The sequence below is a fragment of the Desmodus rotundus genome, chromosome 9 (genome assembly GCF_022682495.2).
Source record: "Desmodus rotundus isolate HL8 chromosome 9, HLdesRot8A.1, whole genome shotgun sequence".
Classification (NCBI taxonomy): Eukaryota; Metazoa; Chordata; class Mammalia; order Chiroptera; family Phyllostomidae; genus Desmodus; species Desmodus rotundus.
In genome coordinates, this window is record NC_071395.1 from 105,312,249 (window position 1) to 105,448,251 (window position 136,003).

A 136,003-nucleotide genomic window follows, 5' to 3' on the forward strand; every position below is an offset into this window, starting at 1 on the left:
GCTGCAGGGTCCCATCGAAATGTCAAGGATTTTAGGAATGTAAGGGTCATACCTAGAAAAACTGATTGATTCTCTGAAATAGATTTGCCTCCTCTATTTTAGTGGGTGGATAGTGACTACCCTACACTAAGAAACCAGTGTGAAATTCACTTTTCAACTTGGTCCAGACATTAAGTTGAAAAAGGGATAGTATGGGCAGTCTCTTGAGCTCCTTCAAAGTAAACTTAAAATACAGAATCTCAGCATTCGGTGAGGAGACTTGGACACAGTGAACCTAAGGACCCCAACGCAAGAACACTGCGCCCCCTCCACCCCCACTAGCAAACAGACAGCGTCTGCTTGCAAGCTCCCAGCACAGGGTCCATTGCTTTGTGGTTCAGCCTGCCGCTCACTAGACTTCTCTGATGATTAGAAAATTCTCACTTGGTCCTGAAGTCGTCCGCGGCCAGCTTGGCGTTGTCGATCTGCACCACCAGGCGGGCGTTCTCCGCCTTGCTGCACAGGATCTGGAGCCAGAATGAATTGTGGAGGGAGTTAGTCTAAGAAGGAATGCCTTGTGTCTTCACGGAGAAAGCTATTTTATTTCAGCCACGTTTGTTCTAAACAGTTTAGAGTCTTCTCAGATTTTCGGTTTGGGGACAAAAGGACGATTAATGGAACTGACCATTTCAAAACTGAAACAGTCGAGGGGGAATGTACCCTGTGTTGTGAATTCTACTCTTCGTGGTCTGCTGCTGGCTTCCTGTAGGAACTGAGCATCTTGGGTACCAAGCCTCACATAGGGGACCAGCGCCCCAGTTTGCTTAGGACTAGGGAGTTCTTGGGGTGCTGAATCCAGAAAGATCCCAGGCAAACCAGGACAGGTTGTTCAGCCTACTCTCTGACCCACTTATTCGCCCTGCTGACCTCTCTGCATTCTTCCCTCGTGTTACCCTGGACAAGGCTTTTATCACACAAAGCTTCCGCATCTACCTGGAGTGCCCTGGGATGCCCTCACCCACCGAGCAAGACCCCTTGCATAACCTGCAGTCCCCTCCTTCCCTGGCTCCTACAGGGGGTCACTTCCTCCATGAGCTGTCACAGTACTTTGCCCTTAGCTAGTTACGCACCTTACCACCTTCGCCATGGCCATTCATCTCCACACCTCTCTCCCCTATTAGGTCATCTTAGTGCTTCATCCCCCACTCCAACACCGTGCCTAGTACTAAGCATGGGTCAGTGAGTGCACGCTCTTCAAATCACACGTCCCTTCCCTGGCATTCCCTTTCCCGAATGACAGATTGGTGGACAGTAGCTCCCCTCTGAGATTCAAGAGCTTGTGCAATTGGCATAGTGCTCATCCTTCAAACTCTGCTCAGATACTGCCTCTTCTGGGAAGCCCCCCCTGCTGTACACTGTGTGTTAAGTCCCGCCTCGGTACTAACTCTTTCCTTATCCCCACTTCTGCCCCTGCGTTTCTGGCCAGGAATTCTCATTTGTGCGCATGTCTGCTCTAGTGGATGGCGCAGTATCTGTGCCTGTTAGTGAAGCTTCTGGAGTCAAGGGCTCTTTGGGTTTGTATTTTTTACAGTCTATTACTACAGTTCTTAAGGCTTTAAATATTTGAGAATTCGCTAATGAAACTCCTGGCTCTGAGGAATAATTTGGGTGACTGTTATTTTTTTTAATGTTATAGTCTCTGAAAACAAGACCAGAATATCACAATAGAACCGAAGAATCTGATATTCTGGTTTTAGGTAAGGAGCAATATAAAATTGCTATGACTGATTTTGGCCTAATGCTTTACCCTCCCTCTAGTCTGTATCTTTCCCTCGTGGGACACCCAAATGGATGTTCTAAGACTACCTGGTGGGTCATACCTGAGCTGATAATATCTACATCTTCATCATTTTCAATAATAGCTTTGAGCAGCCTTAAACCCCTTCAGAAGAGGGTATGTTAAGTTTGGATAAACAGTTCGCTAAATTGCCAGTGTGGGGCCCACCACTCACCTTCTGCTGCAGCTCCTCGATGGTCCGGAAGTAGGACTGGTAGCTGGGGCACATCAGTGGCTCCTGCTGCTGGCAGCGCTCCTGGATGCGGCTCTCCAGCTCCGCATTCTCCCGCTCCAGCTGCCGCACCTTCTCCAGGTAGCTGGCCAGGCGGTCATTCAGGAACTGCATGGTCTCCTTCTCGCTGCCATTGAAGGAGCCCTCACAGAACCAGCCACAGTTGCCCACATTGGCGGGGATGTTGCAGGCCCCGGGCAGGGGGATGTTGTGGCAGCTGGGAGCCACGCAGGGCCGGGAGGAGCAGCTGGAGAGGCAGCTCAGGTTGGACAGGCAGCAGTTGTAAGGCATGGTGCCGGGAGGGAGCCGAGGTCTACAGGTTGGTGTCGAAGCCTGATTCCTTTTCTCCGGTGTGAGCCTGGTCCTCTCCAAGGACCTTATATTCTGTCAGCAGAGGGTGGGGCAGCCACATACAGCATTGCCCCCTTTTACCCTGTTTACCAATTTTTCCATTTGTTTTTTGGCCACTTCACACGAGTCCTGACCTCATAAAACATTTTACTCTGGCTTCTTGCTAAGTCAGGACTCCTTGCCCATCATGCTGGTTGGTTAAGTAAAGAGTTCAAAGTGACCAACCTATTACCTGTCGACAGAGTGCTTATTCACAAGGTGTTGAGTGAGGTTGACAGCTGGACCCCATTGCCCCGAGTTGCAGGCACTTCTGTGCCTCTTTGTCCCGAAAAAGGTATGGTCTTGGCCTCACTCAGCTCCTACGCAGGGAGGACTGTGACAAAAACCATCTCAGGAAACCAGACTGTTGTGTAGGGAATCCTGAAAGGTGAGACCAGAAAGGATTTAGAAAGCCATGCAGTTCAATGTCCCTTAGCCATCCCGTCCAGGGCAAATGGAGGCAATGGCAGCCTCTCCCTAGTGGCGGCTTCAGGAAGCCCCCAGGCTCCATTTCTGCTATTCCTCAATGTCCACAGGACATGGGAAAACTAACGTGAGGACGTGCCGTGTGCTTACACACAGCATGACCATTACTAGAATGGCTGCTGCTTGCAGAGCATGCGCTGGGCTAGGCACCTCGTGTGCATCATCTCCTTCAGTCCTCACGCAACGCTGCAGTGAAGCGAGGACACCATGCTTCTAAGAGGCGGCCCGTGCTCATGGGAGGGGGCCAGCATTCCCACCCCGAGCTCTCTGATTCCAGAAGCCAAGCTCACTCTATCACTCACCTCCTCTCTCTGCCCATCTCCTCACCGCGGCGATGCAGCAGTGCACAGATGGATTGAATTCAAGGGGACCCAGCCACTCCTAGGCTTGAGTCCTGGATTACAATGAGCCAAGAAATAAAAGCCTGCTCTCTACAGGAGAAGAAAAGATTGTTTTTATTCTAACGGAAAGAAGTCTACTACGTGGGAAAGTGTAATACCCACCAAAAGCTAGAAAGAAGGAAACCCTCTGTTACTTTGACACAGAAACACCTGAGCCCAGTTCTCCAAAGGGTGTGACCACGAAAAGCCACCACATGTTACATGTGTAATGTAAAAATGCATCTTGTGGCCATCGATACATTTTGGCAAACAGATATTCCTCCCTCATGCTGTTCCAGAGGGAGGTAAGGACTATGAAGATGTCATGTATAATCCATCAGTGCTCAAAACATGAAAGCTGCTTCTTAAAGTAGCCCCTTTGAAAGCTCCATGTGGATTCCTCCCATACAGCTGCTACTCAGATCGCCCCTTCCTCAGCCTTGTTCTCTCAGCCCGGAACTTTTTTTTTTCTTGTCTTACCCTCACTGAAGGCGAATCTTCATCTCCTGAGGATGTGTTTATTTTTGGAATCAGCCAGATATCATTTGGAACCAAACCTGGTCAGTGGGATAAACAACCAAACTAAGTAGCATCTTTAATGGGTCAGAAACACATTGTCACTATAAAATAATAATGTCCATTTTCTTGGGTGATTCTAAGAGTCATTTCCAAGATGGAGCTTCAAGTACACTTTCATAAAAGATAGTGGCTTTGGAGAAAATCTGTGGTCTCCCAAAGCATACAGCGTATGTTTTGAAGCCCCTGACATCTCACCCACATGCACGATCCTCAACTCGCCGGCCCTCCTGCCCAAATCTCTGCCTGCAAAGAGATGGGGGAATGAGTGTGTGGTTTCAAGTATGTACCAAAATGACTGAAGCTCTATTGGATGAGAGCAAATAACACACAGCAAATAGCTGGATTCATAGGCTTTTCTCTCTTTCTCCCCTTCTTCTATGCCCCAAGCTTCCAAAGAGTATAATCTAGACAATAGCACTTTGTAAAGGAAATGAAAGGCATAGGGTGTTGTAAACTGGTCCGTATGTCCATGGGGGTCCTATAACCACTGTGATAGCTTCTATCTCCGTCAGAGTGGAATAATCCAGAGATAAGTATCTATACATCTTCAACAGTGGAAGGCAGAGTTTAGAAAACGCAGCTATTCCATCCTGGCTGGTGTGGCTCCATGTATTGAGTGCCAGCCTGCTAAGCAAAGGGTAGCCGGTTCAATTCACAGTCAGGGCACATGCCTGGGTTGTGGGCCAGGTCCCCAGTGGAGGGTCATGTGAGAGGCAGCCACACATTGATGTTTCTCTCCCTCTCTTTCTCCTTCCCTTTCTCTCTAAAAATACATAAATAAAATCTTTTTTTAAAAAAGAAAACACAACTATTCCCACTGTCGAGTAGAAGTAACCATGATTGCTGCATAGCTACACGGTCATTAGATAATAATGGTTGAGAAGACTTGGGTCTACAGAGAAAAGAGCCAAGTTTCCATTAGCTTCCCGGGAGTTCTGGAAGACAATTGCTTTTTATTTATTCCACTTACTGTGTATTGAGAATTGTTGCCTTTACATAAGCCATGGCATTGTCTCTAGTCTATGACCCCTCAATAAATATGATGAGCAAATGAAATCCCAACAAACAGAAAGATTTTACACCTGCCCATGTAATTGTGGCAGACGCAAATTACAGTTGAGATTTAAGGATGCTATTTATTATGGAAGCCAAGGCTATTTTCGTGGGAGAGAGGACGCGTCAACTCATCAGTGGTAGTTAACCGTGGAGTGGAGTCTGCTGAGGCCGTCCTCCCTGTGACAGGACTTTAAAGGCATTAGGAGGCCACCCCTCTCTTCCCCAAACCACCTTCCCTCGTGGCCAGGTACCAGCCCTTGAAATTCTCACCATGAGAAGTGGAGACTTGACTTGGAGCGGTGAATGCATAATACAATATACAGATGATGTGTTATAGAATTGTATGCCTGAAACTTACATTAATTTTATTAACCAGTGTCACCCCAGTAAACTCATTTAAAAAGAAAGAGAAATGTAAAGAGTTCTCTGGGAAATGCAAAGTAGCATACTGGACCACTTGTCAATCACTTGTATTTTAATGTGTACAAATGGCAAGGAGAGGCCAACTATACCATCAGTAGGCACACACCGAGCAGGAGACTGACCTATGCCAAAGACAGATGGAAAGTCCCTCCCTGGGGGAATTAGAGAAGCAGAAACACTGTCAATACCAATACTCTCCCATCCTGTTGAGCCAACCGCAGTTAGAGCTGCTTACGAGACCAGGATGTAGGACTTCCGTAGACTGCTCCATAAAGGCGACTGTTGCCAAGTTATCAACCGCCCAGCCTCTCCGCATTGAGGGGAGAAACTGCAATGGTAATCCAAGAACTAAGCCTGGTTTTGGTTCTGAGAAGATGCTCAAACAGGGTTTCCAATGAGGGACAAGCAGGAGAGGACCTGGAGAATGAGCCAGGTCAGTAGGAAGGTGCACTGAGCAAAGAGAGGAACAGACACCTCAAAATGGGATTTGGGGTTCATTCTGCGAACCCTCCCCAAAGCCACTGTTGCAGTCCTAGACTCCCAATGGGAATGGAGTTTCAACAAGGGTCTTAAGGGACAAACCCAGTCAGAAAAATGCCATGTTCATCAGTATGTTTTTAACTCTACTCGGTCTAGAACAGAGAAGTCAAAAAGAACATGAAATGATCCCAAGCAACGTAACTTAATTGTCCTGGTCTTCTGGGAAAGCTGGGTTCAGAAGGAATGCGACCCTGTGTATGTGACTGCTCTGAGATCAAAGGGGGCGGCAGGTGATAAGACGCATTTAGTAGTCCACAGAGGATAAGGCAAAGGGAGCACCGTGTTGAGTATGAAGGTGTTGTTTCAAACGTTTGCATTAAGGTCACTATCGAGTCGGTGATTTGAGACAGATGGGAAAGAGCCACTGAACTACGTCTTCTTCCCCCGGCATCCCACCGCCCCTGCTCTCTCTACAGTCCCCAGTGATCTCCCCATTGCTGTTGCCAGCGGGTTTGTCTGCACTCTCATCCTCTCAGATGTAGATGCTGCTGACCATCCTCTCGTCAAAACTCTGACTTCTTTTCCTTCTCTGTCACTTCAACCACCCCTGCCCTTCCCTCTCCAACTGCTTTGAACTAGAGGTCATCTCTGTCTTCGGAGACCAGGCTAAGCCAAGGCAGGACCACATGCCAGGGACTTTGGGCGGCCCCAGGCCTAGTCTGTCATTTCTATCAGTGTCCCCACCATCCTTCCACACACTAACATCTTTCCCTGGAAAATCTTAACAACCCCTACACCTCCACTATACTATAATGCCAACATCTCTCCCAATTCTAGTCTCTCTTTTCAGCTTTTTTTCCGCTGGAAATACACTGTTGTTTCATTTTCTGAGGCTCAAAACGTCACTCATGTTGACCCAGAATAGGTGTCCAGTCGGTACTAGTTTCCTTCTGCCTCATTCCACTGTTCTACCTCCAATCCACTTCCCTGTCCCTAGCTGCACCTCTGAAATCCACCCCCTTGCCCATCCCTACCCCACCTCCACCCTCAGTGCTTATTTCTTATCAGCCTCCAGATTGATCTTCCTTTTCTCACCTAATCCCACCTATGCATAGCTTCCTGATGTATCACCTGCCAACCTTCCTTACAAGAAAATTTCACAGATAACCAAAGCACTTCCAAATACGATTTTTACCTACTTTGCAGCTTCATCTTCTATATTAATCCTCTGCTTCAGGCTAAAAATTGGTCGGTCTGGCTCTAAACATACCTCCTGCTTCATCTCCTTACCAGGCCAAGTTCATGCTTGAAAAAACTTTCCCTCTTCTCACACCTGCACACACTCATCTGCCCAAACATATCCCGTAAAACTGTATTCCAGAATTATGCTAATATCATACAGTCATAGTTGATTGAAGTTGGAACTATGGGAAGTATATAAAGTTTTAATATCCTTCTCATGAATCCTCATTAGTGATACTTTTCCCTGTTTATTCCATGTAAAGTATTCTATGGTCTGTACTAGGTTTTGATCAGGTGAAGATACTGCCTCTCTTGAAGGACATGTAGTCAATGAGACAGACAGACAAAATTTATATAAACAGAGTATTTGGCTTTTCAAAGTCCTGCCTGAGTGCTACGTCCTTCTTGGAGCCTCTTCTTGTCCCTCCCTCAGACTTCAGAAATTCGTCATTCTTTGCTTATGCCTTTCTTGGGCCACACTGATATTTGCGTGTAGTGGTTATCTCTTTGTCTTATCCACCCTAGACTCTAAGAATGCTCTGGGCCAGGACCGAGGCTCACTTGTTTCTGTGTACTCAGCACCCCACAGAGCACAGGCGCACACACCAGATAATCGATTGTGGTTGTGTTGGTCAGATAGCATCAGATTAAATGGATAATCTGTCAAGTGGTTGGTAGACTTGAGAGTTTTAATAATTCACAAATGAGGCAACAGGGAGGTAGGGGAGGATCAATGTGTGTTAGAGGAGATTGAATGAACATTGGCCTTTTTTGGAATTATAGGAAATAAAATGGTAAAGAGATTATGGAAAAGTATTATAGATATGAGCAAAAACCTAGAGGAAAGAGTAAACTTAAAGAGAGGGAAGTAAGGAGACACACCTGCCTGCATTTAAAGGATCTTGAGATTATAAGGTATTGGGCATAATAAGTGAGTACAAGATGAACCAGTTTGGCAAAAATAAGTTTTAGTCCAAATAAATTTAGTCCAATGGGATGTGATGGCCTGATATCAAGTAAAACTGTCCTATGGGCAAGCAAAGATTGGAACTTGAGCTAAGGTGAGAGAGAGATTTGGGCATCATCAGCATAGAGTGGAAAGGGAAAACCAAGGAGCCAAGGATCTGGGCATTTCCTCCACTGGGGACAGAAAGGGGAAGTTGGGCTAAATGGGAGTCAGCAGACAGGCAGTTAGAGATAGAAGAAGAGGACCCAGAGCAGCAGGAAATCATTGAAGGTACATCTTGAGGGAAGGACAGGTATCTATGAGGTCTGTCCAGAAAAAGTCCAGCCATTATTAATAAAATGAGAACCATTTGTGCAACCTTGATGTAACCTGGCAGCCAAGGAGAGTGGACTGGAATGCACATGCATGAACAATGATGACTTCACTGTACTCGTCAATGGGGGCAGTAGATGCTGTTGAGTAGTCATGTGTACTGTGTGGCCATTGCATTCAAAATGACTTGAGCAAATAGAGCAACAGATCAACATCAAATTTTGCATTAAGCTTGAGCATGCCTCTGTGGAAACTATTCAGATGGTTCAGAAGTCCACAGCTATAAGCAAATGGTGATTGGCAGCTTCATCACAACAACACATCCACTCATGCATCACATCTTACTCAGTTTTTTTGTGAAACTTCAAATCACCCAGGTGACCCAGCGCCCCAACAGCCTAGATTTGGTGCCCTGCAACTTCTGGCTTTTTCCAAAACTAAAATCACCTTTGAAAGGGAAGAGATTTCAGACTGTCTATGAAATTCAGGAAAATACAATGGGGCAGCTGATGGTGATTGGGAGAACTATGTGAGGTCTCAAGGTGCCTACTTGAAGGGAACTGAGACATCATTGTCCTATGTACAATGTTTCTCGTATCTTGTATCTTCAATAAGTGTCTCTATTTTTCACATTACATGGTTAGATACCTTCTGGACAGGCCTCATATATTGGTGATGCAGGTGCAGCCGAGACACTGAGAGAAGAAGGCAGCTGCTCTTTGAGCCGTTTCTACAGAAGCTGCTCTTTACAGTGTTGGAGAGAATTTCACAGTGATGAGGGTGACAACGGGAGACAGCAGTGAGCGTTGGAGAGGAGTCTCACAGTTGCCAAGGGCCCCGCAGCCAAGGCAAGATGGGCATGAGTGTTGAAGGCCAGGTTTTCTGCATGATCTTCCCTTGGTGGGAGCCAGCCAGGAGGACAACCCTCCCTCGCCATCCTCATTTACCAGTGGACGCTGACAGCTGGCTTCAGTCATTCAACTCATTTCATCCTTCTAATGAAGGGGTATTTTTATGAAACAGCCATGAGAAGTACTTTACAATGCATGAATATGAATGAGAAACACATTTACAATGCCAGAGAAATAAAGTTTATTGGGAAGTAAATGAAGTAGCCTCCTTGCATTCCAGAGAATACCAGGGAAGCTGGGAGAGCAGGAAACACAATGTGTAGAGGAAACGCCCTAAAGTAATACCTGGAGCTCAGATTACAGAGAGCCTGACATCTTCAGATACAGACTCAACCTTCAGTGGGAAGGAGTTTTCCAGACATTGGATCTTGATGGTGTGTCTTTGCTTGTTGGATCTGGAAGACTTTCCATATCTAGAAATATCACATTGGCATGACAAAGTTTCTGTGGCAACTGAGCTCTGGCAAAGGCAGGACCAGGGGCCTTTACTCCGATGGATCTAAACAGCTTCATTGTAGTCTTCAAAGAGGGTGCCAGTGTTTAAGTTAACAGCAACCTGTTCAAGAGCTGCCTCAGGGCCCGCAGGAGTTTCCACAAGCGTTGGTGGTAGCACATGGGTTGCAGGGGAGGCTGGATGAACAGAGTTTTAGAATGGAGCGTAGAAAACACCAAGGTTTAATGCAACAACCTATGAATTCTCAGTGGGTGGAGTTACTTGGAATCAAATGTGATTGTTACTAAATCCTTTCCCCTTCCCCAGAATGCCATGGGCAGAAGTGGAAAATTGTCCTTTTGAAAAGTATTACCTCCATCGTTAGCTCCCTGAGGCAGGGGATGCCCTTTGTTTTTAACCTTACATATCGGCTTAACTGTCACCTAGTAGACACTAGATTAATGTGTGTTATTTGGTGAGTTGAAAATATGGCCAACATGTGATTGTCCACAGTGTCGTGTAGTCCACCACACGTTTTCCCAGAAATCCTTTGCCTCATACTCACTTGCAGTCCTCGCTCTCCAGCAGGCTCCGGTACGTGTTGATCTCGCACTCCAGCCGGGCCCGGACATCCAGCAGCACCTGGTACTCCTGGTTCTGCCGCTCCAGGTCACTCCTGATCTCCGCCAGCTGGGACTCCACATTGGTGATCATGCACTGCACCTGGGACAGCTGGGAGCTGTAGCGGGCCTCAGTCTCTGTCAGTGTGTTCTCCAGGGAGTCCCTCTGTTGAGGGGAGGGTGCAACATAAGGAATGTCACAGAGCTGCTCCTTTAACATGTCCCTCCACAGGGTTCCATGCAAGTCACAGCTTCAAGAGTTCAGGAGACTGTGGCCCGAAAGGCCTGCCAGTGACTCTGATTCCCTGACCACACACTTGCCAGCAGGAGCTGTGGATGATACCCACCAGGTTGTGCTGGGCCTGCAGCTCGATCTCCAGGGCATTGACTGTGCGTCTCAGCTCGATGATCTCTGCCTGGCAGGTCTGCAGCTGCTCTGAGCTGGACACCACCTGCTTGTTCAGCTCCTGGGTCTGAGACACCAAAGGTAAAAGACGAGATCAGACCCTGCTTTGAGGGTCCTGAGGTCCTGAGTGGCCCTGTGCTGAGATGCCCACCTGGTTGGTGAACCATTCCTCCACGTCCCTGCGGTTGGTCTCCACCAGGGCCTCATACTGACACCTGGTCTCATTGAGCACGCGGTTCAGGTCCACAGTGGGGGCAGCGTCCACCTCCACGTTGAGGCGGTCTCCAATCTGGCAACGCAGGGTGTTGACTTCCTGATGGAAGAAGGGGAAGAAATGAACCCACAGAAATAGGTCTGCTATCTTCCTGCTATGGTCAAGTGAGAACAAGCCTGCCAAAAAATGCACTAAAAAGAATATCTTGCTCTTTCCAAAGACTGACACAGATATTATGTAAAAATAAATTCAATTTCTTTCCCAGAAAACTGAAACAAGCTCAGATTTCCTGGACGTCCCAGCTCCTGGGCATGTCCAGGTCATTTGTCATTTCCTGACATGTCCCTATCGGCACCACATGCCCAGCCACACACATCCACGGGCCATCCTCAAGTACACCTCACTGTGCCACTTCCGTGCCTTTGCTCAGCCAGCTTCCTCCTCCCCATGACATGCTTCTGAGAAGAGTTTCCTTTCAGGCAGACTGGATTATTTCCAGAACAGTCTGCATAGCCATCTAATCCAGCACTTATTTCCCTCTGCCAGTATTGTGTCGAGTTTTTACGTGGCTGTCTCTCAGACGAGAGACTAGACTATGAGCCCTTGGAAGAGAGGGGCCATGTCTCGTTTCCTTTTTTCCCCCCTCAATCTCTACCACCAAATTCCGGACCTAACAGTGACCAACAGAGAGCATGGATATCCTTCCTCAGCACCGCCAGTACCTGCCCAGCCCTCACGGCTCACCTGACTGTGTGCTGTGGATGTCACATCATTACTCCCTGAGCTGACCCTGAGTTCCTCAGAGAAGGGTGCCAGCCCAGGGATCCCGATGGCAATTGCCTCCTGATGCCAAAGGCTTAGCTCTGAAGCCTATTGGTTTCCCCCCGCCTCTCACCTCCTCGTGGTTCTTCTTGAGGCAGAGCAGCTCCTCCTTCAGGGACTCCACCTGGGCCTCCAGGTCGGCCCTGCACAGGGTCAGCTCATCCAGGATCCTGCGCAGGCTGTTGATGTCTGACTCCACCAGCTGCCGGGAGGAGCGCTCCATCTCATACCTGCATACACAGATTGGTGTGGGAGGAAGAGCCAGGGAGGAAGCCCATCTTCCTGCCCCAGGTCCTATTTGAAGGAGTTGGCCTTGCTGTCTTTGAACTGACACAGTTTCCCATCCCTTCCCTTCCATGTGTCCCTCAAGCTCAGCATAGATAGGCTGGAGAGGACCTGACTTGTCCTAACACCAGACAGTGCCCATGGGGACTCCTGGGATGGAGTCTTTCTCTCCTCTCCATGTTGTTGGTTAATGCACCACCAAAGCAATCGATTCTCCAAGAATTAATTTCAGTCTCTGAATTCAGGGGCTTTAGGAGGCCTTCCAGAAAGAAAGCCTGAAGAGCAGACAGCATATGAATCTGGATCTCTGAACCTGATTTTCCATATCCAGCCATAAGAGGATATGTAGTCTTCCCTTCCAGGCAGTGTTAGGCCCAGAGGGTCATGAGAGAGCCATAAGGACCCTGGAGGCCACCTGGCCAAAGAGTCTCAACGTACTTGGTTCTGAAGTCATCAGAAGCCAGCTTGGCATTGTCGATCTGCACCACCAGCCTGGCGTTCTCAGACTTGGCACACAGAATCTGAAAACAAGACTGCACTGTGAGGCCCGCTTGTCTTAGTGTTCAAAGACAGCCAGCTGCTGCGCCCCACACAGCCCACCGCTCACCTTCTGCTGCAGCTCCTCGATGGTCCGGAAGTAGGACTGGTAGCTGGGGCACATCAGCGGCTCCTGCTGCTGGCAGCGCTCCTGGATGCGGCTCTCCAGCTCTGCGTTCTCCCGCTCCAGCTGCCGCACCTTCTCCAGGTAGCTGGCCAGGCGGTCATTCAGGAACTGCATGGTCTCCTTCTCACTGCCATTGAAGGAGCCCTCGCAGAACCAGCCGCAGTTGCCCACATTGGCGGGGATGTTGCAGGCCCCGGGCAGGGGGATGTTGTGACAGCTGGGGGCCACACAGGGCCGAGTGGGGCAGCTAGAGCAGCAGCTCATATTGGACAGGCAGCAGTTGTAAGGCATGGTGCCAGGAGAGGTGATAGAAGAACAGACGAGCTGATGGAGGTGGATGTGGGTGAGTTTGAGTCTCATCTTCCTCCATGGTCCTTTTATACCCTTAAATTGTGGGTGGGAGCTTGGCATCTAGCATAGTTTCCTTTCCTAATGCTTCAGGTAATTTTTTCTCCAAAATATGTTAGTTAGATGCTGTCTCAGAGTCCCCCCTCATCCCATAAAATTATTCCATTCATCGTGCGTCATACCGGGCTCCTCCTGAGTACTGGTGGTTGGTGAAATCAGAGTTTCATCAGATGGCTTCAAAGGAGGCGGAATCATCACAGCCCCAAATGGTTGTCCCCATTACTCAGAGGGGAGGACATCCAGGGACATGGGGTGGAGTAGTTTGGGACTCCTCACCCATGAGGTTCTGCCCCTGGACTCCCTAGAAAGAGAGTTTGGAGTGAATGGTCTCCTGGTGACCTTCTTCTTCCAAGAGTACCCACATTTCAGTGTTCAACTAGACTTTATAGCAGAAGTTCACCCCATATCAGCTGTGAGAATTAAGAGCCTCCCTCAGTGCAGATATTAACTGGGGCTTAGGGAATTTGTCAATATGGGAGAGATCGAAAATAACTGAGTGTTCATGGTCGGGAAGTGAAACGGGTGGAGTGGGGAGGAATAGCACCGACACAGAGATCAGCACGCCACAGCCCACAGGCCAAGTTTGGCCCACTTCCCTTTTTTGTAAATAAAGTTTTATTGGCACACAGTCGTGTTCATTCATTTAGGTATTGTCTAGGGCTGCTTTTGTTCTCCACGGGCAGAGTTGAGTCGTCGCGATAGAGACCACATGGCCTGCAAAGCCTTAACTATTTTACTGTCTGGCCCTTTTCAGAAGAGGTTTACCAATTTTCACTGAAGCAACAATCTGCCCAAAGATGAGGCGAAGAAGAAATCTGTAAAGGAAACATGCTGGGAATAGTCTACAGAGAGTTCAAGTGGCAGTGCCGCTGCATAAACGCGAAGCATAATACTTCAGACTTAACAAGAAAGGAAACCCAGAGTGAGATGCTCAGAGCTACCTTTGCCGTCATGGTGACCTTATCTCAAAGTCTCTGGAAATTTCTCCTGCCTTATTCCCAGACTTAGTCCTCCTTCTAAGAGCATTGAACATCCCAGAGGTATGGCTCTGCCAACCCAACATACTCCCAGAACAAGTCACCGCGCCCACGAGAATGCAGCTTGACACTGTCATTCTGAAGAAGTGGGCGCTGTCTGTGGTGAGTGTCTCTCCCCTTCAGCTCTGGGATCAGACACCCATTGATACTTCCAAACCCTCTTGTCCAATAATTACTTTTTTTGTCCTCACCTGAGGACATTTTTCACTGCTTTTAGAGATAGAAAGGGGGAGAGGGGGAGAAAGAGAAACATCGATTGGTTGCCACCTGTATGTGCCCCAACCAGGACTGAACCTGCAACCTAGGCATGTGCCCTGACGAGGAATCAAACCTGCAACTTTTTTCATAAACCTGCAACCAGGAATCAAACCACAACTCCAGCCAACTGAGCCACATCAGCCAGGACTCAATAATGAATCTCAACAAAGTAGCCTTCTTATCACGTCTTCTATTTTCTGTCACTCTATCTGTCCTTCGTTCTGCACAGAAACAAAATCTTGGTTTAGAAGGAATTCCCTAAAGATGATTTGTGGAATACAATGTAAGTCATTTAAGAAGGGTGAGTCCAGATTCAAAGGCAGTACGGAAGGGACAGAAAAGCACGCATCCAAGGCTACGTGACCTCGGTTCACATCTCCACTGGCGATGTGACCTGAGAAGTGAATTCCCTTTTTGACTCTTGTTTTCTTCACCTCTTAAACTGAAGTAATAATAATGCTGCCCACTTCATAGTTTTGTTGTACAAGTTAAGTAAGATACTGTGTGTGAATATGGTTGGGGATGGGGTGATGATGATTATTTCTGTAACCTTCCACCTTCCTATTGGTGACCCAGATGACTCAGATGAAGAATTTTCTGAAAATTCAGTTTTGTTGAACAAACACCTGGACAGGTTGCCCATGCCAGCCCAATGGTGATCAAACTCCATTCACTTACCTTGCCGGCACTAAGGGCACAGAACTATATTCATGAGTTAATCAATGAAAATGCAAATTTTAGTGTTTCCTTGGTGGCTGGCATAGGAAGTTCTCAGGTGGTGTATGGTGCCTACCTGCTTCGCTAAGTTCCTGGTCTTGTGGGCTTGGTTATCTTATTTGGGGTAGTTCTTGAGGAGGACAAGTCCTTTTCATGGGGTTGTATTGTCACCAAAGCCTCCTTTCTTGTCGTTGAAATGGTCTCTATGCATCTTCTGGGAATCCTCCAGCCTCGCATTTCTGTGCAAGTATTCATAATGATAATGATGGTGGTGATGGTGATGATGGTGATGATACCATTTCATGAGTACTTATTACACGCCAAACAAGGTGCTAAGTGCTGACACAAGTCTCAGTTGGTCCTTCCAACAACCCTATAAATTTGGTCTCTAAAATTATTCCCCTTTACAGATTAAAGTCACAGATAGGCAAGACTCAGAATCTTCTCAAGCCACAGCCAATAAATGGCAGAGCTGGGATTTAAGCCACTCAGGGGTCTAACTTCTGCACCTGAATACCTACACACAGTACAAAACACAAGGCACAGAAGCTTCTCTGATTTGTTAGGGGAAGGAAATTGTAGGTTAATTTCTGCCCCTATTGTCCTGCTTGTAGTTTTTGCTTCTGGTCCTCACTGGGGCCTTGATCCCCACCCCTGACTTCCCCCATCAGTCCTTCAAAGGCCACTCTGCCCAAGTAGTCCTCTCACCCAGCTACTCTCTATGGTACCTTCCTGAACTAAGACCTAGTTACACTCATTAACTTTTCTCTACAGGGAAACAGGCATCCTTTTTCATAATTGGTTGATATGTCCAGATTGAAAATTAAATTTGGGGGAGGGGGGATTAGCATCTAAACAAATGAAAATGCACAATGGCATGACCTAAGGGGATTTAGAATCTGGGCGAAAACCTCCCTGCCTAGCCTTGAACTTTTAGCCTTGTAAAGTTCACTTCGTCAGTAAGTTCCGTGCCTTCCCAAGAGAAATGTTCAATGATGCAGCCACTGTGGAAAACAGTATGATGGTTCCTCAAAAAGTTAAATATATAATTACCATGTGTTGTGGTGATTCACTTCTAGACACATATACGAAAGATTGAAGCAGAGAATGAAACAGATATGTGCACACCAGTGATCATCGCAGCATTATTCACAACAGCCGGAAGGTGGAAAAAACCCAAACTATCCCTTAATGAATGAACGAACAACCAAAATGTGACACATACATACAGGAGGATATTCTTTAATCTTTAAAGGATTAAAGATGGAGTTCTGATACATGCCGCAACCTTGAAAACATTATACCAAGTAAAATGAACCAGACACAAAAGGGCAAATATTGTGAGATTCCACTTACAAGGAATACCTGGAATGGTCAAACTCATACAGACAGAAAGTAAAATAGGGGTTGCCATGGACTTGGGACAGGGGCGATTGGGAAGTTTATGAGTACGAGTTTCAGTTTCGGATGATGGAAAATGTTCTGGGCCCTGGCCAGTGTGGCTCAGTTGGTGGGAGCCTCACCCAGTAAACCGAAAGGTTATGGGTTTCATTCCCGGTCAGGGTGGATGCCTAGGTTGTGGGTTTGATCCCCAGTCGGGGCGTTTGTGAGAGGCAACCAATTGATGTTTTTCTCTCATATCAATGTTTCTCTCCCCGTCTCTGTCCCTTCCTTCCCCTTTCTCTAAAATCAATCAGTGTGTGCTCATGTGAGGATAAAAAATACTTAAGTTCTGGAAGTGGATCGTGGTGGTGGCTGCACAACAGCATGAAAGGTTTGATGGCCCTGGATGGTACACTGAAAATGGTTAGAGTGGTAAATTCACGTTATATGTAGTTTGCCACAATTTTTTAAAAACTCAAGGTGTTGACAGGGCTGTGCTCCTTTCTGGAGTCTCCAGGGGAAACTCCATTTCCTCGCCTTTTTCAACATTCAGAAGCTACCAGCATTCCTTGGCTTAGGGCCCTCTTGCTCCATTCGCAAATCCTGCAGTGATGGGCCACGTCCTCCTGCCACATCGCTCTGACCTGTGTCCACAGTCACACCTCCCTCCCACTCTCTTCTGCCTCCGTCTTTCACTTTGAAGAACACCTGTGATTACACTGGGCCCACCAAATAATCTAAGACAATCCCCCATTTTAAGGTCAGCTGATCAGCTATTCCATCTGCAACCTTAATTTCCCTCTATGTGTAAACTAACATATTCCAGGTCCCGGGAATTAGAACAGGGACCCCTTTGCAGGGGAGGGGAGTGATGATTCTGCCTACTACACGAGCTGTTAGAATTCCTTCTAGCATTATTGTACAATATCATATATGTAAGCAGAATGTGCAATAAAGGAATAAGAAAATTTAGGCAGGACCTCCGGACCAAGCTTGACCTTGGATTTGGAGGAAATCACAGGCATGGTAGCAAAGCACATTAGAGCAGGACAGAGACTTCTCACGAGCCAAGTAGCAAAATGTGCAGATTTGAATCCATCCTGGAATTGGGGCTTTAAAAATGAGGATCAGGGGAAGTGAGGGTAGAAAGAATAAATAGTTGCTCTATCAAAATGTATATAAAATTTCAATTTCTTTTATTACTTCGTTTACACAAGGCTGTGTTTCACCAAAGTGGAGTCTGATACCAGCCTCAGGAAGCCTGGTATGACGGGCAAGTTGGTGGGAAAAATTAAAGACCTGAGTGGTCTCTCATCCCTTCCTATCAAAATGGTCCTCTGAGGTTTTAGCAAGTCAATGCTCAGCCTGTCCGTGGCTCTTCACTAGAAATAATACCCATTCTTGATGAATGCTGCTGTCACTTTCAGTGCTTGGAGCTTGGCTTGCCTCTCCACCTTTTGTTCACAGTGCCAGGGCTACGCCTTGTAACCACACTACTTGGGGAGGAGTTTTATCCCTTTTAACAAATTGTAAATAACTTGCAGCCAGGACTGTTTTGTCCTTATGTGACTCTCCCCTCCCCACCATCCTGGATCTGCACAGAGGAGGTATTCAGCAGGTACTGGTTGGACTGGACTGAGAAAGGCAGGAGTATTAAGGGAAGAGGTGAAGGGTCTCTGAGTCTCAGCGCGCGGAGGGGAAGCCAGCAGCTGGAGCCCAGGCTTATAATGATCCACCCACACAGGAGAAAGGATGAAGTCCTGGGCTCAGCAGGCAAGTCAGAGGGTCCCTTCCCTAGGTGTTCCTGAGGCCACTGGGACCACCAATAACCCAAGTGACACAGTGCTGGACCCTAGACCTTCCTGCCTAGAAGAGGTGAGCTTTTCAGAGCCTTTTTCTAGCCCCAACTTGTGCCTCCCCACTTCAGATTTGGATATGATCAGCTCTAGCAGACGTCCAGGTCAAAAGGGGACAGTGGGGGAAAAAATCCAGTGATGGCCAAGGGGTGAGAGGAGTCGCAGCCCTGCAGCTGCCCTGCCCTTCCTCCTGCCACCCTGCCTCAGCCCTCTGCCCACCAGGCATGGAACGGCTCCATACCTAAGAGTCAGGTCATTATACGGCCTGACTTTCAAGTGGCTTTTTATAGAGTGCTCAAGTGACAGGCGTGGCGAAACAAATGAATAGCGAGGAGAAAGGCATCTGCTTTGCCAGGAAAATCAAGTTTATTAGGAGGATCCAAGGGAAGACCGCTGGGACTTGGGAGGGTTCTCTGGAGAAGCAAAGAAGGAACAGACCCCAGTGAAGGAAAGGGTGAGCACGGAGTGGTCTGGAGTGGGTGGGTGAGTTTTCTTGGCTGACCCACTGGACGACTCTGGCCATGCAAAGTGTGTCTTCAGGCCCTTGTGTCAATGAACCAGGGCCAGGTCAAAGCTCTGGAGCCCTGGGCCCTGCCTCCTTGTTCCTGTGGCAGCCCCTGGGCTCTAGCGCACAAAGGAGCCGCAGGGTCCACAGCGGGGCCGGGGGATACAAGGCGTGCAGGGGATGGGGGGAGCGCAGGGATTGGAGACACAGGGCCCAATGGGCTTGTTGCATGCATTGGTTGTGGCACAGGGGTTGCAGGGAAGCCTGGAAAAAAAGAATGATGTGGAGAGGTGAATTGAGGGAGACTTGTAATCTATGCCAGAGAGACCCCAAGAATGAAATGCCTGTCAGGACGTGGCCTGACCTGTAACAGACAGGCTACAGGCTCAGCCGCTGCAAAGCTCATGTTCAAATTTCTCACAGTCTCCGTATTACATATTGCCAAAATTCTAGACAGAAACCCTGAAATTCTGGCTTTGGCTCCCAACACTGTCTATTCCTAGCCAGTGACCTTGGGAAGGTTCCTTAACTTTTCCAAGCCCCAGTTTCTTCACCTACATAATGAGGAGAAGAACGCTGACCCAGCCTTCCTGGTCTCAACTGTATGCAAGACTGGATAAGGTTGTGTATGAAAATGTATCCTCTACAAAATACAGTATAGTAAAATGTAAAAAATATCATTGATCTTTGATCAATATTATCACAGTACCATGCAAAGAATTGGCTGTACAATTTTTGTGTGTACATCAAGCAATTCTCGCCTTTTATGTTTTTAATGATGGTGAAACTGTGTTTCCTGAGTTCTATTTGAGCATGTCTGGTGTTAAGGTATAATATTGTTTCCAAGATATGCAGTCCCATCCTGGAGTCCAATGGACAAGTACGCTTATAGTGTGCATGGCTTCCTCAAACGCCTCCCGCCAGCTACTCACTTGCAGTCCTCACTCTCCAGCAGGCCCCGGTACGTGTTGATCTCACACTCCAGCCGGGCCTTGACATCCAGCAGCACCTGGTACTCCTGGTTCTGCCGCTCCAGGTCACTCCTGATCTCCGCCAGCTGGGACTCCACATTGGTGATCATGCACTGCACCTGGGACAGCTGGGAGCTGTAGCGGGCCTCAGTCTCTGTCAGTGTGTTCTCCAGGGAGTCCCTCTGTTGGGGGGAGGGTGCAACATAAGGAATGTCACAGAGCTGCTCCTTTAACATGTCCCTCCATGGGGTTCCATGCAAGTCACAGCTTCAAGAGTTCAGGAGACTGTGGCCCGAAAGGCCTGCCAGTGACTCTGATTCCCTGACCACACACTTGCCAGCAGGAGCTGTGGATGATACCCACCAGGTTGTGCTGGGCCTGCAGCTCGATCTCCAGGGCATTGACTGTGCGTCTCAGCTCGATGATCTCTGCCTGGCAGGTCTGCAGCTGCTCTGAGCTGGACACCACCTGCTTGTTCAGCTCCTGGGTCTGAGACACCAAAGGTAAAAGACGAGATCAGACCCTGCTTTGAGGGTCCTGAGGTCCTGAGTGGCCCTGTACTGAGATGCCCACCTGGTTGGTGAACCATTCCTCCACGTCCCTGCGGTTGGTCTCCACCAGGGCCTCGTACTGACACCTGGTCTCATTGAGCACGCGGTTCAGGTCCACAGTGGGGGCAGCGTCCACCTCCACGTTGAGGCGGTCTCCAATCTGGCAACGCAGGGTGTTGACTTCCTGTGGATGCAGAAAAAGCAAGAATAACTATCCTCAATGAAGAATAGATTCAAGGACATGACATTGCTTCTTGAAGCCCTGCTAGTCTATTTCCTCAGGAAAGAAACGTAGTGGAACAATCTATGACAGTTCAAGGCAAAGTGGTCTGCGCTCCATGTGGCCCGGCTCCCTCCTCACCATGACTGTACTTGGACTTGCTTGGATGCCACTGAAGGATGAACTAATGCTCTACTTCCCCCGTTTGGCTGCCGATGACCTCATAGTACAAAGATTGGCTGTTCAATTTCAGATTGTGTGTCAAATAATTCTTGACATCAAGTAAGAAAATCATTTAATGGCCCCTCCCAAGATAGAGAAGAAGGAGCCTCAGGTTATTTTTCACCAAGACTTTGAAAAAGTAGAGACTTGGATTCACCAGGCTTGGTTGTTTGGCCTTTGGGGGTGAGAAGTGACTACGTGGCGTGAATACAACGTAAGGAGTTATTTGACAACTCAGTAGCCAATCACGAGTTGTTGGGGTGGTCAGGGAAACTCAGTTTTGAGCGAAAGAGACATCTTTTCTGGCTAGGTTTTACCTCTTCATTTCTTCTGTCATTATGAAGTGTTAGTATTTTTAAAGGAAATCACTAAAGCTACCTTCAGCCTGAGACTAATTCAGGTTTCTTCATTTCTCATTTCTGGTCTCACCTCCTCATGGTTCCTCTTGAGGCAGAGCAGCTCCTCCTTCAGGGACTCCACCTGGGCCTCCAGGTCAGCCTTGCACAGGGTCAGCTCGTCCAGGATCCTGCGCAGGCTGTTGATGTCCGACTCCACCAGCTGCCTCAAGCCCAGCTCCGTCTCATACCTGCACACGGATGGGATCAGAACAGTAATTGGCAGACCCCCAAGCCTCACAGGGATGACCTTTGATAACCCCATTCATCTTGTCTTCCCACTTTCTATAAAAGTGAAACCAGGAGAAAGAGGGTTCTGGAGGCTATCAAGACCCAGTATTGATCCAAAAATCAACAGATTGATTTGAGTCTTCATCGTATTTGTGATTCCTTTGCTGGGTTCCCCTTAATCTCTGCTGAATCTTTCATGACCACTGGATCAAACCATTGTTCAGAAAAGCTACGGGAATCCCCCTTTTTTAACTGGAAGTTAAACAAAAAAAGTAAACCCCAGTGCGCATTCTGAACAAACTTACTTGGTCCTGAAGTCATCCGCGGCCAGCTTGGCATTGTCAATCTGTACCACCAGCCTGGCATTCTCAGACTTGGTGCACAGGATCTGGAGAGCAAGAAGTTGCTTGGTGAGGATTGAAAATACACAGAAAACCATCCACCTCTATAAAATGGCTTAAAAAGCTACTTTGAAAATAAAAAGGGGAAGCAACATTGTGATGACATAGAAGCAAGAAACACACTTCTCTGCCACAGATTGAGAATCGTGGCGGACTCCCCTTGCTTAGCAACGATAGCAAGGGCCCCACCTTCTGCTGCAGCTCCTCGATGGTCCGGAAATAGGACTGGTAGCTGGGGCACATCAGCGGCTCCTGCTGCTGGCAGCGCTCCTGGATGCGGTTCTCCAGCTCCGCGTTCTCCCGCTCCAACTGCCGCACCTTCTCCAGGTAGCTGGCCAGGCGTTCGTTCAGGAACTGCATGGTCTCCTTCTCGCTGCCATTGAAGGAGCCCTCGCAGAACCAGCCGCAGTTGCCCACATTGGCGGGGATGTTGCAGGCCCCGGGCAGGGGGATGTTGTGGCAGCTGGGGGCCACGCAGGGCCGGGAGGGGCAGCTGGAGCGGCAGCTCAGGTTGGACAAACAGTAGTTGTAAGGCATGGTGCCGAGAGGGAGTGAGGCACCAGGCTGAAGACAGAATCCCGGTTCTCCAAGGAGCGTGTGGGTCTCCTTCTCCCAGGAGCCTTTATACCCTCCCCGCTGAGGGTGTGGACATAGACTATAAAGTCTTTTTTCTTTTTACATCTTCACTACTTTTCAAATGCCCTTCCCTTCAGTCTGTTATTTGCTTTCCTCAGAAGAGTCCATTGTCCCATAAAATTCTTTACTTGGGCTTCTTGCTAAGTCAGGACTCCTCTTCAGGCAGTTCACCCATGAAATCAGAGGTTTGTGGTAGGCCTTCAAAGAGGCTACACTGTCTAGCCCAAGTAACTGCCCTTGTTAATTGGGAGTTGGTCCATCCAATGACATTCTTCTATGTCACGTGATCCCGGACATCTATAATCAGACTCATCTCATGGCCCACCTGGCATGTCTGGGGAGGGACTGAGATTGAGTCGAGGAGGAACTTGTATGAAGTGGCAGCAATGGACACCCTTTCCATCTGCTTTAAGAGAAGAATCCTTCAACACTGCAACACCCCAAGGCTTAGAAGCCTTGAGGTGGATAGAGACTGGCTGAGAAGGATGGACAGCTGTTTGTTGTCACCTCCTGTGTACCGCTTAGAAGGATTGTAGAGGAATTTTAAAGATAGAGGCTTTAATAATCAGTTTGAGATCAGGGAAAGGTCTGGAGGAAGAGATCATTTTGAAAACAAGCTGAAAAAATGCAAGCTGAGAGATCCACATACATGCCTTTCAATTACCTAGCATAAGGACCTGGAGACAGGTGAGAAAGGAGCAAGGAGGTGCTGGCAGGCTTTTCCATAAGGGTGTCCATAGCAGTAGGACAGAGTGAGCAGGTAACTGGAAGAGGTGGGAGGTAGACCAGAGGGGCCTCCACAAGCCTGAAAACCTTTGAAGCTGATCTTTTTTTAAAAGTATATTTTATTGATTATGTTATTACAGCTGTCCCAATTTTTCCCCCTTTGACCCTCTCTGACCTGTACCTCCCTTTCCTCCAGCAATCCCCCCAACTTAGTTCATGTCCATGGGTCGTGCATATATGTTCTTTGGCTTCTCCATTTCCTATACTATTCTTAACATCCGCCTGTCTATTTTGTACCTACCAATTATGCTTTTTAATCCTTGAACCTTTTCCCCCACTCTCCTCCTTCCCCCTCCCAGCTGCTAACCCTTCAAATAATCTCCATACTTATGTTTCTGTTCTGGTTGTTTGCTTAGTTTGGGGGATTTTTTTAGCTTCAGTTGTTGATAGTTGTGAGTTTGTTGCCTTTTTAATGTTCATAGTTTTGATCTTTTTCTTAAACGAGTCCCTTTAACATTTCATGTGATAATGACAGTGATGATGAGTTCCTTTAGCTTTACCTTGTCTGGGAAGCACTTTATCTGCCCTTCCATTCTAAATGATAGCTTTGCCAGATAGAGTAATCTAGGTTGTAGGTCCTTCCTTTTCATCACTTTGAATACTTCTTGCCAGTCCCTTCTTGCCTGCAAAGTTTCTTTTGAGAAATCAGCTGACAGTCTTATGGGGACTCCTTTATGAATAACTCTGCTTTTCTCTTGCTGCTTTTCAGATTCTCTCTTTATTTTCAACCTTTGGCCTTTCAATTATGGTATGTCTTAGTGTGGTCCTCTCTGGGTCCAACTTGTTTGGGACTCTCTGTGCTTCTTGCACTTGTATGTCTATTTGCTCTGCCAAATTAGGGAAGTTTTCTTTCATTATTTTTTCCAATAAGTTTTCAACTTCTTGCTCTTTCTCTTCTCCTTCTGGCATCCCTATGATTCAGATGTTGGCACATTTGGAGATGTCCCATAGTCTTCTTATAGTATCCTTGTTTTTTTTGAATTCTTGTTTCTTCTTTCTGTTCTGGTTGAATGTTTATTCCTTCTTTATGCTCCCAATCATTGATTTGAATCCCAGCTTCCTTCCCTTCACTGTTGGTTCCCTATAGATTTTTCTTTATTTCACTTAGTGTAAGCTTCATTTCTTTCTTTATGTTTTTGCCATACTCAATGAGTTCTTTGAGTATCCTGATCACTAGTGTTTTGAACTCTGCATCTGATAGGTTGGCTATCTCCATTTTGCTTAATTCTTTTTCTGGGGTTTTGTTCTGTTCTTTCATTTGGGCCACATTTCTTTGTCTCCTCAATTTGGCAGCCTCCGTGTTTGTTTCTGTGTATTAGGTAGAGCCACTTTGACTCCCTGTAAAAGGCACCTATAAATTGTGTGGTACGGAGCCTTAAGTAATCACCAGGGTGGGTCAACCCACTTCACCACTTTGTGGCTCTGTGTGGGGCGAGACCTCAGAGAGGGGACTGTGCCACTACCTGGCCTCTGGGGGTTTGCCCAGCACTTGCCCCATTTCCAGTCACTTCATCAACTCCTTGTATGTGACTGGCACCCTTCCAGCTGTTGCCCAGGTGTTGAATCCCAGAGTGGGTGGGTTTGCATATGTTTTAAGATTATGTGGGCCCTCTAAGCAGAGTTTTCTGAAAATCCAGCAGTTATTTCCATCACTCCAACTCCCACTGGTTTTTACAGCCAGAGGTATGGGGATTTTTCTTTCCAGTGCTAAAACCCTGGGCTGTCCAGTCTGGCCTGGGGCTGGGATCGCTTGCTTCCAACATATCCTTCCCCAGATTTTGATCTACCAAACATGAATGTGGGACTGACTGTGCCCACTCTGCTGCCACCACTGCCTCTCTGTGCCACACCGAGTCTCCTTGCCCCTCTGCCACATCACTGCATCTCTGCCCCTCCTACCCATCTGGATGAATGTGGCTTCTTTAAGTCCTTGGTTGCCAGACTTCCATATGGTTCAGTTTTCTGACAGTTCTGAGTATTGTTTTGAGATTGAGTTGTAATTCTTTTTGTGGTTGCGCAAGGAGGTGAAACATGTCTACCTACACCTCCATCTTGACCAGAAGTCTGAAGCTGATCATAAAGCATCATGTGAATTGACTTTATATTCCATGATATACCCATTTTGATTTTAAAAATCATTCCAAAAATTCCGGTTAAACTGTCTAACATTTTGCCCAATTCTCTAAGTGAAACTGATACACCAGGGAGATGTACTGATCCTGTCCTGGGCTTACTGGGCTACACCTGGGCTCTAACCTGGTTTAAGAACCAAACCAAAGGTTAAAAGATCCCAAGGATGGTTCTATGGTCATGTAACTGAATCCAAGGACCTGGTCACCAGGAGAGAAAGTGCTGAAACACAGCATAAGCAGGGGACTTAGCAAGGCAAGCTTGGAGCACTTGGGGTTGATCTGAGGGATGAAGGAAGGCATCAGAAGTCCTGAGGAAGAGGTGGCCAAAGTTCTGAATATACACATAAGCTGCATAATTACAAGCATGACCGGGTACCACTTGCATCTTGGGTAGAAGACGCAGCCTATACTGTGGCTTTGGCTGCCAGCCAGAGTGGCAGTTTTATTGACAACTTATTGGAGTCCTTCTCCCCAATAAGCTTTCATGATAATATTCTTGCGGCTCTCCATTTGAGTCTCAGATTCAAAAAAAGGTCCTTCATCTACCTTCTCCAAGGCCATTATCATCACTTATTATAATACCATTAAGATGCCCCATCACACTACAAAGAAGCCCTAGGTTATAATAAAATCAAAATTTCTTTGTTTTCTCCCAGGGCAATTAAAGGGGAAGAAATAGGTGGGTCCTGAGGCAGGCATCACTGAGACTGCAGAGGAGGGACGCAAGGCTGGGCAGCGGCAGTCAGTAGGAAGCTCCTATCTCACTTCTTCTGGGCTGGGGACAAATGGAAAGGCCGGTGAATCAGGCTGATGGGCATTTGCTCATAGGAACATCACAGCCTCCTGCTCCTCGACTCCTGTCAACCTGCTCTACCATGCTGGCTTCCAGCAAGGAGCCATTCCCTCCATTGAGCCTTCCTTGCCTCCCCGGGAGTTTCCCCTGAGCACAGACTCAATGCCAGCAGCATCCACCAAGCTCTGAGGTCTTATCTACTGACCGGCCAGCATAGCCTTGCAGAGGCGTTAGTCCAAGAAGAGCACACAGGTTCCCAGTATGAGAAAATTCAAGGACTGAGTTGAAAAGCCAAAATAGAGTATGTGTGCGAAGCAACGAGATCAGAGAAATGGAGAACGATGGAACCAGGGAGCGGTGTGTTTAGTAGAGAGGTAAGAACATAATGAAGAGGGAAGGAGGAACCCTCAGAAATACATGGGGCCACGCGTATCTGACAAAGCTACCCTGTCTTCACAAGAATGAACCTGCGGGATGCAAAACTGAGAAGTAACCGAGACACCCTAAGCCAGTGGACAGAAGAGTGGCCCACCCTATTGAGTGTCCTGGGAGATGTAAGTGGCGATGACTCGAAAAAGACCTCTAGACACGAAACCACAGCTTCTGAGGCTTCTGGAAGAAGTGACATTGTTCCAAAGTGTCCAGACCAGAGCATCACCCTCCTTGATTCAGTCTGAGATTTGTCTGTGGCTGAGAAATACACTGTCTACATGCAGGCAGCGTAGTTCGCAGCGGGGCCAGGCTGCCTGTTCCTGAATGAATAGTGTGTGTGGAGAGCAGAAGGGAAGAAAGGAGCAGAAGGTGTCAGACCTGCATGGGCTTCAGGTCGTGGCTAATCAACAGCCACACAGAAGATGAGGGAAAGAACAGGTCACCCACGTTACCTGGAGGTTCCCTTTTCCCTGCAGAAGAGGGAATGGCACAAGCATTCAGGAGGGAGACGGCAGACGGACTGGCTGGTGAGTTAACATTACTGCTGACATCCCTTGTAAATCTAGCTTTTTCCTGTTGTGTTTTCAAAATATCAATAGGCTTGAGTGAACTTGTTGCTTGAATTAATAGGGAAAATGGGACTCTGGCCTTAGGAGGTGTCCACACCCTCCCTCAGTTGAGGACCAGACTTCATGTACTGTTTTGATTTCCTAATTGGAATAGCTGCAGATTTTACTCATTCAGAGGGAAATTGAGCAGTCAATGGACTATCAGACCCACTTCCTTTATTTACCTCAATTTCATTCAAAGTGCATTTATTGAGCTGGGCATGGGACTAAAATGATAAAGAAGAATCATAGTTCTGGTAGAGGATAATCTTTTTATGAGCAATTCAGGCTAACATAGCCCCCCCCCAAAATATTTGAGAAATAAAAACATAAGGAGATGAGTTATTTAAAAACTATGAGATGGACATTTGGAAATACATTTGTGTTTAATATAATTAGAGGACTGTACGTATGACATTAAGGAAAGTGGCCATTTTTTGAACAGCTACCAAGCACCTGGCATAATCCCACGGCTGGGGACAGGAGGGCAGCGGGCAGTAGGGAGATGACCTGCCCCTTCCTCCATGACCTCTTGGTCCTGTTGAGCAGACAGACAGATGGTCCTGTTGAGCGAACTCTAATATAAAGTGATGTAATTGGGCCCTTCACCCCCCAAAGTCTCCTTCTTCCCCCTTCCCTTCTTCCCACTCCTGTTCCTGCCCCCAGCCCCGGTCCAGGTTTTTCAACCCAGTTCATGATTCTCAGCCAGGGGCTGAGGGCTGGGGTTGTTTTGGATGATTTTCCTATGTCCACGAGGTGTGTTGGTGACCCCACTCTCTAGGGGAACAAGGTAGGATTCATACAACTGATCTCCTTTTAAGGATCTTTGCTTCAATCAGGCCTGGTAATTCGTTATTTTGGTATTTGGTGCTTGCCGTTTGGAGACCACAAGGCGGTGGGGGCGACTGCTCACCACTTCAGCCCCACAGCGTCCCCCCATAGGCACTGAGATGTGTTTCAAAGCAGGTGAAGGAGGCTTCCGGGATGTGGTAGAGGGCAGAAGGAAGAAAAGCAGCAGCGTCAACCAAACAGGAGAAAGAGGAACTGGAAGGGGGAATGAGGTCAGTGGGGAGACACAGGGTGACACCTGCTGGTGAGCAGGCACAGTGCAGCTGCCTCAGATCCCAGCCCTCCCTCGGGGTGGAGGTGTTGTCAGGCAGGGCCTTGGAGGCCCATGGGAAGGGCTGAGCATGTGGTGAGGACATCTGACGACCAGGGAGGGGAGAGGGGGAAGGAGCCAAGGGAGATTTGAGTACAAAAAAACAGCATCCAGTGGGAGCCTCAGCTGAGGGAGGCCAGAACACAGCCAAAGACCAGAAGCTCAGTCTGAACGTGGTGGGGTGGGGAGGACATTGCACTGGAGAAAGCACCAGGAAGATTAGCCTTGGGGAGAACTCCAGGCCCCGCAATGCCCTCGCCGCAGTGTAAATCCATCCTGGCCCCCTTCCCCAGCGCCAAGAGTGGGCCTGAATGAGCAGTGCTGTCTATCCAGAGGTAACTCCAGCAGAGCCCTGAGTGGCTCAGTGCAGGGAAAGGGCAGTGGACTGGGAACGAGAGGACTCAGGCTTGGGTGACACCAGCTGTGAGGACTGAGGAGGGCATTTCACCTCCCTAACCCTGAACTTCTCCCGCAGAAGCATGGGGTGGTGACGCTGTTCTGTCTCCCTTGGGGCTTGGAGGGAGGGGACTCTAACTGAATAACCCATACAAAAGTGCTCTGTAAGTGGTAAAATGGTGAACATGTATAAGGGACTCTGACCATTTTTCTTCTCGTCTTCCTCAATAGACAAAGTGGTTTTAGTAATGGCAGGGGATGGGCTGACCTTCTATGATGACTCCCAGGCATTAAAATGGCCAGGATGGTCGAGCTCTTTTGAGTTGCTACAGGAATTCCATTCCTCGCTCCACCTTGTGTGGCATAAATACTCAGAAATGTCTTCTCTAGCATAAACACTCTCATTTCCTTCAAGGAAAAGCACTGGGGGGCAATTAAGATTCTGCTGACGCAATGTGAGACTCAGTCACCGCCAAGCATGGAGGTTGAGAGCTGTTGCTAGAGGCAGACTGCCTGGCTCTGAATCCTGACTTCACTACCTAGTAGCTGTGTGACCTTGGGTGTGTTGTTTAACCTCTCCGAGCCTCAGTTCCCCATCTGCAAAACGAGGCTAGCAAAAGCATTGGCTTTATAGAACTGCTATAAGGATTAAATGTGTTTGTGCATGTAACCTTATCTGTAACTTAGTGCCTGGTTTATAGTAAGAGGTCAATGAATGTGACCTTCGATTGCAATGTGATGATGAAGATATGTGGTGAAGAGGAGGAGGAGGAGGAGGATGAAGAAAACAATGGTTGTGGTGGTGGTGATGACAGTGATGGTGGTAACGATGGGCTGTTTAGTTTCTAGGGAAGCTCTTCACACTTCCCCAAGCATAATGGGCCCCTCCACCCAGCATTTCTTCCCAGGAACTCTAACCACTTCACACACGCACACATACACAAACAATGTCTCACGAAAGCTAATGTTATAATTATAAATTACAGGGCACTGGATGTGAACTTGAGAAATACGAGTCAATCATCCTGGGGCCCCATTGACTCATTGCAAGTCACCAGAAGAATCCCTCCATCTCTGAATGACTCACTTCTCGCTCTCCTGAACAAACACAATGCTTGATTACTCTGTCATGTTCAAGAACAACTGGGTTTATTTTGTTAGACAGCTTTGAACTGGTTGGATGAAAGGAGCTATTTAAGTACAAAGGAGGAGGTGAAGGTGTTTGGGCCAAAGGCTAAATTAAGACTAGTCAAAATGGCTCTTTCTTAGGGGGACCCACTCTTAGGTAAGTGCCTCAGAGGTATGTCACCTGTGCCCAAACACCTCCACCACTTGGGAAACAAAGCAGAGGTGCAGTGGAGGGGAGAGGAGGGCTTAACAGCCTTTGACCCTTCTTCCAAAGCTTCCTCCAGTGTCCTGAAGCCTCCCAAGCAACGGTCCTGTCTACACAGACCGTAGCCACCAGGTAAGATTCTGGGCTCAAGGGCAGTTGGAGGCAGAGCAACCAGACCCTGGCTTAGCTTTCTCCACCCCCGAGGCTTGGGACGGTGCTCACTCCCACACCAGGATGGGCTGGATGCAACCACCATCAGCTGGACTTTGCAAATGTCTCAGCAAGTGACTTCGATTCAGAGTGTTCGCAGAGCAGAGAGGAACACAGTTTGTTGGCTCCACTTGAGCATTTGTTTCACCAACAAATAAGACCTAGAAAGCTAGAGTCATAGAATTTGGGGACTAGAAGACACTCTACAGTCATCTCATCCAACTGCATCAGACACTTGAGTCCCCACCTCAACATCCCCACCAGGGGGTTGCAAAGACCCTGCTTGAATGTCTCCAGAGATGGGAAACCCGCAGCCCCCCATCTTCGGCCAGTTGCAATGCTGCTTTCCAGAGACGTGCTGTTCTCGGCCACAGCTGCCTAAAGATGGAGCCTGGGGTCCATGCGTCTATTACCTGCAAGTTTCAAGCCCAGCAGCTGCCAGAAGGACTTGCCAGTGGGGCCTGTGGAGGAGCTTGGGTGGCTCAGTTTGACTGACCCTTTCTAGACTGAAAGTCTGACAGACTCAGCAATCACCACCATTTAACATGTCCAGAGTTTCGGAACACGCAGCGGAAATTCACCATGTCAGTGGTCTGAGGCATTCCTCACCCATGGGACTGATCAGGGGAGCAAGGCCAACTCCTTCTGCAGAGCGTGTGGCCAGGCAGGGGCTCATTCCCCAAATAAGCCCCCTAACCCAGAGGTTCTCAATCGTGAGAGTGCATAGAATCATCCAGACGTCTTGGTAACCAGACTACTGATCCAGAAAGTGTGGGATGGGGCTCAAGAATTTGAATCTTCAACAAGTTTCTGGGTAATGCTGCTGCTACTGGTTGGAGGACCACACTTGAAGAGCCACCACTGTACACCTTCTCCTGTTTAATTACTTTTCCCTTCAAAGCTTCCAGAGCGTGGGCGTTGGACCTAGTTCAGAGAGACTGAGGTTCAAGCCTTGACTCAGCAGCTGGAAATAATAACAGCTGTTCCCTGCTTGCAGGGCTTCTGTGGGACCTTTGGTGACGATGTCTGTAAAGCCCAGCTCAGCGTCTTGCTCAAATTGAGCATGAGATCACAAAAACTGACTTTACGCAGGGTGTTCTGCGGAGGCCCAGCACAACCTCTGGGTAGAGCCTCTCCTTTGCACGAGAACCATGTTGCTTCATTTAGGTAAAAGAGGGGTTTTATTTAGTGTGTGTATCTTTAAAACTCTGTGAATATGGCTCTAAATAGTCTTGAGCAGGTTCAGGGCCAAGGATGTCTCATCTGTGCCAGTTTAGTCCCAGTCGTCCCTGGCTTTGCCATCCCCCAGAACCACCCTAGTGAGCCACGAGCCCTGCTTCTACGGGAACAGCTGGCCCAAGTTGCTCCCAGGAACACTGTCGGCATGGGATGGAGAAACAGACCAGCAGGCAGAGGGCTCTTTTTTGCTGCAGAAGTGAAATTTATTGGTAAAACTAAAACAAGGCTACCTGCCACATCTCTGAGAAACCAGGAAGCAGTGGAAGAAATAAAATAGAAGAGAGAAAAGGAAGCACAGATCCAGGGGCCAGAGCTGAGCTACTGGACGGGAAAGCCCACCAGCAGAGAAGCACCCCCCACGTTGCCTGTCTCCCTGGGACGGCTAAGGAAGGAAGGCTTGGATGGCAGGCCTGGGGGAGCCGAAGGAACATTTTCCATTCTCTGGTACCTCGGGCTGAGGAATATATCAGCATCCAGGCAATGAGCAGGGTCCACAGGAGGCCTGAGGAGGCCTGGAAAGGCAGGGAGAGCAAGTGCTGCAGGCTGCAGGAGCTGGACAGGGGGTGCTGGTGGCTGGGGTCGTGCATGGGTTGCAAGGAAGCCTGCAGAGAGAAAACAGCTGTCTGTAACGCTGCATCGGAAGTACATAAAAAACAAAAGCCTATAGGAACTTTAGAATTGGAGGAACAACAGGATTTTAGACCTCAGAAGTCCCTTTAGAAAGGGGGTGACTTGCCAGAGTCCACAGTGAAGCCGTGGCCCAAGCTCAGAGCACCCGTGTGTACAACGAGCGTTACCTGCCATGTGGAAAGGCACAAGGCAGAGAGAAAGGCAGAAAGGCTGATGAACAAGAGCAGGCCAGACGTTGGCCATGCTCTTAATTTAAACACAGCCCCTAACCTTGTCCCTTATCGCTCAAAGGGCCGTAGTAGTCACCCTGGCCTTCTCACAACACTGCTGAGGGACTGCGTGAGAGTAGGTGCTAGTGCCCCATGCAGTATTTTCTAATGCCGAGTATGAAGATCCCCGCTACTTCTTCCACAGAGAATTTAGTAAAACCTGAACACGCTGAGTTCCCCATATGGTAACCCCTGTGGCAGTGGCTAGCACCTAGGAGAGCACATGGTCAACACAATGGCTGGCATGAGGTGAAAACTCCTGCACACCCTCACATCCAGGCAGCTCAGCAGCTTACTGGGTAGCAAGTCTGTCTTCAAAGATGGCGTCTGCAATGCCACCCCTCCTTTTTAGGTCATTGCCAATAAGAGGTCCCTGCTTTTATACATGACATTGACACAGACACAAGGGGACATACTTGCAGTCCTCGCTCTCCAGCAGGCCCCGGTACGTGGTGATCTCCCCCTCCAGCCGGGCCCGGATGTCCAGCAGCACCTGGTACTCCTGGTTCTGCCGCTCCAGGTCAGCCCGGATCTCCGCCAGCTGCTCCTCCACAGTACTGATCAGGCTCTGCATCTGGGCCAGCTCGGTGCCGTAGCGGGCCTGAGACTCACACAGGGAGTTCTGCAGACAGTCCTTCTGTGATGCCAAAGAAAATGAAAAGCAAGTTAAAAATCATGGATGGATTCCTGCCCTCAGGCTCTGCAGTCAGACCTTGACACCCCAAGACGTTGCCAGGCCCAGAGAGCAGTCCAACTCCCATTAGCGTTCCCCAGCTGGAGGAACTGCCAACATGCCATTGTGCTATGGGTCTTCATCACAGACCTTAGGATAGGTTTGCAGAACCTCCCTCATCTGGGTTAATGTTCGTTCCCTCAGCATCCGCATCCATGACAATGTTTAGTGCAAAGGAAATGAGGTCAAGGTTGAAGCTGCGTCCCGGTCTCTATTTAAGGGGGGCATGTACTGAATCCAGAACTGTTCACGTAAGTGGGAGCCAAGCTGAGCCTTCCATGCATACAAAGGAGCTCACCAGATTGTGCTGCGCCTGAAGCTCCACCTGCAGGGCGTTCACCGTGCATCTCAGCTCCAGGATCTCTGACTGGCAGCACTGCAGCTCCTCAGAGCAGGACATGGCCTGCAGGCCGATGCCCTCCGACTGAAGCACAGTGGATCAAACAACACGGGTCAGTGCACTGACCCAGATGGAAGCGGGGCTCCCCTGCCCCCCTGCTCTGCGGCCCCGCCTCACCTGCGCCTGGAACCACTGCTCCACATCGCGGCGGTTGGTCTCCACCATGGCCTCGTACCGGCACCGCGTCTCCTCCAGCACCCTGCTCAGGTCCACGGAGGGCTCGGTGTCCAGCTCAATGCTGAGCTTATCTCCCAGCTGGCACTTCAGAGTGTTCACTTCCTGTGGGCACAGGAGAACACCCTGCTCATGGGGTGCCCACTGTCCTCCACCCAAAGCCTCAATGATCTCCCACTGTCCGTCACCCCTGGTGATTTCCCTGTGCTCCTCTGTGGATGAAGAACGCACTCCCACCGACAGCCAGAATTCCCCACCTGAGTGTATGAGATAACTGTGGGGCAGGGCCTGCAGAGCTTGCGTCCTGCTCAGGAGGCAGAGACTCATTGCTTCCCCCCGAATGGGCCTGAATTCAGCCCCCAGAAGCCTACACAGGTCACACAAAGAGCCACCCACCTGCTCATGGTTCTTCTTGAGGCAAAGCAGCTCCTCCTTCAGGGACTCCACCTGGGCCTCCAGGTCGCACTTGGCGAGTGTGAGGTCATCCAGCGCCCTGCGCATGCCACAGACGTCGGCCTCCACCAACTGGTGGAGTGAGTGCTCCATCTGGTACCTTTACCAGAGCAGGTACAGAAGTCAGGGTTCAAGTGCAGAAGGGGCCCCAGGACCCAACTGACAGCCATACCCTCACTGGCCTCTCTCCGCAGTCTAGTTGTGAGTTGGCCTTTCCTGGGTAGTGCACTGATGGCCAGAAAGCAACAGGGTGTCCCCCACTCATTTGATACTAGGCACCTAAGATGGACCAGGCAGAGCGGCCAGGGCTGAGGATGGCGGAATGGACACATGGCTGATGACCAGAGGCAGGGGCTCAGAGCGCCCAGGCCATTACAGTGCAGCAGGGTCACTGCAGACCCCCCTCTTCCATTCTCCCTGCTGAGATGGACCCTAGAATCCTCGGATTAGAAGCCAAATGCCAGGACAAGAGGAAGGATACAGCTTTCTTTAGCTCAAGAGGAGTGAGGCTTCCACAGCACCCTGAAGAAGGACAATGAAGTGTGGTGCCCCTTCCTGCCCCCAGGTGGGCCCTTCCCTGGTGGGAGGAACCCTTGGACCTTCAGGAGCCTCCGAAGCGTCATGAGTTGTCAGCACTGACAGCCTGGTCGGGCTGCGGTGTGGAATCGTGTCCTCCCTGAGGCAGCAGTTTCCTAGGAAGTGGCCTCAGGGTAGAGAATCAGGGCCCAAGTTCCGGTTCTGCCACTCAGTAGCCACGTGACTTCTGGCAAGTCACTTCAGTGCCCTGAGCCTCCGTGTCCCCATGAAGAAGAGTCTACCACTGCCCTACCTGCCTCACCAGGCCCTTCTTACAATAGAATCAAGTGGCTGATGATTTTAAATCATGTCGTAAACTATAAAAGCAAAACAATTCTGTGGGTTGCGGGGGGGTGTGGGGGGTTTCTTCTAAGATCTTAGGCTTAATGCCCTCCGTTGTCTCTGGCTGGAACTGTTGGTTTGGGGCCTGGTTGATTACATCGCTGATGTCAACTGCATCTCAAGAGAGAAGCCAGCAGAGACATTTGGCTCCTCCCTCTCCCTGTCCAACCCCAACTCACTTGGTCCTGAAGTCATCTGCAGCCAGCTTGGCGCTGTCGATTTGAACAACCATCCTGTTGTTCTCAGATTTGATGCACAGGATCTGGGGAAAGAAAGTAGGCTCCGTGAGTCACTGTTCACAGACCATCTGTGGCCTCAGGTCAAAGGAAGTCCTGTTGGCTGGGATTCAAACTGCAGCATCCCCTCAGACAACACAAACCCCCAAACATGTATGAGATGCTTGCATGGCGCAGGGCGTGGTGGAGGGTGCAAAAGGATGCCTGTCTGGGGAACCGAGAGGTGGAAGGTAGTAGCAAACAGAACGTATAACAAAGACACTTTTCTTTGGCCAGGTGTGATGCTTAGCAGATATAAACCAGAAGACCTGGAGTCTAGACTAGAGAACAATGGCTGCTTACGAAAGTTTTAGATAAGGTGGGGTCCTTTCCCAAGAAGAAGTCCTTTACACTGGTTAGTCAACCTCCCTGAGGTCTTCTCTGAATCCAGCAAGATTCCTGTGTCCCCCATTCTGACAATCTTTGTCTTCCTGTCTCCACAACTAAGATGTAGACTCTTAAGAAGCATTGACCTGATAGTCAAAGGGGACAGCAGATGAGAGGCCAGTGCCTCTGATGGATGAGAGGCCAGTGCCACTGATGGGTACACACCGGCTCACACAGGACATTAGAACACGCTCCTCTGACCCCTTTCACTGCGCCAGCAGTTAGGTCGCACTGTCCCTGCAACTACAGTTTAGGAATTGTAAGTACGTGAACATAAACTCAGAACCCTGGACAGTCGACTCCTACGTCTCATCCTTTACACACCCCCGTCACCTTCACTGAAGAGATCCTCTTCCCACAATCTAAAAAGCATTCCAGCTGGTGAGGCTTGCACTGCCAATCCAGGCCCTGGACATAGACTGCAAAGGTCAGTCATCTTTTTCTGTAAAGGGCCAGATACTAAGTATTTTAGGCTTTGCAGACCATGAGTCTCTGACATGACTCTGCCTCTACAGTGGCAGCCATAGGCCATGCATCAGTGAATGAGCATAGCTGTGCCAATAAAACTTTATTTATAAAATCAAGCAGCAGGGTGGATTTGGCCCCCTGGCCATAGTTTGCCAACCCATGACCTGCAGCACCACAAACCCCACCTTCTGCTGGAGCTCCTCGATGGTCCGGAAGTAGCACTGGTAGTTGGGGCACATGGTGGTCTCGTGGCATTTGCTCCACTCCCGGATCTTGGTCTCCAGCTCCGCGTTCTCCTGCTCCAGCTGGCGCACCTTCTGCAGGTAGTTGGCCAGGCGGTCGTTCAGGAACTGCATGGTCTCCTTCTCGTGGCCGTTCAGGGTGCCTTCACCGTAGGTGCCACAGATTCCGATGTTGCCAGGAATGTGGCAGGTCCCTGGCAAGGGGCAAGCAGTGTGGCAGCTATGGGGCAGACAGAGGTTGGGTCGGCCCAGAGGGGTCGTCCCCACCCGGATGCGGTTGGCATGTGCCAGGGTGGCCGAGAGGCCCAGGGAGGCAGCCTCGGCCTCTGAAACCTGCCCTCCAAGGGAAGAACTGCAGCAGTCGGAAGTCATGGCACTGAAGAGCTGGACTCCTGGTTTGTCCACGGCTGGATTGCTTGGGACGAAAACCTTCCTTCTCCTCTAGGTCTTATATAGGCCTGTAGTGGGAGTCGGGGCAAGAAAACTGGCATTTTGCTCATTAATATTTATGTTGAATGTCATACGATCACTCGGTTAGTCAGTGATTTTGTCTCCTATAAAGAGTTAATGAGTTCATGAAAGAGGCCTAACCTACACAGGATGCTTTTCATCCGTGCAGAGTCTTAGAAAAGACACTGAAAAAGAGCCCTTTGTTGGGATGCCCACATTCTGGGGCGATGAAGTCTTTCCCTTCTATCAGCTTTTATCTGTGAAATGATCGAGACCCAGACACTCTGAAAATTTCCTCAAAATCTCTGTCACTCCTGTGGTCTTCTCCTACCTTGGAATGTCCTCATCATGGCAAAATCTAAAATATTAGTCCACCAGGCACTCTGAGGAAAGAGGAAAAGCACAGTGAGTTTGTATCAGCAGATATATAGGAAGTATCCAGGGCAGGACACTGCTTGGCCTGCTTGGAGGAGAGGGGGGTTAGGTTTTAATAAGAGAGATAAGAAAATAAATGGCCTAGATATTATAAAGGCAATAGGAGGAGTGTTTTTTTAAAAAAAAATTTTCATACACAAGCTGTGAAAATTTTAAGAAAAGATCACACTGAGAGACCATAAAAAGACTTCACAGAAGAGGGAGCATTTAAAATGTGTTTTGAATGATGGTTCCATGAGGAATGGGAGAGACAGCATCGCTCATAGAGAAGGAAATGAACAGAATCAAACACGTTTGGGAATCGGAAAAGAGCCTGCCTACGTTGGTGCTTACAATGAACACATATACGCCAGCCCTGGAAAGCCGTATTTAGCCTGGATTGTGAGAAGCCTTGAATGCCGGCACCATCCCACATACAGTCTTCAGGTCAAGGCCAGTCAAAGATAAGATCTGCCCCTGGTAGCTGCCTTGCCTCAAATATGAAGAAAAATAGCCAGGTTCCTTACTTTTGAAGGAAAGTAACAGAAAAGAGAAGGAAGTTTCCTGTATAAATATTAGGGGGAAACAGTAGCCCGGAACAATTAAAGAGAAACCTAAATTCTAAATTGATTTGGGTGTTTGAAAACTAAATAACACACTTCCATAACTCATGGGTCCAAGAAGTCAAATGAGAAATTAAAGTATTTTGAACTGAATTAAAATGAGAATACAAAGTATCAAACTGATTTTGGCAACTGAGACTTGCCCTGTCCAACGGGGAAGCACATAAGCACTTTTGGAAGTGGAGGAAAAACTTGGGAATGAAACTGGGTAATTTGTGATTCCCAAGAAATAAAATTACATTCCTGTGTATTGGAGTCTACAGTCTAATTCAGGTGGGAAGTGATTTAGGGTGTCTGTTCTCAGGCACCTCCCGCCTTTCTGAGCATTTCCGCTTATTGGACACTGATGTTCTCACCCACTGAGTCCCTCCTCGCCTTATTTTAAAAGACACACGTGGAAGAACTTTGATCTTTCATCCTTTGAAACTTCTTGCGTTTCTTTGAAATGCTCCTACCTTGATTGTCCATTACTTAGGAGATTCTAGAACAAAATTTGAATTTTCTTAATCCTCAGACACAGTCAGAGCATCAGAAGTTTTATGGCCTCCTCTATTCCTAAAACAAACAAGCCAGTAGCCAGTTGTTTAATAAGCCCTGGAAGAGGGCAGCCAGCCAGCTTCCAGACTATGCTAACGAAGACGAAGACGCTCCTTTGACCCCATTCTTAAGATGAATGAATTCACCAGGAGGGCAGTTATGCTGGCTCAAAACATAAAACACCCAAGCCAAAGGGGATCTCAAAGTCCTCTAGTCTAGGACCCTTTGGCAGTAAATCCTTTCTGATAACCTCCCTCTAACTAGTTGCCTGGACCACCATTTTCCAGGATGACTCATCCCGTCCTTGGCCACCTTGGCCCCGTGGCTCACAGTATCCCAGGCTTTGTGCAAGGTGGTAGAATCAAGAAATAAATAACAGCCAGTGTTGCCTTCAGAGACTTACAGCATAGGGATTATTAGAAAGTTCTTTATGCAGAGACAAATCTACCTCCTTGCTCTTTTTACCTATTGTGTTCATGGGTTCTTTTATGCATTCATTTAACAAATATTTATTGAGGACCTACCTATGCCGAGCAGGCACAGGTGCTGGGCACTGGTGATGCATTAGCAAGTAAGTCAGAGTTTGCCCTTTATTTAATTTACATTCTCATTCTACCCCATGGGGTCCCAGAGAGGATAAATCCAGTAATTCTGCCTCGTGGCAGACCTTCGGCTCTTTGTGACTGCTGAGCGATTTCTCACTCCTGGTGGGGGAGGGGAGGGTATTTCATTTATTTATTTATTACCTGTGCTCTTACTTGAATGGAGATCACACTAAGGAATTTTTTCTTGTTCATCTATTTCCTATGCCTCCATGGAGGATCAGCTGTGCAGGGTCAGGGTGGTGGTGTTCTGTAGTTTTTTCTGGTTTTAATTACATTTTATTGATTATGCTATGACAGTTGTCCCATTTTTTTTCCCTTTGTCCCCCTCCTCCCAGTATCCCCATTCCCTTATGCAATACCCCCCGCCTTAGTTCATGTCCATGGGTCCTGTGTGTAAGTTCTCTGGTTTCTCCCTTTCCCATGCTATTCTTAACTTCCCCCTGTCTATTTTGTTCCTGCCGTTTATGCTTCTTGACCCCTGCACCTTTTCCCCGTTTCTCCCCCTTCGGCTTCCCCCTTTCCCGTTCCCAGCTGGTAACTCTCCAAATGATCCCCATACCTATGATTCTGTTCCTGTCCTGGTTGTTTACTTAGTTTGTTTTTGTTTTCATTTTTGTTTTTTAGATTCAGTTGTTGATAGTTGTGTTTGTTGTAATTTTAATGTTCATAGTTTTGATCTTCTTTTTCTTAAATAAGTCTCTTTAACTTTTCATATAGTAAGGGCTTGGTGATGATGAGTTCCTTTAGCTTTACCTTGTCTGGGAAGCATTTTACCTGCCTTTCAATTCTAAACGATAGCTTTGCTGGACAGAGTAATCTGGGTTGTAGATCGCACCTGTTTTTCATCACTTTGAGTACTTCTTGCCAGTCGCTACTTGCCTGCAAAGTTTCTTTTGAAAAATCAGCTGGCAGTCTTATGGGAACTCCTTTGTAAGTAACTCTCTGCTTTTCTCTTGCTGCTTGTAAGATTCTTTATCTTTAACCTTTGGCATTTGAATTATGATATGTGTTGATGTGGGCCTCTTTGGGTCCAACTTGATTAGGACTCTCTGTGCTTCCTAGACTTGCATGTCTATTTTCTTTGCCAAATTAGGGAAGTTTCCTCTCATTATTTTTTCAAATAGATTTCCAATTTCTTGCTTTCTCTTCTTCTTCTGGTACCCCTATGATGCAAATGTTGGGCCTATTGAAGTTGTCCAGAGGCTGCTTATACTGCCCTCATTTTTTTTGCATTCTTTTTTCTTCCTGTTCTTCTGATTGGTTGTTTATATCTTTCTTATGTTCCAAATCATTGATTTGATTCTTGGTTCATCCACTCTACTGTTATTTCCCTGTAAATTGTTTTTTATTTCAATTAGTGAGGCCTTTGTTTCTGATTGGATCTTTTTTATGCTGCTGAGGTCCTCACTAAGTTCCTGGAGCATCCTTATCACCAGTGTTTTGAACTCTGCATCTGATAGATTGCTGATCTCCATTTCAGTTAGCTCTTTTCCTAGAGTTTTGATCCATTTTCATTTGGGCCATGTCTCCTCATTTTGGCAGCCTCCCTGTGTTCGTTTCTATGTATTAGGTAGAGCTGCTTTGATTCTGTGTCTTGGTAGTGTGGCCTAATGTAGTAGGTGTCCTATAGGATCCAGTGGCACAGCCTCCCCTATCACCCAAGCTGGGTATTCAAGTTGTGTTTTTCGTGTGGGCTGAGTTCACCCTCCTCTTGTAGTTGAGCTTTGGTTGTTGTTGGCAGATCAATGGGAAGGATTTACCCAGGCTGGTCAGCTACAAGATTGGCTGTGTCCTCTGACCAACCTCCATCCTCCATGGAGGATCAGCTGTTCAGGGTCAGGGTGGTGGTGCTCCAAAGTGATCTGTAGTATCCACTAGGTACGCCTGCCCTGGAGTTTCCTGGGTGGTACAGGCCAAAGTTAGCCCCCACCTGTGTTTTGCCCAGATCCTCCCTTCCTGAGCTATAAAGCAACCTGAGAAGGCTGCTATTTGTGCTGGGCTTGGAGATTCCCAGGTGAAGCAAAGCTGTGAAACTAATCTGGTTGCTGCTCGTGCCTGGCCTGGAGCTCATTGAGGCCAGCTGCTGCTTGTTTGAGAGGATTTAGGAAGCTGTGAAGTGTGAGCAAAGACCAGCTATTCATATGGAAAGGCAGCTTGGGTGGGTCTGTAAGTTGGGTGGCACAGTCTCTGGGGATCTCCAAGGTGGGTCAAACAGTGTTAGCCCACCTGTATGGCACTAGCCTGCTGGCTCCATGGCTCTGCAGGGGAAGAGCTCAGAAAAGGGACAATGGCCTCTGCTCACCCCAATGCCAGACACTTCAGCTTCTCCCACTATGTCACTGGTGCCATTCAAGCTGCCGCCCCAGCACTGGAGCTCAGAGGGAGTGAGTCTGAGTAGGTGAGTCTGTGTGGGGGTTTATTAAGAAGAACTGCTTGGGGCTCCAGCAGTTTCTTCCGCCGACTCCTACTGAGTTTTGCAGCCAGAAGTTATGGGGACTTATCTTCCTGGCACTGGAACCCTGGGCTTGGAAGCCTGATATAGGTCTGGGACTCTTTTTTTTTTTTTCCTTTAAGGTGTGCACTTTATTGAACTGGTCTCAAGTCAGTGTACAGGGAAGCCCTGGCTGCTCCCCACCTCAGCCCACTCCCAGGGGACCAAAAAGCCTTCATACATCTCAAGTTGGGGACAAAAAGGGGGGCCACGATGGTTGACCATTCAAAATAAAACAAAAAGAACAAGTATTAAGGCGAAGATTTAAAAATTTGGATTACATAATTTACACAAAAGCAACGCTATCACCCTCCCCTGTGTGGACTCAGGCGGGGACTGGCCCTTCTTAGGGAGAAGTGGGTGGCTTTAGAGCAGGCAAGGGACTTCCTTGTAACAATGCATCTCACGGTATTTGGAATGACTATTAAAAAATGAACAATGTACAATCAGTCAGGTCTGGGACTCTCTACTCCCAAGATATCCCTCCAGAATTTTCATCCACCACATGAGGGTGAGAGACCTACCTGTTCCACGTCTGCACCCCTCCTACCAGTCTGGATGGATGTGATTTCTTTAATTCCATAGTTGTCAGACTTCCATTCAACTCGATTTCTGACATTTCTGAGTGGTGGTTATTCTGTATTTTAGTTGTAATTTTGATGTGGTTGTACAAAGAGCACAACCACATGGCTTGTCTGCCTATGCCGCGATTTTGACTGGAAGCCTCTCATTCCTGGTTCTTTATTTAGCATGGTTCTAAGTCCCCTTGCCTGCCATCCCGAGGACATTCCTCTGAATATATTCCCCGTAATCCTTACCACCCTTAAATGGGGCTTTAGAATAAAATGTTGGAAGATTTTGTATTAAGAAGAGGCCAGTAGATGTGTACAGATTGTACAGGTGCGGGCAACATTCACTGAGGCGGGGCTTCCTTTCATCAGCGACTTTGTCCCGGCGACCTACTTTAAGCGATCCAATATTCATGAGCTCTTAACACAGCGATGCCCTCTCGAGTCTCCACGGAGGGTGCAGAGATGAATCAGAGAAATCCCCCCTTCTCAAAAAAACGAGAACATCAGAGATAGGCCATGTAACTCAGAGGAAGGAGAGGTCACAGTGTTAGGGATTGAGAGTATCAAGGAGACTTGATCTGGAACTTGAAAGATTGGCAGGAGGAGGCTCTTACTAGCCACCAGCAGTGCCCATAGGAAGGAAGGGATGGAGGACAGAGGTGTTGTAAAAGGACTCTATAAGGCTGAGAGATTTGCTGTATATGGTAGACCAAAGAAGGGAGGGACACACCAACATGTCCTTGAGGCCACCCCTGGGTTCCTGGGACAATAATGTGATGGGAAGGGAAGCTGAGAAGTCAAGGCAAAGAGTTGGCTCAAGGGAGAGAAGCGCAACTCAGGTTTGGAGAGTGTGAAAGGCAGTGGATGGGACTGCCCACCAGGGGGTCAGAGATAAATGCATGGAACCAGGAGACAGCAAGCTGGGCTGTTTGGACAAAAGGAGAAACTCTCCTGAGCTGCTAAGGTTTCTGACACCTGCAGGCAGGTAGAGAGGTGAGTTAGCCCAGGGGCTCATACCTGAGCAGGAACCCTGATTCTCAATAGAAGAATGACCTCAGAGGGGTGTGGCATTGGGAATCTTCAAAACAGGGAAGATATCTTGGATAGAAGGAGTGTCTTTTGAAAACAAGCACAATCTATATTCTAAATGAGGTATCTTTTAATCATAAAATGAGTTTGGTATTTTAAAAAAATTTTAATCCTCACCTGAGGATACATTTACTGATTTTTAGAAGGGTGTTGGGGGAGAGAGAGGGAGAAACCTCAGTTGGTTGCCTCCCATATGCACCCCAACCTGGGATTGAACCTGCAGCCTTTTGGGGTACAACGTTCCAACCAAGTGGGCCACCTGGCCAGGGCTGGTATTTATATTTCTGAAAGTTAAGACATTAAGTGAGATGGTGAGGGATTTTTAAATACTCATTAAATGAAAAGCCATGGATGAAAAAAAGATTGGAAAGATGAGCTTGTGAAGATTATTGTAAGGGGTCATCAGTAGGGACAAATTTGATTTTGTTCTTAGGAAGAGGACAAGGCGGAGCCTTAGGTATCACACATAATGGACCACACACACGCACACACATGAACTAGTATATAAATTTAAAATGCTCCCATTCTGGAAAGCCCAGAATTCCACCTTGATTTTCTTGGCTTCCCGGCATGGACAGTGGTGGGAGCAGAAGTAGGGGTCCCTTCCCAAAGCTCTGTCAGTGGCTGCCAGCATCTGCCCCCAGGGGCTCGTGGCCACCCACCCTATGCCTTTCCACTTTGCTGGGACTTGAGGAAAATTGCATTTAAAGTCAAAAAACATGGTGGGTGGAGAAGCCTGAAGAGACCAAAGTGGAAAGACATATTATAACCAGCACGTTGGGAGTGCGGGGTGGTGAACTGAAGACTAACGGGGTTTGTGCGAGGTGGCTCAAAACTAGACCTGTTCTCAAGCCCAGGCAGCAGACATCTCAGGGGGAAGAAAATAATCAATCTGGTTGAAATTACTGTGACCAAAGCAAAACCAGATACCATATCATGATGCAGCCACGCCACAGAGGGGACCTCGACGTGCAGGTGGGAGAACCACCCTGACGAGGAGGAGTGCTTGGGAATATGGGGCCAGAGGGAGCCCTGAGCCCTCAGGCTATAAGAATAAAACCACAAGGTCCAAGTGCCCTGGACCAGCCACCTGCCAGCCTCCCTAGCCCGCAGTCCCACCTGTGTCTGAGTAGCCTTTCCTGCCACACCTAGTAGCCATGGGGGTCCCACAGTGAGAGTTTATTCAGGGTGTGACCTGGCCAGGGAAGAGGGGGACAGACCAGACTTCCATGGCCCTGGCATAGGAAGGGGTCTTAGCCACTCCTTAAAACATGACTCTTGGAGCTTACTTGATAGGAGGAAGCCCAAGAGCCCAATGGACATTCCTGTCCGCTGACCACCCGAAGAATACTTTATTAAAAATTTCAGCTAGGCCACTTGGAGTGCGAAATTGAACTCCCATAAAAACAGTGGATGGTTTTCATGATGGTTTATAAGTGGATGGGAGTATGGACCAACTTCCCAGCCACCAACATGGGAAAATGTGGTCCCTGGTGCTACTAATGGGTTCTGCTACCACCTCGTCAGCCCCTCCTTCCCTCAGGGAAGAAAAGGCTGGCCCTGCTGGCCCCCAGGGAGCCCCATAAACCAATATTTATTGAGCGGCTTCTATATGCTAGGAGCATTATATGGATATCCCTCAACAACAGTGAGAGGGAAGTACAATTGTTCCGATTTTACACCTAAGGAGTAGGCCTCAGGAGAGTGCAGGGACCTAGCCGACTTCACTCAGCTGGCGTTGCAGAGGTGGGGTGTGAGCCCGGGTCTGCCCGCCTCTAGAACACATGCTCTTGCCGCCATACTGTGCTGCCACAAAGAAGGGCCGACTTTGCATTGGTCTTCGGACCATAGTACATGGGCAGGCTGAGATCTGAGAGCTTTGTCCTGCTGGACACACCCAGCACCTGCCAAAAAGTGAAACTGACTAGCACAGCATGGAAGGAGCACAGCCCCTCAGGTGCTGCTCCCCAAGAGTCTGGCTGTGGAGCCCCTCAGCCCATGTCAGAGCCACGTCCCAGACACAGGCAGGCATTTGGAGCACCAACGGCCACTGCAGGCCCCACGCCAGCACCTGGAAGGTGGCAGCAGAGGAGACGGCATGCACATCAATGGCAGCGTCTCTCTAGAGAAAACTACATCCCAAAAGTAGGCCAGGACCAAGACAGCTGTCCCCAAGGCCCAGTCTGGGCCTCTGTGTCTGAGAGCAGGAGAAATCTGTGCCTCTCTGAAGGGGCCAGTTTAAATGAGAGAAAAAACTTGGCAACTTGGCCAAGGCAGTTCCCAACATGACCTCCCTTTGACTGGGCTGGAACTCTAATTTGTGTGATTTTGCTTTTGAACAAAATACCAAGAGGCTGAGGGTGCCAAAAACACAGGAAGGACATGTTAGTTCTGAGCTGTTCTGGAGGAATTCAAACTTGGCAACCAACACAGCTTCCTTTCACCAGCCTATAGGGATCGATGGGCAAGATAGAGGCACATCCAATGTCAGCAAAGGGCCATCAGTCATCCCAAGGCTCAGGCCCCAGTGCCCCAGAGAGACCCTGACAGCGACGTGTCAGGGCCAGTGACCACCCAAGGGCTTGAGGGCCAGGGAGCTTTATCACAACACACACACAGCCAAACACAGGAAGGAGGTTATTCACCATTTAATACAGGAGCCCAACTACATTTTCAAAGATTCTGAAGCCCTGGAGTAGAACCAAAATTCCAGAAGAGAGACTGGGACAAAAAGAACAATAGTTTAAGTAGAAGAAAATACAACATTGAGGGGAAAAAAAACCCGGCCTAAGGCACAAACAGGAAGCCACTCCTTAGAAGTATCTGCTGCCCTTGGAGTCCGTGAAAAGGCCTTCAGCGGGCCTAGTGCTGCTAGAAGACTGAGCAAGGCGAGGGCAGTCCTGGCCCCAGTGCGAACAGCTCCGGCCTCCTGCACTAGAATTCGGACCCTCAGGATCAGCTCCCAGCGCAGGCTCTCCAGGCTGAGGAAGACCCACAGGCCGGCGGGGCACAGCTGGGGCGAAGGGTGCAGGAGGCCGGTGTAGAGCAGGGATTGCAGGGGAGTCTGCAGGAGAGAGGGAAGGAAGGGTTAGACGTGAAAAATACAAAGACGTCTCAGTGGTGGGGACAGAGAAACTCAGACCAAAATGGTGGAGGAGAGGCCTTCCGCACACAAGCCACACAGCCCAGCAGAACCTCCTTCATCAGCCCCTCCTCCACACTCAGCTGTGGCTTTCCATATCCAGGTGTCCCGTGGGGGGACGTGGCCGAGGGGCCTGGGTACCATCTGTGTGCCAGTCTATCAACAGTACAGTGTGTACACACCAGCAGTGGTAAATGAGTCACTGAGCGAGGCCCGTTCCTTAGGATGAGATCTCCTTCCACAAGCACATCAGGTATCTCTGGGGAATGTGGCTGGGCTGGAAATTGCCTAGATCACACTCACTTGCAGTCCTCGCTCTCCAGCAGGCCCCGGTAGGTGTTGATTTCGCCCTCCAGCCGGGCCCGGATGTCCAGCAGCACCTGGTACTCCTGGTTCTGCCGCTCCAGGTCAGCCCGGATCTCCGCCAGCTGCTCCTCCACGGTGCTGATCAGGCTCTGCATCTGGGCCAGCTCGGTGCCGTAGCGGGCCTCAGACTCACACAGGGAGTTCTGCAGACAGTCCTTCTGTGGTGGGAAATAGTGGGGAGAGAATCCCAGGGGACAAAAAACTCAGCAGTGAAAGTCACGGCTGAACTCACCAGGCAGGAGGCTAAGTCCAAGCAGTCACCGGGCATTCCCAGAGCTCTGGAAAAATCGCTGCCAGGGTGACCATGCATTTGTACACGCACAAAAAAAACCCTAACTGAATTGTGTTGTCCCCTCCAACATCCCAAGTACTTGACATGAAGTAGACACCCAGTAAAATCTCATAAAATGAGTGCCTAAGCCCCCACCCCTTATTCTGAAGAAGTGGAATTCACTTTTAATAGGAACCATTTTTCTGGGTCAAACCAGCCTTTACAGCAAGCCACCTCCTCCAGGGAGAGAGGGACCCAGACCGAGCTCTAACTTAACGTCAATGGAACTGATTAGGCAGACCTCTCAGAGGTGCCGCCACCAGGCCACGGCTGAGTGCGGTGAGGGTGAAGGAGGACCCATACCAGGTTGTGCTGCGCCTGAAGCTCCACCTGCAGGGCGTTCACCGTGCATCTCAGCTCCAGGATCTCTGACTGGCAGCACTGCAGCTCCTCAGAGCAGGACATGGCCTGCAGGCCGATGCCCTCCGACTGAAGCACAGTGGATCAAACAACACGGGTCAGTGCACTGACCCAGAAGGAAGCGGGGCTCCCCTACCCCCCGCTCTGCAGTCCCGCCTCACCTGGGCTTGGAACCACTGCTCCACATCTTGGCGGTTGGTCTCCACCATGGCCTCGTACTGGCACCGTGTCTCCTCCAGCACCCTGCTCAGGTCCACGGAGGGCTCGGTGTCCAGCTCAATGCTGAGCTTATCTCCCAGCTGGCACTTCAGAGTGTTCACTTCCTGCAGGGACAGAAGAACCGACACCCTACGTGAGAAAAGGGCTTCTGACAGAGCAGACATCATCTGCACCCCTCTTCTGACAAGCAGTATGAGGGGCAACCACACGTACGCACAGAGGTGAAAGGTTCCTGGGGCCCGTGGGAGGAGCCCATTTGGAGACCTTGCTAAATGCACTAAGCAAACCTTCAGAAAAGAATCTGCCACATCCCACAGAGTCAGCCTGACTCAGGCCCCGATCAGCCCAGTATCCCGATGCCAATGGAGCCCAGGTTCTCATCTTAGAGCATGGTGGGTGGTGGGGTAGGGGGGGTGCTCTCTTTTCTGCCCAACGTCCTCCCCGCTGAGTCTGCAGCCACAGGACCAGACCTGCTCGTGGTTGCTCCTGAGGCAGAGCTGCTCCTGCTTCAGGGACTCCTGCTGGGCCTCCAGGTCGGCCTTGGCCAGGCTCAGGTCATCCAGGAGCTTGTGCATCCCGCACATGTCCGCCTCCACCAGGAGGCGCAGGGAGTGCTCGCTCTCGTGCCTTCCATCACAAGAGATGCACAGTCAACAAGGTGCCCATGAGAGCCCCTCTCAGCCGGTTCCCACCTCCTCACCACCTTGGATCCTCATTTGTTTGCTGAGCTCAGTCCCTGATCTCAGAGAGGAATTACACACAGCCCCTCTTCTCAAAGGGTCTAGTGAAGCAGTCATGCAGTTATATTTTTCCACTGTGCACTGAAGCAACTGTGGTTCGCAAAGGCTAACTGACTTGCCTAAGACCGTGTATTTTCAGACTCAGTACAGGGCTCACCCACGCCCTTGCACGGGCTATCGTTGTGTAGGATTAGCAACAGCCAGGAGAGTGGACCTTGATTTGCTCCCTTATTCGTTCTGTTGGGCTATTTGGTCATCTCTCACCTTTATTTAGTGGGAATGCCTGCTGTCTGAGGTTCTTCATAGGTAAATCTGGACCCTGCCCCAACTGATCTGTGAAATTCAGTGTCTATCCTTACTCAGTTTATTCTTGAAATCTTACTTTGTTCTTGGGTAATGAGCTCAGGCAGCCTTGTCTTCCATTTCAGGGAATAAATGAAGTAGGACTAATAATAGGCTATGCTATACATGCTTGACTTAATAGTGTTTTTTCTCCTCTACCTTCTATGAGGTTTCTTAATTTAGGAATTTAGGGAGCAAGAAACAGAACAGTAATCCACTCATTCAGCAAACATTTAGACATCGGGACTTAGGTGGAGAAAGGAGCCACTCGGGCCTTCTTCAGCCCTTACTTACTTGATTCTAAAGTCATCGGCAGCCAGCTTGGCGTTGTCAATTTGGGTAATCAGCCTGGCATTCTCAGCCTTGCTGCACAGGATCTGGGAAAAACCAGGAAGACCGTTCACACACAAACACCACATTCTGGGCTCAGCTCTACGAGTGTTGTCCACACTCGTGCTCCAGAAAACCCCAAAACCCAAAGCTTTTTGAGCCTTCAGCAGTGTTTGCCTGCAATGCCCTCCGCCTCCCTCAGGCCCAGCACACCACAGGCTACTGCAAACCCCACCTTCTGCTGGAGCTCCTCGATGGTCCGGAAGTAGCACTGGTAGTTGGGGCACATGGTGGTCTCGTGGCATTTGCTCCACTCCCGGATCTTGGTCTCCAGCTCCGCGTTCTCCTGCTCCAGCTGGCGCACCTTCTGCAGGTAGTTGGCCAGGCGGTCGTTCAGGAACTGCATGGTCTCCTTCTCGTGGCCGTTCAGGGTGCCTTCACCGTAGGTGCCACAGATTCCGATGTTGCCAGGAATGTGGCAGGTCCCTGGCAAGGGGCAAGCAGTGTGGCAGCTATAGGGCAGACAGAGGTTGGGTCGGCCCAGAGGGGTCATCCCCACCCGGATGCGGTTGGCATGTGCCAGGGTGGCCGAGAGGCCCAGGGAGGAAGCCTCAGCCTCTACCCCAGGCTGGCACCCAATGTCAGTCAGGGGGACACAGATATTTCTTTCTCCAGGAGTGTTGCTGTCCAGAGGCCGGCATGAGCTGACGAAAAAGGGAACCATGGTGTGGGCCAAGGCTACACAGGAGTTTCAGAGCAGCTGGAAAGACCAAGACTCTGAGTCTGAGAACCCCCTTCCCTCCGAGGCCTTTTATACCCCACGCCAGGCGGGCGTTGGCTCAGTGCTTTGACCTCGAGGCCTTGGTCCACGGCCTGTTGTTGCCCCGTCATCCTGTTACTCAGCTGTTGAGTGTACCATCCAGAGTTCCTCACCTCGTTAAAGGAATGCTGATGATCTGAGGTGCCTCTTGGCTCTTTGATATCAGGTTGTCTGATGGTGGGAGATCAGAAGTTTTTACCATATTCCCAAGAACAAAATTCATGTTAGCCATCGGACGTTTACGCCTTGACCAGGGGATTGGCCCGCCTTGTTGATTTGCCCACTCTAAGGCATGACTCCTCTGGTTGTCATGGGAGCAGCAGGAGAGATAAAACCCCTATGACTACGGGGTCCTCTCTGGGTGGAGACTCAACCAGCCTTACCTATACTGGTTCCTGTTTAGTAGATGTTATGATTTGGTTTATGAGTAAGTTCTACATCTTTTCTTTCTTCAGTTGTTTGCCTTTCAGACTCACTCGAGGGACAATAAGATTTCAGTAAGCCCATTCATCCAACATGCATCTCCTGGCCCGTCCTAAATGTGGGGCACTGTGCCACACACCTGATGTAAAGTCCATCAGGAAGCAGCCACCACTTGGGTGGCCACGGGTGGCTGAGAGGCTCATCAGGGTGAGGGTGGCCCTGAAAACCACGTCTGACCTGGACCAAGAAAGGTGAGCTTAGGAAGTCAGAAAAAAACAAAAATGAACAATAATCTTTTGAATCCCAAATAAGACCTTGGCCATGAAACTCAAACATTGGGTTATCAGAGTCACTACGGGTCCTCTTCCTGCCTTACGTCCTTGATTCTAAAGCCCATTATGGAGCACCTACAGTGTGTGTGTGTTAGGGGATGGATTAATGATATTGTTTGATCACTCTTACCATATCCTGCAAGGGGTGTATTATTGTCTCAATTCTATAAGGGAAAGAAAGAAGTAGGCACCGGGGACCAGAGGTATGAAGTCATTTTCCTAAGATCAACCCCATTGTAAAGTGGCCAAGTCTGATCTCAGTATCAGTTTCTTTTGACTCCAGAGCCCATTCTTGTTCTCATCAACTTGACCACCAGCCCACCCCCCAGCCCACCCCCGCCAGCAGGAGAACAACTGTCATTGCCAGAACTAAGAAGGATTAAAAGGCTAACAAACTGGGCAAATAGTTGGAATTAAGAGATAAAGCAAGAATCTGGTGCTCTATCTCATTTCTCTTTGTACCTCAGAAAATGCAGATGTTAGGGTACCAAAGCAACAGGGCAGGGTCTCTCCAAGGACCACACAGAAAGATGCCTGGGAGAAAGTTATATTTTTCCAAAATTTTTATACTACGTCCCACTCCCTACTAGCTCTCGGTACCAGGCAACCAAGATAGCTAACTGGTAGAGTTCCAAAGTCTTCTCTCAAATGTGTAGCAGGTGGTAGTCTCCTAAGACTGAACTAGACCTAATGTGGAGTAAGACCCCCCAGAATGGTTGTAACAAGATCTTTAAGAAAATGCCAGTGCTTTGAGCAAAAACGGGACAGACATCACTATAGGAACCAGCTGTGCTTAGGTGAAACACAGGCCATTGGAGTTCTATCAAAAAGAAATATAGAATTTAACTCTGTCCACATTGGGTTTTTAAGGAAAGGTAACTAGTAGTCAGCTTTGGCCTAAGGTTACTCAGAGCTCATCAATGAATAACTCTTTATAGACACTGTAATTAGAAGACACTATCAGGCCAGGCCACCCCTTCCTTCAGAGGCCTCTCTCTGGGTGCAATCTGCATACGATTCATCTTCAGAGTAGCACCCCTTTGCTACTCTCCCCAGCTCACCCATAGCAACAAGCTTCTCTGTGAACTAGAGAACTTGACTTTTAAAGTCGTTTCTTTTCACTTGCTAAATAGAATTCCTCTTTTGACCTTATTCTCTGGCAGGATTCATTCATTGGATAAAGTCCATGATTTCTTCCATCTCAACATAAATAGCACTTTTTACTTTGTAGCATCACTGCTGAAGCTTTATGTGTTTGGATGATGCTCCCCTCTACTGAAGCTCCATTATGGTCCTGGCTCAGGCTTCTATTGAGTATGCTGTTTTGCATAATGACACTGATGTTGCATGTCCCTTTGTAAGGTCGCTTGTTTCTACTGATTTGCATGTTTCTCAGATGAGTTGAAGGTGAGGATCCTTACTTCCCAGCCCTTTAAAAAGAGTCCCAGTGGCCCTTGGTGATCAAATATGAGCCAGGTTCAGTGACAAGAAGTGGTGAGGACAGAGTAAGAGATGGATGGGACCCTTCAGCCTGTACACACGAAGTTCTCAGGACCAATTCCAACTTCAGAAACACCAGTCTCCAGAGGCAGGACATCTCCTGCAGATGGAATTGAGGAGCTGTGGTCTCGGGATGCTATTTTTTAACACGGTGGTTTACCTGTGAGTGTATCTATCTCAACCAGTGGGAGAGGAAAGTATGGAGTTGCAGGCTAGCACCTGAAAATTGTGCCTAACCCGCTGCCTACCACGTCTATGCTGCAGGACGGTACCTGGGAGCCTCCAGGGGCCTGTGCTCTGTGTGGGAGCATCACCCATCACACCCTGCAGTGGATGCAAAGGCTGAAGACAGCTCCCGTGTACAGAGCCTCCTATTGCCGTGTGTCCTCCGTCTTAGGAAACAGTGCCGAAGAAAACCATAAAGACTATTAAGAGGAGAGGTTGAGCCCATCAATTTATTATTCCAGGTATACAGCTCTTCAAGATTTGATGAGTGGAAAAGGCACCTTTTCTTCCAAATTAGGTAGGATTTTTACCTGGTTTCTTCGATCCAGCCCCATAGTCCATGATTATCCACTGATCGATGTTATTTCTCCACCTCCTGTGACATACTCTAGACACTGGAAGTGCATCTCCCAAAAACACAGTCCTGGACTCAGCCTGGGGGGACATCTGTGACAAAGCACCACACTGGGCCTGGGCGGATGGTGCCACACTCCCCCTGAGGTCTTTAGACTTGTCACCGTTCTCCTTCCCATTACCCTCTCGGTGGCCCAAGAGCAGATCAAAGTTGAAACTAGTTTTTCTTTGCAACTGTCTAGAGAAAACACTCCTGTTTTCCTTGTCTTTATAGTCTTACACTCACAGTACTTCCAGCACCAGATATATGGGCTTTCCACACACCAAGCTCGTCAAATCTTCGTGACACCATCTAAATGTCTATAATTCTAACATTATCGGCCTAGAGTTCGTGTCAGATCCCACAGGTTAAGGGCTCAGCCCCACAAAACTGTCCCCCTCTCCAAACACCTCTTGCAATTCCCAGGTTGTCACTGGTACTTCTGACTGACTGGCTGTAAATTAGGGTTCCCATAACTCCCTCCTTGGGTTCAATAATTTGGTAGAATGTCTCATAGAACTCAGGGGATCACTTACTTACATTCACCATTTTACTAAAAAGGACATAATAAAAGATACAGATGAACAGCCAGATGAGGAGATATATAAGGCGAGATATGGGGAAAGGTACTGGAACTTTTATGGAGGCTTCATCACACAGGCATGCTCCATCATTAACTCAGTCTTTAGTCCCCTTCCTGGAGCATGGGAACAGGTGGAAAGTTCCAAACTTCTAACTATATCTTGGTCTTTCTCGTGACCAGACCCCACCTGGGAGCCTACCAGGAGTGGCCTCATTAGAACAGAAGGCAGTCCTATCACCCAGGAAGCTCCATGGGATTGAGGAGCTCTGAGTCAGGAACCAGGGACAAAGGCCAAGCAAATATTAGAACAAAAGAAGCTGCTGGTGTTCTTATCACTTAAGAAATTACAAGGGTGTTGGGAGCTCTGTGCCAGGAACCAGGGACAGACACACACACACACACACACACACACATTCTATTACTTCACAGCGATGGAAATGGAAAATACCAAAAACCTCGATTTCTGAGCTGTCTGACCTCAACCAAGTTACTTAACCTTGAAACGCACTCATTTTTCCCCCATGAACATCACAATAATATGCACACATGGGGCTGCCGGTAAGAGGGAAGGCTACCAGGCAGTAGACCTGCCAACATAATGCCCAGCACACAGTAGGCACTTAATAAATATCAGCTGCCTTCCTCTGCAGGGTCTCCAATCTTCACCATCATCCCCTTTTAAAAGCTTAGTGTTGTCAGAATCACTAAGTACAGGGTGGGGCAAAAGTAGGTTTACAGTTAATAATCCAAGAATAAACGCTGTGTTTCGCATACTCACAACTGCAAACCCATTTTTGTCCCACCCTGTATACAAAGGTGTGCCCTCTGTTTGATCGGATGTAGCTCCACTTGTTCATTTTGTATTTTGTTGTTTGTGCTTTAGGCATCATATCCAAAAAATCACTGCCGAAACCCACATCAGGGAGACTTTATCTCATGCTTTCTTCTAGGAGTTTCAGAGTTTCAGGTCTCATACTTAAGTCTGCAGCGGAATAGGCTGATGTCTGTGACAGCGCAGAGATCCCGGGTGGGTGGGGTTCCACGTCCGGTTCTGCTGTAGATCCGAGTGGAAGAGGAGCACTGGAGCTGCCCAGGTTGGGGTCAGGCAGCAGTGAGGCAGACGAGGTGAGGTGCCTCGCCTGGGGCCCCTGCCTGTGCAGCCATGCCCGTGACCCTGGACCCGGTCCACTTGACCTCACTTTGCCTCCTCATCTGCTTCCTCATAGGCACCCACCGCAGTGGTTAAGTGGGCCCGTGTCACAGCTCAGCAGCTTATCGGCTCTGTGACTTTAGGCTCAGCTACTAACTCCTTGAAGCCTAAAATCTTTTCATCTGAGAAATGGAGATAGCGGTTCTATCTGCCTCAGTAGAACCATTGTAAGGAGTGAGTGGAACCAAGCACACAGGCTCAGCAAACCTCGGAGGCCTAGTAAGCTCTCAGTAAAGGCGCGCTTGTTCTTAAGTAGAATAGAAACTGTAATCTTCACCTCGGGGGGTGTTGGGAGGGTTGGAAGGAATAAGGCTGAGGAAATTCCCTGCCCAGCCTGGCCATCTAGTGGAATCGATGGTGAGATCAGAAACGGTGCCCACGGCCATCAGTGGTTGAAAAGGAGTCCATGGAGACTGCCGCACGGAGAGGCCAGGCGTGCCAGCTGAACACCAGCACGGAAAAGAAAATACCAAACTAAGGGATTAACTTTTTTTTTTTTCCCAAATGAAGTTAGGTGTTTCATCCTTCTCACCACCTTGGACAGAACAGGGATTCCAAAGCAGAACAGAGAGGTGAAAATGTCATAAGAGATGTTCAAATATGGGGCTCGGGGTTGTTCCAAGGTGGCTGACCTGTGGGATCACCTCTAGAAAGGCTCCCAGAAGGTGATGACAGTTTACCCGGCTGGGAGGCCCAGCTGGAATGATGGGAAAGATAACATCACCTCTGTGAGCAGGGTTGTGGGGGTGGCCAAGCACTTTCGCAGAAGCACAGGCAGTGTGAAGAAGATTTGAAAGGTGTGAGCTACAGAAACTGAGGATCAGAACACAGTGGCCTTGAATGCCAAGGTAAAGCATGCAGCTTCACTCGCTAGGCAGCGTCTGCTCTGCAGCACCTGGAACAACGACTCACCCATAGCTGCGGCTCACTCGCTACCGAATGAATGTTGGCAAGTCCTTAAATAAGGCAGATCTGGATCCTGAAGGAGTGAACCCAAATCCTGATCAAAGTCTTCTCATCCCAGTCATCAGCCGTGGTGCTGGTCAAATAGAGCCAGGTGTAGGACCAGGTGGTAGGGCGTCTGACACCCAAGTTCATTTCTGGCTAATGCAATGCATCCCCGTGAACATTTATGAAATGCACCCCGCCCCCCAGGCAACCCCTCCATTTCTCTTACACCAGTATTCATCCCCTCTCTCCCTGCCATGGAGGCCTGAGCCCCAGGCCTCACCTTACCTTTCATGGCTGCTCTTTGATGCTCTCAGAGTGTGGGCAGCAATTGGAGTGCATGTCAGGGAGCTGCCATTTGCTCCACTGCTGGGTCTCAGCCCCCAGCTCCTCATTCCCCTGCTGCAGCTGCTGTGTCTTCTGTAAGTACTTGGTCATTTAGGAGCTGCCTGGTCTCTTTCTTGCTGCCACTGAGAAACTTTCACTGAGCCAGTTACAGGTGCCTGTGTTGGAGGAAAACAAGCCAGGTGACCACTGGAAGGGCCGGGCTGGCTACAGGCTGTGGGAAGATGGCTACTAGATTGGCTGCTCTCTTTCAGGTGGGCCCCATGTGGTGCTGGAGACTGGGCAGCCCCTGGACACAGAGTTCCTACAGCAGCTGCTTGCCACAGCCTGCCTGGAGCCGGGAGCCTTCAAACGGATTTCAAAGAGCTTGAAGAGCGACAGCTTTTGCTACAGCTGGAAGCCATGGTCCTTGAAAGCTGAGTTGCAGGTTGGTTACCGCGGCCAAGCACTCAAGTGTGAGAGTGCTTGCTTGCCCAGACCATTTAGCTCCCCACTGAGGGCGCAGGTGCAGTCTGCAAGCTTCCCCGATGATGTCCTCATGTCCACTGCCATCAGGTCAGCCATTAGTCAGTTATTCGGCCCCAGTAGGGGGCTCCCCACCTCATGAAAGAAAAAGGTGACTGCCTTTGGCTCCTTGTTACTGCCCACTGTTGCCAAAAGGGATGTTTCATGTCATCTCTTTAAAGACACCCCATTGAGAAATTCTGCTTGCTGAGGGACCATCTGGTGTCTCTCTGGACTGTCATGGCCTTAAAGACACAGCGGTCCTCTTGAAGAGGTAGTGGTCACTGAGCATGGGGTCTTCTCGTCTCAGGGCAGGAGTCCCAGAGAGACTGGGCACAGAATGAAGGGGTGCTAAGGTGCTAGAACTAAACTCCGAGAACCAATTCAACCCCTTCCTCCTTTAGCTGCAGGGGAGAGAGGGACCGTGAGCTTCTCGGGGCACAGAGCAAGTCAACCCAGGCCCGGGCTGGGACCTGGGCTCCGGACTCCACCACACCCTCCCTCCTCTGCATCAGACCTTTTCTATCAAAACGCCAAAGGGTGAATAGTTTGGGCTTCGCAGGCCAGACAGTCTCTTCGCACTCAGGCAGCTCAGCTCTGCCCCTGTGGCGCAGAGCAGTCACAGACAATATGAAAGTGGTGGGTGTGGCTATGTTCCAGTAAAATCTATTGACCAACACAAGCAATGGCGGGGTTACCTGTGAGCAGTGGTTTGCTGACCGCCACTCTGCAAAGCACGGAGAACGGGGCCTGAAAACTGGATCCCTCACAGCACGTGGGGGGAGCTTCAGGCAGCCCTGAGAGCTGCCAGAGGGAGGGCAGCACCCAAGTGGGCTCCAGCACTGAACTCGGGGCCTCAGGTGCTGTGCCCTGCACTTCACCGAGGCATTTAGACCAAGACTGGAAGTCTATCCAGAGGTTCTGTGACCTTGGAGCAAAGCAAAGCTGCCTGTGTGTTGTTGCTATTGCTGCTGCTGTGATTTCTGAAACTGGAGCTTCAAGTGGATCAGAAAAGTGGACTCAGCTGCCACAGCCATTGGGGAAAATCAGAAGACAGGGGCACTTATTGCCAAAGCAGATTTTCCTTAACCAACCACATAGTGGCATCGGGGTAGGCCTTCCAGATGCATTCTGTCCCACTGACCCTTGGAAGGAGGTAGAATTATCCCCATTTCCAAAGCGGAAAAGGAGACTGAGACACACGGGGGTTCGGGGTCTGCCCAAATCACACAGCATGGTCGCAGCGGAATTGGGACTCCAGCCCGGGCACTAATAGTTTCTAGCCTGGCAACATGCTCCTCCGTGTGCTTGGTTACTTACGCATGGTTAAGGGAGAGGACTGTTTGGAAATAAACTTATCTCAACCAATGGTTCAAAAAGATGAGACACCAATTGATCTCGGGAACTTTCCATTTAGTGAAATGGAGAGTATTGCATTCGTATGCTAAAATGTGTGAAACTCAAAAAGAGAATTATTTTATTGTTGATGATCTCCCAGTTATTGCCTGGCACGCCCTTTTTCGATCATGCTGTGAAAGTGTCCCCAGTATGCTGGGGGGAGGTCCATCCAGTGCCTTCCAGTCCACAGCTGCCCATCTCCCCGTCACTGTGTCCGGCTCCCCTGGGCCTTTCTCTCTGGAAGCCTCGCCTTTTGGCCAGGCTTCCTGGAGGCAGCTCTGCCCGGTGGGTCCTCACTCCCATCTCAGAAAAGAGCCTCACTCTCAGACAGTGAGGGGCAGGCATGAGTTCCAGGCTCTTTAAGGGCCTCAGGGGAAGTTGTGCCTTTGGATCCCCAGTTCTTTCTTTCCCAGCCCCACTCGAGGAGGATCCTGCTGCCTGTGGAAGTTTCTCCCACACATCAAATAGGCCAGTGGTTTTATTACTCTGCCACAGCCCTGTCTGAGCTCTCCTGTAAACCAGGGTTAATTAAAGCCAAAGGCTTTGATATGGAGACGCAGTTCCTTTGAGAATCCCCCGTATATGTAGCACTGGGCCCGGTTTCCAGAAGGTCCTGGTGCCAGTGGACATATTTCCCAAAGTCTATGCCCACGGCTTCCTCATCCATCAAATAAGAGAGATGGGCTCAGCAGGAGGATAGCTCAGGAGGTCTCTAGCTTGGAGGTACCATCCAAACACCAAAGATGGTGGCCATCCGTGCCCAGCAGGGGGCGGCACTCCTGGCCCTGGGTTGTGGGGCTTGGTTTCACATAAAAAGCTTTAACGGGCATTTGAGTGGTCAGACAGGTCTTGGCAAGTCGGAATGACACGCAAGTGTGGGAACAAGGGCCAGGTTGGGCTGGACAACATGTGCTGGGGGAAGGGAGCCTGAAGGAGTCTGCATGCGGTCCAGGGGCCTGGACCCCCGGCCTGCAAGTCCTGTGTGCTTGTTCCCGCCGCAGCTCTGCCACAGCCCCAGGTCTGCGCTCTTCCTGAGCCAAAGGTTCAAAGAATGAGGAGATTCTGAGTTTGGAGGTTGCTAGCTGTTATTTGAAAGGGAACTATATTCTCAGGAAAGAGTTGCAGCATCTCAGAGAAAATGTCTCTATTCTCGGGGATGTGCAAGATGGGGAAAGAGGAACTATTTATTAGCCTGAAAGAATAACAAGACTTGGTGCTTGGAGAAAGCATAACAAACTCAGAGAGACCCACTAGGCTTGGCATCAGAGCACTTGGCTCCAATCCCCACCTGTCAGTTGTGTGTCTGTGAGCACATTTTTCCATCAGCCTGGGCCTCTAGACTCCTCGGCTGGAACCGGGAGAGGCGGGGCCAGACCATTGGGAAGGCCCCCTTTGACTCCGCCAGTCTAGCACGGCACCATCCAACACACTTTCTACAGTCATGAAAATATTCCCCGTCTGTGCTGTCCAGCGCGGTAACACTACCACACAAAGGCGCTGAGCACTTGAGATGATGGGGCTGGTGCCACTGAGGAACTGAATTTCTCAGTTTTACTTAGTTTTATGTCATTAAACATTCAACAGCCCCATGTTGTTAGTAGCTACCATATCAGACAGAATGGGCCTAGGGTTCTAGAACCAAAGATTTAGCTCTGCTCAGTAGCTTGTGTTTATCAAGCTAAGCATATTCTAGACAAATTTTGCACAGGAATCGAAATTAAGAACTGCTGGTTTGTACTCAGGAGAACATCCAGGTAGCCAGAAGCCCCCCCACCCAACCACGTACTTTGGCATTTCAGCTCACTGAAATTTTACACACACACACGCATGCACGCACGCACGCACACACACCAGGAACCACAGCAGGCTAAGCGGTGTGTCTGTCTCCAGTCAGGCTCATGACCCTGTCTGCCAGGCATGTGGACTCACGTCCAACAGCCCCAGGCAGCTTGGGGATCCAATCCATTTCTCATAATTTCTTGGCAAGTCCAGAGGGCAGATCCTTAATGAAAACATCACCTCAGCTCATTAAGGAAGAACCAGAGTATGTATTTGGAGGGTGGGGCTCGGAAAGGTGCCCCAGATTCCTGTTCCCAGCTTTCTCCTCTTTATCTGCCATTGCCAAGCTGGGTCCTGCACTGAGTCCCCCCAGTTGCTCCCTTATTTCCCCACTGCCACTGTCATTGCCTTAGCTGAGGTCCCCCTCAGCCTCTTCCACACTATTCGTCAGCTTCCCCACTGCCCCTCAGCCCCCCTGTTCACACTCCTTTGGGAGACTTTCTAAAACACCTGCCTGTCGTGTCACCCTCGGCCCTGCAGCAGCCCCCCACTCCCTGCAGGAGGGGGTCCAGGCTCTTTGTGGGGTAACCAAGGCCCCCCACAGTCTGACACATTCCTACCATCTCAGCTTTATTTCCACCAGTCTTGCCCAGGAACCTCCTGCTCCAGCCAGGAGGGCCACTCCAGGACCCCAGGCGGGACCAGGGCTTCCCAGCAGACCCCACACGGCTGTACCTCTCTTTGGCTCCACCGACATGCCCTTCGACCTTCCAGGTCAGTCTCAAAGGCCACCGCCAGCTACATGAAGCCTTCTCTGCTCTCCCCAGTGCTTCCTTCCAGCCTTTGTCAGTGTGCACGCTCTTTCTAGGTAGAAATCTGGCAGAGTGGTTAGAATAATGCTACAGTGGAAGCAGCTAGACCTGGGTCCAAATCTTCATCCTCGCCTGTAACTTGGGGCAACCGACGAAACCACTCTCTGTACCTCAGTCTCCCATCTCTAAGGTGGGCATGATTCCTTCCCTACCAGGTGGTCATGAAAACCGCACAAGTTCATCTATGTAACGCACACAACACAATACGAGGTGCATCGCAAACACTAAGTGGTAGGATGGTTTTTATTCATTATCACTTATCATTCAGCCCTGACTGAGGAAGCAGTGGGGTCCACACGCGTCAGTCTTAGCTCCCTCTCTACTAAGAAGTGCTTGGATGGTGGGGGTCACTTGCACTGTTGGTATTCCCTAGACCCAGCTGTGGTTTGCAAATGGTGAGGACTTGGTACGTGAACTGGTGGAGCATCTCTGGAGCCTGAAGGCCTATATTTGAGTCCTGGATCCACCGATTACTAACGTGTGAACTTGAGCAAGTGTCTTAACCTCCCAGGGTCTCAATTCCCTCATTTGTAACATGAATAAAACAATGGTCCCTTTTCCATAGTTGTTACAAGGATTAAACAGGGCTTTAACAAGGTGTCGGGGACCCTCACCTGGGGTAACCAGCCGTGATGTACAGCCTACCCCACCCAGGCAATCAGTGAGGATATTATGAAAGAATGATCCCTTTATACCACCTGCAATGAGGCTTAGGGGTGGGGCCATCACAGCAATATTCTCATTTATGGTTGTCTGGCCTGGGCTCCTGGCATAATTATCTCCTTCCTCTTTTTCTGTTTTTATTACTTGGCTCTGAACCAATTGCCTGGTTCTAACTGGTTTCTGGCATGTGGGCCTTTTTGGAAAATGCCTCTTGACCCTCTATGGAAGCAGAGGGGCATAAAACAGGTACAGAATTTGGCCACATTCCTCTTGATGACAGCTGAATAGTAGTATTGGCTGACGGATACAGCATCGTGAATGACACACGGAGAAAGACATTTGCAGTGCCGCTGGGTGAGGCTTTATTGGCCAGTGGACTAGGAACACATGCTCTTTGGGCGGCAAAGAACTAGAAACATCAGCAGAGACAATTAGCTCATGGAAAAGAGAGAGGCCGTTTGAAGCATTGGGGGGCCAGGGTGCCCCCCGCCGTCTCCGAGGGCCTTGCAGACAGACACTGCTCACAGGCTTCCTTGCTGGCCATGCCAGCCCAGCTCTCTCAGCGGGTGGCCACTGAACCGAGGCCAGGCTCGGCCTGAAGAGGTGCCAGCTGCCCAGCTCTGGTCCCTCCAGCATTCACCAGCACTAAAGGACTTCAGTAGTGGCCCTGGGGACAGGGCACACAAGGCACACAGACGGCGTGGGGCACACAGACAGTGTGGGGCACAGCCGGGGAGGGCGTGCAGGGGGCACACGAGGGCGTGGAGCACGGGTTACAGGGCAACCTGAGGAAGAAAGACACAGGAAGGGACTAAAGAAGCAGAGTGGGCAACACATTCAGCCAGTTCTGCCCCCAGTGCCTCCCAAATTCACCCACTGCTCACCTTCTCCACTCACTTCCCTGGTCCCAGCCTTCATCATCTTCGCCTGTGTGACCCCAGGGGCCACCTAACTGGTCTCCCAACCCTACTCCTGCCCCTCCTAACCATCACCAACTTGGTGGCCAGAGGGAGCTTCTACAAACAAGTCTAATCATCTCCCTCCTCTAAGACCTTCAGTGGCTGCCATTTGAACTCAAGATAAAGAGCAGCTTCCTTCCCCTCGACTGTCACATCCTCCTCGAAGCCCCTCTGGGTCTCCCTGGGTCAAACCCCCCTGTGGTCCCCTGTGGCTCCTTCCAGAGCGATTTGTGGTGGTTCTATTACGATGTCTCTCCCCACTGGGCAGTGAGGTCAGCAGCCGTGGATGCGCGCCCATCTGCACGCCTAGCCTAGAGCAGGCACTTAATAAGAAGGTATTGAAAAAGATGAGTTCACCAATTAATGTAGAAGAAACACATGGCAAAAGGAAACAGGATGATCTCACACTCTGACAGGTATGGGCTCAAAACCAGAAGCGACACACTGGGTGTCGGACGGACGCCAAGGAGCCCCAGAACCACCTCCAGCTTGAAATGTGTTTCATTTGACAGGCACTATATTGGGTGTTTTTTTTTTTAATTTGTTAAAGATATTTAAAACTCAAGAGAATTTAACATTTAAAGAAATCCAGACTCCCAGCTGCCCTTGAACAATCAGAAGGCCCAGCAATACTGTTGCTCTCCTGTGAGAGGAGTGGCCCTGAGGGGGTGGTACCACCTTCGGTAGACAAAGCCCCGCCCCTGGTCCTCCACAGGCCTCCAGGAGCCATGTCACCTCTGTATGCTGACAGCCCGGCCCTTGAAAACCATTTGACTTGGCAACAAGAATCTAAATGACAGAGAAGCAAAGTTGAAGGCAGAATAAGAAACCGCCTATAACAGGCCCTGGCCGGTGTGGCTCAGTGGATAGAGTGCCAGCCTGTGAACCAAAACGTCACAGGTTTGATTCCCGGTCGGGGCACATGCCTGGGTTGCAGGCTAAGTCCCTGTTTGGGGGTGTGCGAGGAGCAAACGATTGCTCTATCTCTCACACATCAATGTTTCCCCCCTCTCTTTCTCCCCGCCTTCCTGTCTCTAAAAAATAAATAAAATATTTTTGAAAGAAAGAAACCACCTATAACAGTGATGAGCCCACAGGTGTCCACAGCCCAGAGGTGTCCTGCTCACCAACAACCACTGAGTCCCGCTGATTCTACCTGCACGGCCGCTGCTGGCTGATGCCACCTCTCACCTGATTCGCACCCTCCCTGCAGCTTACTATGTGCGCCGTGTCCAGGGCCTCCCGACAGTGCCCCTGCCTGCTCCTCCTCCCTCTCCTCAGCCCTTCCCACTGCCATCTGTCTTGCCCCTCCACAGGGCAGCTTTGAGTTCTCAAGGACTCGGTCAACAAATGTCTACTGAGCACCTACTATGTGCCAGGTGCAGGGGATAAAAATATTTTATATTGTCTCTGAGCTCCAGGGATTTGTTTACCCTCCAATGGGGGAGATCAGCAGTGAAGCAAATTCTATCCTTTCCTCCTCCTCCTCAAAAAAAAAAAAAAAAAAAAAAAACAAAAAAAAACAAGGTCTCACAATTGCCTATAAAAATAGCCCTCCCTCTCCAGCATAGTCTTCGTGGTTTCTCATGAGCGGCCCCAGCTGAGCTCGCCCACTGTCCTCCCCACCCCAGATCATCACATGAAGCTACTGAATTGTCCTCCCAGGTGCCGAGAACATGTCCCCCCAGCATGACCTCCAGTGGCCCGTCTGCCTGCCTCTCTGAACAGATGGAAACAACTTGAGAGCAGATGCCTTATCGTCATCCATCTCGGTCTCGCCCTGGTGCCTGGCACATGCTGGGCACTTGGAAGGAGTTTGTTGACTTGGAATGGAGCAGAATGCTCTCCAGTGGGCCAGGTTTAGGGATGGCGGCATGAATACCTGCCTGGCTTTCTTCAGATCTTATCAGCTTCCTAATCGCTTCTTAACTGTGCCAGAGCTCTACCTTATGGGGAGATCCAGTTGCTTCCGATGGCTTCCCCAACCCTCCCACAAGTCTCCCGGTACAGCCTCAGCCAAGCCCACGTACCTGCAATCCTCACTCTCCAGCAGGCCCCGGTACGTGTTGATCTCACACTCCAGTCGGGCCCGGACATCCAGCAGCACCTGGTACTCCTGGTTCTGCCGCTCCAGGTCACTCCTGATCTCCGCCAGCTGGGACTCCACATTGGTGATCATGCACTGCATCTGGGCCAGCTGGGAGCTGTAGCGGGCCTCGGTCTCTGTCAGCGTGTTCTCCAGCGAGTTCCTCTAAAGCAAAAAGAAAGACTGACTGTGAGAAACAGATCCAATTTTCATGGCCTGATTCAGGAAGAACCAGAAAGAGCCCAGTCACTCTTTGGGGTTGGAAATGACCTCTCCCTACCTAAGTCACTGTGGAAATTAAAGCCCAGAAAGGTCGAGTAACTCATTCAAGGTTAAGCAGCTAGTAAGGGACAGACCAGGGTTTGAACACAGGTCCATGTGATCCTAAATCCCTTATTTCTTCTCCAACCTTAGACTGGCTTCGGGCTTCAGACCTGAGGTCCACCAGGCTCCTTCCCTACGGCATTATTTAGAATAGTGGTCTGTAGCCCTGGCTGCCTGTTAGAGTCATATAGGAGCTTTTGAAGAAACACCCAGGCCCAGGCCCCACCTCCAGAGACTCTGATTTCATTTTTCTGGGGAGAAGCCTGGGCATGAGTTTTGTTTGTTTGTTTGTTTGTTTGTTTAATCTCCACAGGTAGGGTGGAGAAGCATGGGTTTGGAAGGGCAAGCTAAGCAGAGAACAAGCATTCTCGGGGAGTTGTGTTTGACAGTGGCCACCTGACCCATGCTAGATTGAGGATGCCCATTTTATCTTTAAGCTGGATCTTGAGAGAAACCTCCCTCCAGGAGAGGGCAGCTAGGCAAGCATCCCATCCTTGGTGGCTGAATCTGGGCCGCCTCCTCCCTCCTGGATGCCTGCACCGCACCTGCGCTCAGTGCGACCTGGGAGCCAGAGGCAGGGGAGAGGTGCCCACGCAGCAGCACTCACCAGGCTGTGCTGGGCCTGCAGCTCAATCTCCAGAGTGTTGACTGTTCGTCTCAGGTCAATGATGTCCGACTGGTAGGTCTGAAGCTGCTCAGAGCTTGTGGTCACCTGCTGGTTGAGCTCCTCCATCTGCAATGGGGAAGAAAGAAGAGGCTGGAGGTGCCTTCTCGGGGACACTGGGGAGGCCAGCCCATCTGCGAGAGGCCCACCTGCATGTTGAACCACTGCTCCACATCCCTGCGGTTGGTCTCCACCACCGTCTCGTACTGACACCGCATCTCCTCCAGCATCCTGTTCAGGTCCACGGGGGGCGCAGCGTCCACCTCAATGTTAAGGCGGTCCCCAAGTTGGCCACGGAGGGCACTGACTTCCTGAAAAGGAATAAGAGCCCTGGGTAAGTGTGAAGTTGCAGTATCCAGGCTCACCTCCTGAGGCGATGCGCAAAGATAGAACACAAAATGCTGGAGACCTCCACATCAAAGGGGGCCCTTTGGGGACCACAGTGTGCCCTGTAGTATCCCGAAGGCCTTCCAGCTCCAACTGGACACCCTCCTCATGGGAGAGGCACTCCAGCCACACACTTCCTGTCACTTTGGCAGAAGCCAAGAGCAGCATCAGGGTTTGCTTGATCCATTTGAGTGGACGTGGGGAGCCTGTGCCCCTGTGTCCCTGTCCCCCCTTCCCACTTGTGTTCATCTGGGAAGGAGGGCGGCAGAAGCCTGGCCTCACTAGGTTCTAGGCCAGGGTAGAGCAGGCACCTCCGCAGGTTTGGCTGTCAAAGAAAAAAAGTTGTCACTGAGGCTCTGGAGTGTGCAATAAGCCTCATTAGTGGCTTCTTGGTTCAGGTCCCAGTTCTCTGATTAGGTGGGATGAGTCAGGCACCTTAGGGCACTTGGCAAATACGTGGTGACTGATTGTTACTTTACACCGAGGCCTAAAGAAACCCAGCCAGGATTCAGAGGCACTTGTTCTTTCAAATCCCAAGTCAAGAGGTTGAGAGTCAACCCAGGGAAGGAAGAAAAAACAGCAGAGCTCAAGTGGGCGTCTCAGCACCCAGGTGCCCAGGGTGGAGGGACTTCCCCTCCACGGACCTGCAGGAAAAGTCAGAAAGTAAAGGATTGACCTAAGGCTTTTGGACTAAGTATATTATATGCAAATAGAAGAGACAAGGGAGACGAGGATGGGAACAGAAATAGAAAGAAACCAGAGCAGTTCAACTCTCCCTTAGAAGGCACGGGGGTCACACCAGCAGTCCAGCCTTGCAGATGTAGACAGTTGTGGGTTCCAGAGCCTGACACCCCTGGGGCTCCAGTGCACCACTCTCCCCTGAAACTCGGCTCTCATGAGAAAAGCAAATGCAGTGGGAAAGCATTTGGCAGTCATGCAAGCCCAGGGAATGAAGAGACGATTGCCAGCCTTTCTGAGCACTGAGCAAGGGACATTCCATTCTCATTTAATTCTCATGGTGACCCTTTCTGATAGTGCTGTCCCCAGCGTACAGATGAGGAGGCTCAGAAAAGTTAAACACATTGGGCACAGTCACAGAAACAGTATGTGGCCGGCCTGGGAATTTCAGCCCACGTCTATCTGACCCCAAGCCCCACATTTTTTCTGCATTCTGCTTTCCAGGGCTCACCTCCTCGTGGTTCTTCTTGAGACAGAGCAGCTCCTCCTTCAGGGACTCCACCTGGGCCTCCAGGTCGGCTTTGCACAGGGTCAGCTCGTCCAGGACCCTGCGCAGGCTGTTGGTGTCGCCCTCCACCAATTGCCGCAGGGCCAGCTCCGTCTCGTACCTGCAGGGGACAGGGTCAGCAACAGGTGGTGAGACTGAACACAGAACTCAGAGGAGACCTTGAACTGCTGGCGCTCTTCCAACTCTGTAAAATCAATGGGAAGCTGCCGGAAGCCAGGGCCGGGAGAGAGGGCAGCCCCATCCCCTGGCCAGACTCACTTGGTCCTGAAGTCGTCGGCAGCCAGTTTGGCATTATCGATGTGCACGACCATCCTGGCGTTCTCTGCCTTGGTGCATAGGACCTGCGGGCCGGAGCACACAGAGGGGTCAGTCCAGGACAAGAAGAAGGATAAAGAACCTGAGTGAGGAGAAGACCAAAGCTGGTGGGACTCAGCGACCTTGCCTCCATCCCTGCAGAAGCCCCTCCTCCCTGGAACACTGAGGGTACTTAATGAATTGCTGGTGTTTGGAGACATGGGATTTATTTTTTAAGCACCTGGATCTTCACAAGTTCAAATGCCCCATTTTGGATTCAGTGACCAATAGGGAAGGAAAGAATCTCAAGAAGTCAGAAGTCGTTCCTGTAACAGAAGGGTCCTTAACAAGCACTAACATTTACTGAAAATGCACCATGTTCCAGGGGCTGTGCTAAGCACTTTACCTGCATCCAGTCATGGATCCTCCTTGGCAGCTCCTTTAAGGAAAGACGGTTATTATCCCCATTCCACACATGAGGAAACTGAGGCCTAGGGAAGGGAAGGAACCTCCCAAAGTCATACCATGAATCAGCGGTAGAACTGACACCACATCCCAGGCCTCTTTCCACATTAAGGGCCCTGGCTGCGTGCTCAAATTATGAGATAATTCTATGCCCCAGGGAAGTCTCTTTTCCATGCACGTAGCTAAGTAAATTACGAGATTCCAATCTGGAATGGCAGCCATTCCAGCTGCCTTCCCAGTGAGACCCATCACCTCTTGCCCTCACCTTCTGCTGGAGCTCCTCAATGGTCCTGAAATAAGACTGGTAGTCAGGACACATGATGGGCACTTGGGACTGGCAGGCCTCTTGGATCTTGCTCTCCAGGTTGGCATTCTCCTGCTCCAGCTGGCGCACCTTCTCCAGGTAGTTGGCCAGCCGGTCGTTCAGAAACTGCATGGTCTCCTTCTCATGGCCATTGAAGGTCCCTTCACAGTACCAGCTGCAGGTACCCATGGAGCTGGAGATGCCACCGGATGGCCAGCAGCTGCTGGGTCGGCAGGAGCTGGATACATAGGTCTTGGGGAAGCAGCTGGCTGGCCGGTGAGTGGTGGGCATGCAGACGGAAGGCGCGCAGGTCACGGGCTGGCAGACGTAACTCGGGCACAGCTCCGGCCGGCAGCTCATGCTGCTGGAGCAGAGAGAGGAGGGCCGCGCACCGCTCTTGATAGAGGCAGGTGAGCAGGTGGATGTCATGTTGGGGAGGCCCTTTCTCCTCAGCTGCAGCTGCCCGGATCACCAGCACCTACAGACCCCATCCCGTCCAGGCCCTTTTATACCCTTGGAGTGAGGGGGTTTACACTAGAAAGTCATCAGGGGGTGGTGTTGATGTTTAGACTCAGCCTCAGAGGAAGCTGCCAATTAATTTGTAATTTAGTTTCCAATAAGGAGTCCCTTTCCTCATAAAAGAGGCCAAGCGTGTCATTTGGCTAAAGCAGGACTCTGGGCTCCTGTCATTGATCACCGGGGGAAAGCTTCTGGATACATCTTCAAAGGATCGACTGCATGCCTGGGCCCTCATTACCAGGGCGGAGCCTCCAGGAGACCACGGTGCTGCCGATGGCCTTGCCCACCGCGCCCCCGCCCACCCCAGCCCTGAAACAGGCCACCGTGCTTTGGGGCAGCAGCCACTCCTTTGAACGTGGGAAGAGGCCTGGCCCCTCGAGGAGGAAGTGTGTGGGCGACAGAGGTGCACCCATACTGGCAGTGGCAGAAACCCCCGGGGAGATAGGAAAGAGCACCTCTTAGGCTTCTGGGCACGATCATCTTCCTACCCAGGGGAAGAATTTATACCTGAGAGGAGAGAGCAAAGCAAACTTAGGACGCAGACAGAAAGCCTAAGAACCAGGGAATCTTTTCAGCCGGACACTATTGGGAAAGAAGGGTGAGAGAACCCCACTTATGGAGAAAACGCTCAGTGTCATGACATCTCCAGGAGGCGGACACCCTGTCTTGACCATCTCGGGATCGTCCCCTTCATTTCCCACTGCTCCACAGACAGAGTTGTCAGGTTCGATTATTTGTTGAGACAGAGGCTGGACAGGCTGGGACAGTCTCTACCTTCACTTTCTGCAGTGGTGGACAGGGAGGGCCCACTTCAGGACTCAGAGAAGGGAGGCAGTGTGAATCAGCTCCCTGGAGAAGTGACACTTTGCAGCCCTGGACAAGCTAAGCCAGGAGATCGGGAGCAGGTGACTCCAATTATAGAAGCCTTGGGCATTCCTCAAGAAAGCAACAGGCAAGACTGGTGGTTTTCGGTCCTTGCCTGCAATACCTGCCAGCTCACCCACTTCATGTGTAATGTGTATGTGATACAGACACATCTTATTTATTAATCTTCTCAACATAATGTTGGAATATAGCACGTGTCTTATTTTTCATATACTATTTCTATTGCTCCAGAAAAGTCAAGATAGAGATGTTATACCTTCTACCTTCCTGTGTGACCTTGGGAAAGCCACTGTACCTCTCTGGGCCTCATGCAAATTGAAAGGGTTAGATTCAACTATCTCAGTTTGATTTCCAGTCCCTTTGTCTGGAGTAACTGTTTAGGGAAGACAGTGGAATCAGATGGGAAGAGGTGTGGACGCAGTCTCAGCTGCATGGAATGAGCGAGACTCATCAGACCAGGCTTCCGAATCATAACCAACACATGTGGAATGCATACAGGTGCTAGGCACTACGCTGGGTGCTCAGCCTTAATTTGCCTCTTCAATCCTCACCTTAAAAAACTAGAAGGTAATCAGTATACCAATAAGGGGTGGCAATGGTTCTCAAAGCGCAGTCTTCAAAGCAGCAGCATCGACATCCCGACATCCCTCGGGAACGTGTTAGAAACACAAGTTCTCAAGTTCACTGCAGACCAACTGAGGCAGAAACGGGGTGGGGGGGTGGGGGGCCTGGCCCAGCCACCCTTGTCTAACAGGTCCTCCAGGCAGCTTTGAGAACAGCTGAAGTATAAATGTGTATCTTAACACCTTTCACCAGAATTCCTCTTGCAGGAAAAAAAAAATCTTTACTTGAAAAAACACATTAAAACATTTTGGAGGTAAAAGAGAGGCCCCCAAGCACCTTGATGTTGGCAGGCAAGGCAAGAGAGGAAGGGAGAGGAGGACAGTTTGAAGTTCCCAGGACAGTCATGACAGGAAAGGGTGAGAGGTGAGGGGACAGGGGCTAGGAGGAGAGGCGCCAGGAAGGTGCCAAGAGGCTGTGCGCACTGTGACGCAGGCCCACCTCACGGTCCCCAAGACATCTTGCAGCGAAGTCCATGATACTCAAATGCAATAAAGGAGAGCAGAGTGTTCAAAGCCACGGTAGACCAGGGTCCCAGCCAACATGCCCGAGCTGGGCACGCTTCACGGGGAAGAAGCCGACGCCGGGAAAGGTAGCTCCAGGACGAGAGGGTGCGCCCAGGTCTATCTGAGTCCAAGGCCTTTCCACTGTACCCCAGCCTCTCTGAGGCCAAAGCAAACCATTGAACAAGTACATTTAATAGGGAAATGGGAGGCTTAGAAGGGAAAGTGATGCAGATAAAGCCAAGAACATGGGAGAAAACAAGAAATACTAGTGAGAGTTTGGGGCCAAAGGGGTCCAGGATGAAGGACCCATTTAAACAAATAAAGGGCAGATAGGACACATGTCAGGCCCCCAGACTGTCTCCTTCTTCCCACTCTGGAAAAACAGAATGACCCCACAGAAAAGACCTATGAAAACCGAATTTAGATAGTTCTACCATCCAAACAGCCAGTTGCCAATGTGCTCAAACACGTGGCCTTTACCATCGGTTTTTATTTAGCGCCTGGTCATTAAATATAAGCAGAAGAGTCACCAGACATTTGAAGTTTTCCAACATTAAAAACAGAGACAAAATAAGCAAACAAACAAAACAGTGAAGAGGAATTTGGGGGAAAACAAAAATAATGCAGGCTCTAAAACAATCTATTAAGATATATATGTGTATTTTTTTATAACCTAGGAGATAAGTAGAGCAGCTACATCCTTGAAACAAGAACTGGGTGTTATAAAAGAGGAATAGAAAATAAAAAAATAGCTCTTTGGAATTAAATATATGATAGCTGCAATTAAAAATTCAGTACAGATGTTTGAAATTGAGGGAAGAGGCAGGGAAGCCAGAACCAAGAATAGTCAAAAGTACAACGTGGGGACCAGGTCATACTAAAAATCTGCATCAGAGCTGCCCTGATCCCCCAAACTCCCAGCTGTCTTGACGAAAGCGCTGTCAGCCCTGGCTGCACCTTGGAACCACAGGGAGAGCTTTTAACAGCCCTAACACCAGGCTGTAATCCAGACCAACTGAAGTCAGGATTTCAGGATTTCAGGATTCAGGATTTCAGACCAGTCATCCATGTACTTTAAAGCTCTCCAGGTCCTTCCAATGTGCCGCCATGGCTGAGGACCTCTGGCCAAATGGCAACAGCTTTACAATTAAAAGGCACAAGCAAATAATGTAAATAGTAATTCAAGGCAGGGGCTGGCTAGCTCCATCTTGGAGGGAGTTAGCGTGGATTTAGAAGGGGCTTGTATGACAAAGAACATGGTAAAGAGGAAGAGTATGGCTTATGTAAAACAGTTAGCAGGCCCTTGTGTTCTAGAGAACAGGCATTACCGCTTGCTGGCTGTGGCTTCTCCCACCGACTTTGCTCCGAGTCAGAATTAGCTAAGAAGTCATGTAACTACTTATTCACTTTGGCTGGCCTGGTTTGCCCTGGATGTTGCTGCTTGGAAGGAGACCTCAGAAATGAAACCCTAGGCAGGGAAAGGATGGATGCCCACCGCCAGAGCAATCCAGGCGTCCCGCTAGAATAGCGACTGCACACATTGACCAGTTTTCAAACGCTCAGCATGTGCTTGGAGTAGCCGGAGGGGCCTGACAGCACAGTCAATGCCATGTTCTCGTCTAGTCAAGATGAAACTGAGACCTGCCCCTGCTCAAGCTCTCCCAGGCAGTGGGTGGAGCCAAGCGGTGAGCACAGGCCAGTCTGACCCGTGTTGGGAGCCCACGTTCATCATTCTAACACCATGGCCCCCTTTGGCTGGCCTCCTCCCACCACTGAGTTAGGGAGGAAAAGAGGCAGAGAGTGGGCTCCTCCCTGTCCCATCCCCGGGGCTCCCTCCGATGAGGATCAGTCCTGTCCCAGGCACCTAACATGCCGACTGGCCGGGAAAGTGCTCAGTAGGGGGTATGTGGCATGAACTGCGTGATCCTGAGACCACCTCCCTCTTTGGGTGGCTGAGCCTCCACTGAACTAGCCAAGGCGTTCCAAGCAGCCCAGAGCAGAGGTGATGCTGAGCGACGGGAATGAGAGGGCTGGGAGAAGCCAAAGCCCCGGGCCTCCTTTCACAGGGGTTTGGAAAGGGGAGGATTCTAAAACTGAACCAGAGGGAACTACACTGGGCACTCTTAAAAGGTGGGGTCTCAGGGTTACGTAGCACTTTCCCCAGTCTGTTTTCCACCCTGGATGTTGTTACAACTCTCTTAACACCACCGAAGCTCCTTAGCATGTGTTCTTGGCATCTTATAAAGAACCCACAGCCATCTAGAGACAACCTGCCTTCCTTCCCATCCCAGAAAGTCTCACCCTCATCCTTCTGCCTTTCCCATCGGGATTGATGGAACTTGGTGTTTGCCGGTGTCTGTTTGGGGTGGGGTGGAGGGAACATTCTGCACACAAGTGAGAGGCTTTGGGTGAAGATGCAGGGAGCCCCCAATTTTATGCTGAGATGCCTTGGTACCCAAAGGCACTTGTGCCTTATCAGATGTCAAGGGTACACAAGCACGTGATGAGCCTCCTAAGAACAAGTATCTCTGGGTTGTGAGTGGAAGTCACAATAGCCGGCTCACTCTCATATCTCCTGCTTCTGATGGAGTGTGGGTTTTCAGGGGGTTTGTTGGACGGGGAGGCTGAGTGAAAAGGGCTAAAGTAGAAGAGTGGGGTTGATGTAAACACACTCCTAAAAGCACACCAGTGTGGGACTTCATACGGCTGCTCTTTGAGAACCACACACATGAGCTAATAACGTGGCCTCCAGGTGCTTCCCATTGCACTGGGCCCAGGTTTATCCATCCCCCAGGATCCCAGGGTGACCATGTATACTAAATGGTAGGAGGAGCTTGGTAACATCTGTCACCTCAGGGGACTCTTGGAGAAAGGTCTTCGTCAGGAAAGTTTAGCAAAAGCCCCTCTGCAGACCTCTCCACCCTGGAAAGGAGCATAGAGACCCTGTCATCCCCAGCATCATACGTGGTCAAACATCTCCCATTCACCTGCCCAGGAGTCACCCGTCTTCGCCCAGCAGAGACACACACCAACAATCCAGAACGGTGCTACTTAGGCATCGCGAGCCAGAGCAAATGCATTTTATTGTTCCGAAGCCCCTCCATTGCATTTCAGAACCCTCTGAAACAGCACCCAGAAGAAAATCTTGACCCAAGAGGCAGCCTGAGAACAGAGGCCCTGGCCCCCTTTGAAATGATGAGGAGTTGTGGCTTTCGGGCATGGCCAGCCTTAGTGAGAGGCTCTGAGAAATGTTGTGGCATGTGTTTGCAGTGAGGCCACTCAGGGCCAGGCCCTGGGCTCTGCACAAAGAGAAGGGATTGAGCTTTAGGGTTAGGGTGAGTAGTGGTCAAGTCCAAGCCCTGGAGACAGTGGCCTTGACTTTCTGGGCCAGCCACTCTCAGAACCGGCCTCCCGGGCAGGGCACACAAAGGGGGCGGGGGCTGCAGGGGGTGCGGGCTATGCCAGGGCCACAGGAGGCTGCAGGAAGACAGGGGAGGCATGACTTGGAGGGCGAGGGCTCAGGAGCACATGGGTTACAGGGGAGCCTAAGAGAAAGAAAAAGATCAGATCAGTATGTTTCTCCAATTGCTGTTTTTAATAACTCAGACCACCTTAAAAATCACTTAGTCCTGCCCCCCTCATGTTACCAAAAGGAAAACAAAAGGCCCAGGGAGAAAAGGGACTTGCCAGGGTCATGTGCTGAATTTATAATAAGACCAGAACTAAAACCCAGGGCTCCTGACTCCGAACGCTGGGCTCTTCCCAGGCCCTGTGCTGTCTCCCAGAACTTTGTAGATTGCACCCAGGAGATGAGAGAGTGCAGTGATACTCACTTGCAGTCCTCGCCCTCCAGCAGGCCCCGGTACGTGGCGATCTCACCCTCCAGCCGGGCCCGGACATCCAGCAGCACCTGGTACTCCTGGTTCTGCCGCTCCAGGTCACTCCTGATCTCTGCCAGCTGAGACTCCACGTTGGTGATCATGCACTGCACCTGGGCCAGCTGGGAGCTGTAGCGGGCCTCAGTCTCTGCCAGGGTGGATTCCAAAGCATCTCTCTGTAAAAGCAAGGATTGCACAGAGAGGAGGAAGTTTGGAGATCAGAGGAGGAGCAAGGAAGATGCACCTAATCCATCTGAGTCTCAGTGTAGCCTCAGAAGCTCAGAGAATCACTTTCATCCAGAATGAACCACAATCAGACTTCTCACTTGAGATGCACCAGTTAGCCCCTGTAGCCTTCTTGGTCAAGATAGAGAGTGTAAGTTGATGAATAATATCTCCAAATAACTCAGAAAGAATCTGCTTCCACAAATAAGGGAGCAGCTGCCTGGACATGTCGGTTGCTGCAGGCCTCCTACAGAATGGGGGCTGGGCCCTCATTCTGTCTTCTCTGCACAGAAAATCTTGGGTGCTCAAGAACTTGAACCACTAGAGCCTGCCTGAATATGGAAGTCGGGGGTTTCACGTGCAGCTAGGCTTGGTCCCCAGCAGCCTCGGGGCTCACCATGCTCTGCTGGGCCTGTAGCTCGATCTCCAGGGCGTTGACCGTGCGTCTCAGCTCGATGATCTCTGCCTGGCAGGTCTGCAGCTGCTCTGAGCTGGACACCACCTGCTGGTTCAGCTCCTCGGTCTGAAAGGTACATACCCAGGACCTGGTCAGGATGACTGAGGACACAACTTCAGAGGTCTAACAGAGGCCACTTAGGGTCATGAGCCAAGAAGGACCTTCCAAATCACCCAGGCCAAACCATTCATTTTACACTTGAGGACTTTGTTGCTTAGAGGACAGCAACCTGCCCAAGATGCACGGCGAGGTCAAAACAGAGCTGGGGCTGAAATACAGGTTTCTTGATGCAGAGCTGCAAGTTGACCCCTGAGTGGCCAGCAGTGCGTCTCTGTTGCACAGACTGTTCCCAGGTGCCTACCTGGGTGTTGAACCAGTCTTCAGCATCCCGGCGGTTATTCTCCACCAGGGTCTCATACTGGCACCTCATCTCATCCAGAACGCGATTGAGGTCAACAGGCGGAGCAGCGTCCACCTCGACATTGAGCCGGTCACCAAGCTGGCAGCGCAGCGAGTTCACTTCCTGTGGCATAGACCGGGGTCAGCGCTAACTTTCCCAGGTGGCTGCCTCATTCACCCTCCTCCCCCACACCTACCTACTCCCTGTGCTCACCTCCTGAACATACTTACCTCCTCATGGTTCTTCTTGAGGCAGAGCAGCTCCTCCTTCAGGGACTCCACCTGGGCCTCCAGGTCAGACTTGCACAGTGTCAGATCGTCCAGTATCCTGCGCAGGCCATTCATGTCCGACTCCACCAGCTGCCTCATGGATACCTCCATCTCATACCTGGCAGGCACGTACAGGGCACTTGAAGCCACATTCCCTTTTTGTATCTAAGTCAGATCCCACCCCAGACTGGCCTGGTGCTGTGTGTCCACCCGAATGCCTCAGGGACTTAATGAAGCCAAAACCCTGAGTCTGGACATCGACCACGTCCAGCTCCGCCAGACCCCAACGAGAGGCGAGCAGGACACTCACTTGGTCCTGAAATCATCTGCGGCCAGCTTGGCATTGTCGATCTGGACCACCAACCTGGCATTCTCTGCCTTGGTGCACAGGGTCTGGGGGAGGGAAAGTGACTTCAGAGAAAGAAAGGACATTCTGAGGGTGGGGTGCCCCCGAGCTGGATGGGCTTCCTTTGGAGAAAGGACAGCACCCATCCCTGGGCTCTCGGCAGCTGAGCCTCCGTGAGAACTTCTGGGCATGCTGCTAAGGTCCCTTCCAATGCATCTGTGACCTGAACCTGAAATAGAGGGAGGTGCGGAGATGCTACAGGAAAGACCCAGCATGGTGGCTTCCTCTTGTCTTGCTTTTGCCCAGGCCACTGGGGTCTCCGGGCAGGTTATTACCAAGGTCATAAATGGCCCTTCTCAGCAGGCAGCTGAGAATTTTAGGGGTTGGGGGTTGGGCAAGAAGAAAACTTCTGACAGACTTTTCCTTTCGTGGAATAGGTATAAGAAACCTGGCCTGTACCAAGCACATCAAATTCAATCCCCTTACCTTGAAGGAGGAGGAAGAGGAGGGAGTGGGCGGAGAAGAATCGGCTGTGGTACCAAAGGTCACACAATCAATTAGCGATCAATTACTTCATAGAGCCTGTGTTCAAGCTCTGGTTCTACACACTGCCAGCTGCACCACTTTAAACAAGTCACTGAACCAGCCTGCGCCTCAGTGTTCTCATCTGTTAAATGAGCTGGCAATGCCTCCCTCATAAGATTACTGGGAGGAGCAAACAAGGCCACAGTGTGAACATGCCCTATGACCTCTGTAGTGCCCCCTGGAAGCAGAGCCACCATCACAGGTGTCCTGGCTTCTAGCCCAGCACAGGTGGCACCAGCCCCCCAAGCAGCCAATGCCACTCAAATCCCCTTACCTTCTTCTGGAGTTCCTCGATGATCTGGAAGTAGGACTGGTAGTCGGGGCACAGGTAGGGCTCCTGCTGCTCACACCACTCACGGATGCGGCTCTCCAGGCTGGCGTTCTCCTGCTCCAGCTGCCGCACCTTCTCCAGGTAGCTGGCCAGGCGGTCGTTCAGGAACTGCATGGTCTCCTTCTCACTACTGGTGAGGATGCCCTCCCCAAACCAGCCCCCACTTACACTGTAGCTGGTGGCAAAGCCTCCGGACGGGAGACAGAGAGCAGGGAGGCAGCTGGTGGCCCTGCAGCCGCTCCTGCCCAACCCCGCTGAGCATGTGGAGAAGCTCCGGGCCCCCCGGGAGAGGCTCGGGAGCTTGCAAGAGCTGCTGGAGTACATGGTGGACACACGTGCCGAGCCCCTGTGGGCCCCTCCTGGGCCCTTGAGAGACCCTGAAGAAAAGCTGGCCTTGAGGCATTTGGAAGCCATAACCTCAGCAGCCAGGACACAAGTGACAGACCTTCAAGGCTGGCAACCCCCCGATGCAGAGGCACAGCTCCTCACCCAGGTTTATATCTCTGCCCCAGTGGGTGTTGGCCTTTGCAAAACAAAGTATTTTCTCCTCGTAAAGTTAATACCACTTTCTATGATACCTCCTCGTTAACCTGTTATTTAGCTTCCCTCGAACACTTCCCGGCCTTATAAAAAAGGAGCCCCATTGGACTGGCGGCTGTGTGGAGACTCATCTCCACTGCCCCGTGTTGCTGGGAAGACCAAGTCTCCCTTGGGCCTTCAAAGGGGCCTGATCACAGGGCCCAGCCCTCGGCCTCCTCGTGAAGCGGTGTGGGCATCCTGCCACGGCCTTGACTTTCTCCAGCATTGTCTTCTTTTATGGGCCCAAGGGAGTAGAGGAGGCCTCTGGGTTGGCTCCCCAGGCACTGGAAGAACAAGCCAGGTTGTTGCAGGAAAGCAGGGCTTCAAGCCCAAAGAGACACAGAAAGCTCTAGAATGGCTCAGGAAAATGGAATGTGGTGACCAGCTATTATAGTTTCCCCAGGATTGTTCTGAATTTAGTGCCGAAAGCTTCATATCCCTGGAAACCTCTCAGGCCTGGGGGAAATGTTCATTTGGTCAGCCTAGACACAGCAAAGCCTCGATGCCCACATCCCACTGCCTCCCTTGTCAGGAGGTCTGTTCTGGTCGTGCAGCCTCAGCTCCAGCCAAAATGATGAGAGCTCGGCTCTCTGGGGACCTGCCCGCGGATGCCTCCATGGATAGGAAGGTCTGTCTTCCCAGGCTCTGGTTGAAAGATGGAGATCGGGGAGAATGTTCTTGACTCCCAGGCCTCCCCAGAAGGTGCAGAGAGCCTGGCCTTCAGAGTTTTAGCTCTGCTACATAAGTTGTCGGGACTAGTGCCCAGACAGCTTGACAAGGGCGGGTTATGGTCCCAGAAAATCCGACCTGCCAAGCAAGTGGGACCTGGAGGAGGGGCTGAGAGCTGAGCAAGAGGGCAGGTGTGGCTGGGGAGGGGGTCTCACCAGGTAGGCCGATGGGACTTGCCTTCTGTTCGGCCCTGCGGGCTGGGGTCCCACTTATTCTTCCAGGGACATGTATTATTATCTTTTCCATTAGGAGAAGGACTGTGAGCTGCCCACTAGCAGCCTTCCAGGCTGGGCGCTCAGCGCTTTCCCATGATGGCCTCACTTAATCCTCATGTTGCCCTGGGAGCCCGGGCTTGTTTTCCCCATCTCAAAGCTGAGGCAACCAAAACCACCACCCAGTGACAGGCAGAACCAAGATGCCAACCTGAGTCTAGCTTGGCCCTCTCCACTATACCACCAGCCTCCACCACTGCTCCCAACTCCCGTCCTGGGCTGCAGATGTGGTCGGGCTCTCTGGAGAAAGGAAAGGACAGGATGGGGTGGGCTCCACAAGGGGATGGCCAGCAGCTTCTGGTGTCCCAGGAGAGGTAGCACAGCATCGTGGTTACCTGTGAACTCTGTGGGTTTGAATTCCAGCCCTGCCATGTATGGACTCTGTGGCTAAACTTCTCTCCTCTTCCTCCATAAACTGGGAAGAGGATAAGAGTACCTGCTTCCTAGGGCTGCTCTGAGGGTTATGTGAGCATGAAGCCTCTAGAATGGCACCTGCCTCTGGTACAAGCTCAGTAAGGATGGCTGCTGTGATTGCTCATCCCCACACAGGTGGAGTCTTGTTGTAGTCACACTGGTGATATGAAACAGCTGTCACTAGGGAATGCAGAGAATCTCTGAGCACACAGGCCACCATCCCACAGGCCAGGTGCATGTGTTGGGGACCCTCAGATGCAGGGCTTCTGTGAGTCACCATGCCCTTCCCACACCTGGGGGCCTGGTGTGACTGGCATCCAAGGCCCCCATTGGCTGCCTCAGCCTTTCCTCCCTGGAAACCCATGCCCAGAGCAAGGGCACAGCTGAGCTGAGAACCTGGCTACACCTCCTTGGGTGTTTATGCTTCCCACTCAGGCGACTGCAGGGCCCCACCCAAGCCCCGAAGCCTCCTGCAGCCACCCTGGAGCCCAAAGAACCTAGAGCAGTGGAGGCCAGGAAGCCACAGTCTGTTTATACAGCCCTGGGGTTCGCAGGGGTTCCCAGGCAGGGCTCCACACCTGTGCTCCCTGGAAGGGATTCCTCTCCCCACACAGCCCTGTTAATAACAAGGATAATGGCTGATCCGTTGGCCCTGCATTCACCGATATCCTCAAATTGTCTTGTGTTGTAGCCCTATCCTCCCAGGGAGACTGTGAGTTCCTGGGGGCGAGGACTGACCTGGTACTGCTTTGAAACCTCTGTAGTGTCAAGCACAGCGCTGGGCTTCTAGATGTCTCAGCATGAATGAATGAGTGAATGAATGAATGCATGAATGAATGCATGTTTTGCTCATCATGCATTGTACTAAGGAAGCAAAGAAAGGATTTTGAGAAGAAGGGAGGATAGAAAGGGAGGGAGTGATGAAAGAAGGAGAGAAAATGTGGGTAGAGGACTGAGAGAGAAACACACTTCCAAAGTCAGTCTTATCATCCTCACTCTCGTAGATGAGGAAAGTGAGAATGATCAACAAAAGCAGATTAGGCGTCTGTGTGGGCGAGCGGCACCTGCTTGGACTAATCAGCCCCTTTAGCAGAGACGAAGCATTCTCCCGGCCCCGAGCCATTCTGCCCAAAGGGGCACATCAGTGTGAAGGGTGCAGCTAAAAGTTTTTGATAAGTGTTTTAGATTATTTTATAAAACACATAAGTAATATTTTTAAAGCTAGGAATTATCCTGTAAGTTGTTCTGGTCTATTTCCATTCTTTCTTAGTATTCTTCTTAATAGAACAAAAATAATTACCTAGAACTCCTTCTCAGCCAGAATTAACATTTTTGGCAAGTATCCTAATAACTTTCCCGGTAAGACTTTGCACTCTGCTCAGGTGGAGTCTGTGATGCCCCCAGAACATCCCACAAACATACGTGGCCATGCTCTCAGATACCCTCTGCCCTCCTTCCTCCTGCTTCTGCCCGCCCGTCAAGGTGCCCATCAATTCTAAGTGTCCCCTAAGCCTTCCCTGGTTGTCCCAGCTCTCAGTGATCTCTGCCCCTCCCGAGGACCTGACAGCCTGCCCACACCCACACCTGCCATCCCTGGTGCTGTGTGGTCGTGCGTGGGATGGTCTCCAAACCTGGACTATCAGCCCCACAAGAACCGTGCCTCTTCTCTGCTATTTGGCCAAGCTGCTTCTCCTCGCCTGCTTCTCCCTAAGGAGCCCCTGCATTAGCGCTGGGTTTTCCACACATGGGGCGTCCGGTGCACATCTGCTGACTGAAGTGCGCTGTGTCAGTGTCCAGTCCACACGAGTGTTGAGTTCTGGTGTGCACGCTGGTTACTGATTTAAACTGGAACTCAGTTGAGGGTGTGTGTGAGGTTGAGAGTAGGAAGGGGGGGGCGGGTTTCCTCAGCCAACACAGGTGCTCTAAACAATTTAATGGAAGGCTAGACAAAGCTCCACAGATACAGCGCCTATGAATGTGCATGAGACGAGGCTGCAAATGCTCTCTGTAAACTGCAGAGTGAGCGTAGGAAGAGACCGCCTGCGTGGTGCCGGGAGGTGACAGCATGATTATCTGTCAGGTCACAACCCCGTGTGGTCTGTCTGCCTGCCTGGACACTGTGGCCAGGCAGCTCAAGCTGCAGCCACAACAGAAGGCTCAGCCTATTCCCCAGTCCCTGGCGGCTCCCACGTACCAGCCAACGGGATGACACACTCTGCATGCCCAGCTGCCTGCTTCTCACCCCCTGAACCTCGGACACGAGCCAGGAACTGCAGACCGTGGGCCCCAGAGCGGGAACAAGGCAGCAGGAGAGTGAGAACTGGTGATGGAAGGACCCTCCTACCCCCACGCCAAGCAGGCCCGGGCCTTCAGGTTCAGCACCCACTTCCGAGGGTCCTGCTGGCCAACAGTGCAGGCCCCACCCACGCCCTGCTCTGTAACCAAGCACAGAACTCCGGCCCATTGGCTGGGGTCAGGGCAGGGGTCCCACTCTCCACATGCCTGCACCCAGGAGCTCTTCATTTAACGCTGATGCTCATGGCTACTTCCTGGGTGCTATGCACACGTTGAGCCTCCTGTAGCCCCATTTCCCAGGTGGGCCACCCGACACCAGAGAGGGCACGTGACAGGACTGGGTGCCCGCTGCCGAACACAGGGCCAGGCTCAGCGCAGGGTGCTCCCATCTGCCCTCAGGCCCCTCCCCCCAAGGTCTGAGATGTGCTTGCTGCGCCTCTGGTTGAGCACCAAATTCCTGGTGACATCAGTCACAGCCACCTCTTTCCCACAGAGGTCTAGGGCTCAAGTAAGATTCCAGAGGCAGAAAAAGAAGAGACAGATACAGACACAGAGCCAGACACGGAGAGAGGGCTGAGAACCTGCGTGGTGGGAAGAGCAGCAGAGTTGGAGTCTGCGTAGCTCAGCGACGGCCGGCCTCTCTCACTGCTGTGGCCGGGAAGGGTCACTGCCCTCTCTGGGCCTGTGTTCTCAACTGAAGAGTGAGGCAGGAGGCCAAGAGGCGTGAGGGTCTCGGAATTCTGACAGGCCACGCTCCTCTGATCAGAGGGGTACAGGGCCTGGCACGGTTAAGCTCAATGCCCAGGTGTGCACAGCTCTACCCGTAGAATCCGGGGCACTCTGAACTCTGCCCCATTGTGAGGTTCCGTGTCTGACCCCCCTCCACTTCACTGTCCCCAGCACTTTCACTTCAGCTTTGTACCCAGTGTTGGGGACATAGATTCACCTCCCGCCTTCATCCCCCAGGTCACCCTGACGCCCCTCCCTGGGGTGGTTGGCCCAGGCTGGCAGCCTGGAGTTTGCCTCTCTCTGGCTGGTCCTGGAACCCCCTCTTCAGAACTATCCCCAGTGTCAGGTGCGATGGTGGGTGAGCAGGGTAAAGAGAGCTGGACAAGGGAGAAGCTAAAGGGAGAGGAGAGAGAACCACCAGATCCAGGCAGGGCTGCTGAGGAGGACTGGCCTGGGAGCCCTTGCCTCTTCTGGGGTCACCCCAGGTGGGTGCCCACAGGCACAGCCAACAAGCCTGTGGGTTATGGCCAGCACCCACTGGGGTTGGCTCAGTGTCTGATCTGGTGGAGCAGGGCCTGAGGTATCCCCGTTACTAAATATGTTTAATCACCCTGTCACTTCCTATCACCCAGGGCCCGAGAAGGCAGAGCTGAAACCAAAACCCATGGCTTCGGTGCAGCCCCTGATCAAACGCCCCCACCCACTAACCACGTGAGAATAGACAGACTCGTGTTTGCTATGCCAGAAGAACACTTTATTGGGTAAATTTCCAGGGAAAGCTACTTTGCATGCATAAAAGCAGTGAGGTTCAGAAACACAATATAAGAAGCATTTTGGTAGAAAAACCTGCTCAGCGGGGAGCCCCTCTAGGGAAGTGGGATCACTTGGAGCTGGGAGCCACAGGGGCGTCCTCCTTCCTGTGGGTCCAGGCACGCCCTGGCAGGCGGGCTGGGTGGCCCGCTACGGCGGGCAGGACTTCATGTGCTCCCTGCAGGAAATGACTTTCCCGTCTCTGATCTCCTCCTTGATGGTGCGAATCTGGGTGCTGCCCTGGGGAGCCGGGATGCAGGACACGCTCGAGACATAAGGAACCCTAACGGCAGGCTTGCATTCCGTGGCACAGGGGTGGGCAGGAAGCCTAAGGAAATGAGATCATTTCAGGTCGTGTGTGGTATCAGGGCATCGCACTGACATCATGTTAAACAGGTTGAGGGGACCAAATGTGAGACAGGTGGGGCATGACGACAAGGGCCTCAGACTGTGCCTCTGGCCTCCTGGAGGGCTGCGGAGATGAGGACTAGAAACTCCCAGCCCAAACCATGTTTGGACTGGCCTGTCCCCCATGAATGACTCAAGTCCAGGGCTGGAAGGAATCTCTCTTGAGAGGCTTTGGATCAGTCCCCCTTCATCTGTGTAACAACCCCTTCGGGGCTGATGCCGCCATCACGGCACTGAGTGATGAGCCCTTTCCCCAAGCCTGGCTCCCCAGGGCCATGGCCACTCACTTGCAGTCTTCTCCCTCCAGCAGGCGGCGGTAGGTGGCGATCTCCGTTTCCAGCCGGGCCTTGACATCCAGGAGGATCTGGTACTCGTGGTTCTGCCGCTCCAGGTCACTCCTGATCTCTGCCAGCTGGGCCTCCACGTTGGTGATCATGCACTGCACCTGGGACAGCTGGGAGCCGTAGCGGGCCTCGGTCTCCGCCAGGGTGGATTCCAGGGAGTTCCGCTGCAGCGGGAAAGAGGGTGACCTGCCAATGGGAGGGCATGCCACCCAGACACCCACAGCCCTGGGATGCTACATGTCCCTGGGATTGCACCCCGTGGGGATCCAAGTGCTGAGGCTGGAGGGTCAGGGAGCCTGCCTGCCACAAGCGGTGGCCAGCCCCTCCGGCAAGGGCCACTTACCATGCTATGCTGGGCCTGCAGCTCGATCTCCAGAGCATTGACGTTACGTCTCAGCTCCATGATCTCCGTCTGGCAGCACTGCAGCTGCTCCGAGCTGGACACCACCTGCTGGTTCAGCTCCTGGGTCTGAGAAACAGGAGAGTGCCCAGAGCAGGGTCAGACCAAGTGAAGCGACAACGGTCAAGGGTAACCCCACCGCAGGAGCTGGCCGTGCTGGGCTGCCCCCAGCCCACCTGGGTGTTGAACCAGGCCTCCACGTCTCTGCGGTTATTCTCCACCAGGGCCTCGTATTGGCATCTCATGTCATCCAGGATCTTGTTGAGATCCACTGGGGGAGCAGCATCCACCTCCACGTTTAGCCGGTCCCCAAGCTGGCACCGGAGTGTGCTGACTTCCTGCAGACAGCAGACAGGATGGCATAAGGTGCAAAAAGGGGGCTGGATGGGGTTTCAGGTGAGCTGCACACAAACCTCCCTCAGTTGCCAGCTGTGTGACATTAAACAGGATACTGAACCTCTCTGAGCCTCAGACTCCTTATGGACTTGTGCCTCCCTCCTCAGGGGGGTTGGGAGGATGCAAGTACCAGGCAAATGGAATTGTTAGCAGGCACTACAGCCCAAATGGAGATTTAGTGTCGTGGGCAGGAGTGTGGGATCTGTGTGACCTTAGGCAAGTGATTTGACCTCTCTGTGCCTCAGTGTTCTTATCTGTAGAATGAAGCTTATAATTAGTATACCCCTCCTGGGATTATTGTGAGAATAAAATTAAATGCAAAGTACTTCACATAGTTCCTGGCACACAGTAAACTATAAAAAAATGTCAGCCGGAGTTGCTGTGGAGGTGGTTGTCGCACAGCTTTGCCCAAGACCCCCTGCTGGATGGGAAACATTGGCGGTTGCATGGCACCAGCCCCACCTCTTCATGGTTCCTCTTGAGGCAGAGCAGCTCCTCCTTCAGGGACTCCACCTGGGCCTCCAGGTCAGCCCTGCACAGGGTCAGCTCGTCCAGGATCCTGCGCAGGCCGTTGGTGTCGGCCTCCACGAGCTGCCGCAAGCCCAGGTCCGTCTCGTACCTGCGCACACAGAATCCTGCCGAGTCTGCGGCAAAGGGGGCACACACAGGGAGGGCCCCATGCCCTGCCATCCAGCTGCAGTGGCTGATTTGGGGTCAGCAGCACAGGGGTCCCTTCCCTTGATGCAGAAGGGACCCAGAGCCACTGCTGCATTTTCTACTTGCAGCTTCCTCTGGCCTCATGGCCGCCTCACCAGCTCCCAAGGGTGGGGGACAGAGACAAGGGAACCACACAGAAACCTCCCCAGTCAGGTTCACTTACTTGGTCCGAAAGTCGTCGGCAGCCAGCTTGGCGTTGTCAATTTGCAGGACCAGCCTGGCATTCTCAGCCTTGGTCAGCAGGACCTGGGGAGCAAGGGACACCCATGAGCTGGAGAAGACCCAGCAGTGTAGGGGTGGCTGGGATGGGGTAGCCCAGCTTGCAGAGGCCACGCCCCTTGAGTGCCACCAGCACCTTTGGTGTCTGTGCCCCTGAGCCCTGAGCCCAGGTTTGGAGGGAGTGTCAGTCATAGGCAGGATGTGAGTGGCCCTGGGTCCTGACATCTGTAGCTCCCAGAGTGGCCCGGTGGGAAACACTAGGGTGACTGGAGAGAATTGGGCCGAGCTGGAGTCGGGTTCTGCATCCAGCACCAGCAGGCTGTGTGATCTTGGGCAAGTAGCTGAACCTCCCTAAAATTCAACTTCCTCATCTGCTAAATGGGTCCAGGAATGCCCATGTCTCTGAGATGAGGAGTAAAAAAGCCAAGGAGAGGAGCGCATCAGGCACAGGGCGTGTGTCCAGTAGGGGCTCGATGCATATTATTGACCTCCATGTAGCTGAGACAGTGAAGGGAGGGGAGGAACGGCTGGCCGCCAAAGGTTATCAGCCCAGAGAGGTCTGGCACCCCCAGGACATCAAGACCCCAGAGAGGAAGATAAGAGAATTCTCTCAGAGCTATAGTTTCATCTGTAGTCCCTTGAAATGAGACAGACCCCTTCAGAGGCTGGGCTGCCTGGCTAGACAGGGGCCATTTCCCCGTTACCTTCTGCTGCAGCTCCTCGATGGTCTTGAAGTAGGACTGGTAGTCTGGGCAGATGTATGGGATCTGGGACTCATACCACTCCCGGATGCGGCACTCCAGCTCCGCGTTCTCCCGCTCGAGCTGCCGCACCTTCTCCAGGTAGTTGGCCAGGCGGTCGTTCAGGAACTGCATGGTCTCCTTCTCGCCGCCATTGAAGGAGCCCTCGCAGAACCAGGCCCCACTCCCAGCAAAGCCAGAGGGGTGGCACCCAGAGGACAGGTAGGAGCCAGGCAAGCAGCTCCTGGGACTGGAGAAGCCCATCCTGACAGAGGAGGCAGACCCCGCAGCACCGGCGAGACTGGGAGCCCAGCAGGAGCCCACGGAGCAGACAGAGGACACCCTAGAGATGCCGGCTGCCGAGCCACAGAGACCCTTGACAGACCCAGAAGAGAAGACTGGGGAGCAGATCTGGGTGGCCATGATGCCAGCAAGGAAGGTCGCAGCTTAGCCAGGAGCCGGGGCTCTGTGTTCTCCAGGTGTCTCTGGGGTGCTTATATACCCACTTCGTGGGGTGTTGTCCTGCTACTCTTGGGAAAGCGTATTCCTAGTCCAGAAAGCTAATCTCATTAGAACGAGATTTTTGCTACCCATCCAGAATTCCCCGCCTTGTAAAGAAAAAGAAAAAAATTGTTCAATTTGGTTTGCTAAGTCGGGACTCTCTGCTGTTGCCTCATTGTAACAGAATATGAATTTTATTGCCTCTTCAAAGACTTTGCACCAGCTCCTATAAATTGGGAGCGGCCTCACAAATGACACTGGGTTCCTGCCCTGTTGGCGTGTCTTCCCCTGAGGAGCCCGATCTGTCCATTTGTCACTGTCATCCCCAATCTCCAGCCTCACAGCTCCTGCCCTGGGCCTGCACCACTGGGATGGTGAAAAAGGAGCAAAAACTAACGTCCCTGGAACATCTGTTACGTGTAGAGTTATCTCACTTACGCCTCACTACAGCCCCGGGAAGTGGCCAATATTGTCTCCATCTTCCCGTGTGGAAGCTGAGGCTCAGAATGGTTAGAAAATAAATACAGACAGGCTTGCTTCAGGTAAACAGGCAGTGAGAGTAAAGAGCCTGGAGCTGCAACCGGGGCTCTCAGGCCCCAAACCCCGCATTCTCGTCCCCCACACAACCAAGGTCAAGTGCCACCACTCAGAATTTAGGGACGGGAGACTGAAGTTCAAAGCCTGGCTCTGCTGATGATCTGCTGAACACGTCCCCGCCTGTCTGGCCTCCCCAGTGTCTTCATCGTGACCACAGAGGTCACCAACCTGCCCCGCCTACTTCACACTGATCAAAAGTCAGGAGTAAAAGTGTTTTGAAAACCACTGGGTGCTATAGAGGTGTTGGCTATGCTAAGCCAACAGTCTCCATTGGTCATTTATCGCTGTGGCCAGCAAAGGACCATGGGAGTGAGCCTGAAAATGGGGCTTCTCTGGAGGGCAGTCCCCTCTGTGGCCCCCAGTTCTCTAAACCTAGGAGGGTAGAATCAGGACCCCAATAGGGCACAGCCTGCTCTGCCCACCCCCCAGTCCCTGAACTGCATGCAGAGACAGTTGATGAAGCCTCTTTGGATAGGAAAGGAATAAGAACAAGCAAAGCACCTCCAGATAGGTAAGCAAGCCAGAAGGAGAGCCTGAGAATTAAAGAGCAAAGGTAAGTGAAATCCTCTGCCTCCCCACGCGGGCTTTCCCAAGGCATGGGCCACCCATCCCTCCTCTCCCACACAGACTTGCTTTGCAAGGCTGGAATTATGGGAGCATTTATGTGCTTCTGGAGTTGTAATTTACCAACCTCTTAAAATGCTTTATAAGCTTCTCTCTGAAATTACTCAGGAGGCTTGGCTGTGGTGCACAGCACCTCCCCCGGTGCAGTGGACACCTGGACAGGATGCCCGAGAGCAGTGTGGTGGGCTCCTCCTGGGAGCCAGAGTGGGGCAGAGGGCCTCCAGAGCCCCAGCTTCCCTGGCTGCCCCGGCTGCCCCAGCCACAGTGCCTCTCAGCGGCCCCTCTGCCGTGCTCGGCCAGCAGGGCCTTGGGCGGGGCCATCCCACAGTTTCTCATCCTTGACCCCTCCTGGTGACCCAGCCCCGGAGAAAATCCACCTGTTCAGTGTTTAGCAAATCAGGGCTGCCCGCTCAACAGGCTTTATGTCAAAATAGGGTTCTATTCTGAAACCATTTCTTCCAACATTAATCAAAACTACACTGGGCTATGGGTCAGGGAAGCTGGACTCCAGGCAGAGCTCTGCCCCAGAGTCCCCGTGTGACCCACCTCCTCTCTGAGCCCCAGGTTCCTGCCTGAACACAAAGGGCCTGGATGTGGCACGCTTGCAGCCATCGCATCTCAGACACTGTAGGATCCGGGGCCCAGTGTTTCCTGTGGAGAGAGCCGAAGTCACCTGGATGTGTCTGTGCCTAGCTCACCACCTCCCACAGTCACCATCCCTTCTCTGTCACCAACCCACAGAAGAAAAAGGAAATACGTCCCACTCCACAACACAGTGGGGTTTTCTTTTCTGTGCAAACTGGCCTGAGCTTCCTCCTGGCTGTCCTCCATAGGCAGGGGCAACATCAACCACCTCCCCAGGCTGCTCCCAGAAGGCCCCATTCTGAGGCACAGTGTCTTCAGGACCTGGAGCAGGCATCCCCACACACCCAAGTTAAAATAACATTTCTGGCTGCCAGAGCCAGGACTCAGCTTTGCAGAAGAAGGGGCTCAGAAAATGTTGAGACGGGCAGCAAGGGCCCTGGGCCTGGGCTCAGCAAGACCTTGGTTCAAGCTACTGCATCCACCTGAGCCTCGGTTTTCCCAAGAGGGGAATGGAGATCATAATACCACATTCACAGGATTGTGGGAACTGTGTTGCAATGTGCTTGATAAACAGGAAGTCACGTCACAGACTTCAGAGATTAAAACTGTTCTTGGAGCCCAGGCATCCTGAGCCCCAAATACCATTTCCAGCACATAAACCACTCACCCCAGTTTCGTGCGGTCCTGACTCAGAGGCCTGACCCAGCTGCACAAGGAAGGCGAGCTGCTGAAAGAAGTGGTGTCTGGGGCTATGTCCAGGGCTAAAGGGACCATCAGCCAGGACTCTGTCTGGCCTCTGGCCTTTACTCTACAAGCTTCCAAAAGCCTCCCCACCCCCCACCCCCCTTCAAGCACAGGTGCTGGTTTCAGGGCTACAGGGCTGACAGGGTGCTCTCTGCCCACTCCCCTCCAGCTTCAGGGAGGCGCTGCTACAAGAACAGAAAACACCCTGGCTCTTCCCAAGCCCACTGTGGAAGGCCACCAAGTTCAAAGTCAACCACTGAGTTTGTGGCTCCTTCTTTGGTAAAATGAAGCCTCCATCCTTAAATGAGCTTCTGTCTGAAAGCCAAGGTTCTCCACAGGCAAAGAGCCAAGAAATCAAACCTGAGTCTCCTTCCACCAGCTCTGAACAGTCCCTTCAATGCAGAAGGCACCAGGCATAATCTGTCACAGCGAGCCCAAGGAGGAAATGGGTTCTCTGAGCAATGTGCCCCTTTCCCTGCTTCTCTGGGCTGTGGTCAGAGAGTGCCAGCCACTACCACAACATACTGCCCCAAAGGCATCAGAGGAAGCAGACAGTGGACCACAGAGCAGCCAAGTCACCTACAACTGGGCACCAAAGGGACTAAGATCATTCAGGAAGTCCATGGCCGCCTCTCTTAGTGTCCTGATGGCTTAGGCTTCCTCTTCCTGGTTGTCTGCTGCGGCCTGTTCCACCTTTGATGTCTGCACACACAGATCCTACAGGATCTCCCACCCTTCACAGGCATCTAAGAAATGCTGATCCCATGTCTTAACCCCTTCAGACCCCACCCAGCAGTCACCCAGAAAGGGGGACACCCACTCTGATCTCACTCCCTCACATACACGCAACTGCTTTTTCCTTGTAACAATTAGTTCAGGTGACAAAGTGCCTGAGGTTCCCAGCCCCGCCCAGAAAAGCACAGTTTCTCTACATTCTGTGTCAAATAACCACACCGACAGCTCGTGCCTAAACTACTACCAGCTGATGTTAGGTTCTAGCGCAGACATGCAGTAACAGGTACACCAAGTTGAAGGGAACATCGTGGGGGTGAAAAACTTCAATTAAGACATTTTAAGCTACTAATTTCATTTGTCCGAGAGCTAGAGGAAGGCCTCACTTACTCAGCTTTGGTGGAGGGAGACTCGGGAGTGTTCGCAGACCTGCTAAGGCTAGGGTAGCCAGATTTAGCAAATAAAATCCAGGCAATGTTTGGGACACACTTATATTAAAAAATGATTCATTGTCTGTTTTCAATTCCGATTTAACTGGGCGTCCTGCCTTTTATCTGGCAGTCCTCGGTGAGGAAGCATCGCTCGCTGAGAGTCTTGGCAAACGAGACACAGCTGTTCCTTCCTTCCTCCCCCTGTGGCCTGTCCCCAAGACTGGACAGTCTTGGGGACAGGTATATCTGGCTTCCCTTGGAAAATCGCCCCTTTCTGTCCTTTATTCCCTATTCTGAGTGGCTGCCATTTTTGCCCTCACAGGTCCAGCAAGGGGGATACAGACAGTGCTGAGTTGTCCTTGCTCTGGTTCTGGCCACCTCAGTGACATTCCACCTTGATGGCAGCTGCCTCGAACAGGGTGACTCAGATCTTCCTAGGCAAGATTTGGCAAGTCCCTTTCTGCTCCGTTTCTTACGCCCTCAGCCTGTGCCCCAAACCTCTGCCTGCCTCCTGCTGTCACCAGGCCTCACCAAGCTCAGGACGGTCTGGACACACAGTAAGTGACCAAGGAGGTCTGTCCCCAACCCTGTCTGCTTAGCCCAGAGCCCCTGCTCAGAGGCCTCAGGAGAGCTGACGAGCTGGTCATGGCTCTGAACAGGGGTTCCTCCCCAGGCTCCGGGGTCTGCAGGGCTCCCCAGGTGCCCAGCTTCCCACGTGCTGCTCCGTGATGGTCCTGAGTCCCCATGAGCCTTGACCTTACCCGGAGGAGGCCTCAAAACGCCCCTGGAACTCTCATCTCCCCCAAAATACAAGGGTATTTTCTCTCCCCCAGGCTATGGTTTTGGCAATTGCTCAGGGCTTCAGGATTCTGCCCCAAACTGCTCTTGCTATGAGGAAGGCCCAGAGAGCCACCCGACCCCAGTCTCAAGCCATACCTCTGTGGTTTTCTCACGCCAAGCTCTGCCTTCCTGACACGGGCAGCTTTTCCTGAGCATCTATGCTGGCTGACAGCTCCCATCTGGAAGAGCCCAGGGCCTCCTGCTCAGGTCCACTCAGGCCCTGGCTCCCCCCACCCAGCTTTTATGGAGAATTCTGGGGCTGCCACTGCTGTCCCCGGTGTGCTTAGAGAGCCTGTGGTTTGTGGGAGACGCACAGCCAGGCCCACGGGCAGAAATAAGCTGGTACCTCCGTCTCCCGCGTCCCCTTGGTTCAGGTACCACTTAACTGAACCACAAAGCAAATTTTCCCATTTGATTGGGTTCCATGATCCGCATTTACAGGGGCTGGTGCACAGTGGCTCTCTCAGCGCGTCTGCAAACCGGGCTGGAGGCTCCAGGTTGTCATTACCCATGGTTTACACTGGGGATTCTACTTTCAACCTGCCCTGAGATCCTAGGATGAAAGAAGCCACAGAGTCATTAAGGCTGTCTATAAAAACGGGCCAGACACGTAAATTCCAGCTCTTGGTTAACTCCCCCAAATTTCCACCCCCAACAGCAGCCCCCACCCACCTACCTGATTCCTCCCAACTCTGTAGCGCCCCCTGGAGCTGCTCGAAGGGAAGCAGTCCACATACCCTGCCCCACTCCAGCCACCAAAAGCCTCAGGAACATTATCCAACAGGGAGCAAGACCCCAGTAGCCCCCAAGAGGTACTGACCCAGGCACAGAGGGACAAAGGCCCAGCAGCTGACACAGGGAGCAGGCCATCGACCACAGCCCTCCCGTGGAAGCTCTTTCTTCTCTTCCCCAGGCTTCCCTTGGGCGTGTGGAGGGCAGTGGGCAGGAGACAGCGAGATTCCCCTTGCCAGCAAAACCTGGACACAATTATCTCTTACTCTAGGTCTTCTGTGGACCCTCAAGGCTGTCACCCAAAACAGAGAGACAACACGCAACCAAGAGGGTCTTGGGGCTGCAGCTCTATCCTCAGCCATGATCTGTTTGCTGCAGTGCCCATCTGCCAAATGTGAGGCCACGTTGGGAGCAGGCCAGTGTAGGACCTGGTGTACAACCCTGTCCCTTCACTCTGTGTCCCAGAAGGTGGCCCTAGAGGCACTCACCTGCTTTCTGGAGTGAGCCTGCCCCCTGCAGGACCCAGGCAGGACAGGCAACCCATGGGGAGCACAGAGGTGCATCGGGTAGGCCATCTGGGCGGAGCCTGGGGAGAGGGAGGCACCTTTTGCTGAGGGCAAGAAGAGGGTGACAGAGCAGCCAGGAGTCACAGGCAGCATGCCAAGTAGCCACGTTTGTGCAGCACCTGCCATGTGGAGGGAGGCGCCTCGCTCTGGAGCTCTGAGGCATAGGGACACCACGAGAATATTCTGTAGTTGCTGTCTTTGTCCCCTAAACATTGGGGCTTAGGAGAGAGCCTCGTTTCTCCCCCCATGTTCCCAGAGCCGAATGCTTGACTCTGACGAAGGCCAGCTGCCGTCTTGGAAGGCACGTTGGGAGCTGGCCCCCGCTCTCCCGCTGGGCAGCTCACTGAGCCAGGCTGAGCCTCAGCCTTCAGGTGTGGGTGGCAGGTACAACGGTGCCAGCACGTGCGTTATGGTAAAGATACAAGAAATAAAGAATGAAAGGAGCCCTGAGCAGCGTGAGTGCGGGCACAGTGCTACTCTCCCCTTCGTCACTGCCTCCTCTAGTTCGGAATCTCTTCCATTAACACACTGCACGAGTGTTTTTATTCGCAAACAGTCAGAGACAAGAGGAACAAGAGAAGAGCGCCCGCACCAGCGTCCAGGAGGCCAGTCACCGTGTAAGGAGTGAGCTGAGCAAGAGGAGCCTGCGAGCCTGAGCTGGGACTTCCACAGAGGGGGTGAGGGGCCGGGGCCAGGCCTGCAGAGGGGAAGTGGGAGGAAAGGCAGGTCGCTCATTGAGTCCTGTGGTTGTTGGGAGTGGCAGAACCCTGGAGCAGGCCGAGGGGCACTAATGTCTGGGTGCCCGTCATCTCCGCAGGAAGCCGGGAGGCAGCAGGCTGGGGCTGGGCCAATTGTCTTGGGCCCCTTCTCCCCAAAGCAGCCCTGCACTGGCCCCTCGCAGCCTTCCCAGCACCCTCTGTACCTCTCATCCACATCTCCCCACTAACTGACTCAACTAGAGCCGTTGCTCCCTTATTACTGGACACCCTATGAGGTGTTGAACTAGCTCCTGTGGCCCTGCACGGCCCCAGTTTGCCCCAGTTGTCCCTGTTTGCTCAGTGCCCTCATCCGTCAGCCACCTGTGCCCCCGTGTTTGTAATTATTGCACCTGTGTGCTGGTGGCGTGCTCAGGTGTCTGTGTCCTTCCCCACTGTGAGCTCTCTGGACTGGGCTTGTCAGGGGGACCTGCTCACCCACAGCCCCAAATCAGGGTCTTGGCATGGGCCACCCACAGAAAATAGGCCAGAATCAAAAATACATTTGCAAAAAGGCAGGAAACTTTATTGAATTATCTTTTCTTTTTAGCAAAGAAGCTGAGAAATCAGAGCAGCCAGGTCAGGAAGAAAAGGAAACCAACTCAGGAGAGTAAGGAGCACCCACCCTAGAGAATGGGGGGCCAGGGCCAGGGAGCGGAGTGACCCAGCTTCCCACAGTCCCTCCCTCTCTCCCGCGAAGAAACTTCAGCCCTCTCCTCCTCTGGATGCTGAAGACATAGGGAGGGGACTCCACACAGATTTAAGACCAACGTGTGTCCTAAGTGCGGCGACCACCGGAAGAGGGGAGAGTAGTAGCGGAGCTGCTGGCATTTCCATTGGTGCTTCCACTGGCACTGGTGCTGGTTCTGATGGTTGCTGCACAGCAAGGAGGCAAGAGATGTTCAGCCTAGAGACCCTCACCACAGGCCAGAGCAGGGCCCCCAGGAGGGCCCCAAACCCCCTTGCCGGTCACGTGAGGGGTTAGTTAATGGGGACTCTGTATGATTGCCCCCAAAGCTGGCTCCCTCCTAGACAGCCCAGTGGCACTCTGGGCAGGACCATCTATGTTGAAAGGGAAACAGAGGAGCAAATGACCACTTTCACCAGAGCCCCCTTGGCCCTACACAGGGAGTCCAGCACTGCCTCCCTCCCCACCGCCCCACCCCCCCGGGGCAGTGAGCAGGAGCCTCTCCCACCAGTAGGCCCTTACCTCCTGAGGAGGGGAAGCCAGGCATCCTGGAAGAGAGGAGAGAGGCAGCCATGAGCAGAGAGACCACTGACGACAGCTGCTTTCCTGTCCTCAGAGGGAACACCTTGGACCGTCACCTGGAGCCCCTGAGTTGGGCCTTTTTGCCTAACTGTGCCCTCAGCCCACGGGCAGCAGCAGCAGGCACCTGCCGGGTCTGTCTGTCTGAGGCCTCAGGAGAAGAGATGATTGGCCCCAAATACAGGGCATCTGCCAGAAGTTTTGTCTGCCCTCAGGGTCACTCGGTCCCTCACCCATCCTGCCCTGAACCCACAAGGGTGCTGGTCTCCACAAGGTCTAAAGGCAGCAAAATCACCATTTCACTAGCTCTGTTGGCCAAGCTACTGTGCATAATTTTCCAGAATGAGATGTTCTCTCCATGGCCCCTATTTCTGCCAGTCCAACTCAGAGGCCTGAATTAGAATGTCCCAAGGGATTGACTCTGCAGCCTGCTGAGGAAATACCCCCACAGTCTGACTCCAGAGAACAGGGGAGCTCTGACCCCGGATCTTCACCCAGGCTGTTCAAGCTCAGTCAGGTCCCCTTCCATCCAGGACACGAGGGCCTGATCCCTAAGATACTGCCTGCTCTGGCATCCGAGGGTCCTGCAGTTGCTTGCCCAAGAGAGAGGCTGGTGAGAACCTACCTAGCATCCTGGCCCTCGAGCAGGCTGCGGTAGGTGGCGATCTCCTGCTCCAGCCGTGTCTTGATGTCCATGAGCTGCTGGTACTCCAGGTTCTGCCGCTCGGTGTCGGCACGCATGTCACTCAGCTGGGCTTCCATACTGCTAATCAGTTCCTGGATCTGGGCCAGCTGCATGGCGTAGCGGCACTCCGTGTCTGCCACTGTGCTCTCCAGCCCGGCTTTCTGGTGAGGCAATAGGCAAGTTAAGAGGGGGGCCGGACCCAGGGGAGACCTGGCGGGAGTGGCTGCTGCACTGGGGGCAGCAGATGTACCATGCTGAGCTGGGACTGCAGCTCGATCTCCAGGCCCTGGAGCGTCCGCCTGAGCTCTGTGATCTCTGTCTTGCTGGTCTGAATCATGGCGGTGTTGGACGACACCTCCTTGTTCAGCTCTGCACTCTGAAATTCAAGCGGGAAGAAGGTGATGCAGAAGCTCAGGTGGAAGGCTAGGCAGCCCCTGGCTCCACGGGGTAAGAGCGCTGGGCACCTTATTATTGAACCACTCCTCAGCATCGCGGCGGTTCCTCTCGGCCATGGCCTCGTACTGCTCCCTCATCTCCGCCAGCACGCGGGTCAGGTCAATGCCGGGGGTGGCGTCCATCTCCACGTTGACCTGTCCTACCACCTGGTTGCTGAGCTCCTTCATCTCCTATGGGGAAGGGAAAGGAAGAGGTATGAAGCTCCTTGTCTTTCCTAGCTCTGGATGCTACTGGAGTGTTCTGGAATGCCCTTCCAGGTCCCACAGTGGAGGGCTGAGTCTGGCCACAGCACTGGGCTCCCCATACCCCCTCTCACCTCCTCGTGGTTCTTCTTCATGTAGGCCAGCTCCTCATTCAGGCTCTCGATCTGCATCTCCAGGTCAGTCTTGGCCAGGGTCAGCTCGTCCAGCACCCTGCGCAGGCCGTTGATGTCGGCCTCCACGCTCTGGCGCAGGGTCAGCTCGTTCTCATACCTGAAGGATTTTTTTTTTTAATTGAAAAAGCAACACATAGGTGACATTAGACACCCCTCCCCAACCCCACCCCCCCCCCCCCCCGCCTCTGCACTGGACTCGTCTCCAAGACATCTGCTCCTGGGAAGCTCTAACTTCTTGTTCAGATGAACATTTGTCTAAAATAAGAGGCTGCTAGGAAAGCAAATGAGAAAAATAAACTCACTTGAGCCTGAAGTCATCTGCAGCCAGCCTAGAATTATCGATCTCCAGGATGACCCTGTTGTTCTCGATGGTGGCCGCCAGGATCTGCAAAACACAGAAGGTGACCACTGGAGGCTCCAGGAGTTCAGGGAGGAGGGCTGAGAAAACATGGGCGGGACTGGCTGTCGTCACACTTTCAGACCACGTGAGCTGGGCCGCGGTTCCTTTTCTGTAAGCTGTGGGGCCAGTGGGGCCAGCGGGTCCCTGCAGTTTATTCTAGCATTCATGTCCTGCATTCTGGTCGTGATAGGGAAGACCAGGAGGTGCATCGCAGGGAGACGACCCTCCAAGAATGTCTTTGGATGGTCCAGGCTCCACGGCCTCAGACTAGCAACCTCTCTAGGCCGCTGTCCTGAGAACCCTCTCCTTTGGGTCCAGAGGGCGCCAGCCTGGCGACACATGCTTCGTCACTGCACCAGAGCCCATCTGCCAGGCGAGCAGAGGAAAAATCTGACAAACGTACCCATCCATTTGAGTATATGCAATAACAGTTGACATGAGTACTAACAACAGTAAAATAAAGGAGAGAATTCCATCCATACTGCATCTGCTGGTCCCCTGGGGTGCTATGTTTCCTGGTCTTTCCAGCCCTGTCCTTGCACAGAATGTCAACCCTCCTTGACATTCATGGGCTCACCTTGTCCCGGAGCTCCTCGATGGTCTTATAGTAGTGGCTGTAGTCGCGCTCCGGGCTGGTGGGGCTCTGCTTCTGGTGCCAGTCACGGATCTTCACCTCCAGGTCGGCGTTGGCCTCCTCCAGGGCACGTACCTTCTCCAGGTAGGAGGCCAGGCGGTCATTGAGGTTCTGCATGGTGATCTTCTCATTGCCAGAAAGGAGGCCGCCATCGCCACCACCAAAGTCACCAAAGCCACTGCCAAAACCCCCACCAAAGCCACCTCCAAAGCCTCCACCGAAACCACTACCAGCTCCTCCACCAAAGCTGCAGCTCATGCCGCCCCCATAGCCCCCAGCTGATCCCCCAGAGACAAATCGGGTTGAACAAGCAGAGATACCACGGCCTCCTCCCAGCTGGCAAGAGCCACCCCCGAAACCACCTCCATAGCTGGCAGAAGAGCTTTGCAGGCGGCTGCTCATGATGACAGCGAATGGAAAGCAGGCGCAGGCAGGAGCTTGGCTGGACCTGGGCTGAGGACTGTGGCTCTTCCCCAGTGGGTGCTTTTTATACACCGTCCACAGGGGTTGGACAGTCGTCCCATCCTCTCCTCCCTCCCCACCCTCTAGCTGATGCCAGCTGCACCTCTTTGTTTCCCGCAAGCCCGGTTACCTCTGCTCTCCAAGGTGGGTTGTGCCTTTTGGGGGTGGGGGAAGAACTGGCTTTTTTTTTAATCCTTAACAAAAGGGATGATTCAGAGGAAACGGTGTTCTGCTTGAGACTACCCGCTGACAACTGAATTCTGTTTCACCTCTCCACTTCAGGAACTCGCTCCCAGAGGCTCTCGGCCCCGCCCGATATTGGAATGGGCACCCAGGTGCAAAGGCTTTGCAGGAACCTCTTCTGAAGGGAGAGGTGGCTGCAGAGCGGTCCAGTGCTCTGCGAGGTCACCACAGCCCTTGGCCTCCCTCTTCTATTTCTAAAACTTCTGACTGGAATGTTCTGCATCCTTCCCAGCATCACCTCTGCCCCAGTGCTCCCAGCAACTCTGATGACAAACTTTAGAATCCACTGTAGAATAAACTATCTTGAAAGCATTTAGACTAAGAAGAAAGTGGCTCTGAGACCATCAGATAAAGTCACAGTGTCGAGGAACCTTAGGGACCATCCAACACAGCTGGGGAAACTGAGGCACACAAAGAGGAAGTGACCCTGTACATTATAAGAGATCATACCCTCAGATCCCTCACCACATGCAGGCACTAGGCCAAGAACTTCATACTAGTGACTGTAAAGTTTAATCTTTGCGGCAGCCCGGCCAGGCGGGCCTACCGTTCTCCCCATTTTACACATGAGGACCTGAGCCCGAAGGGCAGAGTCGGGACTGAACCGCAGGTCTGCTTCTGCCTAACACTAAGGCTCATGTCTTAGGTATAGTTTTCGTATAAAAAATGTACAAATCATGTGTCCAGTTTAATGCATTTTTACCTCTACATGAAGTTTTAAGCATGTGCCCACTTGTGCAAGCACGTGTCCGCCTGTGCATGTGTGTGTCTGCCTGTGCAAGCACGTGCCCACCTGTGCAGGCACACATCCACCTGTGTAAGCGTGCATCCACTTGCGAGAGCACGTGTCCACCTGTGTGAGCATGTGTCCACCTGTGTAAGCATGTGTCCACCTGTGCGAGCCTCTTTCCTAAAGCTCCCTATGCCTTTCCCAGTCCGTTGCCCATACCCCACAGCCCTATGGCAACCACATTCCAACTTCTGTCACCATAGATCAAGTCAGAGGTTCTCAGCCCCGGGGCTACTTTGCTCCCCAGGGGACACTTGACAATGTCTAGAAACATTCAGTGGTCACAACCGGAGGACACTCCTGGTACCTGGAGGACAGCGGCAAGGGGTGCTGTTAAACACCCTACTGTGCACAGGACAGACCCCACCACAAACAGTTCTCTCACCCAGACGGTCGACAGTGTCGAGGCTAAGGAGCCTGGGTCAGCCAGACCCTGTGTTTCGTGAGTCCCTTACACCAGCTGCCCCAGCTGCACAGCCCAGCCTGGAAAGAGGGCCTGCAGAACCTCAGCAGGGCCCTCACTGGCCCCCCAACCACGTGACATCTCAGGCCCTCAGGGACTCAGGGCCTGGGGCCAAGGTTTCTCTCGAGAAGTGGCTAAACTCAGCTGCTGCTCAGTATCACTGCCAGAGGGCCCTCACTACTCAGCCTGGAAGAAAAGGGCCTTGAGGTGCCCCCTCAGAACCTGGAATAGAAGAAGAAGTTTCCAGGTCCTAGAATGGAGCACCCTGGACTCGAGATCCCAGCCCAGCTTCCCAAGGGGGCTGGGGTTGCTGGGAATGAGCTCTCAGGAGCAGCCTTCAGGCCCATACCAGCCAGAGGGTCTGGGTAGGACCAGCCCAGAGGCTGGGGTAGGGTGGCACAGGTTGGAGGTTATCCTGGAAACCCCTTGGCTGGTTCAGCAAGCAAGACCAGAGAAGAGGGCTCTGAGTCAGGGCTTTCTCACCCTTTGTTTTCTGCAGGCAGGGAAGCTGGCCTGCGTTCTGCCCATTGGGTGTCAGCACCAGGGAGAGGGCCAGGAAGTGCTGTGGGTGCTCCAAGACCGCTGTGAGCCCAGGGATTCACCCTGACCCCTGACCTGGCCCCGCCCTTCTTCCCCAAACTGATGGCTCAGCTCTCCCTCTGAAAAGGTTTGAATTCAGCCCAAAGCAGGAGCTCTGGCTCTCTCAATAGAGGATCAAAACAGACAAGCAGGTGATTAATGGAACCTGCCTGCCTGGAGTGACGGTCCTCCCAGGGCTGCTGAGCAGGTTCTGGCCAACGCCTCTCTGAGAACAATACCACAGATCCTGCAAAGCCCCAGCAGTACAAACAGTGGGTGGCCATGACCTGCGTTTCTCGCAGGGTCAAGGCATGGCTCCTCCCCTCCCCTCCCCATCAGGGACTTGTAACCTTGACACAGGAATGCTGTCTTCTGGCCCACAGTGAACTCCAGGGCCCACAGGTCTGGGGGACACATGCCAGGCCCTCCTGGGGGAAGCTGGGCAGAAGCCCACCCTGAGGACTCAGTTTTCCCTCTGCTTGTTCGGTTTTAAGGGGGTAGGACAGAGTGCTGGGCTGAAGCACTGCTTGCTGGTCTTGAGCTTTCTGCTTTGCTTTCTTTCTTTCTTTTTTTTTTAATAGGATAAATTCTAGGACTTTCCTCACTCATACCTTTTTTTAAAGATTTTATCTATTTATTTTTAGACAGAGCGGAAGGGAGGGAGAGAAACATCTAATGCATGGTTGCCTCTCACCCGCCCCCCCACTGGGGACCTGGCCTGCAACCCAGGCATGTGCCCTGACTGGGAATCAAACCAGTGACCCTTCGGTTCACAGGCCGGCGCTCAATCCACTGAGCCATATCAGCCAGGGCTCTGCTTTGCTTTCTGGTGAATCACATCAAATTCAGGCCCCTGCCCAATAAGTTTCCAGGGAAGGAGAGGGCAGGCTGCATTTGTAAGCACCGCTTGGAAACGAGGCTGCGCTTAACACGTCGTTGAGTCCATACAAGGACCAGAGAGGATGCTTATTGGCCCCACATTATCCATGAGGCAGCTGAGGTCCAGGGAGGCTAAGCCACTTGGCCAAGGTCACAAGGTCACCAGGAAGTCAAGATTTAAACTTGGCCTCTGGCTCTCTCTACTCCACCTGATGTTGTCTTAGAGACTTGCTGTGAACTCCATGTATGGTCTCTGGGTGTTCCATTCTATATGAGTTGAAAGATAATAAAATAACCCTGGCTAACGTTTCTTGAACAATGTGACCCTTATGATGAAGAGGACCCGCCATGGCCTCCAAGGTCTTATTTGGAGAAGGTGGTGGCAATTTATGATTCTGTGGAAGACAAGGAAGATGAGCTGTCTTTTCAGGAAGGAGCCATTATGTTTGTCAGCAAGAAGAACGACAATGGAATAGTCAGGACTTCCCAGACTATTACAGGGCCCTGGGACTCCCCTCCAGTGAAGGATACAAATGATAAAAACTACTTACGTTTTTTTTCTCTGTTTATCCCTCAGTATTGAAACGGAAAAGCAAGCTGAGTGGGGGGGAGGGGGGGAGCTGTACTTGCATGACTTCTTTGGGTCCTCAGAACAACTCGACTATTTTTTTAAAGATTGTATTTATTTATTTATTTTTAGAAAGAGGGGAAGGGAGGAGAAAGAGAAGGAGAAAAACATGGATGTGAGAGAGAGATATCAACCAGGTGCCTTTCGCACACGCCCAACCGGGCACCTGGCCCGAAACCCAGGCAAGTGCCCTGACCAGGAACCAAAATGGCAGCCTTTCGGTTTGCAGGACAATGCCCAACCACCTGAGCCACACTGGTCAGGGCTCAACTATTTTTATCACACCCTTTTTTCAGATGTGGAAACTGAGGCCCATAGAGAGTAAATACATTACCCAAACCTTTGGCCCCAGGGTCTGTGCCCTTAACCACTGCCTGGTGAATCCCTTTCAGGCCAGGGTTAGCACCATCCTATCCTAACAGGGGTGTCTGCTGCTGACTTCTGCATTCTCAGGCCTTCCCCTCCCCCCAGGCCTGGCTGTTGGATGGTCCTGCTTCCCACAGCGGCAGAGCCCGTGCAGCCGAAGGCCTGATGGGCCAGCCTCTCTGCTGTCTGTCTTTGGCATGAGCGTCAAAGCTCGGGGCTTGTGAGGCCACTCTCAACGCCTAATGTCAGAGGCAGGATTATTGTAGGAACTTTCCCACCCTCATTTCACAGGCGGGGAAACTGAGACCCAGAAGGCCAAGGCCAGAGCAGTGGGACACAAGAAGAAATGCCCGGACTTAGAGCTCACCCACCAGCTCGTTGTGGGCCTTACGCTGAAATGACTTCTAAGTTTCCCTCAACAATTTCCTTTCTGAGTCTCTGTTTCTCAAGGTCTCCACGGTCACCAGATTGCTCAGCTGCAGAGCCAAGGCTTACACCCTGTCCCCAAGCTCCAAATCCGGGGTCCCTTGTTTGGATCTTGGATCAGGCTCCTCTCTCCCTGGACCCAAGTGTCCCGGAGACCAGGATGGCAGACTTACCTCCCAAAAGTTCTCAAGGCCCCCACAGGGAAGGGACCTCTCCTGAAAAACATGGAGACCCTTCCCAGAAAGCAGACCAGACCAGACCAGACCCCTGCACTCAGAAGCACCTGCTTGGCACAGCAGTACCCAGCAGCCTTCTGCCGACTAGCCTCATGCCTCAGACCCGTATGTTTCCACACTACCCATCTTTCCAAAGTCCTTTTTATACCCTGGCTGGTGTGGCTCAGTGGATTGAGTGCCAGCCTGAGAACCAAAGGGCTGCCGGTTTAATTCCCAGTCAGGGCCCATGCCTGGGTTGTGGGGCCAGGTCCCCCCGGTAGGGGGCATGCAAAAGGCAACCATACATTGATGTTTCTCTCCCTCTCTCCCTCCCTTCTCCTTTCTAAAAATAAATAAATAAATAAATTTTAAATAATAAAAATAATAATAATAAAATCCTTTTTATGCCACCAGGGCTTCCCAGAAACCCAGCAAAGTCAGCAAAGGCTTTGAATTCGCCTGAGTTTTAACTCTGTAGATGCCTTCGACTAGCTGTGTGACCTTGGGAAAGTCACTCGACCTTTCAGGGCCTCGGTGGCTGCTATGGAAAACCAGGCATCAGGTGAGTTTTCATGTTAGAGAAGCACCTGACAGAGGCGCGTTGGGCAGGCGGAAGGCTGCTCTTACCCCAACTTCACAAACGAGGACATGCCAGCTCACAGCTGTAAGATGACCAGGTGGGGAGTCCTCCTGGGCCTCTATCCTGCGCCAGCACATTGCTTTGCCTCTCTCTCTGGTCCCTGCAGCCAGCACAGCACCCACAACAACGAGACAAGTGACAGTCAATTGCATTCCTGTCTTATTTGCCCGCTCAGTCTTCTGTTCCCCGAGGACAGTTCTTTGTCTAATAAACCTCCGCATATGGCTCCTGGCCCGGGGAAGCTTTCCACAAAGGCCTGAGAGATCGTTCCAGGGGTGTGCTGTCTGCTGACTTTGGTTCTGACAAACAGAAGTGGTCACCCCAGCTCCTGACCTCATGGGAAAAGCTACCAGCTCCCTATGTCCCCTGTGCTGCCAGCTGCCTGTGGAGGGACAGGTGAGCACCAGATGTCACACGCCGAGGATACTAGTGAACATCCAGAGCCTTGTCTAAAGCAGGGAAAAGCAAAGAAGCAAGGGCAGGCATCAGTTCAACAGTATTTACTTAGCGCGTGCTCTGCCGACCCAGCAGTGCGTGGGATAGACACACCTGCTCTCACAGGTGTCACAGCACAGATCCCCCTCTGAGGCCTCAGGGTGCACATCAACTCACAGAGACCTTCGAGATCATCGTGTCTGGCCAGGCTCCTCCATTTCAAGATGGGGAAACTGAGACCCAGAGAGGGACAGGGGCCAGCCACAGTCCTCAGAGGAAGAGCGGCGGGCACGTCCCATGCTTGCTCTAGGAAGCCCAGCCTGAGCAAAGCTCACGCCCAGGGCCCTAATCCCTAGTCCCAAAGCCGCCCTCCCTCTGTGGGAAAGAGGGAGGCTCAGTGCCTGCTGCTCGCTCACATTGGCTGGAGTCCAAGCCTGAATCAGCCCAGGGGCAGGCAGAAGGCAGGCCATCTCTGCCACACACTATTTAAGGGCTCACCCTGGCGTGAGCTTCCCCTGGGGGTGAGTATCTCACTCCAGGGTCAGGCAAGGAACAGAACTTGTCAAGTCCAAGGGCCTCTCTGACAGCCCCTCCTCGAATCTAAGGAGAGCAGTAACAGGTGGGTGCTCCAGGCAGAGAGAAGCAGCTTCCCTCGCCCCCAGCTCAGGCGCCAGCCCTGAGACAAAGCCAGGGGTGAGGGCCAAACCCCACCTTATCCCTCTGCACCTTTGCAGAGGTTGTTATTCTTGCAAACTAAAGGCTGAGAAACCCCTTTGCAGATTGCTTAGAAGGCCCCAGACTTCCCCGCAGAGGCCGGGAGGTGGGTGGGGCAGGAGCAGCAGCCAGGCTTTTGGGTCCGAGGGTCTCAGGGAGGAGGCTGGCTGGTCCCGTGATGTTGGGGACAGGGCACCTGGTGCCTTGGGGTCCAGCACAAGCTTAAACCGCAGCGTGAGAAACCAAGCTGAGATGCGAGGACGATCTTTCTGACCATATTGGTTGCATGACCTTTGAACAGGCTGCCCACAGAGGTTAAGAAGAGGGTTTCAGAGGAGCACCTCCTGGTAAGAAGGGTGCATCCCATCACCTTTCATCCTCGTGACGCCCAGGGAAAAGCAAGGTCTGGAGTCAGAGGGACAGGCCCCAGGCTCCGGTTCACTCTTTCCCAGTGTGTGACTGTATGCGAGTTATTTCACTTCCCTGGGCCTCAGTTTCCTCTTCTGAAAACCAACGCAAAAGCCTGATGTGCCTTCGCAAAGCTGTGGGAGAGTCAGTGAGGCGCCATCTGCTGAATGCCCTGCCCAGAGAGCAAGTGTGGCGATGGCCAGAGGCGAGGGGGAGGCCCTGGCACAGGGTAGGCACTTAGTAAATTCTGTTTCCTTCCTCCGGCCCCAGGGAAACCTGGTCTCAGAGGGTGTACTCCGAGGACACAATGGAGATTAAATCTCTCCCAGAAAGCATGGGCACCAGCTTCTCTCCCACCAGGGCTGCTCTATGCAGCAAGAACTTTATGCAGCGAGATCCAGGGGCCTCTCTCAGAGGGCCTGGCTGTCCCCCAAAATGATCTGATTCTCAGGATAACAGAGGCACCCCCAACCTGCTCTTGCCCCAGGACTAAGAAACCAGTTCTCCCTCTCCCCACTGACCCAGCCCAGCCACAGCACCCAGAGTTCTCCACTTCCTCATGCCCCACCCGCTATGTAGGGCTAGGAATCACAGAGGAACCAGCCCCAGACCAGAGGCAACAAATCAGGTGTGCGTGGAGGCCACTGTTCTGATACACCTGAGCGCAGGCACTGGAGTCAGGAGAACAAGAGCGGGATGGGGACAGAGGAGGGCAATAGGGGTTAGTGTGGCTTCGTGTTTAAACTTGGGGAAATCAGGAAGGGCTTCCTGGAGCTGATGTCTTTCTCTCTGGGCACTTTAAGTGCTTTATGCAGAGGAGATGGCGGCTTCAAGGAGCATGGGGGCCGGCTCTGCGGGGGATGGGGGGGAACTCAGATGGGAACTGGCTCTGCCGCCCTTGAGGCCAGGTGTGCCTGGCTAGAAAGGAGTGGGGCTCAAATAGCAAGTGTGGTGATGGCCAGAAGCAAGGAAGAAGGTCCTGGCAATGAACAGTGAAGGGCCGGGGCCTGAGGTCCCGAAAGGAGCCCTTGTATTGCAAACGTGGGGCTCAGCCTCAGCCCCACTGCTTACTATTTACCCATGAGGCCACTGGGCAAATCCTGCATCTCTCCAACTTCTTCACCTCTAAGTTTCTCACCTCGTCTCTAAGATGAGGGTAATCAGTCCTGACCACCCACAGTTGTATCACGTGAGACCCACAGGTGGGCGTGCCTAACACAGTGCCGACCATGCGGTGGCGAACCAATGCAATCCATGCAATCATTCCGTAAGTCATTAGTCGGTATGTCAAGTTCCGTGCTAAGTTTGCACAACTGCTCTGAGAAAGCACCTCCTCTCCTCCCCCCGCCTCTCCACCCCGTCCCGTTTCCATGATCACCAAACAGAGCAAGTCAGCACAGCAAGTCGCCTGAGCAGCATGGGTTTGTCCCCAGTGCCCCGGGCACCCCAAAGAGTGAATTATGACCCAGCGGGGAAGAGGCCACGGTGGGGGAAACATCAGGCTGTGGGCCCTGGGCCTCCTCAGAGGCCCCAACAAGAAAAACCGGACACACTACCAAGAGATATTTGCAAAAGGAAAAGCCATTTCTTTTTTTATTGCATGGACAGACACAGTATTAAATGACCTTGTTACACAAAGGAGCCAGGCAGAGCTGGAGGGCAGAGGGAGGGAGGGAGAGCAAGCAAAGCTCTATAAACTAGGAGACAGGAACCCTCCTGAGCTGGGCCCTCTGAGGGAGAAATGAGTTTGCTTTTCCAGCCCCTCTGGCCACTCCTCCGCTCAGCCTGGGGAGGATGGGCGTGTCGAGGGACACTCGCTTGCGCTGGGCGCTTAGATTTCTCTCTTGCTGGAAGAAACCACCTTCCCATCTACTGACTCCTCGACATTGATGTGGAGTTTGCCACCGCCACCACCGCCCCGGGAGGCTAGAAAGAAGGAACAAGGTTTACTCTGGGGGAAGCTCCCTGTTCTCCTCCATCCCCGAGGGGGCCAGGCCCTCGGCTGAGCTCCAGGAGAAATGGACAGCACCCCTGAGAATGGCCATTGGCTGACCCTTCAAGAGCTGCCAGAAGGGCTGCTGTTGAATTGCTCATTGTAGAGATGGGGCGTGGCGGCGGGTATGCCCTGCAGTGAACAAGCACGGCAGGGTTTTTAACTGCACATGCCCCAGGAGTAATCCTGGGCGTCCTCGTGTAAGTGCATGAAGGGGGAGCCTGGGGAGCTCTGCCCTGGTCAGAGCCTGCTCAGCCTGGAAGGTTCTCGATAAATCTTCAACCCCAAGTCTACTGGGGTTGATAGAGGTCCCACTGGGAAAGACGAATCGACTTCAATGGGTATGTCCCTGCCCTGCTGGGATGATAGGCCTCTCTTTCCTTCCTCCCCATTCCAAAGCAGAATAGTGGCTTCAACCACGACCCTCTCCGCTCAGGAATGGCTGAGCCTTCTTACCTTCTCTGGTGCCAATGCCAGCCATCCTGAAAGAGGGGGAAACAGATGTCAGCAAAGGCAGAAGCTCAAGCCTCCCTAAGGGAGGCCCTGGTGGCCAGCTCAGCAGTCCTCTCCAGCCCCCTGCATCCATCACCCTCACATCTGACTTCTCCAGAGGCTGAGAGCTTGTCCAGAAGTGCCACCCCTGTGCACATAGATTCTGACCTACAGTAACTCCCCATCTGCCTCCTGCATGGGATGGAACCAGCCCAACCACTTTCACTTACAGAAGACACATAGGTCCAGGGAAGTGACGTGACCTGCCCAAAGTAACAGCCAAAGACCAGAGTGCAGAATCCAGAGCCCTTCCTCCTCACTCAGTTCTCTTTCCTTCCAGCCCTGTGCACCCTCTAGATGACTCTCCACACCCCCCACAACTGGCCACTCCCTCATTCCTCCCTCTGCGCCCCTCCCCTGCCTGGCATCCTGGCCCTCCAGCAGGTTTCGGTAGGTGGCGATCTCCTGCTCCAGCCGAGTCTTGATGTCCAGCAGGATCTTGTACTCCTGGTTCTGAGCCTCCATCTCACAGCGGAGCTCACTCAGCTGGGCCTCCAGGCCGCTGATGAGCCCCTGAATCTGCTGCAGTTGCGTGGCATAGCGGCACTCCGTCTCCGCCAGCGAGCTCTCCAGCCCCGCTTTCTGGTGGGGTAACAGATTAGTAGACACCACATCAGGCTAGAAAGAAGCACCAGGGGCATGAATGGACACAGGGAACCCTCTCTGGGGACTTGGGAATGCCAAGGCTTAACCAGCCATAGAGGATGGGACAGACTAGGGTGAGGTGGGGTCCAGTGGGGTTGCCACACCATGCTGAGCTGGGACTGCAGCTCGATCTCCAGCCCCTGCATGGTGCGTCTCAGGTCTGTGATCTCCGTCTTGCTGGTCTGGATCATCTCCGTGTTGGAAGCCACCTCCTTGTTCAGCTCCTCGGTCTGCAGGTCACACGCAGAGAAGTGAACCCCAAGGGCTTCCCAGGAGACCTGGGGAGCTGGGGCAGGCTGGGAGGTCAGACTCACCTTGCTGAAAAACCAGGCCTCGGCATCGCGGCGGTTCTTCTCAGCTATGGCCTCGTACTGCTCCCTCATGTCCGCCAGCACGCGGGTCAGGTCCACGCCTGGGGCCGCGTCCATCTCCACATTGACCTGGCCGGCCAGCTGGTTGCTAAACTCCTTCATCTCCTGCAGGGTGGTGACAGAGGGCAGAAGAGAGAGCAGAGAGTCTGGGGTCCCGCACGTCATTCCTGATCCGCCCCTAACTCACTCTGTGGCCTTGGCTCTGCCCTGTACCCACGCAGCCTGTTTCCCGCTGCTCAGGGAAAGTTTTGATCTCATGGGCACCTCAGCTCTCAGAGTCTCTCTTCCTCTCTAGGTGCTACCAGGGGAGGACCTCAAGGCAGTAGGGCCCGTGCATGAGCCCATGGCTATGGCTGAAAGAAGCAAAGGGGTCTGGGTCACCAGAGAAGAGTCCCCCTTACTCTCCCTGGGATCTCCTGTTTGAGGGGTGTGGGGTACATTTCTGAACCACTAAAACACCTGTGAGGAGGCCCCAGCAGCCCCACTCTGGTCTCACCACCCCTACCTCCTCGTGGTTCTTCTTCATGTAGGCCAGCTCCTCATTCAGGCTCTCGATCTGCATCTCCAGGTCGGCCTTGGCCAGGGTCAGCTCGTCCAGCACCCTGCGCAGGCCGTTGATGTCGGCCTCCACGCTCTGGCGCAGGGCCAGCTCATTCTCATACCTGGGAAGACAGAAGGAATCCAAGGTAAAGATGGGTGAGGGGTCTGGGCTGCTTGAATCGGGGGGAGAAGAGAAGCCAAGATAAGAGGGGAATGCAGAAGGGGAGAGGGTGTCGGGAACGCACTTGAGTCTGAAGTCGTCGGCAGCCAGCCTGGCGTTATCGATCTCCAGGATGACCCGGGAGTTGTCGATGGTGGCCGCCAGGATCTGCAGGAGACAGAATCGGCACCAAGGGGATCCCTCTCTCTCCCCTGTTGCTCTCCCTGCCCTGCCCACCGTACACTGACAATCTCTCCTCTGTCACCACCAACAGGAGTCTGAAGGGTCCTTGAAGCAGAGTCCAGCCCTATCTCGGGTGCCCCCTACTTGGTCTGCCCCTGTCTCCAGGTTGTGAAAGACCAAGGAGCCAGGGTTGCCTGGCACCCCCTGTTGGAGTTACCTGGCCAGGAGTGCAGTGGGGGGGGGGGGGGGCAGGTCTGACAAAAGCCCTCTCAGGTATACTCTACCAGCTCCCCTTGGACAGCTTGGAGTCGCTGGCCCCCCCGCACACCTTGCCATGGCCAAGGATCTACAGGACATTCCAGCCAGTAGGAAGAACCTGGAGGGCAGCTGAGGAAGGCATCTGACAGCTGCAGAAACCCGTCCAGGCGAGGGACAGGGTGAGTGAGTGAATGCAGAGCCCGTAATGAGTTCCAGGTCTTCTAAGTCGCAACAGTGTTTTGGGTACCAAAGACATCTGCAGAGGGTGTGGCAGGAAGCCCAGGCACTCCGGGCTCCTGGAGCTACACTCATCATTCTTGCAAAAGAAGCAAAGGACACTTAGGCAGAGCCCTGTAGGTTTTGTGGTTCAGGGAGAGCAATTGCTCTCTGTAATTGCGACCCCCCGGACCCCCACGGGTCCTGACCAGATTCCCAGGATCAGCCCAGCACTGCAGAGCTGAGCAGATGCGTGCCGGCATGCATGCCTGGAAAGCATTCCCCTGGCTCCGAGTTTGCCAAGGTTACGTACGCACTGGCAGTCGTCGCCTGGGCAGGAAAGGGTTTCCTCAAGGCAGCCCGAGCACTGATGTTAGAGATGGGGGCGGGGCACCAGCCACCTGCCCCCTGTCTCTGACCCTTGAGGGCTCACCTTGTCCCGGAGCTCCTCGATGGTCTTGAAGTAGTGGCTGTAGTCACGCTCCGGGCTGGCGGGGCTCTGCTTCTGGTACCAGTCACGGATCTTCACCTCCAGGTCGGCGTTGGCCTCCTCCAGGGCACGCACCTTGTCCAGGTAGGAGGCCAGGCGGTCGTTGAGGTTCTGCATGGTGATCTTCTCATTGCCAGAGAGGAGGCCACCATCACCACCACCAAAGTCACCAAAGCCACCGCCAAAACCTCCACCAAAGCCTCCACCGAAGCCACTACCAGCCCCTCCACCGAAGCCAAAGCTCGTGCCACCCCCATAGCCCCCTCCTGACCCCGAGGAGACAAACCTTGCAGAAGAAGCTGAGATACTTCGGCTTCCACCTCCCCCATAGACACTCCCCACACCAAAGCCGCCTCCCCCAACTCGGAGGGAGCCCCCCCGGGTACAGCCACCTCCAAAGGTGGAGGAAGAAGTCTGCAGGAACGCGGTGCTCATGGCCAGGCACTGGGGTCTCAGCAAGCACAGGAGATGCCGGCGGGAGGTAGAGGCCGCCCTGAAACCAGAGTGCTGTGCCCGTCACCCCCCACCTGGGGCTCTTTATATACCCCGTGGAGGGTGTTGTGGGTTCATGTCTCCTCCCCCAAAGGGAAGCCAACTCCTTCTGCATTCCTGACAAACACAGCTGCCTGCACACCTTGGTGTGGCTGGTGTTGAGTTTTTCTTTTCTTTCCTTCCTTTTTTTTTTTTTAATGCAACAAAAGAGATGATTCAGAATGAATGGTGTTTTGCCCCAGGCCATAGTTTTAACACTTGGATTTCAGGTTCGTTTTTACCCTCCGTGCGCACTGAGTGAGTAGCAGGGAGCAAAGTCACATCACGCCACAGCACAGCTGGAGCGGCTCGGGCCGGCTCTGCCCTCCATTCTCTGCTGCCCACAGCCCGGGGCCCTCGCCCCTAGCTGGCCAGCTACATGCTCTTTGTCCCCATCCCTGTTCTCTGTCGTCCACCTCTCAGACCCCATGGCCTCTTGGGACTGGTGGCCAGAGGATGCAGGGCCCTTGGCAACAGGCTGAGCACCGGGGCAGGGGTCTTGAGTCAAGTCCCAGTTGAAGTGACCAGAAGGGACAAGCACCCGTCAGATACCCTGCTGGTACAAATGGACACTCTTCCTCCACCCCTCCCCGCCCTAGCCCCATTGCGCTGGCACCCTCAGGAAAGCCAGCAGGCTCCAGGCTGACAAGGGGCTGATTGATCATCCCGCCACCTGCCAGCCGCACATGTCACTGAAACTTTGCTTACTCCTGGGACACGTTGGGGCAAACCTCGGCAGATAAGACCGAGGCAAGTTTCAGGAAGACCCTACCTTCGCCAGGGAGAGGCATGTCACTGCACAGCAGGGCCAGATTCCCAAGCTGCCTCCCCTCCTCCTGTGAAGCTGCAAGGCTGGGCTGGGGGTGGGGGGCCTGACCCAGAGGGCTGAACATGTCTGAGCTGTGGGGAGGAAGGAAGGAGATAGGAGGCCCTGCACGAAGGCTGAGATCTCGAAGGCAGAGGCACCACTTTGCAGAGCAGGATGCTGAGGACAGAGAAGGGAACCCTTTTCTCTGCCACCAGCTCAGGGCCTGGCTTTCCAGGGATACCTGAGACCTGAGACTAGAGCCACTTAGAGGCGTGGTCTTCTTGGCTCAGAAAGAACAGGGGTTGGGGGGTGAGCAAGACTGAAGTGGAGAGTCAGGAGAAGGGCTCCAGGCCCCGGGCTGCACTGCTGGGCTTTCGGGCCCCTTGGGCAAAGGTTCAAATCCCACCTCTATCAGTTACTGCCTGTGAAACCTTTAAGTCTCAGTTTCCTTGTAGCAAATGGGCACTTTCAGTTCCCACTTTCAGGGAAGACCTGAGGCCCGAGAGCCGCCCACCCACCCACCCCATCCCCACCTCCTCCTAGCTCCCCATCTTTTGAGGGGCCAGACAGTGAGGTAAGGGTAAATGTCCATCGCCTGGGGCCACTGTTATTATTGCCTTAGTAACAGTGATCCCTTCCTTCCACTGCACACTTCACAGTTCGCAAAGTCCTGGGGCTCAGAGACAGGGAGCGATTTGGGCAAGGTGGCACAGCTAGTCAGGGCCAAAGCCAGGTCTCAAATGGGCCCTCTGACCCCAACTCACAGAGAGGACAAGAAAAGAGGGTCCCACCCACTGACCCCAGATTCCTGCACCTGAGTTGGGGGGTTGGGAGGGGGCCACAGGCCTGGGTGGGTGGGCTCCTCACAACATCGCCGTAAGCCAGGCCTGAGTGCTGGGTCCAGACAGTGCGGTATTGTCTCCTGGGTGGGAGAATACAGTCTTCCTCCCAAAGAAAAATAATCAAAGTCAGATCAGCCACAGCTCATTAAAGCCTCTGCAGACAGCACGGCCCCAGCAATTAACACGCGAACAATTACACGCCATCTCCCCCAGGCGAGGGAGGGCTGGACCCCAGCCAGCCCCTCTTCTGCACAGTGACTCCCCTTCAGCAGCCCCTCAGGGCAGCTTTCCCTCGTTCTCAGTTCTCAGGCCTGTGCAGAGCGGTAGCTGCACCCCCACCCCCCACCCTATGGGAAATCCCTGGTTCAGCACCAGTAGCTCCTGCGAGCTCAAGGCCAGGGTGGGGCCTTGGGGCTGTCAAATTAGCACCAGGTGGGGATGGCTGGCCAGGGCGGAGGTCAGGCTCTGCTTGGCTCAGCTCCAACTGCAGCCTGCCCAGGATGCTGTGCCAGTTTCAGAACTTGGTCCACGGGAGACAGGCCATCCCTAGAGCTGGGCTTTTTCCCTTGGGATGGGTAATACAGCCCATTGGAAAGAGCTCAGCTGGCCTCCACCTCTGGGTGTGACTAAACCTCTCTGAGTCAGGTTCTCGACTTAAACTTGGGCCATCTTTCCACTTACATGATGTGCTCAACATAGTCAAAATCATGAAAACCGAAAGTGGACTTGTGGTTGCCGGGGGCGGGGGGAGAATGGGAAGTGGCTATTCAATAAGTGCAGAGATTTCGTTTTACCAGAGTTATGAGAATGGATGGTGGAGACGGTCACACAACAATCCAAATGTATTTAATACCACTGAACCGTACACTTAAAAATGGTTAAGATGGTAAAATGCATGTTATTTATTTTACCACAATTTTTTTTTAAAGTTAGGCCTTAACACAGACCCCAGCCACAAGGCCACTGTGAGCATTTGATGGCCACTGCCCATCCCGCAAAGGGAGAGACTGGGACAGAGTGCAGGACCCAGCCTGAGGCCTGGAGCCCAGCCCGTGAATTCTCACTTTGTCACCTATTAAGTATGTGGCTTCGGGTCATCGTGCCTCCTCTCTCTGAGCCTCAGTCTACCGATCCAGAAAATAGCAGTAACTCCAGCCCAGTCTGACTCACGGGGACGGAATGACATGGTCAGCAGGGAGCGCTCTACCCACGGAAGTGGCCACGCGGCCCACAAAGATGGAAAGGCCTCCCCCTTTCTCTCTCTCCTTCTCTATCCCAGCCGCTTCTATCAACAGAGCACCCCCAGTTCCAGCTCCCAGACTGAGACAGAAAAGTGTCTCCGCCCTTGCCCTCTCTCCACCATTCACACACACAAAGGACAGCTTCATTCCCAGCACCCAGACCTGTGACCCAGTCCCCTGCCCCACCTATGTGGACCCAGACCCCGCCCCATAGCCACATTCCAGGGGCCTCTGGGGCATGGGGGAGGGTTTCGGCTGTGACAACAGAGGCTTTCACAGAGAAAAATGCCTCTGGGCAATCCCAGCCCAGGGGTTCGGCCTGTGGTTCCAAGGCCTCCGGAGTTCAGCGGGAGAGGGGGCTGTGGGTGCTGCAGGCCAGAGCAGAACAGTTGGGGAGGTGGCAGAAGGGGCTCCTGGCCCAGGGCTGCAGCAGGAGAGGGAAGAGCTGGCCCCTGGAGTCACCAGCCACATCGTTTGGATCAAACTAATAAACTTTTCCAAGGCCCACAGGTACACAGCAGGAAGGGCGCTGCATTCAGGATTAGCAGGGGGAGTGACAGGGTCATGGGCCTCCTTAGCACGGCGCCGGGCTCCCAGCACGGAGCATTCCATTCCCCTACAGACCTTCAGCGGGGTTGGTGGCAGGGCGGGTGTTCATCGCTTGCCCCTCCCTCACAGGGAGGGCCTGCTGTCACAGATCCGGGGGACCAGAGCAGATCCCCTCAGCTTGAACCTCAGCCAGGGTGAAGCACACACTTATTTACCTTTAATTGGCCTCAGTTCTAGGCAACTGAGCTATAAACCACAGGGCCAGGGCCATACCCACCCAAGGGCAGAGCTGTACCAGGAAGCTGGGACTTCTGTCCCAGTTGGCACAGCCCCAGGCAAGCCAGGTTGGGGGTCTGTGTGGGAGGTTTGGGTCACATCTGGGTCCCATTCCAGGCTCTGGACCCAGGTACTGGATGGTGGGCGTTTGGGGCTCACATGGGACCACCCAGAAATGGATGACTGTGTTAGTGCCTGCACCATACACCTGCCAGCAGGCACTGTGCCCCCAGGACACAGCCTCACCACACAGCCCCAGTTGCTCCTCTGTCAGGTGAACAAATGTGTCAGCAGGAACCGCCCCAGGGGATCCCTGTCCTAGGCCTTCACATGGGGCAAGACTGAAATGTACCGAGAACCTGGCACAAGCGGTGTGGACCCTAGATGTGGTGCAGGATTGGCGCTGCGGGCCCAGGATCGGGAGACCTAGATTCTGGTCTTCATTCTGCCATGTATTTGCTGTGTGACCTTGGACAAGTTGCTCTAGAAGATGCAATTCATACTTACCAACTTTTAGGGTTGGTTTGATTAAATGGCACATAGTAGGTGCAGTAAACAATTTCCTACACAAGCACCAACCTTAGAGGGGTACAGTTGAAAGAAAACTAATCTGGAAACAAAAAAGTTTCAAATCCCACCTCTGCCATGTGCTAGAACAGTTACATATACAACAAACCACCTCACCTTTCCGAGCCTTGGTTCACCCCTCTGTAAAATGGGAGCGGTGCTTATGGCATAAGCTCGTCTTAAGAAATGGGTTAATGAAGACTTCTGCAAACAGGAATTACCGTAACAGCTGGAGATCGTGTGCATCCTCCCTTCCATTTCCTGGGACAGGGTGGACTCTGGTCCAAATAAAACCTAAAACAGGGCCAAGGCCTGGCCCATTTCCATGGGCTGAAATAATAAACCCCATGTCCTTCCTCCCTTGGGCTATAAAATTTTATTGACAGGTCAGAGAAGGAGCAGAGGTAAAGGTCCCGCCCCTCCCATTCGCCTATCCAGGAGCATCCATCCCTCTGCTGGACGCAGGAAGCCAGGGAGACTGCTGGACTCAGGCAGTCTGGGTAGTGAGCAGGTTGTTGTAATAGGCATCCTGGCCCTCGAGCAGGCTGCGGTAGGTGGCGATCTCCTGCTCCAGCCGCGTCTTGGTGTCCATGAGCTGCTGGTACTCCAGGTTCTGCCGCTCAATGTCGGCACGCACGTCACTCAGCTGAGCTTCGATACTGCTGATCAGCATCTGGATCTGTGCCAGTTGGGCTCCAAAGCGGGACTCTGTTTCCGCCAGTGTGCCCTCCAGGGCGGCTTTCTGGAGACAGGGAGAGAAAAAGCAACTCAGCAGAGCCTGGTTCCCAGGTCTACAAGGACACGAGTGTGCATCCCACAGGGAGGCAGGCAGGCACGTACCATGCTGAGCTGAGACTGCAGTTCAATCTCCAGACCCTGGAGGGTGCGGCGCAGGTCAGTGACCTCCGTCTTGCTAGTCTGCAGTTGCTCCGTGTGGCCAGCAACCTCCCGGTTCAGCTCCTCGGTCTGCAGTAAGGGAGGAGGCGGAAGGAACCAGCACTGAGTCAGACCTTCGCCTCGGAGCATCAAGCCCTCTCTCCTTGCTCCCCAAAGGGCACCCCTTTGTACCTGGATGATGAACTGGGCTTCTGCATCCTTCCGGTTCTTCTCAGCCATGACCTCATACTGGCTTCTCATATCACTCAGGATCTTAGCTAGGTCAATGCCAGGAGCGGAATCCACCTCCACGCTCACTTGGCCACCCACTTGGCTCCTCAGGACACTGATTTCCTGGAAAGATGGAGCAGAGATGGGCATGTCAGGGCCCAGAGCCTGCTGGGCTTGGGCCAAGCAACTCCCCAACCTCTCAGGCCAAAGGGGGCTGGCTTTCAGGTACAGGCCTAGGAGCTGACACTGCGGGATGGAATGGGTCGCAACCATCCTCTGCTGGAACCCCGGAAGCCATTCTCCACATCTACGGCCATGCTGAGACTGCAGCAAGGGTGGCCGTGGTCAGAGGATGCAGGATACAAAAGTGTCCTCAGCCCTGGGAAGCTGGGGTGGCCCAGCTGCAAACCCACCTCCTCATGGTTCTTCTTCAGGTAGGCCAGCTCTTCCTTCAGGCCTTCAATCTGCATCTCCAGGTCGGCTCTGGCCAGGGTCAGCTCGTCCAGCACCTTGCGCAGGCCATTGATGTCGGCCTCCACGCTCATGCGCAGGGCCTGCTCCGTCTCAAACCTTTCAGAGGAAAAGCTGCAGTCAGGCCAGCATTTCCTCTGTACCTCTGAAGGCTTCCTCACCTCCCCAAGGTCCAGAGTCCATGAGCATGTACTTTAGGCCATTCCCCCCACTGCACTGAGCCCCCAAAACGGGCCTGGGATTGCCTCCCTTGCCCCCACCCTGGCTTCAGCAGCCCACCAGGGCACAGAGGCTCACTTGGTTCGGAAGTCATCCGCAGCCAGGCGGGCATTATCGATCTGCAGGACAATCTTGGAGTTCTCAATGGTGGCACCAAGAATCTGGAAGACAGAAGGCTGACAGTTCAGCATGCTGGCACTGCCCACCACGTTCTTTTCAGAGAGAACGGAGCAAATGAGTATGAGCCTGCTCCCTGGAGACAAGCCCCAGCCACCCCTCCACTGCCCACAGGCCTGCTCTCTGGGAGGCATTGGAATCGATCCCTGCCCAGGAGTTGAAGCAGTGGTTTCTCACCACTGCCCAGGAGGGTGAGCCAGGGGGCAGGTGATGAGCTGGGGAGGCCAGGCAGGTAAGCCTGAAGAGTTACTCTCTGAGACCTGTGCCCAGGGAAACTCTACACGGTGTTGAGGGAGGCCATTTGCAGTGACATGCAAACCAGATGCAGGGAATTGTCAGGGGTTGCCCCTTGTCTGCACGCCCCACTCAAAGCACTCTGCCTCAGGAAAGGGAATTCTGTTATTTGCCAAGCACCTTACACCTCTCATGTGTGGGCAGGGGATACACCTATTTCACCCAGGTAGGAAGTGAAGTTCAGGATCCCTTGTCCAAGGTCACCCCCCATGTCAAGTCCCTCTAACTTGAGTGCCATGGCCACACTGTCGATTAAGCTACTCGCACTCACGTCATGACCCATTAGTCGTTGTGCCACATGCTGATTTGCAGTTTTTAAATGAAACGGAACAGAATAGATCAAAAGGGACCGCTCACAGTAGGGTAAGGCTGGTTGCAAGAAACTTTTATCTCCAGTGTCTGTGTGTATGAGAGAACGTGAGGACGCGTCTTAAAATGCGGCTCCCGTCTTAGGTCACGATTTGGGAAGGGCGAAATCACCGCACACGTCCAGCCGGCCCTCCTTGTCTAAGGTATGATCTGTGCCCCAGCACCCAGCACCCTGCCGGACACAGGGTGCGCTCTGGGCAGCGTTGTAGGAAGACCCTGCCTGTGGGGCCATTAAATAGCCCTCTGGCTTCCCTTGCCTTCTTCAGGACAGAGCTCCAAACTCTTCCCTGTGGGTGGAGACCAAGCCCCACCCTGCAGGCTCCCACGGCCCTTCTAAGGCTTACGGCTCAGACCTGGGTCTCCAGCCCAGTTCACAGAGAAATGCTGCTGCACCAGGTCCTCCAGGTGACAGAGGTTTCCAAAAGCAAAGATCCCCAGGACCTCTTAATCTGTCCCTCCTCTATCCTGTTCAGAGTCCACAGCCTATGTCCCTTCTTAATCTGCCAGGGCCCCTGTTGGCCTCTCCCATTCTTCTGAGAGCTTCTCTCAACTCCCAGGTGGTCCCTTGGGCCCCTCAGCAAAGGCCAGAGCGTGATGGAAACCAGACCTGCCCAGTCAGAGAAAAGGAATGCAGAGCCCCACCCCCCACCCCCACCCCCCCCACCCCCGCTCCCCGCACAGGGGGCAGCATGGGGCGGGGCTAGCCCGGGATGGACTGGATTCCTCCCTGGCCAAACTCTTCATTTCCCTGCAGCAAGGCAGCACCTGGCCTAAACCTCAGGGCCGCCCACAGCTGTGTTTCACGTCCTGCCACTCCTCTGGAGTTGGGGTCCAGCCACCCCCAACTCCACTTCCTGCCTCTTTGTCCTGCACTTCCTCACCTGTTCCCTTCTCGGCCCCACCCTGCGGCCCTCCCACGTCCTAACGGGCTCACTACCAGCCCGCCCAAAAGTGGCCTGGGCTCCCCGCAGCCCAGGCTTCCCGCCCCTCCCAGCCTGCGGGGCTGGGTTGCGCTACAGGTGCGCTTCCCGCATCGCGTCATTGTCCACCTTATCCCGCAGCTCCCCGATGGTTTCGTAGTAGTGGCTGTAGTCGCGGGCGGGCCCCGGCCCTTGCTTCTGGTACCAGTCACGGATCTTCACCTCCAGGTCGCCGTTGGCCGCCTCCAGGGCGCGCACCTTGTCCAGGTAGGAGGCCAGGCGGTCGTTAAGGTTCTGCATGGTCAACTTCTCGTTGCCCACCAGAAGCCCGTCGGACCCGACCACGGTGCCCATATAGCCGCTGCCGTAGCCCCCAGAGGAGGACGAGGACACGAAGCGGGCAGACGACACCGACACGCCACGGCCGCCCGAGCCTCCGTGGATGCTGGGCGCGCGGTAGGCGACTCCCCCTCCGAAGCGCACGGAGCCGCCGCCCATGCCCCCGAAGGACGTGGAGGCCGACGACTGGCGATAGCTGTAGGAAGTCATGGCGAAAGAGGAAGCAGAGACACCAGCCAGAGGAGCTGTGGTCACTGGAGGAGTGGCTCGGCTCGCACCTGGAGCTTTTTATCCCCGAGGCTGGCGGGAGGGGGTGGGGGAGGTCGGGGTGGATATCTGAGCCCCGAGGAATTTGCATGCTCCAGAGTGCAAGTACAGGCCGTCTCCCCATTGGTCAGTTCCTGATGGCTCTGCCTCCAACTTTCCCTCCCGGGGGCTAGAGGCTTCTGCCCTGAGGCCAGGTGCCCCACCCAGCCACCTCCAGAGCCCTGAAGACACGCCCCCTATCCCAGGCCCCCTCGTTCCCATCCTCACCGCCATCACACACCTACAGAGACAACCCCTCCCAGTTCACATTCTGACCCTCGTGAAAACCACCACGAGTTTGGCCCCCCTTGGGAATTAGGGTCCCTCTGAGAAAATATACTCCTCCCCTCTCACTGAGAGTCCCCCTTTAGGATCCTATTCTGAGCCCCTTCCTTGTGATCATAATTAACCCCCCAAGTTACATTTACCAGACTCCTACACCCTACTCTCAGAGCCCACCCCTTGGGGCTCACCCACACCTCACTCTCCCTCAGCCCCCCGGAAACAGTGCTCTGAACTGCACCCTCGCTCACCCCAGGAGACAAAGCTGCCCCACCCTGCTGTATCCGAATAAAGCCACGAGCTGACAATAGGCACCTGGGAGCAGGTCTGCAACTGGACTGTAAAGGGCACCAACCATCACACGTGGGGGCCGACCCCTCACTCTGGGACTCTCAGCAGCCTACCCCACCCCCTCCCAAAAGACTGCATTCATTCAAGGACCCAAGACGGCGAATCTGAGCTGAGGGAGGCAAGTAACTTACCCATGAGACATTTAGTGCCCAGAGACAAAAATGGAATGGAATCCCTCTCTCCTTGTGAACATCAAAGGCAGGTGCCAGAGGCTGAATCCTGGTACCTAACGACTTCATCCTAGTACGTGGGTGGGTGAGAGGGCCCTGCGAAGATGCCCACAAAGTAAACTTTTAACAACAGAGGAAGGAGCCCCTCCTCTCCACGCCCAAGCCCTGCTCTTCACCCAGCTCAACAGTTCCACCCACCTTTTGATCACTGTGAGGGGCCAGGCCTCCTGCCGGACACTGCTGGGCACTGCCAACACCTCAGCCCATTACTGACCCCAGGGACCCCACCCCTCAGCAGAACTGTCCCAAGTCCATCTGTCCTTAAGTCAGAGCAGTCACCCATTTCAGGACAGAGGCCCTATGACCTCTGACAGGGTGTGAGGGAAATGGGCTAGTCACTCCCCACCTCCAGGCCGCAGTTTCCCCAAGAAATATCAGCCCTCCTCTCTGCATATTATCATCTGGGGCTGAATGAAGACTTGTCCCCAGACTCTGAAACTAGTCCCTAAGAAACTACCTGTCTTCCATCCACCAACTTGCCCAGGAACAGGGAGAGGGAACCGCACACATATCCCTACCTCCAGCCCCAGGAGCAGCCCTGAGCCACTGCAAAGGGCAGCTTCGGGACGTTTAAACTAGCGACCCAGGCCTGCCAGTGGGTCGGTCCCCAGTGGGGAAAAGGCAAACACAGGGTGTGGCTGGGCCTTCACAAAGGTTGCAGCCAGTAGCTACCAGGGCTGGTCTGGCCTGAGTCACTCTTTATTTGGCCCAAAAGAGGAGGCCTGTTCCTTGAGGGGGAAGGAGAGATGGGCCAGATAGTTGCTGTGTACACTAAACTCAGCCAGAATGTTTGTTTTTCTGGCCCGATAGGAGGGTCTGGAAAGGGATTTTGTATCAGGAAACAAAGAATAGAACCAACAGTCCTGCCCTAAAGATTAAGGAATTGTGAGCTCCCTAAACTGCAGAGGGGCTTGGAGCCCCAGCCCTCTACCCCCAGGCATCGTCATCACGACAATCGACTGTAGTATAGTACCTTTTACAAAGGCTTTTCAAATCTCCTTGGAGCCTCCCAGCCGCCCAGGGGAAAGCGTGTTCCCATCCCCATTTTACAGATGAGGAAATAGAGACTCCCGGGATGGAGGGGGCAGGGACTTGCTGGAGGTCCACAGCCAGGAGTGGCAGTCTGGCTTCCAGCCTTGTGACCCTCAGTCTCCTGGCATAGGTTCCCAAGTGTGACAGAGGCACTGACTTCTCTCCCTTCCAAGGAAGTCCAAGCTCCAAAACAACTCCTTTAGGTCCCTTCTCCCCCGCAAACCTTGTGCCAACTCGGAGAGCAGTCAGCCCCCGACTGAACTGGAGGCTGGAGTCTGGGAAAATCCCCCAGTCCCGGCTCTCTAGCCCGAACAGTGCCCAGAACGTTCCACCAGGAGCTGTGTGGCTTTTGAACTCTTCTCAGGCACACCAAGAGCTCAGGAGAACAATCTGTACAGGCTGCCCTCCCCGGGTAGGGAACTGAGAGTCAAGTTTCTGCCCCCACTCAGTAAGCAGACTGCCCACTGCCGGCATCTCCGACCTGCCTCTGGCTGCATGAGGGAAGAACCCGACCCATGGGGCTCCCTTCTCAAGCCCCAGGCTCCGGGCTGGGGGGCCCCGGTCTGTCATGGAGGGGCACCCAGGGTCAGGAATGCCAAAAAGGGAATGTTAGAGCTCAAAGAGATTCGGAGAGGATCCTGCCCGGCCTCCCCCCAGCTCATTTCTGCAGAACCCCGCAGCGTGAGATCTCTGTGTGAAAGGGGGGCCGTTGTCAGACCAGGGCGGAAACACTGCTTGTTCCCACAATGCACAGCACCAGAGGCTCTGCGCACCTCGGCCCCTCACGTGTAAAACAGAGCTAATAGCCAACAATAACAACCTATTTTGTGCGGTTGTTTTAAGGGGTAAATGAGATGGCGCTTGTAAAGAGTCCGTCGTGGTGCCTGGCAAATAGCACTCAATGTTATTATTTTATTATATGATGTTATTGTTAAATGGTATGTTATTATCATAATTACCACTGTAAGTGTTATGATGTAACTTTGTTTCATACTGGACCATGGAACCTTTTGTCAGGTAACGACCGTTAAGAATAGCTTTTTTTCCTTCACCTTTTAATACTTATTTTCATATAAAATAAATCTAAAATTGTTTTGATCTACGGATGGGGAATTACTGGGAAAAACATAATCCACAAATAGGAAACGCTGATCCTCAGAGGAGCCCCCAGAGGTTAAGTGACTTGCCCGAGGTCACAAGGCTAACTCAAGCAGCGCTGGGACAAGTTTCCAAGTTCTGAGACCCAGGGCGGTCGCTGCAGCTCCACCTGGACCTACACTAGAAGCTTCTTACCCTTAGTTAATGCAGATCGCAGGTCCCAGAGGGTGGAGGTTAAAGGTAGGGGAGTTGTAGCCACTGGAAAGAAGTGGGAATGAGCATCCTCATCGCTGGGTAGAATGCAGCAGTGTGATGATGCCCGAGCTGATAATGATGGCAATGCTAATGGTGACGAAGGTGACAATGATGACAGCCAGCATCTCCTGTGCCAGCCTCCACGTTAAACACTTCATACACATCGTCCCAACTAACTCTGTGAGCTAAGTATTACCATCCCCATTTAACAGACAAGAAAGCTGAGGCTCCAACAGGTTAATGACTCGACCAAGGTCACACAAGTAAGGGACCCTGGGTTCAAGCCCAGATCTTTAAATCCCTAAAGCCACAGTCCCAACCATTAATACTGTCCCTCCCGTCACAGGATGGGCATCAAGATGCCTTCCTCCACCGGCCTGGAGAAAGAGTCTTCGAGCTGGGAAGGTATAGTTATCACCCACCAAAGTCCTAACTTATCCCCCCTGCTCAGTTACCAATCATTTATTTGGTCAGTGCAGGAGGTCATTTAAGCGAGGCTCGGAGTTCAGCCTAGTGGAGGAGGTGGACTCGTGTATGTGAGCGGAGCAAGATCTGAAAGCTGGAGCAGCGAAAGGTGAAAGTGCGCAGGACTTCCTGAACTTGCCTGCCGTGTAAATCGACACCACCCCCTTCCCCAGGGGCCGTCAGCAGGAGATGCTCAAGGTATTTTCTCACCTGCTCCTGCATTCAAGGAACACTACCGAGCCCCTGTCCCCCATTCCTCAGGCATGGTGCTAGGCTACGGAAGTAAAAAACCTGCCCACCCAAAACAGGCAGACTGTCCACACAAACCCCAGAGGCTCAGGAATTGGGGCACCAGGGATCTGGTCAGGAGAAGTGCATGATGGGACTGTGAACAGGGCTGGTCGGAAGTTTCTACCAACAGCACCGGGCTCCCTCCCAGACCTTTGACTCAACTCAGGCAGCCGGGAGAAGCCGGGAGATTCACTCTTCCCCATCAGTCTGGCAAAACGTCAAACAGCCGTCAAGCCAAGTGTGGGAGCAGCTGTAGGCGAATGAACTCCCTCCAACACGTTGATGGGAGGCGGTTCGTAGCCGCCCCTTGGCAGCGCCTTTGTCGTCGGGGGTCTTCCATAAAACAGCTCGCACACCCTGCCAGCCCAGCTCCGCTCTTTCCTAGCCACCCCAAAGAACCCCTGGTCCGCATATTCAAGGAGGCATCTCAAAGGGTGGTCTCAGGAGTATCATAGCGCAAAGTCGGAAACAACCACTAGCCGGGAGATGTTGAGTAAACTGTGTAACCGCCACATTACGCGAGGAGAAATTAAACAGAATGAGTAATGTCAGTATACAGCGCTGTAAAAAGCCTAAAGAACCAGTTCTTGGGGAATGAAAGCAGCGAGGGAGCAGCACTTACAATAGGATACAATAAGCTGAATTAGTGCTGACATACACTGAAAAGATCGCTTATTTCTCCAGGTGCCCATGAATGTGCGCACCGGCACACAGGGAAGGAAGGCAACACACCAGCCTGGCAGCGCTGATCTCCTTGGAGAGAAGCCGATCAAGGGACAGTGGTCAAGGGGGACCCAAGCTCATCTCTGCCATTCAAATTTTTACAACAAGGATGTATTTATGTGTTACTTGTATCCCTTCATACAGTATGTGAATATCTAATCACTGTGCCACACGCCTGGAACTGATGTAGCACTGTGCATCAACTCTAACTGAAATTTTTATTTTTTTATTTTTTAGATTTTATTTATCCATTTTTAGACAGAGGGGAAGGGTGGGAGAAAGGGAGGGAGAAAAACATCAATGTGTGGTTGCCTCTCACACGCCCGCACTGGGGACCTGGCCCACAACCCAGGCATGTGCCCTGACTGGGAATTGAACTGGTGACCCTTGAATTCGCTGGCCGACACTCAGTCCACTGAGCCACACAAACCAGGGCTTTTTTTCATTTTTTAAAAACACTATATGACGGACATTTAGACCTGGCTGTATCTATCCAGAAACACTTCTTCCTCTCCCTGGACACAACGTTGACATCTTTGTCCCCACTTACACCCGTGACACTCTAGTCTTGAGTTAGAAGGAGTGGCAGATGTGGGGGGAAGAGAGCCCCCCAAGAGGTTTCTAGGTTCTTGCCTCTACTGCTGCTTTGCACTGGTTTTTCCCTTTAAAAAGGAAGAGGATGGGAAGGAATGAGAAGGTGGCAGAACTTTTCAAGAGGGATTTGGAAAGAGTTTGGGTGGAGGAGGTCTCCTTCAACCCAATGACTTGGACTTGGCGGGGGAGCCCCTCCTGCTCTGGCTCCCGGAGGGTCAGAAGCTTTGGGAGAACAGTCAGCCCTACTGGCCCACACAGTAGTGCACGGGAACCGGGGCAGGGCTGGGGGGGAGGGCAGGGGGTGGCGGGGCTGGAGCAGGAGGGACAGCAGAATGCACCCACGGAGCCTGCGACCAGCAGGCACCACATCAGCCCATGGCAGGCATTCCCCTGGGGTCTTTCTGAAATGACTGGGGGAGATCTAGAGGTGCTGGGGCCAGGAGCCACTATGCCGGCCACCATGCTGGAACTAGTAAGCCAGCAGGCATTTAGGCCCCAAACTAACCATTGGGATAAAGAGTGTGGGTGCTGGGAATTTTGTCTGCAGAGAGAAGTGGGAGCTGTGGATGAAAAAGGGGCCAGATCCTAAACCTGACAAGCTCAGGGGGTGCCGGCATGGCGGACTTACACACTCAGAGATTGAAAGTAACCCCACAGGGTGGTCGGAAATTAAAACCTTCCAAGTACAAGCAGGTCATGGCAGGCAGTCACATCCTAGGACAAAGGTCAACCTTTACCTTAACTGAGCCTGTCTGCTGTCTTTTTTGTACTTAGGATAACATACCTTTGGAATGTCAGAGTAATTCCCTTTTCTTCCCCAGACCTCTCAGGGCACAGCTGCACCAGAGCAGAGACTAGGAACCCCCTCACTGGCGGGGGAGGGGGGGGAAGGGGGTATAACTCAGCCAAGGGGTTGTTGGACTTGATGCGGAAGACAATGGAAAGTCACATCAAGCAGGGATATGAAGTGGTCAATCTTACATTTTAGAAATTGCCGTGGATTCTCATAGTGAGTGGGCTGCTGGGAGGGAGGGAGGCATGGCCAAGGGTAGGGAAACCAGTTAAGAGACCAGTTAAGGGAGAGGGCTCCAACTTCTCCTAGCAATGCAGGTGGACAGTTAAGGACAGAGACAAGAAATACCGGGCCTCAAGGCCTTGCTCAGGCCAGGCAGGCGAGAGCATGAGGACCCCAGGCCAGCAACCAGGTCTGTGGCAGCTCCTCTCGGTCACTTCTCACAAGTGGAAACCCAGGAAAAGTGAGACAGGGTGGGCTGGGTCAGGCTGGCCCACAGTGTTCCTCTTCGAGTCCCCAGAGGAGGAAAAACCAGACCGACTGGAACCTGGGCCGATCGTGGGGGAGGGGAGAGAGCACTGCATCCTAAGAGAACTAACCCTTGTCCAGGCCGGTGGGGGAAGGGAGAGGGTCAGCTTCCCCCCAGCCCTCACATTCCACAGCCTGGGAAGGACAGGGCTGCCCCACCCCTCCTGGAGACTGAGTGTTTACCTGATCAGACTCAAGCTCCTGACCCCAAAAGGAGGGGCCTGGCGAGTCTCTTGGTGTGGGGGGAAGGGGTGGAGGGCGCTGGGCTCCTTCACCCTCCAGAATTTGGAAACTCTCAATGACCGAGTATTATTGTTTTCATGGAAACATTTTGTTTGCAAAAATTCAACAAAAACTCATTCTTTTTCTAACAGGACACAGTGGGGAACTCGTTGTACTAACCAAGACTTCGAGGGGCATGTCGTGTTTGATGGAGACATGCGTGGACTCAGGTGTCTCCAGGAAGCTTTAAGGATTAAGATAACTTTGGGGGCAAATAAAACCCCCTCGGGAAAACAGCCCAGTACCTTGCCCACGTGGCTCACAGCAGTCTTTCCAGGTAAGGAGCGATAGTGGTCTTCCTGGGAGATAGCAAAGAAAGAACCTCAAGATGTTTTGGGGGACATCGAAACCTGGGTCATTACCCCAGGTCTATAGGCCTTGCAGGCAAAGGCAGATGGCGACTCTGTAGCTTCGCTTCTTAGCCTGGAGAGGCTACAGTTCAGTCTGGAGATTCTGGATGCAATTCCAGAAAAGCAGATTTTTAACAGAGCCTCCATCATCACTTGTTATTCTTGTTGTGTTTATGCAAAGCAGGCCAAGTTTATTGAAAGGAGACATGCAATACATTAGCCTTAATTTGGTTACCGTGGATAAAAATGAGGGTGATTTCAGGAAAAGACATTATGTTTCAATAGAAACTAAAATACACACTTGTGGACGTTAGATTCTAGTTCAGTCAATTATCTTTAAAGTTTTATCTTTCACCTGTAAACTGGATCCTGAATTTTTCTAGTTTTCTTAAATATTTTAGCGACAACCCTCCAAACTAATGTTTTCTTTTTCTCCCACTATTTGACTTGGAATTATTGAGAACTGAAACTGGTTTGGGTTGGGTTTCTTTTCTGAGAAGTCATGAGAAATCACCACAACAGCTCACACTTAAACAATCTCAGTGGCTGAGTCTGTGAAGCCGCCCAGAGAATTTACCTGAGAACCTGATGACATCACCAGAGACATTCAAACTGCAGATCAGGGGAATCTCTCAGTGTGGCTGCGGGCCTTCGCTCCCACAAGAGACACTTTGAGCAGATATGTAGAAATATTCTCAACTGACAGTCTTACAGACTCAGAAACTGGATTATAATTCGCTTTGGTAGTTAACCTCTATTCTTTTCTTCTATTTTTATAAGCACACTCCTATTAAATTTATAAGCACAGCTCTCTTAGACAATACAGACCTCACTTCAGGAGACCGTCTGCCTCGCTGCCTCCAGAAATAAGACTCAGCAGTTTAACTGAACTAACCTGAATTCTCAGGCCTGAATTATGGGATCGATGAAATACGGAGCAACTTGCCGATTTAGCTTCTAGAGCATGGATGCTATTTGACTTAATTGTCATAGGAAGGACCAAAGGGAATGAAAGTTTTGCTGCCCTGAAGCAGCATTTTGGGGATATTGAATTTTAAGCTGTTTATTAAGAAACAAAAGACTGCGGAAGAATCTTTGGTCCTCACCCCTTTCCTGCCCAAGAAATTCCCAGAGAGGTAGGAGGAAGCATATCCGTTTTTTTAGCCTGTGTTCATTCCACCTTAGGGCTCAGGAGCTGAAAGAAAACTTGGGTCGAGATGTTATCTGCAGCCGGCCAGAGGTCTGGGCTGCGTGATCACCGTCAGGCCCCAGGTCCCAGCTACTGCCTTCTGCTTCCTTCAACATTTCTGATTATCCACAGGAGGGAGGGAGGGCTGGGGGTGGGGCGGCGGGGGGAGAGAGAGAGAGGGAGAGAGGTGATCTCTAGAACTATGATTTAAAGCTAAATTTAATCAAAGTTGTAAGGACACTCAGTTTCACTTCTGGACTTGGAGCTTCTAGAACAAAACCGTCAAAAACTCCCTGCCCTCCTGAATTTTCACTCTGGGTCGGGGAGACATGATGTAGTTCTAGAAATGAGGGGTGCATGGGGAAGAGTAAAGCCAGGAAGCGGTGAAGGGCGATCAGCAGGGAGAGGCCGATGACAGAGGCCCCTGAGGAGGAGGCACACAGACATGTTACCGGACTGGCGCCTGGCCCTGAGTGGGTCTGCCTAGGGCCAGTCAGCTGTTGGTGGGTTGTTGACTTCGAGTAGAAAACATCTTATAACACCAGTCCAGGTGACTATGAGAATACATTTATTAAATGTATTAATAAATGTCCCCATTCACTGGGGACAGTGAAACAAGGAACGGTTTAGCATGGAAGAAGCAACAGGAGACCCTAGCTCACTGAGAAGTCAGAGAACAGGGGGCCTTGGAAACAGGTTCAGGGGATGAGCCTGGGACAAGCTGCCAGCTGCCCGCTGCCAGCTGCCCGTTGCCTTCGAGTTTAGGAGACCCATGCTTGTGGGGATGGAAGTGGGGGAGGAAGAAGGGAAGGGAAATGGCTCGGGCTGCTCCCCAGAGGGAGACCATGCACTGGATCCTGTGTCTCCAGGCTTTTATCTTTGTCTTGCAGGTGGGAATCATCTTAGGGGAGGGCTCAGAGGAGAGGTCTAGTATAATATTCATCAGATCTCCAGGTGTGCCCTTTCAGGGTCCTGGTCTCCACTGATTCATCAGTGACAGGGCAGGGGGTCTTAGTCTTTGTAATTGGTTCTGGCATCGCCCACCTGGTTTTGAGGCTTTTCTGGGCCTGGAGCTGAAATGCAACTAAGACCTAGATGTTATCTCTAAGGAGGTGAAATTTTGGATCTGGCTGTAATTGCTCAGTCATTGTGTTCAGCTGTCTGCTTTAGTTTCCCTCTTCCCCTTGCCAAGGAATTTTCCCAGCTTCCTACTATCCTATCTCGGACAAGACCTGAATGAGTCGAGGAGCCTTCCGACCCTGGGACCTACACAGGGAGCACAGCAGAGGCAAACTCCCTGGAGAACACCCAGCAGCCCGTGGTGAGAGGGTCCCCAGGGGAGGAGGCACGAGGGTCCGAAGCCATTAGGGGACTGGGCTTGGAGCCGAGCAGCACTGGAGTCCTCTGGAGAGCTGGAAAGCTGATCAGAGGCTCACATAAAGCCCAGGCGAGAGATGTGAGAGGAACCTGTGGAAAGTGGCCTCATGGGGGGTTATTCTGAAGGCAGAGCCCACAGGTCAAGTTGATGGAATCACACACAGCAGGAGGGAGTGGGAGAAATTAAGGTGACTTCTAGCTTGAGGCCTGAGCCTGCCGTCAGGGGACTGGTCTTGAAAGGGGACTCAAGAGTTGGAAAATTTTAGTTTAAGATAAATAGGCATAAACCTAGAAAGTAATGCATGTGTTAAAGCTTTTGTTTCAAAATCTACAGATAAGGCCCATGCTGGCTCCTGGGAGAAACAGCCGACCTCCTGGGGCACTGCTAAAGATTGCCGCCTGGGGACAAGTGGAGGCATCCGGGCCATTGTGTTTCAGGCAGCAACTGAAGACCACCCACCCCTGGGAACAGCTAACTGCCCGGAACAGGAATGTTGCAGTTTCTTTCACCTAATCCTCCCTGAACTTCAAAACCCCTCACTGCACCTTGTTTATTCCCCGCTATAAAAACGTTGGCCTGGAAAGAAAAGACAAGATGGTCTGTGAGGGTGTGAACCAGCCATCTGAATAAAGCGCCATAAAGATTCGATCTCTGTCTCTGTGTATTGGGTTTGGTAGGGACAGGCAGCCCGAACGCAAGTGTCTTTTCTGGTTTCCATCTGGGGCCCATTTGGCTTCTCTGATCCCCCTCCAGAAGGACAGTGGTCACCCCCCAGGGTGGTCCTGGATCTACTTTGAGAGAAGTCTTGGAAGAATTAGGTTCTCATTGGGTTCTCCTTACCAGGCCCACACTGTGCCCACGTCTGCCAGCGCTGATACCCTCTAGGGAGGGGGAAAAAATGAAGGCTGGGTCTTCCCAGGCTCCACCCTCATGGAGCTCACAGTCAGGGTGGGCAGTGGGGAGATGCCTCTGCCCACCTGGAACATGCATTTTCTAATTTTTCAACAAAGTATCACCCCATGACTGGTGGGGGTGGGGGCCGCGGTTGGAGGGTTCTTACATATTTTCAATTCTGACTTGCCCCAGGCTCCACTGGCTTCCAGCTAGCAAGTGAGGCTCAATTAGACTTGGGGGAAGATAATCAGGTTAGCCAAGTTTCTGGAAAAACTGCTTCTTCCCCAGAGAAGAAGGCAGCCAGAGGGGTGGAGTGGGGAGGGGACATTCTTGAGAGCAGCTGAAATTCAGAGGCACTCTGGTGATAGAATACTAAGCCCTGGCTGCCTCTGGTCCCTCCTGGCTCCAGCTGACTACAAGAGAAACGTTCATTAGGCTGAAATGGCAAAGAATCCCATAACCAGGAGGGCTGCCAGAAGCTGGGAACCCCAGGAATGCCCAGGTCTGGGGTCTGACAGGGCAGATGCCCTTTGCCCAGAGAAAGAGCTGCTGAGACCTCACCCTCTGTCGGAGGCTGGTATGCAAGGGGCATTTTGGTCAATGGACAGTGAATTGGGAGGAAATGCAGGCCCCCCTTCCTGCTCCCCTACACAGGGCATTGACGGAGCACAAAACCTCATTGGGCACCTCACCGCCACCCCAGGCAGGACCTAGAGAGTGCCAGCCCCAGCCCTCAGGATGCCTGAGCCCCAGCCTGAGGCTTCCCTCCCTGAGACCCAGCCCCCATTCAGTGGCATGTACTGGATTGGGGTACTTCCTCCGCAGGCCCTGTCTGGGACTGGGGCTGGGGCCTGTGGAACTAGGACACCCACCAAAGACACCCATCCTGGCTCAGCAAACACCCACCGAGCAAACACCCACACAGAAACCGAACACACACCTCCAGAGAGAGAGAGCTGTGTCTGGGGTGAGCTCAGGTGAGCAGAAGGGAGGCTTCAGGAAGCCAGAGGTTCCCACTTCTGCTAGGCCCACTTGGCCTTGCCCTTATCCTCATCTCGACCACTACCTAACGTATTAAGCATCTACTGTAAGTCTGGCAAGAGGAATGGGACAAACTCCTGCCTTCCCCCACCTTCCAGCCCAGAGGGCTCAAGCCTGGCCTGCAGAGCCCTCAGCAGAGTCGCAGGCCTGCTGCTGACCACCTGCACCCACACTCACACTCACATGCTCACACTCACGCACACTTAGTGTGCTCACACCCACACTCACTGCCACTCACTCCTACACTGACACCCCCACACACACACTCCTTCACCCAAAGCAGCTCTGCTCTCACCGGTTTTACATCCCCAGCTTTCTGTAAGATTTTACTTAAGCAGAGGTTCTCTCTCTTTAAGACAATAACTGGCGCTTTAGCCCAACTCTGACTGTTTGCAGATCAGCACACTGAGATAGGAGCAGGGACCCAGCCTGCCTGAGATCACACAGCTGGTGTCCTATTGAGCGGAGACCAGCAGGCAGGTGCCATGGATCCAGGCTGTCTGCCCCCAGGGGAGATCTGAGCTTGCAGGAGAGAAAGAGGTAAACACCACAGGCGCCTGACTAGTGCAGGTGGCAGACCAGGGTCAGAGGAGAAACCAGAACCAAACCTGAGGGCTGCTGGAGCACAGGGAAGGAGACCACCCTGAGAGAGGCCTCAGGTGAGCAGGGAGGGCCTCCTGGAGGAGGGGGACCTTGAACAGAGTTCCGGATGAGCAGCAATGAAGGAGGGAGGACAAGGAGGTGGCAGACAGGTGGCAAGTTCCAGTAACAAAGGATCCTGTAAAAACTGTGCACTTTCTACGTGCCTGACTCTGTTCAGGTGTGCGGCATATCCTGACTTGTTTAGATCATCAAACTCCCCTATGCTGGAGATGCTGTTGTAGATAGCGATACCCCCACTTTACTGACTAGGAAACTGAGCACAACTTATTTAAGCCTCACGTTCAAGAAGTGGCACAGCTGGGATTCAAACCCAGGAGGTCTGGCCCTGTGCCTCAGGTCCAACCCCTGTGCCAAAGGAGAATCTGGGCAGTCGAGGCTGCAGAGCTGGCTAGCCTCAGGCAAGGAAAGGCCTTTGCAGGTCAGGCCACTAGACTTGAATTTTCCTTTTCCTGTAGAAACCAACAATGTCAGAAGGTGACACATGCAAAGTGCCATATGAGTCAGAGAGCCAGGAACAGGGTGCCCTGAAGCTGGGAACACAGGCCTGTTGTCCCAGGTGGCTGTCCCAGCGCCCCCTTCATTCCTTCCCTCTGCCACCCCCATAATCCTAGCCTTATCGCTTCAAGACCGAACATCTGCAGCCCCTCCCTCAGAGCCAGTCCTCAGGACCTCTGCCAGCTGTAATCCAGTCACCGCTCACCAGCCTTCAGTGGGGCTGTTCTCCACAGCAGCAACTCACACAGAGTGTGCTCCTTAGGCCTCCTGGGACAGCATCACCTGGGACAACATCACCTGGGAGGCTGATTTAAAATGTTGATTCCTGGGTCCCACCCTGGGGTCCCTGTGCCAAATCTCTGTGGGTGAGCCAACCTATTTATAAGTCTGCATTATCAGTGAGCTCCCCAGGATATTCTGGGGCTCACCAAGTTTGAGAACCACTAGCCCAAGAATGAGATCCACTGAACTCCTGTGTGAAACCGTGATGAACTTGTGGGGGAGACCCAAAGATACACCAGCCATGAGAAGCCTAACCATAGGCACCTTAGCGGCTGACAGGGGAAAGGGGAGCCTGGCCCTGCCCCACGCCCAGTTTTGCTGCTTCCCACCTGACCTTGGGCTTGGGCCATCACAAAGCCTTACTCTGCCCAGCTGCCAAATTGTCAAAAACTATAAGGGCCTGAGATTGATTCTTTTTGCAAGCTCACAAGTTAGCCTGCCGCATGTAGCCCGGCAGGCAGAAGACCTGAGATTCCTAGGTCAGAGCCGAAGGAATTCACACCCACAGCACAGCAGGCAGCTGGAGATTCACGTCTGCATTGAATCCTCTTGCCCTGCCCCCCAATACCATGGGGACCATGCAAAGCTGGACCCAGCTGGGTGCTTCATGAGGCACTGGGTTTTGCATCCCAACTGAGAAGCCCCAAGCTTTGGAAAACCAAATCTTTTATAATTGGTTTGCAAGCAAACCTGTGTGACCTTTGTTGGGGGCGGGGGAACATCATTGTTATTATACAGAATAGGAGAGAAAAAAACCTGCCTCTACTCAAGAGGGAGATGCTATCTATCTCTACCTTTCAAGGCAACTCACTAAAACATCCTTGAAAAGACAGACCAGAACAAAGGCTGTCAGTGTCTCTGGTTGCAAGATGGACAGAAATGCAAGATATCCATGGAGAATTAGCTCCCAATACAAATGAGAATATTAGCATTTAAAAGTTTTAAATGACCCCTGACTTGTGTGGCTCAGTGGGTTGGGCATCATCCCACAAAGCAAAAGGTCCCCAGTTCGATTCCCGGTCAGGGCGGCACGTACAGCAGGCAACCCATCTGTGCTTCTCTCTCACAGCATGATTCTCTCCCTCCCTTTCTCCCACCCTTCCCCTCTCTCTCAAAATAAATAAGTAAAATCTTTTAAAGAACAAAATAAACTAAAAGCTTTAAGTGAGATGGAGTTTTAAAGCTTTAAATCAATCGCATGAGTGAAAATTACTGAGAATATGAGGGATAATTGCAGAGGAGAGAAGACTAAGTAGGCAAGTATCTGAAGGGAGAAGTGATAAGCAGGAAGGCTTTCGTAGCAGAAATTGTGGGAACAACAAAGGGGAAAGAAACTGTCTGCAACCTATTTCACGGGCCAAAGGCTAGTGTCCTTAAGACATATAAGAAATCCCTACGAGTAACTAAGAGACCAACAACCCAGGAGGGAAAAAAAAGCAAGAATATGAGCAAGCGGCTCCCAGAAAAGGATATCCAAATTGCATTTACACAGGAAGTTGTTCAACCTCACTCACAATAAAAGAAACGCAAATTTAGACTACCATGAAATCTCATTTTCTGCCTGTCAGACTGGAAAAGATGGAAAGGGTCGGTAACGTATTATTTGTTGAGGATACGGGAAACTGGATGATCTGCACATCCTGAGTAGCCGTAAAATCCGCATACACGCCACGAACAGTGATTTCCAATAGCTACCAACATTTTACGTGTATTCTTCCAATATTTACCCAAATTTTGATCCCTCAACTTCTCTCACAGGTGTCTACCTTTCAGGTGCATGTCTGCATGCCTGCAAAATGACATGATGTCCTGGGACGCTCACTGCAGCTTTACTTGCAATTGCAAAACACGGGAACACCGAGGGACCCGTCACAGGGCACCTCCACATGACGGAATACATACAGTGCCACCGTCTAAACGAACGAGGCAGCTCTATGCGGGACCGATAAAAACGTGTTCAGAATACTTTATGAAATGAAGAAGATTGCAGAGCAGTGTTTGTGGACTGCTGCCCTTCGCACATGCGCTCCAGGGAAGAACACAGACCGGGGGTGTCTGCGGATGCGCGGGGTCTCCTTAGGAAGACGCACGAGAAAGTGACGGCATGGGACGCTTCTTGGGAGGGGAGCTGGGAGGTTGGGCTCAAAGGGTGCAGCAAGACTAACATTTTGTCGTATATTCTTTATACTTTTAAATTTTTGTACTGTGTTATATATAGCCTTCCAAAAACTATATATAAAGGCTTCCAAATCTGTATATAAAATATATGGTCTTCCAAAAACTAAATGTACCAAACATTTGTAAAACAAATAAATAAAAATAAACTTGGGCATTCAAATCTGCCAAGAAATTTGGATGGGCTGGACCTACCCTCCCCCCACCAAGCCTGGGCCTAGCAGAGCCTCAAGCCTGCAGCCCCCTCTGTGGCCTCCCTGAGCTGTTCCCAGCTTCACCAGAGCCACGCCCAGGAAGCATCCTTCCTTCCCTCATTCACTCCTGCCCCAGGCTTGTGTTCCGAGCCACGCCCAGGGCCGGGTGTGCAAGGCAGAGATGAAAGAGACCCAGGTCCAGCCCCTGTTAGCTCCCCATCGAGTGGACAAGGTGGAGGTGGGACAGGGGAAGATCCTACAAATAACCATAAAACAGGTGCTAGGCAGTGCAGCATAGTAGCGTCGCAGTGAAGGTTGATGAGCAACATTGTATGAGGCAGCAACAAGCTCGGCCTTTGAAACGAGCCGCACCTTGGTTTGAGGGCCGCTCTTCAGCTGGCCCAGTCATTTAACCTCCCCGAGCTTCCGTTTCCTCCCCTATAAAATGTGGCCTGGGTTGAATTCATGGGCCCATTACTTATTTTAAAGCTGTGTCACTCAAAGCCAGTTACTTAACCTCTCAGAACCTCTCAGTCTCTGATTACACCAGCCTCGGGGTCTGTGGGGGATAAATGAAAACACTGCCTGGCATGGGGTCACGTGGGGTGGGGGCAGGGCTTCCTAGAGAACACCACTGAGGGGCCAGTTTCAAGGACCAAGGCCTGAGGAAAGCAGTGGAATGAACGCTGTAAACAGATGCTACTCTGGCCCCCAGCGGGCCCGCCATACCTTGGGGGGCAGTATTTGCCACCTCAACTCAGAGGCCAGCTGAATGTACTTGGAAACTGGCCTTTCAGCTTTTCCGGGCCTGTTCCCCCAAACCACACCTTCCTGCCACCACACCCCAGCCGCTGGTGGGTGCCGCTCATGTCCTCACACCTGTGCCTCTGCTTGGGCTGTCCCCTCTACCTGCAGGGCCCTTCTCCTTGGCCTTCACATGTCTAAACCCTGTCCCATCTCCAGCAACCCCTGGGGCAGGCAGATAATGGCCCTCGAAAACTGTGTTCATCCTAACCCCTGGAACCCGTGAACAGGCGCCTGGCCTGGCAGGGAAGGACTTTGCAGAGGGAGAGGCTGTCCTGGACTGTCTCAGTGGGCTCAGCATGACCACAAGGGTTCTAGTAAGAGGGAGGCAGGGTGGTCAAAGTCAGAGAGAGGAGATGTGACCATGGAAATGGAGGTTGGAGGGACACACTTTGAAGGAGGAAAGGGCTACAAGCCAAGAAATACAGGTGGCCTCTAGAAGCTGGAAAAGGCAAGGTAACAGATTCTTCCCTAGAACCTCCAGAAGTAACACAGTTCAGCTGGCACCGTGGCTCTAGCCCATAAGGCCCATTTCCGATTTCTGCTGTAAGCCCCTGAATTTGTGCTAGGGAACTCACACACTAGGTTTTCCTTACAGACTCGATGACCCCTGGCACCCTCGCCACCCCAACTCCTTCCCTCCTCTGAGCCCAGCTGGTGCTTTCTCTGAATCTCTCCTGGGCTGTCATGTCCCCACCTGGAGAGAGTTAGTTGGCTCCTATCTCCTCTACTAGATGATGAGCGTCTGAAGGGAGGGGCCTGCGATTCATTTGTGTGTCCCCTATGGTCCTAAGAACTCTCCCAGGTACTTTCGGGTTCATTCCTGCCCTCTCCGCCTTGCTCTCTTCTGGGAAGGCTGGTCACCGGCTGCCTGGGGGATCAGCCCACGGGAGCCAGTGGCAGGAGATGGATGGGAAGAGAGAGGCTGGCTAACTATTCCCTCTGCAACACCTCTGCCCCACGGCCAGCCCTCCCCAGCTCCCATTGCACTACTCCCTCCACCCCGTCCCTTCAGCTTCTCCCCAGATGCAGACCCATCCCTGCTTTCATCCACACTTTCA

General features: G+C 52.2%; 11 protein-coding genes across 12 annotated transcripts in view; all 11 read right to left on the bottom strand.

The window, feature by feature from the left end:
* Window positions 1–2,339, bottom strand: part of LOC112298747 (keratin, type I cuticular Ha3-I-like) — a 5,517-nt gene extending 3,178 nt beyond the window's left edge. Inside the window, exons 1-2 of the mRNA XM_024553837.2 lie at window positions 1,992–2,339; window positions 424–506 (exon numbers count right to left, since the gene is read on the bottom strand). Of these exons, the coding sequence (XP_024409605.2) occupies window positions 424–506; window positions 1,992–2,339 (431 nt within the window). The remainder of the gene's footprint in view (window positions 1–423; window positions 507–1,991) is intronic.
* Window positions 2,340–9,447: 7,108 nt separating this feature from the next.
* On the bottom strand, window positions 9,448–13,058 carry LOC112298748 (keratin, type I cuticular Ha3-I). Its single transcript, XM_024553838.4, has 7 exons — window positions 12,662–13,058; window positions 12,493–12,575; window positions 11,843–11,999; window positions 10,885–11,046; window positions 10,675–10,800; window positions 10,273–10,493; window positions 9,448–9,904 (listed from the first exon to the last, which is right to left on the bottom strand). Exons 1-7 carry the CDS (start codon window positions 13,007–13,009, stop codon window positions 9,847–9,849), a joined length of 1,155 nt encoding a protein of 384 aa, XP_024409606.1. The 5' UTR covers window positions 13,010–13,058; the 3' UTR covers window positions 9,448–9,846.
* A 5,651-nt stretch (window positions 13,059–18,709) lies between these two features.
* On the bottom strand, window positions 18,710–22,455 carry LOC112298749 (keratin, type I cuticular Ha1). Its single transcript, XM_024553839.3, has 7 exons — window positions 22,063–22,455; window positions 21,778–21,860; window positions 21,276–21,432; window positions 20,427–20,588; window positions 20,217–20,342; window positions 19,815–20,035; window positions 18,710–19,146 (listed from the first exon to the last, which is right to left on the bottom strand). The coding sequence occupies exons 1-7, from the start codon at window positions 22,408–22,410 to the stop codon at window positions 19,002–19,004; spliced, it is 1,242 nt and encodes a 413-aa protein (XP_024409607.2). The 5' UTR covers window positions 22,411–22,455; the 3' UTR covers window positions 18,710–19,001.
* Window positions 22,456–31,782: 9,327 nt separating this feature from the next.
* On the bottom strand, window positions 31,783–36,918 carry LOC112298850 (keratin, type I cuticular Ha7-like). Its single transcript, XM_024553971.3, has 7 exons — window positions 36,490–36,918; window positions 35,354–35,436; window positions 34,200–34,356; window positions 33,747–33,908; window positions 33,528–33,653; window positions 32,913–33,133; window positions 31,783–32,199 (listed from the first exon to the last, which is right to left on the bottom strand). The coding sequence occupies exons 1-7, from the start codon at window positions 36,916–36,918 to the stop codon at window positions 32,064–32,066; spliced, it is 1,314 nt and encodes a 437-aa protein (XP_024409739.2). The 3' UTR covers window positions 31,783–32,063.
* A 9,364-nt stretch (window positions 36,919–46,282) lies between these two features.
* Window positions 46,283–56,501, bottom strand: LOC112298851 (keratin, type I cuticular Ha7-like). Its single transcript, XM_024553972.3, has 8 exons — window positions 56,417–56,501; window positions 49,393–49,775; window positions 49,122–49,204; window positions 48,216–48,372; window positions 47,688–47,849; window positions 47,470–47,595; window positions 46,773–46,993; window positions 46,283–46,391 (listed from the first exon to the last, which is right to left on the bottom strand). Exons 1-8 carry the CDS (start codon window positions 56,499–56,501, stop codon window positions 46,283–46,285), a joined length of 1,326 nt encoding a protein of 441 aa, XP_024409740.3.
* Window positions 56,502–61,505: 5,004 nt separating this feature from the next.
* Window positions 61,506–68,311, bottom strand: KRT32 (keratin 32). The gene is made up of 7 exons (XM_024553973.3): window positions 67,844–68,311; window positions 67,078–67,160; window positions 66,763–66,919; window positions 65,336–65,497; window positions 65,130–65,255; window positions 64,143–64,363; window positions 61,506–61,938 (listed from the first exon to the last, which is right to left on the bottom strand). Exons 1-7 carry the CDS (start codon window positions 68,309–68,311, stop codon window positions 61,809–61,811), a joined length of 1,347 nt encoding a protein of 448 aa, XP_024409741.2. The 3' UTR covers window positions 61,506–61,808.
* A 5,166-nt stretch (window positions 68,312–73,477) lies between these two features.
* KRT35 (keratin 35) lies at window positions 73,478–77,360 on the bottom strand. The gene is made up of 7 exons (XM_045190002.2): window positions 76,848–77,360; window positions 75,953–76,035; window positions 75,604–75,760; window positions 75,335–75,496; window positions 74,914–75,039; window positions 74,247–74,467; window positions 73,478–73,958 (listed from the first exon to the last, which is right to left on the bottom strand). The coding sequence occupies exons 1-7, from the start codon at window positions 77,316–77,318 to the stop codon at window positions 73,811–73,813; spliced, it is 1,368 nt and encodes a 455-aa protein (XP_045045937.2). The 5' UTR covers window positions 77,319–77,360; the 3' UTR covers window positions 73,478–73,810.
* Window positions 77,361–82,665: 5,305 nt separating this feature from the next.
* On the bottom strand, window positions 82,666–88,525 carry KRT36 (keratin 36). Its single transcript, XM_024553974.3, has 8 exons — window positions 88,225–88,525; window positions 85,921–87,587; window positions 85,161–85,243; window positions 84,743–84,899; window positions 84,061–84,222; window positions 83,828–83,953; window positions 83,428–83,648; window positions 82,666–83,060 (listed from the first exon to the last, which is right to left on the bottom strand). The coding sequence occupies exons 2-8, from the start codon at window positions 86,377–86,379 to the stop codon at window positions 82,883–82,885; spliced, it is 1,386 nt and encodes a 461-aa protein (XP_024409742.1). The 5' UTR covers window positions 86,380–87,587; window positions 88,225–88,525; the 3' UTR covers window positions 82,666–82,882.
* Window positions 88,526–93,563: 5,038 nt separating this feature from the next.
* Window positions 93,564–97,353, bottom strand: KRT13 (keratin 13). Its single transcript, XM_024553841.4, has 8 exons — window positions 96,825–97,353; window positions 96,150–96,232; window positions 95,788–95,944; window positions 95,480–95,641; window positions 95,266–95,391; window positions 94,956–95,176; window positions 94,274–94,299; window positions 93,564–93,939 (listed from the first exon to the last, which is right to left on the bottom strand). The coding sequence occupies exons 1-8, from the start codon at window positions 97,281–97,283 to the stop codon at window positions 93,842–93,844; spliced, it is 1,332 nt and encodes a 443-aa protein (XP_024409609.3). The 5' UTR covers window positions 97,284–97,353; the 3' UTR covers window positions 93,564–93,841.
* Window positions 97,354–105,692: 8,339 nt separating this feature from the next.
* KRT15 (keratin 15) lies at window positions 105,693–110,131 on the bottom strand. 2 transcript variants are annotated; one of them, XM_024553482.4, is made up of 8 exons: window positions 109,481–110,118; window positions 108,476–108,558; window positions 108,196–108,352; window positions 107,634–107,795; window positions 107,424–107,549; window positions 107,036–107,256; window positions 106,579–106,604; window positions 105,693–106,055 (listed from the first exon to the last, which is right to left on the bottom strand). In XM_024553482.4, exons 1-8 carry the CDS (start codon window positions 109,970–109,972, stop codon window positions 105,961–105,963), a joined length of 1,362 nt encoding a protein of 453 aa, XP_024409250.2. In that variant the 5' UTR covers window positions 109,973–110,118; the 3' UTR covers window positions 105,693–105,960. The 2 variants fall into 2 exon arrangements, with proteins under 2 accessions (XP_024409250.2, XP_045045863.2); XM_045189928.3 differs by having other exon boundaries at window positions 108,196–108,558; window positions 109,481–110,131.
* Window positions 110,132–114,708: 4,577 nt separating this feature from the next.
* KRT19 (keratin 19) lies at window positions 114,709–118,526 on the bottom strand. Its single transcript, XM_024553483.4, has 6 exons — window positions 118,038–118,526; window positions 116,227–116,309; window positions 115,872–116,028; window positions 115,420–115,581; window positions 115,192–115,317; window positions 114,709–115,093 (listed from the first exon to the last, which is right to left on the bottom strand). The coding sequence occupies exons 1-6, from the start codon at window positions 118,455–118,457 to the stop codon at window positions 114,839–114,841; spliced, it is 1,203 nt and encodes a 400-aa protein (XP_024409251.2). The 5' UTR covers window positions 118,458–118,526; the 3' UTR covers window positions 114,709–114,838.
* Between the last annotated feature and the right edge of the window lie 17,477 nt (window positions 118,527–136,003).

What these genes read in the sequence shown, in the direction of transcription:
- LOC112298850 (XM_024553971.3), bottom strand. Translation starts at nt 36,918, where the DNA reads ATGACTTCCGACTGCTGCAGTTCTTCCCTTGGAGGGCAGGTTTCAGAG. An exon ending in AGCAGTGGTTCCAGGCGCAG is followed by an intron (nt 33,654 to 33,746) that starts GTGAGGCGGGGC and finishes ACTGTGCTTCAG; the next exon opens with TCGGAGGGCATCGGCCTGCA. An exon ending in CTGGAGAGCGAGGACTGCAA is followed by an intron (nt 32,200 to 32,912) that starts GTATGTCCCCTT and finishes TTCTCTCTGCAG; the next exon opens with GCTTCCTTGCAACCCATGCA.
- LOC112298851 (XM_024553972.3), bottom strand. Translation starts at nt 56,501, where the DNA reads ATGGCTGACCTGATGGCAGTGGACATGAGGACATCATCGGGGAAGCTT. An exon ending in TCAGGAGCAACCACGAGCAG is followed by an intron (nt 47,850 to 48,215) that starts GTCTGGTCCTGT and finishes CTGTCCCTGCAG; the next exon opens with GAAGTGAACACTCTGAAGTG. An exon ending in CTGGAGAGCGAGGACTGCAA is followed by an intron (nt 46,392 to 46,772) that starts GTGAGTGTGATC and finishes TCTCTCCTGCAG; the next exon opens with ACTCCCCTGCAATCCCTGCT.
- LOC112298749 (XM_024553839.3), bottom strand. Translation starts at nt 22,410, where the DNA reads ATGCCTTACAACTACTGTTTGTCCAACCTGAGCTGCCGCTCCAGCTGC. An exon ending in TCGAGGAGCTGCAGCAGAAG is followed by an intron (nt 21,861 to 22,062) that starts GTGGGGCCCTTG and finishes CTTGCTCTCCAG; the next exon opens with ATCCTGTGCACCAAGTCTGA. An exon ending in TCAAGAGGAACCATGAGGAG is followed by an intron (nt 20,589 to 21,275) that starts GTGAGACCAGAA and finishes CTGCATCCACAG; the next exon opens with GAAGTCAACACCCTGCGTTG.
- KRT35 (XM_045190002.2), bottom strand. Translation starts at nt 77,318, where the DNA reads ATGGCTTCCAAATGCCTCAAGGCCAGCTTTTCTTCAGGGTCTCTCAAG. An exon ending in GCAGATGATTTCAGGACCAA is followed by an intron (nt 75,761 to 75,952) that starts GTGAGTGTCCTG and finishes CGTGCCTGCCAG; the next exon opens with GTATGAGATGGAGGTATCCA. An exon ending in AAGACTGGTTCAACACCCAG is followed by an intron (nt 75,040 to 75,334) that starts GTAGGCACCTGG and finishes TGTACCTTTCAG; the next exon opens with ACCGAGGAGCTGAACCAGCA.
- KRT36 (XM_024553974.3), bottom strand. Translation starts at nt 86,379, where the DNA reads ATGGCCACCCAGATCTGCTCCCCAGTCTTCTCTTCTGGGTCTGTCAAG. An exon ending in GCCGACGACTTTCGGACCAA is followed by an intron (nt 84,900 to 85,160) that starts GTAAGTGAACCT and finishes CTGTGTGCGCAG; the next exon opens with GTACGAGACGGACCTGGGCT. An exon ending in AGGCCTGGTTCAACACCCAG is followed by an intron (nt 83,954 to 84,060) that starts GTGGGCTGGGGG and finishes CCTGTTTCTCAG; the next exon opens with ACCCAGGAGCTGAACCAGCA.
- KRT32 (XM_024553973.3), bottom strand. Translation starts at nt 68,311, where the DNA reads ATGACATCCACCTGCTCACCTGCCTCTATCAAGAGCGGTGCGCGGCCC. An exon ending in TCAAGAAGAACCACGAGGAG is followed by an intron (nt 65,498 to 66,762) that starts GTGAGCCCTGGA and finishes ATTCCTTTTCAG; the next exon opens with GAAGTCAGTGCCCTCCGTGG. An exon ending in CTGGAGAGTGAGGATTGCAG is followed by an intron (nt 61,939 to 64,142) that starts GTACGTGGGCTT and finishes TTTCTTCCTCAG; the next exon opens with GTTGCCCTGTAACCCGTGCT.
- LOC112298748 (XM_024553838.4), bottom strand. Translation starts at nt 13,009, where the DNA reads ATGCCTTACAACTGCTGCCTGTCCAATATGAGCTGCTGCTCTAGCTGC. An exon ending in TCAAGAAGAACCACGAGGAG is followed by an intron (nt 11,047 to 11,842) that starts GTGAGAGGCGGG and finishes TTCTTCCATCAG; the next exon opens with GAAGTCAACACCCTGCGTTG. An exon ending in AGGAATGGTTCACCAACCAG is followed by an intron (nt 10,801 to 10,884) that starts GTGGGCATCTCA and finishes TTGGTGTCTCAG; the next exon opens with ACCCAGGAGCTGAACAAGCA.
- KRT19 (XM_024553483.4), bottom strand. Translation starts at nt 118,457, where the DNA reads ATGACTTCCTACAGCTATCGCCAGTCGTCGGCCTCCACGTCCTTCGGG. An exon ending in TCGGGGAGCTGCGGGATAAG is followed by an intron (nt 116,310 to 118,037) that starts GTGGACAATGAC and finishes TCTGTCTTCCAG; the next exon opens with ATTCTTGGTGCCACCATTGA. An exon ending in GCGGATGACTTCCGAACCAA is followed by an intron (nt 116,029 to 116,226) that starts GTGAGCCTCTGT and finishes TTCCTCTGAAAG; the next exon opens with GTTTGAGACGGAGCAGGCCC.
- KRT13 (XM_024553841.4), bottom strand. Translation starts at nt 97,283, where the DNA reads ATGAGCAGCCGCCTGCAAAGCTCTTCTGCCAGCTATGGAGGTGGTTTC. An exon ending in AGGAGTGGTTCAATAATAAG is followed by an intron (nt 95,392 to 95,479) that starts GTGCCCAGCGCT and finishes CTTGAATTTCAG; the next exon opens with AGTGCAGAGCTGAACAAGGA. An exon ending in TGCAGTCCCAGCTCAGCATG is followed by an intron (nt 95,177 to 95,265) that starts GTACATCTGCTG and finishes TTGCCTCACCAG; the next exon opens with AAAGCCGGGCTGGAGAGCAC.
- KRT15 (XM_045189928.3), bottom strand. Translation starts at nt 109,972, where the DNA reads ATGAGCACCGCGTTCCTGCAGACTTCTTCCTCCACCTTTGGAGGTGGC. An exon ending in TGAAGAAGAACCACGAGGAG is followed by an intron (nt 107,796 to 108,195) that starts GTAGGGGTGGTG and finishes ACCACCCTGCAG; the next exon opens with GAGATGAAGGAGTTTAGCAA. An exon ending in CTGGAGGGCCAGGATGCCAG is followed by an intron (nt 106,605 to 107,035) that starts GCAGGGGAGGGG and finishes CCCCTCTTTCAG; the next exon opens with GATGGCTGGCATTGGCACCA.